At 36.2% G+C, this 111352-nt stretch overlaps 13 protein-coding genes across 39 annotated transcripts; 5 read left to right on the top strand and 8 right to left on the bottom strand.

Moving 5' to 3' along the window:
* Positions 1-599: 599 nt before the first annotated feature.
* Positions 600-4682, top strand: Trs33 (trafficking protein particle complex subunit Trs33). Of its 2 annotated transcripts, none has more exons than XM_076807380.1 (4): positions 600-950; positions 1071-1239; positions 3550-3976; positions 4588-4682. In XM_076807380.1, exons 2-3 carry the CDS (start codon positions 1114-1116, stop codon positions 3949-3951), a joined length of 528 nt encoding a protein of 175 aa, XP_076663495.1. In that variant the 5' UTR covers positions 600-950; positions 1071-1113; the 3' UTR covers positions 3952-3976; positions 4588-4682. The 2 variants fall into 2 exon arrangements, with proteins under 2 accessions (XP_076663495.1, XP_076663496.1); XM_076807381.1 differs by having other exon boundaries at positions 1109-1239.
* Positions 4683-5983: 1301 nt separating this feature from the next.
* Positions 5984-10448, bottom strand: Cbs (cystathionine beta-synthase). The gene is made up of 6 exons (XM_076807379.1): positions 10137-10448; positions 9119-9228; positions 7896-8245; positions 7106-7356; positions 6761-7031; positions 5984-6670 (listed from the first exon to the last, which is right to left on the bottom strand). Exons 1-6 carry the CDS (start codon positions 10217-10219, stop codon positions 6224-6226), a joined length of 1512 nt encoding a protein of 503 aa, XP_076663494.1. The 5' UTR covers positions 10220-10448; the 3' UTR covers positions 5984-6223.
* A 1043-nt stretch (positions 10449-11491) lies between these two features.
* Positions 11492-31602, top strand: LOC143366365 (protein Aster-B). 5 transcript variants are annotated; one of them, XM_076807417.1, is made up of 14 exons: positions 11492-12319; positions 12460-12754; positions 13625-13820; positions 18979-19259; positions 24186-24338; positions 24488-24638; positions 26968-27126; positions 27262-27383; positions 27951-28143; positions 28213-28443; positions 29201-29354; positions 29411-29531; positions 29612-29775; positions 30088-31602. In XM_076807417.1, the coding sequence occupies exons 1-13, from the start codon at positions 12273-12275 to the stop codon at positions 29741-29743; spliced, it is 2235 nt and encodes a 744-aa protein (XP_076663532.1). In that variant the 5' UTR covers positions 11492-12272; the 3' UTR covers positions 29744-29775; positions 30088-31602. The 5 variants fall into 5 exon arrangements, with proteins under 5 accessions (XP_076663532.1, XP_076663533.1, XP_076663530.1 ...); XM_076807418.1 differs by having other exon boundaries at positions 29612-29771; XM_076807415.1 differs by having other exon boundaries at positions 11493-12319; positions 29612-29771; positions 30085-31602.
* A 163-nt stretch (positions 31603-31765) lies between these two features.
* Rps27a (ribosomal protein S27A) lies at positions 31766-35774 on the bottom strand. Its single transcript, XM_076807425.1, has 4 exons — positions 35658-35774; positions 33360-33485; positions 32561-32778; positions 31766-31964 (listed from the first exon to the last, which is right to left on the bottom strand). The coding sequence occupies exons 1-4, from the start codon at positions 35743-35745 to the stop codon at positions 31815-31817; spliced, it is 582 nt and encodes a 193-aa protein (XP_076663540.1). The 5' UTR covers positions 35746-35774; the 3' UTR covers positions 31766-31814.
* Positions 33940-35771, bottom strand: Ip259 (NSA2 ribosome biogenesis factor-like IP259). Of its 4 annotated transcripts, none has more exons than XM_076807424.1 (3): positions 35658-35771; positions 35151-35321; positions 33940-34857 (listed from the first exon to the last, which is right to left on the bottom strand). In XM_076807424.1, exon 3 carries the CDS (start codon positions 34798-34800, stop codon positions 34021-34023), a length of 780 nt encoding a protein of 259 aa, XP_076663539.1. In that variant the 5' UTR covers positions 34801-34857; positions 35151-35321; positions 35658-35771; the 3' UTR covers positions 33940-34020. The 4 variants fall into 4 exon arrangements, with proteins under 4 accessions (XP_076663539.1, XP_076663536.1, XP_076663537.1 ...); XM_076807421.1 differs by having other exon boundaries at positions 33940-34866; XM_076807422.1 differs by having other exon boundaries at positions 33940-34866; positions 35147-35321.
* A 1207-nt stretch (positions 35775-36981) lies between the features above and the next one.
* Positions 36982-43550, top strand: LOC143366225 (DNA helicase MCM8-like). The gene is made up of 14 exons (XM_076807120.1): positions 36982-37309; positions 37544-37690; positions 37809-38050; positions 38124-38259; positions 38327-38577; positions 38687-38791; positions 41275-41415; positions 41519-41738; positions 41817-41980; positions 42101-42313; positions 42416-42540; positions 42631-42853; positions 42939-43076; positions 43157-43550. The coding sequence occupies exons 1-14, from the start codon at positions 37237-37239 to the stop codon at positions 43352-43354; spliced, it is 2376 nt and encodes a 791-aa protein (XP_076663235.1). The 5' UTR covers positions 36982-37236; the 3' UTR covers positions 43355-43550.
* Positions 43551-43689: 139 nt separating this feature from the next.
* On the top strand, positions 43690-47095 carry LOC143366227 (uncharacterized). 2 transcript variants are annotated; one of them, XM_076807124.1, is made up of 3 exons: positions 43690-45179; positions 45237-45318; positions 45880-47095. In XM_076807124.1, exons 1-3 carry the CDS (start codon positions 45091-45093, stop codon positions 46783-46785), a joined length of 1077 nt encoding a protein of 358 aa, XP_076663239.1. In that variant the 5' UTR covers positions 43690-45090; the 3' UTR covers positions 46786-47095. The 2 variants fall into 2 exon arrangements, with proteins under 2 accessions (XP_076663239.1, XP_076663238.1); XM_076807123.1 differs by having other exon boundaries at positions 43690-44710; positions 45237-47095.
* Positions 47096-47228: 133 nt separating this feature from the next.
* On the bottom strand, positions 47229-52327 carry LOC143366229 (uncharacterized). Of its 9 annotated transcripts, none has more exons than XR_013084697.1 (4): positions 50769-52327; positions 49995-50112; positions 49238-49748; positions 47229-49159 (listed from the first exon to the last, which is right to left on the bottom strand). XR_013084697.1 is itself a non-coding variant. In XM_076807128.1 (4 exons), the coding sequence occupies exons 1-3, from the start codon at positions 50840-50842 to the stop codon at positions 49545-49547; spliced, it is 396 nt and encodes a 131-aa protein (XP_076663243.1). In that variant the 5' UTR covers positions 50843-52327; the 3' UTR covers positions 47229-49193; positions 49518-49544. The 9 variants fall into 9 exon arrangements, 3 of the variants coding, with proteins under 3 accessions (XP_076663243.1, XP_076663242.1, XP_076663241.1); XR_013084694.1 differs by having other exon boundaries at positions 47229-48840; positions 48920-49748; XR_013084696.1 differs by having other exon boundaries at positions 47229-48623; positions 48702-49748.
* Positions 52328-52462: 135 nt separating this feature from the next.
* LOC143366228 (uncharacterized) lies at positions 52463-54744 on the bottom strand. Its single transcript, XM_076807125.1, has 6 exons — positions 54574-54744; positions 54338-54427; positions 54114-54232; positions 53529-53652; positions 53146-53429; positions 52463-52705 (listed from the first exon to the last, which is right to left on the bottom strand). Exons 1-6 carry the CDS (start codon positions 54639-54641, stop codon positions 52593-52595), a joined length of 798 nt encoding a protein of 265 aa, XP_076663240.1. The 5' UTR covers positions 54642-54744; the 3' UTR covers positions 52463-52592.
* A 346-nt stretch (positions 54745-55090) lies between these two features.
* On the bottom strand, positions 55091-59188 carry LOC143366223 (uncharacterized). Of its 7 annotated transcripts, none has more exons than XM_076807113.1 (4): positions 58327-59188; positions 58162-58230; positions 57514-57774; positions 55091-57378 (listed from the first exon to the last, which is right to left on the bottom strand). In XM_076807113.1, the coding sequence occupies exons 1-4, from the start codon at positions 58340-58342 to the stop codon at positions 55304-55306; spliced, it is 2421 nt and encodes an 806-aa protein (XP_076663228.1). In that variant the 5' UTR covers positions 58343-59188; the 3' UTR covers positions 55091-55303. The 7 variants fall into 7 exon arrangements, with proteins under 7 accessions (XP_076663228.1, XP_076663230.1, XP_076663229.1 ...); XM_076807115.1 differs by having other exon boundaries at positions 57514-57922; positions 57991-58230; positions 58327-59186; XM_076807114.1 differs by lacking the exon at positions 58162-58230 and having other exon boundaries at positions 57514-57801; positions 58327-59187.
* Positions 59189-59611: 423 nt separating this feature from the next.
* Positions 59612-70389, top strand: Eloa (transcription elongation factor elongin A). 2 transcript variants are annotated; one of them, XM_076807122.1, is made up of 10 exons: positions 59613-59754; positions 59837-60036; positions 60255-60523; positions 60744-61717; positions 62024-62205; positions 62320-62489; positions 62574-62665; positions 63277-63476; positions 63650-63929; positions 64374-70389. In XM_076807122.1, exons 3-10 carry the CDS (start codon positions 60405-60407, stop codon positions 64451-64453), a joined length of 2097 nt encoding a protein of 698 aa, XP_076663237.1. In that variant the 5' UTR covers positions 59613-59754; positions 59837-60036; positions 60255-60404; the 3' UTR covers positions 64454-70389. The 2 variants fall into 2 exon arrangements, with proteins under 2 accessions (XP_076663236.1, XP_076663237.1); XM_076807121.1 differs by lacking the exon at positions 59837-60036 and having other exon boundaries at positions 59612-59754.
* Positions 70390-72048: 1659 nt separating this feature from the next.
* LOC143378638 (P protein) lies at positions 72049-87035 on the bottom strand. Of its 3 annotated transcripts, none has more exons than XM_076830509.1 (18): positions 86872-87035; positions 86029-86133; positions 84585-84741; positions 83511-83585; positions 82213-82345; positions 81965-82037; positions 81006-81196; positions 80334-80440; positions 80027-80186; positions 79001-79072; positions 78768-78899; positions 77351-77605; positions 76085-76219; positions 75094-75288; positions 74236-74469; positions 73879-74137; positions 73213-73306; positions 72049-72425 (listed from the first exon to the last, which is right to left on the bottom strand). In XM_076830509.1, exons 2-18 carry the CDS (start codon positions 86117-86119, stop codon positions 72338-72340), a joined length of 2451 nt encoding a protein of 816 aa, XP_076686624.1. In that variant the 5' UTR covers positions 86120-86133; positions 86872-87035; the 3' UTR covers positions 72049-72337. The 3 variants fall into 3 exon arrangements, with proteins under 3 accessions (XP_076686624.1, XP_076686625.1, XP_076686626.1); XM_076830510.1 differs by having other exon boundaries at positions 86029-86136; XM_076830511.1 differs by having other exon boundaries at positions 86868-87035.
* A 927-nt stretch (positions 87036-87962) lies between these two features.
* On the bottom strand, positions 87963-90449 carry LOC143366490 (amine oxidase [flavin-containing] A-like). Its single transcript, XM_076807605.1, has 4 exons — positions 90424-90449; positions 89849-90322; positions 88449-88589; positions 87963-88086 (listed from the first exon to the last, which is right to left on the bottom strand). Exons 1-4 carry the CDS (start codon positions 90447-90449, stop codon positions 87963-87965), a joined length of 765 nt encoding a protein of 254 aa, XP_076663720.1.
* Between the last annotated feature and the right edge of the window lie 20903 nt (positions 90450-111352).

Here is a 111352-nt window from a genome sequence, read left to right on the forward strand (position 1 = left end):
TCCTTGCATTATTTTAAGGAACTTTTGTTTATTGTATCTTCTTTCCTATTTCTTTAAACGTAATAATAAAATAAACGATTCGAATCTTAATACTCGTTTTCACAACGTCGAAACGATAAGCGATGTGACAGGTAAAAGTGGTGTGCTAGACTGCTTTTAAATACACAGCTTGTCAATTCGATATGTTAGTGGTGATTCTTCATGAGCAAATTTGTTGGTTCGGTTTGTGGTTATCAAAAATTGGGAAAATGGACAGTCTGACTACCGCGTCACGTTCATACCGGCCCTAGAGGTGTTATGCGTCATTCTTACAGTCTTTCCGTAGCAGGGGACCAAATTCTTCTTTTACCAAAAAGAAGATATAGATTTAGACAAAGCGTAGGTAAGATAGGCCTACATTTTAAGGAGGCGCTACAAACTCTGCTTCAACTTTCGTAAGAGGGAAGCTTGGCCCCCCTGTGTGGGACTGCACGGATATGAACATTATGAACCCCCAATTTTCAATAACGATAACTATCGATAGTGAAAATATGCCATCGATAGTTTTTGATAGTGAGGACCATCGATAACTATCGATAGTACCATCGATAGTTCTCCACCACTACTTCTATCGATCCGATAATTTATAAACATAAATTAGTGTTACAAATTAACCTTATAAAAAATCGGTAAAGTAAATAAGAGTAAAAACAATTTTGCCGCGATGTTTACAGTGCATTTGCAGTAATGAGAATCACAGTTGATTAAATAGTTACATTCTTACGTTAGAAACATATTAATATATACATATGTTTTAAAGTTTTACCGAAGGAGAAAAGCAGAATAAGAGTGTATATATATATTTATCTTCATACATATATGAAGAACTACTCTACTTGTCTCAATATTTCTACGAAATTACATTTGAACTGTATCAGGATCTTTATTGTGCTAGAAGTACAACAATTGAGGTTAGATACTTTTGTTTTACAATTAATATGTTCTGCTTTTTACTTAAGCAATAAGCAAATTAAGCAATCCTTTCCTCGATAACTTATTGATAACATGTATATCAACTTTCTTCATAATAGATCGAACAGATAATACTGTTGTCTGATTTTATAAAAAGCCAAAATGAGACAACAAATAATTGATACAAAGAGCAATTCTCATGCGTTTGGAGAAGCTGACGAATGTCTTTTTGAATATTTGCACACAGAGATGGTTAATTATACTCTCAGCAAAACATTTGAAAAAAAGGTAACTACTTATATAGAACACCCAACTGTACTCAATGATTTTATTTTTATATATTGAGTAGCATTTAGTGATATTGTAATATTAAGAGGTATCAATTTTAGAAGTAGCTGTAACAAATAATGTTCCTTAGATATTGTATCTTTACTTTAACCATATTGGGAATAGAACACTAAAAAATTTTGTAACCTTCAAATGGCAGTAGTTTTGCCAATTGAAGAAAATTACTTTTGTCCTACAGTTTTTTCACGCACATTACAAAATCTTGCCCTACTAAGTTTTGACTTTTTAAAATTCTTAGAATTCGACTCTCTTTTATGTATAAACTTTGGTTTTAATGACCACATTAATTTCAATCGATTCATTTTTTAATAAATATAAAACCATAAAATGTTAGAACAAAAATAATAATAAAATGAATATAATATATACTATAGATAGCATTACTACGAGAAAAAAAAATTATTTTCTTTTCTATAACATAGAGTGATTTTAAAAATTGAATTAAACTCTTTTGTGTGCGGGGATACAAAAAATTAATGGAGAAAAAAAGTTGAATACCATGATGAAAAGTATCTTTTGCCATGAAAATGTTGTTTTTATTATAACACTGAACTTTCCTCTCTATCAAGTATTTGTATCTGCATAGGAAAGAGCTATGCAGTGTGTCTTAGTTTTGACTGAATGTTTTAAGGTAGTAATCGTCAATTCAGCAGGCTCACACTATGCTTTGCCTCTTCCTCAAAACATTCTCGAGGCACAATCCGTGGCTGGGTGCCGAGGCGAAGCGCAGTGTGAGTTAAATTGTCAAACTACATAGGAAAAGCATAGGAAGAATAAAATGAGGCAAGGCGTAGTGAGAGCCTGCCTTTATAATTGAAATAATATTTTGAACGGTAACAATTAATATTATGATAACAGATACTCTGTATATATGTCATTGTACAAACACAGTATTTCTCCATACATATATTTTTTTATGTAAGCAAAAGAATATTCTACAGTTATGTATAGTTAGCAGAGCGTAAACAGTAATTACTTCCAGTAGGCATTTCACATACAGAATACTTTACTTTCCTCTACTCGTACAAAAATTGTTTTAACCATGTAATAACAGTAATGTTATTTATTCAATTCCAATTTAACCTTTTAATATGTGCATGGCTAGCATAATACTCAATTAATATTATTTTCAAACGGTATTAGATTTTTATAATTTGTAAAATATTATAAATGGTTAATATTACTAGTTCTGCTCTCATAATGTATTAAAATTACATATATGTACACTAGGCGCCACAATCGGTTTTCCTTCGGAAATTTGGCAACGTTGCATGTCACTAGAACCGCTGAGTTATGCCTAGTGACATGCAACGTTGCCAAATTTCCGAAGGGAAGCCGTTTTGACGCCTAGTATACAGTGTCATCCGTTAAAACTGCAACCTAAGCGCGCGCGAACAGGTAAAATGGCAACAGCGCCTCACGGACGGGTTCCACTATAACCATGCACCGGCCCGGCGTTCGGAGGGTTACCAGCGACCGCTGGACAGCAGTGATGCCCAAGCTTCGAAAATTTTTGGGATGGTCTCTTTCAAATTAACGTCGCTAGGAGCTATTCGAAATTTCCCGGCCCAGGTTGAAGAATTTGGGGCCTTTTTCGTATAACTTTTGAACTATAAAAAATTCCGTTAATGTCATTTTTTGGAACGATGCGCCATTATTGTGGCTTTTACACGCAGATGGCAAAAAATCTCTCCGTACAGGGGTATAGCGCCGCGGTCAGCCCTGTCGTAGCTAAAATTTTTTAAATTAAGACGGGTACGAAAACCAGTCGACATTGTTTTCAAACCTCATTACAGTGATCTGGGGTGCGAGTGGTAAACCGATCATAAAAGCGGAGCGCGCGGCTCGCTTACCTGGGCCGGGAAATTCCGCACAACTCTTTGCGACATTAATTTGAAAGATACCATCCTAAAATTTTCGATACTCGGGGCATCACTGCTGTCCAGCGGTCGCTGGCAGCCCTCCGAACGCTGGGCCAGTGGTTGCAGTGGAATGCGTCCGTGAGGCGGTGTTGCCATTTTGTCTGTTCGCGCGCGCGTAGGTTGCAGTTTTAACGGATGACCCGGTATGTATATACATATAATAGTATTCAATTTTAAGTTACATCTAAAAAGTGTTTCAGCCTCCAAAATTTCAAACATGATTATCAGAATATGCTTAACATTTTCCACTTTATCAATTTACTGTTAATATAAGCGCAACAAATTATTTTTTTATGCAACATTTAAAATGTGGCTTTAATCTATACAGGAGAAAGAAGAAGAACTTTGTCGACTGGAATGGATGGGATTCAGTGTTGGCTACAGAATCATTGAAAGATTGACACGAGAATGGAATCGATTTAAAGACGAGCTGGACATGATAAAATTTATTTGTACAGATTTCTGGTCCAGTCTTTATCATAAACAAATTGATAATTTAAGAACAAACCACCACGGTGTATATGTATTGCAAGATAACTCCTTTCGATTATTAGATAAAGTAGGCACCAATAATAATAAACAATATCTCCAAGAAAGTCCACGCTTATTAGCATTTACGTGTGGACTTTTGAGAGGGAGTTTAGCAAATCTTGGAATAATTAGTACTGTTAATGCTGAGATTTCTACGTTACCAAGTTGCAAATTCCATGTACAAGTACAACGAATTTAATAATGATTTTGATTATTGTATGTATGTATGTATAAGTTGAATGTTTCCCTATAATACTCCTCCTCTCAGCACCTCTCTGTCTCGCCCATCCCCCCTATGCGTCCTCTGCCCTTCCGCATTGCTCTCGCACGTCGTAAACCTCTGCCCCGTGTCTCTCCTCTCTCATCACACTCCGCACTGCCTCACACATCCCTCCACTTTCTTCCTTTCATTCCTTGGGACCTCCGCTTCCGCCGTACTCCTCACTCATTCAACTCTCCCACACTCATTCCTACCCCCATCCTTGTTCTTTCCATCCGTCTCTTCATCCATACCTCCACCTTCCCGCTTCCATCCAGGACCCTCCTCACTTTGTCCGTCATCCCCTCCCCCTCGCACCCCATCAAAGCATACTCCCAGTCCTCCACCTCACCTCCACACGTCCAGCAATATATTATCTTCCTTCTTTAACCAATACCTCCCCCCTCTCATTTCATTTCCTAGCCTGAATCTCGCCACTCTTCTCCATCTCTCCTCCTTCCACCCTGCCTCCAGATATTCGGGTACCCCCTGCACCCTTATTACCCGGTACCATCTGTTGTACTCCGATTGTAGTATCCTTTCCCAATGATTTTGATTATTGATTATTCACTATAGATTAAAGACAAAGTAAACTCGTATTATAGAATAATTATGATGCAGATACGTAAGCTGTTTTGTAAATGATAAAAATAGTAAATGTCTTTTCTGCATCTCATGTGTTATTGTGAATTATGTAATAATATACTTCCACCTGTGTCATATTGTGGGTAAAAGGAACACAGTGAGACACGCCAGATGCCGAAGTGTTGTGAAAATTGATATCCTTTAGACTATAAGCTGCCAAATGTATTTTTTGACACTCATCATAAGTTTGCATGGTTTCAAAATACTTATCCATCCTAACATTCTATATCTTAGGAACAACAACCAATGCAGGACAGAGAAGGTGTCCCTACATAAGGCAATCAATGATATTCACCTCTCAAGTGTGTGATTCAAAATAAATAAAATATTTGAAAACTATACGAATAAGACCCTAAACTTTTGACATTTGAGTGACCATCATTCCAATAGATTGTCATTTGAATATAAATCACCTAGTGCATTCACTATCTCACCATATTTCTTCCATCCATAATATATATACACTGCCTGCCTCCCAAAAATCTTAGGGCATATACTAAATTTCAAATGGATCTTAAAGAGTTATGAAATAGTTAAAGGATTTTATGGAACATTTTACATTATATATTTTCTACAATAACAGACTTACATGCTGGATAACGCATTGGAAATCTGATTAGAAAAAGAAAAACTGCATTCTTTGATTACAACCTGCACTAAGTTTGGCATGTCAGCGTTGTTGTAATTAAATTTTTCAGCACTGATATTGTTTCCTTCCTTCTGTAGAAGTAAGGGTTTCATAGGTATGTTTCAGAATTCAAATACCGTTGTCTAATTTGTCGATGCAGTTCAACCTACAATTTCTCAATGATGTTAACACAAAGAGATTGCCGTGACAATTTCATAACTTCCATCTCAGTATTTTTATAAACAATTTTCATATATTCTTGATGCGGGTCATGGATCATTGTCATGCATGAAAGTGGAAGTAGGTCTAATTAATCAATGTCTGGAAGGAATGGCATGGTTACATAGCACATTTAAATACTATTCTTTCAAAATACTAGTTATTTTTATCAGATCTGTAACTTCTAATACAATCTCATGTCAAAACAGGGCTGCCTCCGTGCTTGATAGCAAGCATTATGTCATCATTATTTAGTTTATGATCTACTTTTGTGTAACATACACTCGCAGCGTACGCACAAATACTTTAAACTTTGACTCATTACTCTACGAGACTTTCTCCCATTCTTCAAACGTCCAATGTTGATAATCTTTACTCTCTTACAAGTATTCAAGCAGAACTAATTCTGTGTCAACCATAGAATGGATCTATATTCTTATCGCATCTAATTATAATGTAGTACACCAAAAGTAGTACAAATATTTTATTTAGACTTTATTAATTAAATCATTTAATACAAAAATTTTCAGGAATGATTTACTTATACTTTCAGTGTTGATACATTAAATGTGTGTGCTGCAACGTTTAAAATGGCCAAAAGCTACACAACATAAAAATAAGTAATGTAGGATGCACAGATCGATTACAATGATAATGTACTAAAAACTTAGCGACTTAAGAAAGATATATTGATTTTAAAATATTTAGCTAACTACGTAACTAGTTATTAGACTTTATTGAACCATTATTTTTAGTAACAAAGTTTAAAATGTAAGATTGGTCTATAACCCCGACGAAAGCATTGTCATGTTCATCGTCTAAGATAACTGCGTATGATTCTTTTTCAAGAACACGCGATAATTGGCCAAGTGTTGCTGAGAGTTTAACTTTTACGTAATGTTTAATCATAGCCCTTTCTACAAAATCTGAAAGCTTTACTGCACCAGATATTACATTTGACATAAGTATATTTAGAACGACTACACCTTTTACGTGTACATTATCATTGCTAATAATTAATTGGTTAGATTTTTTACTTTCCAAAATACGAATAGCTTCTTCACATGTTGTACTATTCTCCTTAAACAAATGCGTTTTATCAAAAGATAAATTTGAAATGTCGATATTCCACCACCACTTGTTTGCTTCATTTTGGCACGTAGATGTCTATAAATCGTTATAAAAACAAATTATTAACAAATTAGTATAAAAAATCAATAAATTTATATGTTTATGTATAATATAATTATAACTTACTAAAAATCCCCTAGCTTCCATCCAATGGTCCGACACAAACTTAGTCATATAATTTCGTATTCCATCGGGTAAAACAATAACAACGCGCTTCCCCTCAGGGATATCTTTAGCTATTTCAAGAGCAGCTGTAAGTGCAGCTCCGCTACTACCGCCGCACAATAATCCTTCTTGACGTATAAGCATTCTAGCAGCTTTTAATGATTCATTATCATCGGTTTTTATCCATTTATCAATTACATTATGATCTAGAACTGTAGGTATAAAGTCATAGCTAAAAATAATTTTGTAATTATTAGAAATATAGGTAAAAATACTGTCTTCGTTAGGATATAAGAAGCTTTTTACCCAATTCCTTCTACTTCGTAAAAATCGACATTATCCTGCAATTCGGGTGACTGAGCTAAAATACTCCCTTTGGGGTCTACAGCAACAATTGTTGTATCTGGTGATAATTCCTTCAACTTTCGTCCAATACCAGTAATAGTGCCGCCAGTACCTGCACCGGCTACCAAATAATCTACTTTTCCATCACACTGTTCCCAAATTTCAAGTGCAGTTTGATCATAATGTGCCAGTGGGTTTCCAGGGTTAGCATACTAAACATACAAAATTAGTAATAAAAATTAGAAATTCAAAAAATTCTGAAACTTTCTGAATATGTAGGGAATTTCCTCCTGATTACAACGCAATTTTTGTTTACTGCCCAAATTCACTCTAAGGGGGTGTAATTGACTCCTGAAAATCCGGTGATTTTCCGATTTTGTGTTATAACTCGTGAACTGTAAAATAATTTTTTACCAAATGCTAGATCTAATTAAAATAAATAACTTTTGTCTTGAAACTTTTTTTCTGTCTCTTACAGTTCGCGAGTTATAACACAAAATCGGAAAATAGCCGAATTTTCGAGGGGTTAATTTCACCCCTTCGAGTGAATTTGGGCAGCAAACGAGAATTGCGTTGTAATCAGGAGGAAATCCCCTGCATATTCACAAAGTTTCAGAATTTTTTTTAATTTTCGGGTTCGGGATCTTCCCTTGTAAGTTGAAATAAGTATTTTGCATATTAAAATAAGTCCCCCTCTGAATCCGCCACTGGAAGACGTATCTAAATAAGTAAAATGCACATGACGTATTACCTGATCTAAAACAACGGAATTTGGGATTTCAGCTTGTAATTTCTGCGCAACATTAATGTGTGCCTCTGGACTATCCCAACTTGCTTCTGTTGGTGTCCGTACAATTTCAGCACCAAGTGCATGTAGCGTGGACACCTTCTCATTAGACATTTTTTCTGGCATAACAATAATACATCTGTAACCTTTCACTGCAGCAGCCATTGCTAAACCAATTCCTGTATTCCCACTTGTAGGTTCAATGATGGTATATCCTGGTTTTAATAAACCTTTCTCTTCTGCATCTTGAATCATTCTATATCCAATTCTGTCTTTCACAGAACCACCAGGATTGAGGAACTCACATTTTGCGTCTGAAAATTTAATTCTCTATTTGCAATGTATGTTTAATCGTCTTATTCAGCTGTGGCTTCTATAACACAAACACAGCAACAGGTGTCTACAATGCAGTCCTGTTCTAGACTATTTTGTCGAAATATCGTAGAAGAGTAGGGATGGGATCAAGTTCAATATGTACTCACGAATCCGAGTCAATTCCAATACAAAACATTCACTTCATGGGATTCGAATACTACTCAGAAGAGCTGGCGTTCCATTCTATATACTTCAAAAGTACTTGGGCTATAGAAGTCGGTTTCGAACCTCAGAAAAACTACCGGAAGAGTTTGAGAATGTACTTGTAAGTTCTTCGACGTCTGAAAGAATCGAATCTCGTAAAAGTAGTATTCGAACCCTGGAAAGACAAAAATCTACATAGCTGAGAATTGCCAATATCGTACCACTTAAGATATTTTTCGTTGTATTTTGTATTTGGTACTAGATTGAACGCAAGTTAATATTGGATATTGTAGCTTGATGTTTTAGGTATAGTTTTTAGTTAAATGGTTCAAATCTATAAGTAGTCAGAGTTCGATTATACTTGCAAGTACCGCTGACGTTTCTCAAAGTTCTTATAGAGAGTTCAAACCTTTCTTGTCGAGGTTCGAGTCTACTTGAAAATAGTGTTTTTTTTTTTCCGAAGCACTGGTGAACTGTTCGAAACTATACAGTCAGATTCGAACCTACTTCCAATATACTTGATCCCATCACTGTAGAAGAGTTCACAAAACAAATATCAACCGTGCGAAATTGGGCTATTTCGCCATTACGCTTTTGTGTTAGAGAGTTCAGAATCAAATAAGCCAGTTGTGCAAACAACCCTTTCATTATATACAATTTATACTCACACATCTCACACTTAATTCCATAAGCCTTCGGAATGTTGTTCAATTTTATGAGTGGTGTCTGCCCAATAGCTGTTAAAATATCAGGCAATATTTTATTGCGATCTTCATGTCTAAAACAAAAATTCCAAATAATACCAATAGTAAAAGAGTCGATGTTAATGTTAAAAATAAATGTTCAAAAATTAATAACTCTAGCACAAGTAAAAATATTATATTCAAGCTAGTTATCCTTAATGATCACATTTTAGGTGAAATAAAATTTTTCGTGTAATGTTTGCACCTTTCTAGAGGATAATAATTTTAAAAAATTTGAAAATCATTTATGTGTTTTAAAATGGAATCTATACATTTTTAATGTATACATAAATAACTACAAAATAAATTCAAGTGAATTTTATATTATGTGAAAACTTGGAAATACAATTTTTATCAATATATATTCTCCGTGTCATTTAAGAAGGAACCCGTTTCGCGCATGTAGAATGAGCTCATTGGCTCCGAAAAAGCGTTGATGGGGGTACAGCCAATAGTGACTTCTCCCGGCACCTATGAGCGTCAACCTGCGCAGAACCGGTCTAAACTTGTCGGTCGGCAGGTTCCTTCTTAAATGACAGGGAGAATAGTATGAGAGATGAATGTGAATATGCCTGTTCAAATGTGAATTCATTTTTCCCATCCAAAAATGATAAATAACTTCTTATTTTGCAATTTCCAGTACAAAACCGGTTTTTAAAAATCTCAAAAAAATATCGCAAAATTCTTTGAATTTTTCTCTACAATGTACATATTATATTTTTGCATAGGGTTCATCCGAAAGTTATCATCTCAATGAGCCATTAAATGTAGTAATGCAATAGGCAGCAAAGAGAAAAGTGTATTATTGTACGATTATAATGTTTATATTGTTATTTGGCATTATTATTGATATAGCTTTGTTACATATTTTATGAAGTGCCTATGTCTTAAACATAGGCGCATGGGGCATAAGTAATAGTATATATCTATTTTCTAAACTTACTCCGTTCTACATGTATGCGGTGAATTCGTTGCATTTGGTTTCCACGTGCAACGACTAGGTCGGTCTGGTCTTACCAATTCCATTATAAAAATGTTTACTTCACTTTAAATACAATTTGGTTCGATATATACGATTATATTAGGTTCGATACCCAATACAAAATTATATACAATTTTTTTTTAATGTTACACTCCTTTCGGCTTCGATGATATCGAAGTTTTGTGGTAGTAATATAACCTCTGACTTTGTTTTATTATAGCGTATTCGGACGGTCGCACTGGTGCGCACGGAGTGTGAACTTTTTCGCTTCCGATTGGCTAAAATTCGCACTCAGTGCGCACCAGTAGGACCGTCCGAATACGCTATTTGTGATTTTAGGAATGTGCTATTGTATATGCGTACAGATATATAATTGTACAAATGACACCACTGTGGCTCTATGATTATCTATTACTCGCACATTGCATACGTCACTGTTACGCTCAGGGCTGTTCTGGGGTTTGGCCGTTCAGGTGCAAAAACAATATTGCCGGCGTTATTAATTTAGTATTCTTTAATTGAAATTTTGATATGCAGTGTTTAATTTTATATCTATATAAACATAGTTTTAAAAAGTTATCATGCAAAAGAAATGGATTGAAGAAACAGATTTTGTTAAAAATGGAATACGTTGTAGTCCTCGTGAAATTAGGGGGGGGGGGATGAGTCATCATTTTGCCGATTTCGAATTTGTTTAAAAAATATAGGGCCTTAAATTTTTCGATTTTTACTTATTTTCGTGAAAATGGGATATGAATTTTTATCTCGAGAACCAGCGTTATATAATAAAAAAAAAAATTAAATGTCGCTGACGGTGCCAGCACCGTAAATATCGGTGCCCTACGGATATGACATATAATCATATAATCATATAATCATTTTTAGGAGAAAAAGGAACCTGCAGACATAAATATTTTTCCAAATTTTTTTACAGTTGTGTTTGTTTAATCAAAAGACAACTATCCCGCACCCAGGCCATCTGAAAATTCAAATTTAAATTTTCCGCTCCGCTCTATTATACATGCCGAATGGGTGCGTTCAGCCTACAAAACCGGTGAGTGACCTCACTAGATTTTACTCGAGTCGACCAATGAACGTGCAAGTTCAGAGTAAAAACTAGGGAAATCACTCACCGGTTGCTCACCGGTTGTGTCGGCTGAACGCACCCAATGCGTCCAAAGCTAACCGACGTGCCTGTATCTGAATCTCTGCCTTTTTCCCTCCAAGCCTACCTTCCCCTTGCCAATAGTCCCAGCTTCTGCTCCGTCTATATATGCATATGTGTTCACACATGGACTATACTATACACAGGTCCATGGTTCAATATCACATTCAGAATAATATCCTTTGCGAAAAGAAAACACGTGATAATATTCACATGAATCCTTATGCGTATATCGCATTGAAAATATCGCGTTGAAATTTAAGTACCAATCGATTAATTTAGCACTGATAATTTTAGAATGTCTGAAATACGAAATGCTTGAGTGAAAAATTTTACTTCCCTGCATAACTGTAATCACATTGTTTAAACGAACTCGTAAATAAAATATTGGTCAATTTAACATAAGGATAAAATTGTATTTATGAAAACTATAAATATATTTTTATTATAATTTTATCAAGTTTGACATACGTATCATACGTATATCAGTTAAGCAGAACGAGGTCTACAATCCAGTATGGTGGAACCTTTTTGATACGCGCACTATATTCTGTTTTGTTTTAAAAAGTGCTGCACGTTAGTGAAATCTGCGATAAGAATGTGCTGATCGTGAAAGATATAGCACTAGCATCACTCTGCGTGCATTAAAGGAAGCGATGTGTCTTTCATAACACTGTATATTTTTACTTGAAATGAATTATCATCGTAACGATTGCATATTTTGTGAAAAGTGCACATATGTTGTTTCGTCAAAATGTAATTACAATAAACATAGAGCGCTGTACCATTCGCATTATTAAATTGTTATTGAATTATACTGTTGTTGTTTGGTAAAGTTGCCGTATAAAATAAACAGATCTGTCGAACAGAATTTCTGACAACACTATATACATATATATATATATATATATATATATACACACATAATTATTATGTACTTCGAAGTGGAATCTCCTCAAAAATATCCAACCACCAGCATGTGCGTAATTTTATAATAAATTGTCGCTAAGTATTTTTAATTTCCTATTATTCATAATTTCTTTGTACTTTTCTTACCTGATCATACCTTACGAAGATTTTTAATGTTTCATTCTTAATTTCTCCATGTTATTCTGGCAGGAATAAGTCAGTGGAGGATTTATTAATATCTAGTCGTGAAGTAATGAATAACATAAGTTCCACTGGATTGGAAAGTCCAAATACAGCGACGAGTATGGGAAATGGCGTAACGGATAACGTTCAAGACACTTCCAGTGGAGTAGGCGGAGAAAGAAGTAGTCCAGTTTCGAGTCCAAATTTGTCTCCGCGCCCTAGTCCGAAAGCACGTAGTAAACGAGATCATTCTAAAGGAAATTCTGATTCAGCTATTAAGGAGTCTAACAGTGTAAACAAATTCGATGAGCATCAGTTGCATGTGAGTTTATATATTTATCACTCAAATTGATTTAATACATTTGCTGTTGGTTATTAACTAGAACCTTTTCCAGGAGCGGTGTACACTCCTTCGTTCAGAATATTGTTATTTACTTCCATTGAATTTTGATCGTAATTTTGTAATATTAGTGTTACAGTAATTCCCAGTTACTAGTCCGATGAACGGGGCTGGCGGCGGACTCATAGTGGCTCGTGCATATGGTCCCGCGCAGCCAGTGGCGCGAATGAGAGAACCGGAGAACGAGCGAGAGGACAAGAAAGCGTCGACACGAAGTTGCCGTCGGGTAGGAAAGAGAGAAAGCATGATACTTTGTCTCGCTCCGTCTTTCAGCTGAAGCTCTTCTTTTCACCGAGAATATGTGATACGGCGCAGAATTAAAAATTTCAAGTTTCAATACTACAGAGGATTTTACGTTCCGCGAATATTTGTCACGCTCGGCTGCCGCGAAACGAATTACAATATGTATTATAAATACAGAAGGCGCCGATGCATTGTAGGGGCCCGCACGCGGGTCGAGCCCGAGCTCGAGCTGAAAGACGGAGCGAGACAAAGTATCATGCTTTCTCTCTTTCGTACCCGACGGCAACTTCGTGTTGACGCTTTCGTGTCCTCTCGCTGGTTCTCCAGCTCTCTCACTCGTCCGCAGGCTTCCGAGAAATGTCGCCGGACTCTCAACGGGCGGGAAAAAACGGACTCATAACGGGGGATTACTGTGTTATAACTTTTGGCAATTAGCATTATTCGCGCATAGTAAAGCGCGCGTGTCGTCCGCAGCAGAAGTATTAAAGACATTTTTTACAGCATAATTTTATATTATTTTTTGAAACATGTACTCTTTGCAAATAACAGGATATTACGAACAAGTTGTCAGATTCTTCGCAAACTATAAAAGTATCGCACGAAGGTAAAAAAGATACGCGTGGTAGCGAGCGAAGCAAAAAGAAATCATCCTGGTACAATGTTCTTTATCCAACGTATAAGTCTAGATCGGAAGATTTTAAACGAATATTTAAAGATGTGCCAGATGATGATAGATTAGTTGTTGGTAAGTGACTGATTAATCATTATTAACATCGTATGTTTTTATTATTGTAAATTAGTTTCATAATACAGGGCGAAGCACCTACCATTGTGTCCCCTAATGTGCAATGTGTAGTGCAAAACACTTAAAACACTTGAAACGAATTGCTTTTCAAGATATTTTAATTGTTCTAATTAGAAGAGATGATTTCGGCGCACTGGCTCGGTCTATGGATATACTTCCGAATGGCCCCAGTGGTCGATCGACACGAGGTTTGAGGGGTGGGGGGAGGGGGTGTGGACCCTAAATGTAAAATTGTAACTTCAGGTATTTATTAGTTTCCGAAGTATTAATAACAAATTATTGTTAATTTTTTTTACAAACTATTTTTTTAATCCTGCCCCCCCCCCCCGATTCATTCTATGGACTGGACGTGTTGGACGTGTTCCCCTCACATCCGCAGGCTCCTCAGGCGTCTAAATGGCACGCGTATTTAGCTGAAATTGAAAGCCAATTTTCTCGAAAACGAAGCGCGATATTAAAAAATTGTATTCTATATTTTCGTCTTATTTTGGCCCATAGAATCACCCCCCGTAGAGTATTAACTATCAATAGAGTACTAGGTATCCACCCTGTATAATAGGATGAAGCGAGTTTCCGCAAGTTTCTGATTCAAATCTTAAAACTCGCATCGGTCCGCCACCACGCTTTACGCGCCCGCGAGCGGGCGCGCGCCCCCCGCGCCAATCTAGCCCCAACAAATACTAATATCCGGAACAAGTTGAAAAGTGGAATGCATTATGTCGGAATAAGTCAACAGACATACTAAACATTTATTTAGTAATATCTCTGAAACTAATAAATTCCCGAAGCAATAATTTTAGATTTAGGGTCCACACACCCTCCCCACCCTTCCCATTAAACCTCATGTCGATCGACCACTGGGGTCATTCGGAAGTATAGCCCGGTCTATTAAATAATTAAATAAAAGCTACTTTGCAATTTTGGGAATTTTTATCAAATTCCAACGTTTCGGTCAGTGATTGTGACCATTCTCAAGGAAAGTTAGATAAAAGGAAAAAATACTACGTATGCTTTTATACAAGAACATCTTATACAAGAACACATATTCTTCTAAACAATTATCAAGAACATCTAGAGGGTAAACCAGAGCGCCGAAATCATCTGTTCTAATTAGAACAATTTTTGCGGTCGAAATTCAAATTATATTATATTTTAATTGTGTTCTACACAGCGCGTTGCACATATTAGAATGTAGTCTAATGCTAGAACTTAAAATATCTCTTTCGTTAATGTACAAAAGTATGTACTTTGAGATTTAAAAATTTCTTCTACATTCCGAACTAAAGTATTTACTCTTAAAGGGCAGATGGTTTTGATAATTACACATACAGCAATGTTTATCAGACGACCCTAGGAATGGGATTGTACGACGTTTGAAGAAAATCAAACTAAAAATATTGGGGATGATAGGCATAAACAAATCTTAGAATAGTAACCATTTTTATAAAAGATGGCTTTGAGCATTCAAGTTTTGAAGCCATCCACCTTAAGGGGGTATTCTAGTCTAGATACTCGTTTTTGATGGTGATATTTGGAAATTAATTCTGGAAAACCTATCGCGCCTACAGGGCAGGGGTTTTGCACACATATTTAGTAGTGTTTGAACTATCGACACCAATTTTTGGAATGCATTATATTGAAATTTGTACAAGTTACACGTTTAAAAATTTATATTTGATTTTTTCGTCTTTTCTTGAGCTAAAACAAGGTGTGGGGGAGGTTGTATTGAAACTATTGATATAATTCTAGTTCAGGCTATAGGTACACATTCACTTTGAACGTGTGTAAAATTTTAGCTCAATCGGTCCAGTAGTTTTTGAGAAAAATGTGCGCCCGATTTAAAAAGATTGTTTCGAGAAAAACGCGTTTAAAGTTTTTCATGCAGTTACGACCTATACGACTGAAGTTACGGTAGATAACGACTAATCTCTGTAACTTATCCCTAATCTGCTGCACCAGGACCGTAGAGGAAACCTTCCTCAGCTTAAAAAATATCATGTTGGGCAGCTTTCTCTTCTCTGCTGGCAGTCATAGCCTCTTTAGATACAAGGGTTGAGGGAACCATTACGTGCCACGCTGCGGGCTTAAGCCCCTATAACTCTAGGAGTTCTACGAATTTCACCTTAATAATTTATGCACATATTTTCGAAACCCTAAACTATTAGAAAATCAAAAAAAAAATTGAATTTTTGATTAGAATACCCCCTTAACTTCATTAGTAAAAACGTAGTCTTCTATTACTAGCAGTACTCTACCTTGGCTCTTCGCTGGTGAGTCAGAATATTTACACGTGGATTACTGTGGTAATTGAAAACTACGTCTTTAGTAATGACTTTTAAGTGGATGACATCAGCATTTTAATGTTCAAAGCCATCTTTTATAAATCTGGTTGAGCGTTAGCAGCAGGGCTTGAAAACTGTTATAATATCGATTTCGGTTCTTCAAACGGTTCTGAAGAACCTCTATTCTTAATGACTGTTATGAAGAACCGAAATTTCCAACTATTATCTGTTTCGGATACGGTTCCTATTCCCTTCCTCATATCGGTTCCATAACAGTTATTTTTTCGCTTCTATATCGGTTCCGAAACGGTTCTAGAATCAATTCACGCATCGACTTTTTCCTAATTGATATCATTAATTATAGAAAAAGGAGAAACATTTATACGCATCATTGATTTCTAACGAAGCGTTGAAATAAATAAATCAGCCACATATTTTTTACATTCACACACACTGTATTATTAAGAATAGGAAGTTAAAAGTTTCTCCTGTTTCTATAAGGATACAATAATGAATGATATCAATTAGGGAAAAGTCGATACAAGAATTGATTCTAAAACCGTTTCGGAACCGATATAGAACCAAAAAAATAACGGTCATGGAACCGATATGAGGAGGGAAATAGGAACCGTAACTGAAACAGATAATAGTTGGAAATTTCGATTCTCGTAGCAGTTATTTGGAATAAAGGTTCTCCATAACCGTTTTAATCAGAACCTTTATATAACAGTTTTAAACAGTTATTTTCGGAACCGTTTCAAGCCCTGGTTAGCAGCTACTGTTGTGGAATTTGTGTATACCCATTGTTCCCAGTATTTTTATCCTGATTTTCATCAAAATTCGTTTGTTCAGAACGTAGCCTTCCGTCGTTATATAGGTCCCTGCGAAACTGCAGTATCGTCTTTCCTTTACGCTATTGATCTACATAAAACTACGGAAACATTAAAGCAAAAATGATTTTAATGTGAATATGAATATGCAGGGTGCATAATTTAAGGGGTCATTCCGGTTAGACGGGTTGAAAAAATCGATTTTTATTTTTAAACAGTTTTCGAAAGTACATATCCCCAAGAATGTATTGTTAAATTTTCATGGAAAAATTCTGATTATTTTAGCTTCTGCAGAGGCATTTTGTAGGGAGCGCAGACGCTTGGCCTCTATAGATGACAACTTTGAACGCGTTTTTCTCGGAACGTCATTTTTTCACATTGTGAAGATAAAATCTCAAAATCTATCGAACCGATTGCTTTATAAATTTTACTGCTTATTCTGCACACCTATGACTCTCGCAGGGACTACAACCAAGTATTTTCATTGAGTCTAACCTGCTTTTAAAATCGAAAATAGCAAAAGAAAAAAGACCGAAATTTTTTTTTTGTATTTTGCCCGCCATTTTGCTAATTTTGAAGATAAATCACTAATTATAGTCCGAGCGACAGCGACAGTGATACTGATCAAGAATCTGTTTGGATTTTTGGGGTCAGATAAGTCTAACAGCTGAAATCGCCTGCACGAGCGTGGCATGAATTTTTAAACATGTCTTCAAAATCGCCTGCAGAACCATTTTAAAAGCAATAATTCTATTACTTTTATATTTTTTATTTATTGTAGAAACGTAGTTTAAACAATAGAAAAAAGTTTTGTTCCATTACTATAATTAGTTTCGTCGCAATAAATTCCTGAAAATCACTGAATTTATCGGAATGACCCGTGAAAATGCATATCAGTACTCGAGTTTGTGAATATCTACACTAAAATAAGTATAGAAAACTATATGAACAAGATTCAGACTTTTATATTTTATAATGTAATATTTGTTATTTATTTAAGTATGTAGATTTACTTTAGTACTCGAAAAAAGCGAGCGGCTCGAATAGAACCCAGTAGCTTGAATAGAACCAAGAACTCGAATTTTTTCAAGCGGCTCGAGTAGAACCGAGAACTCGCTTTTTTTCGAGCTACTCGGTTCTTTCGAGCCGCTCGCTCTTTTCGAGTACTCGGCTCGATTCGGTTCTTCGAGCCGAGTCAGGCTCGGCTCGCTTTTTCCGAGTACTCGGCTCGGTTCGGTTCGTCGAGCCGAGTCAGGCTCGGCTCGCTTTTTCCGAGTACTCGGCTCGGTTCGGTTCGTCGAGCCGAGTCAGGCTCGGCTCGCTTTTTCCGAGTACTCGAACAGCTCTAATAGAAAGAGTGACACTGACAACCCAAGCACCATATCACTCATGCCACATGCTCAGTCGTCAACCTACTTTATACAGCAAAGGATACTAACCGTTTCAAACATTAACATTAAATATCTTGTAAACTATTAACCACTTCTGCCTAAAATCATGTGCCTACAGCTTCAACATTCCAACCTCTACCACTGTGCAAAAGCTTATTAAAAGTCGGCATTAAACCTTGGAACCTTCTCTTACTAGCGCTTATCATGTTATTTTAGAGTCCCGGCCGCACATGGTTGAAGTTCTTGCTCCAAAGAATTCCCGGAATTCCGGGGAGGGGGTTACTAGTAGTAGTAGTAGTAGTGCCGTTACATTAATGTTCGCGAATTATAATTTGAAATCTCATTATAATTTGCGGACACATGTTCAGCAAATATTTACAGATTTGATTTATATAATGAAAAACAATGGAGATATATTAAGTTCTAATTTTCAGTGACTCACCCTGTAGAATGACAAATGCTGTCACCACCAATAATTGATAGTATTGTTTTTTTTTTAAATATTTCTACGTGAAAATATTATTTCAATGTATAGTAATAACTATATATTAGTTTTATTAAATTACAATTGTATGTCACAGTGCGTAATTTTTAGATTATTCATGTGCGCTACAGCGTGAAATATTAGTTCATGGGAGGCTCTATGTTTCTCAAAATTATGTATGCTTTTATGCAAATATCTTCAGTTGGGAAACCTTAGTATCATTACGTTGGAAGGATGTTACATCTATTACCAAAGAGAAAACTGCCCTTGTTATTCCAAATGCGATTTTGATATGCACTGCCTCTGAAAAGTTTTTCTTGACATCTTTTGGAGCAAGAGATAAAACATACGTAATGTTATTTCGTGTTTGGCAAAATGCTCTTATTGGTAAGGTATGAAAATTTCATATAAATTATGAACCTCACAACGATTAATTTAAATTAGTTTTATATAAAATTCAAAATTCAATATATGCTTATTTATTGTGTCATGAACTAGTGTTTTTTTGCACGAAAATTTATAATCAGCGGATCATTAGAATAACTTTCACACAATTAGTAAATATCAACTTACACTTATCATTCATACAACTATTAACTCTTCGAATGGGCGATTAGAGCTATACATATACGCTTACTATTTCCTGTTCAGGGAATTAAATGGCTACCGAACTCCGCTTACAATTAATTGCTTGTTCTTTCCCTCTCTGGTTCTCAGTATTGTATATTTGAAGTATTATGTAATTTTGCCGTAATAACAATTGAAAAACAATAATAAGATGTTAGTAATAAATTGACGGACTGCGCGGTGTTGCGCGTACTCAGCTCATAGAGCACGGTCGAAGGGTTAAAAACAAGTTGTTGAGTAAATTATAAATCGGATACAAATTGTCTATGTTATCCTCCAAAATCATTGACAGTCTGAACTGTAAACATTTTGTAGGATAAAAACATTTTAAATATTTAATCATTTTGTATTCAGTATTCTATAGTATTTTTTTTTGGAAATATAAGCAACTAAAATTTTGGGATTTGTTTTCGACGGGTAATGTTTATGCAGGCTGGGAACAAAGTTGTATAACTAAGAAAGGGGTGACACCTTGTGCAAACATATGCTGTAAGAATTATACATATTAAAAAGTGTAGGCGAATTTTGGTCTGAGGCTTCGTTTCCAAGAAAATTAATTGGCCGAAATGACATGCGATCGTCACAACCGGAATTGGTGAGCGTGAACAGGTCGAGAGTTTCCTCTCAACCGAAATTGGTGAGAGAATTTCAGGGTCATCCATTAAAACTGCAACCTACGCGCGCGCGAACAGACGAAAATGGCAACACCGCCTCACGGACGCATTCTACAACCATTCACCGGCCCGGAGTTTGGAGTGTTGCCAGCGACCGCTGGACAACAGAGATGCCCGAGCTTCGAAAATTTTAGGATGGTCTCTTTCAAATTAACGTCGCAAAGAACTATTTGAAATTTCCCCGCCTGGATTGAAGAATTTGGGGCCTTTTATAACTTTTGAACTATAATAGATATCGGAATGCAATTTGGGCCGAAAAATGAGGAAAAGTAATTCCCTCTTAGTGATGGATAATTTAAAATATTTAACGTTTACTTAATTTTTTTTTAAATAAATTTTTATACCATAATTGTTGTGAAAAACTTTTGCAAACTATTTATTTGATACTGAATTTAATGCTCTATTTAAAATTCACGGTGTTGATAAAAAATAGTTGTTTCTGTATCATTACTTTCATAAATTGAGAAATTAAATTTTTATTTAATTATATTAGCTCTGCAAACCTCAGAATCTATTGTGGTAAACCGATCATAAAAGCGGAGCGCGCGGTTCGCTTACCTGGGCCGGAAAATTCGGCACAGCTCTTTGCGACGTTAATTTGAAACAGACCATCCTAAAATTTTCGAAGCTCGGGCATCTCTGTTGTCCAGTGGTCGCTGGCAACCCTCCGAAGGCCGGGCCGGTGAATGGTTGTAGTGGAGTGCGTCCGTGAAGCGCTGTTGCCATTTTACCTGTTCGCGCGCGCTTAGGTTGCAGTTTTAACGGATGACCCTGTAGACCAGGCGCCAGAATCGGCTTCCCTTCGGAAATTTGGCAACGTTGCATGTCACTAGGCATAACTCAGCGGTTCTAGTGACATGCATCGTTGCCAAATTTCCGAAGGGAAGCCGTTTTGACGCCTAGTGTACATATATTTAATTTTAATACATTATGAGAGCAAAACTAGTTATATTAACCATTCATAATATTTTACAAATTATAAAAACGTAGTACCGTTTGAAAATAATATTAATTGAGTATTATGCTTGTCATGCACATATTAAAAACTTAAATTGAAATTGAATAAATAACATTACTGTTATTACATGGTTAAAATTATTTTTGTACGAGTAAAGGAAAGTAAAATATTCTGTATGTGCGGAGTTGCCATTTTCGTCAGTTCGCGCGCGCGTAGGTTGCAGTTTAAACGGATGACCCTGTATACTATGTATCAATGTTTTACTGCAACATGTATCAGCATCTGGATGCCCCTGTAGAGCCTTTGGAATATAACCGATGTTATTTACGCACCGACCGAATAGAATGTAGGTAGTATTTACTAATGCAATACTGCTTAGCGCAAATCTGGCCAATTCACCCCCTCGCGGGCATGGTGGGCCGCCGTTATGTACCCATGGGTAAAGCTGACGACAAAACTGCAGGTAAATGATGTTGTCAGTAATAAACGAGAAACGAGGCGAGTCTTATCGTTAAACATCTTTGGACGGTGCCGTCAATTATATAACTGACCTGCGGTTTCTAGACTCACAGAGCACATCGCCGTGGGTCTGTTGTCCGCGAGGGCGAGATTTTTGTTAGCTCTGCGAGCTATGCGCGCGGACATGTTGAAAAATGCCTGCACGAACGAGTTAAAGAAATTCGGTTTAGTTTCTCTTCTTTTAAACAAAGATACATGTATAACACCAAAGATTTCACAAGGTTAATGAAATTAAAATTACCAGAAACGTAATTGAAAGGAGCGTTTATTAAACATTATTAACACACGTTGAATATTTTGAAACATTTACTACTAATAACATTGTTTATTTCAGAAAATTTCTACCCGTATTTGTTCCGCACCAATGTGTGTATGTGCCGTACACGCGCCTTTAAACAGTGTGCGCCTAAAACGAGACTCCGAAATTTTGATTGCTTATATTTGGAGAACGAAGTTTTCGATTGCAAAGTAGTAAAGGATTTTTCAACTCCTTTTGCTATGAAAAATGACTAGCTTCGTTATGAAACATACTTTCAGTAAGGAATTCTGACATATGTACCTACACTGCGTAACAGCTACTTGGGCTCCGCCGCGTTTTATTATGCATACCGTAATATAATGTACATTGTCCATATTTCTTTGTTCCTTATTCTACTATCAGGTTGATGCAGATGAAATTTCCGAATTATATAGATATGAAACTTTCAGCGGCTATATTTCTATTAAATACACTGTTTATTAATCACAAATGATACATTTTGTCCATCGAGAAATAATACTTCATACTGCCATTGTGTGCGTAAAGGGAAGTGCGTATCTCCAGCTGTAGTCTGATTTTAGAGTCCGATATCCGATATTGGGTACGATATCCCAAGACAAAAAATTCTGTAAATTATAGACTGTAACCTCAATCAAGGAACAAAGATAAAATATTTATGACTTTTTGAGCGAGCAGCAACCCGGGTCACTACAGAAAATCCCCCCGACGTCCCCGGACACCCTAAAAAAGCGGACAATGCCCGGGAAATCCGGACGGATGGCACCCCTAGATCTGATCATCTTACGACTTTATTAAGACGTCTTTAAGACGTCTTTAGAACTTTATTAAGACGTCTTTAGAACTTTATTAAGACGTCTTTAGAACTTTATTAAGACGTCTTTAGAACTTTATTAAGACGTCTTTAGAACTTTATTAAGACGTCTTTAGAACTTTATTAAGACGTCTTTAGAACTTTATTAAGACGTCTTTAGAACTTTATTAAGACGTCTTTAAGACGTCTTTAGAACTTTATTAAGACGTCTTTAAGACGTCTTTAGAACTTTATTAAGACGTCTTTAGAACTTTACCAGACATCTCCGGAGTCTCAGATGGACGTCTTTAACACGTCTCTGTGCTATCTGGGCTTTTTAAAAGAACTTGTGTAATATATTTCAAGTTTTTCGGTTTGCCATGTCGTCCCATATAACTCACAAGACCTATTCTACGGAAAATGACACAATTTTGATAAAACTGAAATATGACTGTAGCCTACGTGGAATTAGGAGAAAGGAGTCCAATCCTCATTTACCCGGTTTCGACTTTGTTTAGAAAATACAGGCCATCAAAAGTTTATAATTGTTGCCCAGTTTCGCGAAAACATGCTGTGTAAATGAATTTTTATCTCCGAAACGTATGTCCTGTTTTCATAGTGAAAACCCGTTTTTGCAACGATTCAACCCCCTCCCAATTCACGTGGACTGCGTCGTATTTTTATTTTATCAAAATCCCTGGCATCGACCCGTAAAATCTGATCAATTTATTCTACGATGAATGTACTTTATATTTGCGATGAATTTCTTTCTTTTTTTTGGGCGCAACTTGTAGTAATGTAAGAAACAAATGACAGACAGTATATTTTACACATCCTTTATGTCTTAATAACACGCGAGTGGGCCCAAACAGTTACCGCGCAATATTTCCTACTTACACAGTGTATTTCCCACTCTTCATCCTTCCCAATTTTACTGCGTACTATTTTCCCTCTGCCTCTGCCCCTCAACTTTTTTTTTTGTACCTATCCTTACTCATGGCAAGGGTGTAGAACCTACCTAAACAAAGCCATATTTACGTGTTTATATTCTTCTTTCTCTTCCTAGCACTGACTTGTCACACTCTAAACGTCGTCTCTGTCTTCTCGACCAATTCACCTCTCCTCAGTCTTATCCTCGCATACTGTTTACTCGACAGTCTGTTTTTTGACTTCACACTGTACACACTTGTAATCTTGTAGCCTGCGATTCTCTAAACTCTAAATGTTTAACAGACTCACGTAAACTATAATCCACTTAATTCTATTCCGCATTAAACTCTCCGAGATCGTATCACCAAAATTCGCTACTTAGAAACTTGTTATGTTTTTGCGTCAAGAGATTTGCATGCTTCGCATCATGTACAGTATCAAATATACATATAAGATTAAAGATACGCATAACGTGTGAATATTTATTTCATCTATAAAATATTATGTTCAGATTGTAATTCTGAACGTAAAATATTCTAGTCAATGAATGCAGCTGAAATGTGGCAACTTGTTCACTCTTGCTATGGAGATGAATTGGGTTTAACATCGGACGATGAAGATTATGTACCGCCGTTACCCCACGCTGATGAGGAGAAGTTATCAACGAGATTATCTGTCGAATCATTTTCCGAGGTAATTTCAAAGATGACTATATTGGAAAAACAGTTCAGTATTATATTAATATATAGAAATATAACGTCTCTGGATTAATATGTACGGTTATTTATGTTTGCCTACTTTTCTTATTGCTTCTCATTCCATTGTTTATTTAAAAAATAAAGGTAGAAAGTAACGTGGAAAATTCGGGGACTGGAGCAGCAGATGCAATTCTTTCATCAAAGACAGGAATTCAACACCGGCCTCGAGCAGATCCTATTCTTGATGCGACAGACCTAAGTGATACAACGGAAAGTGAGGCTGAAAAGCATGGACGTATGTACTCCGGATATTACCTTTCCTTTTTAAATTTGAATCTTCATGAATTTTTTCTTCCTTGGAAACTAACATCATTTCATTCTTACCGCTTTCCAACAGTGCCGTATTATCTCGGCAGGTGGCGCTACTGGGTAAGATTTACCACAGAGGCGCTAGTTGCGAAAATATGAAGACTGAGCTTTTGTTACAATTTTTTAAAGAACTTTAATAAAGATTTTAAGATATATCATTAATTTTGTTTGATCTTTAAAACACTGTACTTTAACATAAAAATTACAAAGTTAAAAGAAATATATTCTGAAACCGTGGTTTTTTACGTTTCAATTTTGGGTATTTTTCACCCGGTAGCGACAACCTGTGTTACAATATGGGGTGCACCTCCCGCCGGGTTGATACTTCAATCATGTTGTAATTTATAGAGACTAAAACAGGTTTCAAAGGGCAATGTTAAATCTGTAGAATGAATTGTTACCTAAGAGCGTGCTGCGAATTCAAAACACCGTTGGAAACGTCCCATTTTGAAAAATGGCCTTAAAGTTCGCAATTTCGCGCTGTTAAAAAAAAATTGCGTTGTAATCAGGAGAAAATCCCCTACATATTTACAATGTTTCAAAATTTTTTTAATTTTCGGGTTCGGGATCTTCCCTTGTTAGTTATTATATTATTGGTGTATTAATTATATTTATAAATTTTAAATAATTAACAATTAACGTTACCGTTTCCTCACATGGTGTGAAAAAATTATGTAGATGTGGTATGGGGAGGGGGTCGAACTCATGACCCTGAGAAAGCGAAAATCGGTAGGAATTTACGTTTCACACATAGGAACATGGGTCATAATAGGGTCTGAAGTGGTGTTCGCTCGGGGTTCGGCTTTAGTCTGGCCAGGGTAGGGACCCTCACGCGCTCTTCTCCACTTTTAAACACCTTTTCTTAATTATACGAGCCGGGCGCACAACAAGGTATCAATTAACGTTCATCTACCTACATTGCGATGGAGGTAGCGTAGGGGGAGTCCATTTTATTCGCGCCTAAGAATAAGGCTTGAACAGTAAGTAGCTACTGGTCTACGGTACACGGTCTGACAATGAATCGAAAAGCGTTCCACCTTATATCATGGTACCCTTTGAGTGCTAAAATCTATATTTGAATGTACTCGACAAATATTCAAATTCACTTTTCTCACAAACCAAGTCTCTTATAGAAAATATAAATTCACAGTTGATTGAAAATATTTGACTTATTTATTCATGTAAGATCACCACTTTTCAGGATGTACCAATACTGGGGACCCTGCAAAACTTCCTAAAATACACTTTTCATCAAAAACACAGTTTTTATTAATCGCATTTCCAGTTACAAATTAATCAGTCTTGATGTCTTGCAATGCATATGATATTTAAATACATAGCTGGTGTCTACTAACATCTTTTAATACTTCAGAGATTATAATTTTAAAAACTATATATATCATCGGTAAACATTCTGTTTAGGGGGGCCGCCTCCAATGACCTTGACATATGTTATCAAGGTCACCCCCCTGGGAGACCTTCAAAAGGTTTTGGCCGTCGCTCGTTGATTGTTAAAAACTCTGATCAATGGGCGTAGCCAAGGTGTAGCGGGGTGGGTGCTTGCCTCTCCCCTGGGACAGAGAAAAAAAAATTAGTCGTTTGTCCGAAATTAAATTAATTAATAACAAAATAAAAATAAATTAAATTGTGAAGTAATTCCACATTGTGTACTGCTTTTTTGTCTATCTAATTATACGTAAGATATAATACCAAAATTTGTTTCATTATTCATTGCCCCTCCCTGAATGAAATTCACTATTTATTGTTCTTCCCTAAATGAAATCCTAGCTACGCCCTTGCTTTGATCGGTAGTTGGTTGGGGATAGAATTGTATAGCGGCCCCTCGTGAGGCCCTTGCATCAGCAAACTGCTGGCAGGCTGCCTACCCATTTACCGCTGTCGAAGGAGTATGTTGCTTGTCGGGATGCTATTCTTCAGAGAGAGTATGTTTCTGGAACACAGTTTGTCTTAAATCTCTCAACAGATGGCGACGCCCCTGATGCGGGCCGCTAAACACGTCGGGCCCCAACCAACTACCGATCTATACGAGGCGTTAATAACTTTTTAACAAACCACAAGCGACAGCCTTCTGAAGGTTACTTATGAACATGACCTTGACAACATACGTGAAGGTCAAGGTCATTGGAGGTGAATCCCCCAAGCACCACTTTTACCGTATTATCAAGATATAAAAATGAAATGAAGAATGTATTTTATCGGCGGTTATATAACGTTCGTAATTATTCTGATTTCAGTGAAACCAAGCATTCGATGCGGTATAGTATGCGCTGCACCACACGAAGGTCGACAGATAAGCAAGGCTTCATTTCCTATTCATATTGATCAGTTATTCACCCTATTATTTACAAATTCAAAGTTCTTCTTAGATTTTCAAACCGCTCGCAAAACTACTGGTAAGATACAATAGTAACTGGTAATGAAAAAACAATATAATTTTAATAATTTAAACTTCTCGTTATGACCTAAACATTCTAGTGATAAAATATTATTTTAAGGAATTATTATAACATTCGCTTTTATTAATCTAGATTTAATACAATCAGCTTGGACGCAAAATGAGCAAACAGCTCAGAAAGTTAGGAATCTTTCATTTACAATAGCACTGTCCCAAGCAATTGGACCAAGAACATCTCACATTACAGAAACTCAGGTTACTCTCAAGTTAATAATTACTTATAAAGGACGAACCAATAAGAATGATCGCCTTGAATATCTCCGGAATCGTGGAAGCAACAGGACAATTTTTCGAATGCAACTTGTGTGGTATAGTCGTAATGATTTCTTTGCAGTACTCTCTGCCTAAGGGGTCATTCCGGTTAGCGCGTCAATAAATTCAGCGATTTTCAGGAGTTTATTGCGACGAAAGTAATTATAGAAATGAAATAACCATGTCCCTATTTTAGGGACAACGAAACAAAGTAGTAGTAGCTTCTTCTATTAGAATAATAAAGACGATTAATAATAATAATAATAATATCTGGTAAGCGACTCCACCTGCAAAAAATCGATACAGCCATATGATGACTCCTTTCATACCAAACAACTTTTATTGGAAAAAATTTTCTGTTACTTCCACGGTTCCGGAAATATTCAAGGTGGCAATTTTTATTCGTCCATTCTGCATAATTTCAGTCCCTATTCCACATTTTATAATACAATTTAATTACCTACAAAATATTTATTTCATTTATATATGAATTTAATATTTCATTTTCAGATAATGCTGCCATGTAGCAAACCAGGTCATTTATATAGTATTGACGTAGAGAGTGCAAATGCTGGAATCCCATATGCAGATTCATTTAGTGTATTACTTCATTATTGTATAACCAGTCTTTCTGAAAACGAAACAAGTATCGCAATCTATGCTCAAATAAAGTACAAAAAGAATGTTTGGGGGTTTGTAAAAGGTAAAAAATATAGAATTTATGTTTCTTTCTATTTGTAATGTTTAATTTATCTTTTAACAATTAAAATAGGCGTTATCGAAAAAAATTGTTGGACTGGAATGGAGGAATATTTTTCAAGTTTGATGAAGGCATTAGGCGTGGAATGTGAAGAGAGTACGAATACAGTTGGACTAAAAAGAAAAGCGAGAAGAAGACGCCGCGCTACAGGACCTGGTATCACTCTGCAAAGTCATGCTTCAGATCATGCATCTTCCAATTTACAAGCTTCTTTGAATCTGTCACATATTAATGACACAACTGGTACGAAGACAATACAACATTGTATTGTAATATCTTAAGAGAGATCACGGCTGTGGGCTCGCCGATGTCAACGAAACTTTTTGTAATGGATCTAGAGCGAAAATGAACAGATACCTATCTCTTCGTTCGCGTCAATGCGCATTATTTACATAGACATTTAACATTAATGTTACATCGAAAAGTCCTTTACTGTTTTGGAATCCGAGGCTTCTTTCTCAAGATATTAACATTTGAATATTAACGGTGGGACTTCCGGGCCGCGCAGTTTAAAGCCGAGTCAGCTGAGCGCGCGGTAGCGCCTAACTAGGCGCCAGAATCGGCTTCCCTTCGGAAACTTGGCAACGTTGCATGTCACTAGAACCACTGTGTGCGTGCGTCTGTATCCACGCGTGTCTACTGCTAGGTGTCACTGCCCCGCGCTCAGCTGTCTTGGCTTTTAAACTGCGTGGCCCGAAAGTTCGACCGCTAATATTCAACTGTTAATATCTTGAGAACGAAGCCTCGGATCACAAAACGGTAAAGGACTTTTCGATGTCTTTTTGCATCAGAATATTGCATGTTCTCGGAAGTCCCTGAATTATGGGACACCCTGTATACATATTATGTCTGCTCATTTTCGCTCTACATACACTACAAAAAGTTTCGTTGAAGTCGATTAACCCATAGCTACGATCTTTCCTTGTTAGTATATTGTAAGATTAGGAATTATTGGTAATTGTAACTTAAGAAACATAACGTGTATTTTTTAAATATATAGTTTCTGGTGTTCGGGGCGATTCCAATATGATAGTTAGTTCAATACTTCTGATTGCTGTATTGTGTTTGATGATTATTAATGGCCTACTATATTATAAACTGTGGAGTTTAGAAGAAGCTGCAGCTTATACAATCATGGACTTACATGTATTAAAGTATGTATTACTTACGTAGTATTTATTATTATATTATAAAATTGTGGAATTTCTAGAAGTACTCCTAAGACTGAGGAAGATTGGATTCATTTACTACAACAGCAAGAAAGCTTACATAATGTAGAAATGAGAAAATGGCAAAGAGTACTGCATACTGCTGCACAATTACTTAGACAAGTAAGTCATATATCGCATCTTCATAAAATTATAATATTATGCTGCATAAATTAATTACAACTTTTCTTTCAATGCTGAAGACAGAAGAATCACTAATGGAATTACAAATGAGTATTCATCCTACAGCGACAGAAAAAATGTTTTCAGTCTTGAAACCAAATTTAAAAGGTTTGAACTCGTATACAGAACAGCGAAGTCATTCGGAAATATAAAAAAAAACAAGTAAAATATTTCAATAAAGTAAGTATTGCTAGACAATATGCAATGAAGCAGTGGCGGATTTAAGAAAAAATGCCCAAGTGACAAACCTTCTGAGGGGCCCATTTTTCGGGAAAATGAAGAGGTAGTTTACTACAATCGGGCCAAGTGTAGTAGTACGAAAAAACATGTAGTGTTTGGATACCTACACCTAAACTTAATTTTTTTTTTGGAGATGGAGTCCTGGGGTGAGGCTTCTGGGCAGGGGCCCAGGCGGCAGCTGCTCATCAGCCACCCTGTTAAATCCGCCACTGCAATTAAGATGCATTATTATAATAAATTTTACTTAATGCAGTAGTGTTCCGATAATTTCTCATGGCTCGGGATTGGTACTGAGCAGTTATCGAATCAGTGGGCGAGCATCTCTTCCAAGAATCGCCTGAGCTCGGCTCGCGTTGCTGCCGACGCTAATTGCTAGGGATGGTGGTGGGAACAAACCTCTATTACCTGCGCTGGAAGCTGGTAGGCGATGAGTCATCATTCCTCTGTGTGAAAAATAAGATTGTCATTTTAATTTTATCTCACTGAGATGATTCTTACTGAGTTGGTAAAATTTTTCTGATGAAAATGAGTCCAAACAAAATATTTATACATTCCAGCAACCTCTATTCCAAGTGAACGATTATTTTTTAAAGGTGAACAAATAACTAAAAAGAAAATATAGTACCTACATCGTAACTTTAAGCTTTTTGAGGCAGGATTTAAAATAATTAAACGATTATGCCGAAATTTTGCATACTTAGCACAGCAAAAGGAATAAAATTAGCAGGCGTCCCAACATTTTATCGCACCTTCCATTCTAAGGGACGCCTAGCCAACGGTTGAAGACATGCTTGAACTCATTTTCATCGGGAAGGTTTTAGCAACTCAGTAAAAACTGTTTCATTGAGATAAAATCAAAATCATGAAAATTTATTTTTTCCTACATCAAGTGGGAGTGCACCTTTATGTTCCGGGACCCAGATTAGAACTAAGCACCGAACTGATACGTTGCTAACCACAGCAAAGCATGAGGGTAATTGCAAGACTGCTGTGCATGCAGGTTCGTATCGCGCACACTATTGTACTTCCCTCAACCCATGCTGTTAGCAACGTAACAGTTGCACCCTCGACTCTGATCCGGCGCCCACGATCGCAACGAGGTCTCCGGCTCCGAGCGGCTCTCTGTGCATCTCTGAGCCAGAGTCATACAGACAAAGACAGCAATAAGCCATTCAGTAATGAAAATGCCAACTTGTATATTTCCATTTGTATAATCATGATATAATTCTGATTATTTTTAATGATTGTAATGGAAACGAGTACTTGAATTGTGCGAAGTATAATGACGGAACGGAACTGATATGTATGCAAAGACCTTAACTGTGTTGCATCAAGTGCAGGTGGCCCGCCCGAAGCTTTGCTCGTTTAAGACAGTCCCGATAGTTCTCGGGGGTAACCCACGAGTAGCTATCGGATCAGTTCAGCGAGCAGTTAACGGATCACTACTGTAATACAGTAATATTAATAAATTACTGTATTCGCATATAATTCATAACTAGGAAGAAGAGTGCTTCGCGATGTTGATCCTTTAAGCTCCAATTGCGCAACACATGCAAACAGTTTATGACACATAGAAAATATATCCTAAATTTATTAATTTCTATAGTTTTGAATATTTGCAGTTATCTTTCTTATAAAATATTGAATTTATTAAATTTTCTTTCGTAATAATACTGTTATTTGTAATAAATGCACACATACGTGCATGCATGTGTATAGATGATGTATATTAGTACGTTGTAAAGGGAAAAATAAATGATTTTCAAGGCAATATATTTTAAACACATACCATTCTAATGGAAGAGGAGTTTTTGTATCCCTATATTTAATACGCCGTGTTCAGAAATTGTAAATAGCTTTCGTAATCGAAAATGATACATTTATCTTGAAGATACCAAAACAATATGTAGATATGTAAAATAAGAAATAACACGTTTGTATTCATGGAATTTCTTTAATTAAGTAAAGTCACATGTTTTCAACTCATTTGTCTTCAGGCTTGTTAAATACAAGCGTATAACCGCATTTGCCACAGTAATGGCGATCTTCCATTGCAGCCATAAAAACTCCTGCTCCGCATTGTTCCATTGGACACTCCCGTCTCAGCCGATGTATTTTTCCATTTTCATCCACCTATTTAATAGAACATTTTTTAAAGAATGCACATTCATTACCAAAAAAAAAAAAAGGACAAAAGTAATTCTACAATTGAGTGTAAGCGCAATGGTGGCGTAAACCCAAAACTTTTTTAACCGCAATCAAGAAATAAAGATAAAATATTTATCACTTTTTGAGCGAGCAGCATCGAAAAAACCGGGTCACTACAGAAAACCCCCCCGGACGTCCTAAAAAAAAGAGGACAAATCCGGGAAACCCGGACGGATGGCAGCCCTATATACAACTGTAAATGTCCGAATATTAGAGAATTGGTATTGCGCGACGTAAATCAACATAATGCTCAGTGCAAAAACACATTTCTGAGCTGCCACATTGTGTGGATGTTTTTGGAATGTTGCTCAGGCCACTATAGAATTAAAATTTTTACTGTATAAAAGGTGGTTTAGGCTGAAATGTTAATTCACCCAAAATTGGGGGATAGGCTACTTGCGCGGATAGCCTCAATTATGTTCAAAGAATCACTTCCTTACTACATAGATTCTGATTACCATTACTGCTTACGTTTAAATACTAATTATATAAAATTAAAATTATAAACCTGTTCAAGGTACCTTGTAAAATTTGAGTACTGCAAGTTTAACCTTCTTCTTTTTGTGTTTAATTTTTTTAGGAGTGGAGTAATTCTTCTTCTTGCGTTTCTTAGCTCCACCTCTTAAACGTAGGACCAAATGCAACGTAGATTCTTTTTGAATATTATAGTCTGACAGTGTTCTGCCATCTTCCAATTGCTTGCCAGCAAAGATTAATCTTTGCTGATTTGGTGGAATGCCTGAAATACACGTTTCCTTAAAATCTGTTCACTGTTGACCCTCGGAAGACGAATGTTGAATGTGGTCGCGTAAGACGAATGCAGGGTCAGTTTGACCCATAGCAACATTTCTATGGTAAGTCTTTCTTAAAACACTGTACTTTAATATAAAAATAAGAAAGTTAAATGAAATATTCTGGAACTGTAGTTTTCAATTTTGAGTATTTTTGACCCGGTAGCGGCAACGTGTGTTGCATATTGGGGTGCGAGTCCCGCCGAGTTAAAGGTTTATATAATTCATTTAACTCGGTTTGGGTAAATTTAAACTAAAACTACTTTTCTGAAACATTAATGATAGAATTTGTATTTATTGAAAATTAGATTAAAATATATGACGTAAAACACTACCTGACTCCCCCCCTTGTAAGAAAATGTAAAAAATTCCCCCCCCACACAAAGCTTTACGTAATTTAAGGACGACCTCTTATACTATATTTTGCCATTGCCGTCACAAATATAACATCGTAATCAACTTTGTCCGAGTTGGATCAAAATGACCCTGCATTCGTTGTACGACGGTTAAATAGATTTCACATTGCTACCTTCTTTATCTTGAATTTTAGCTTTGACATTTTCGATAGTATCCGATGCCTCAACTTCTAGAGTGATGGTCTTCCCCGTAAGGGTCTTCACAAAAATCTGCATGGTGAAATCAGTAGCATGTATCACTGCAAAGAAAAAAGAGAATTATCTAGTTTTGCACTATCTCAATTTCTAAGATAAAAAGATCTATTAGGGGCGAATTCCACTTACGCCCAAATCGCCCGTGAATTTCATTAGGGTAGGTTTCTTTATACGCGACTGGACACATCGTCAAGAATTTCAAAGTCGATTTTCTCGAAAATGAAGCGCGATATGAGAAAAAGTTACTCTTTCTTTTCGGCTTATAACAAGTAAATAAGTCGAGACAGAGGAATACAATTTTTCGATATTGCGCTTCATTTTCGAGAAAATCGACTTTGAAATTCTTGACGATGCGTCCAGTCGCGTATAAGGAAACCTACCCTAATGAAATTCACGGGCGATTTAGGCGTAAGTGGAATTCGCCATAATTTACATGAATTCATGGTTTTTTAAATATTATACTTAAAAAATATCGTGTAGAAATAATTAAACGAGATATTTGTGTTCATATACTGTCTTTATTGTAAATTCTTCGTGACAATGGCTCAGGTAATAATACAATGGTACAACATTGATAATTTATACAAGTAACACAGCATTGATACATCCATCGTTTTCAGGATTATTCGTAACCTGAGCATATTTTCCCCAAACTACTTTTCCAGATTGCGTTACTAGACCCAATTCTGAAATGTTTACTTCGATGATTGTTCCCTTTGTAATGACACCTAAGCTTGTATACATCGATGAGCTCGGATTCTTTTTCACCCCAATAATAGGTACGCAGAACGTGGCTTTTAATTCGGGATGAGTCACATGCGCCTTTTTAAAACGCAATGCCATTGGTCTGACAAATCTTTCAAATTTCGGTGGCTTCCTTGTAAAGTTCTCACCGACGAATGTTACTTTGGTGACCATTCTCTTCCAAGACTTACGTCTAGTTTTTCCGGTTCTCATTATTTTGAAAACTTCGGATTCCGATTGCGTTTTTACTTTAGGTATCGGCACGTCCCATTTACCAGCTTTCTCTTTACGTTTCTGTTTTATCATGTTCGACAATACCTTCGCGTCTTTCTTAACATCGCGGTCTAATAGATATACAGGCAACGCTCCATTCGATACATTGTCCGACGTCTCTTTCACCTTCTTTTCCATGTGAGACTTAATCTTCTTTTTCATTTGGATCTTCTCATTGCGTCGCTCCTTATTAAATATCTTCGCCTTTATACCGCGTAACGTACGAGCGCGTTCCGCTCTTTTATGCGGCTCACGGGCCTCTCTTTTTCTTTTTCTTTCCTCGTAGTCTAACCGTCGCCCGTACAGTTTACGGTGCCTTTCGATATACTCGTTTTGTGGCATGGTGGAAGTTCTCCTTTGCGAATAACTTTTGCTTCTAAATTAAATTATTTGTTAACTCTACAATTTCTGAAAATGAGAAAAAATTTCCATTTTAAAAGATTATCAGTATATGTTTAATTTGTTGCAAACTTACCGTGCACATATAATTCTACATAATAATCTTAAACCTAATTAGTTGCAAATATATACTATTATACTAACTTCAATTTTCAGAAAAGATAAGTTTTCGTTCTAAAACTGTTAATGATGATATACATATATATAAGAATCAGAAAGGAACGAAGAATAAGAAATCGAATTGTAACCTAAACAATATGTGTAATAAATTTAGAAATATAAAATATACTTACCTACGCTGTATCTTCTTGCTTGTATTTTTTTTTAATTTAAACGATACACTTCTTTGCGATACTAGTTGCTTTGTATCCAATAATAATGTAGTTATCAACTTCGGCATTCACATACTTCGCAAACTAGGCGCAAATGAAAACTTATTTATCCTTACTTCCCAGGATCGAAATCTAGGCAAATGTTGATGCAAGTCTGACGATTGCTAATAAAATTTTACATTCGTGCAAAATATGATGGAAAATTAATATTCACGAAATTTATGAGTAAATAATTTGTCAAGAATGTACAAACAGATTTCTTAAGTAATAATATGAAATCAGATTGCTTGCAACGTGCCATGTGTTCATCCTCACTTTACTTTAGAAGACACATTGAAATAGAATGATTGTTCATATTATGAATATCATAAACGCGTCTGTACGAATTGTAAAATGTAAGCGAATAAGAAATATACCGAAATAATCGTTGTTTTATAACAATTTCGAAAAATCTCTAAATTAACCTACCTTCAAGTGCGCCCCTCGCATACGAAAAGAAATTACAAGTTCGGTTACGCATAAAAATAATGGAAGCTTGTGACATAGTCAGCGTCATCTACTGGCAAAGGAAAATAAACTATTTACCCTAGATAGTCAAACAAATACCATGAATCGAAAATAGAAGCAATAGTTTATAGTCATTTATATGTTATAAAATACTTAAATTTTAGTTTATTAAAGTTCCACTTTTTGTATTATCGAATGCATACTTAACGTTATATAAACGAATATATATATCTTAAAGAATTTTTTAGAGTCTGAAGTATTGTTACAAATACAAAGTATTATACCGTGTAATATGAAAAAAGTGTTATAAAAAAGTGTGTAATTAAATCGTTATAAAATAATGATAGGTAAATAGGGAAACACAAGTACATAATGGCTGCGTTCAGCCGACAAAACCGGTGAGTGATCTCACTAGATTTTACTCTGAAGTTGCACGTTCATTGATCGACGCGAGTAGAATCTAGTGAGATACTCACCGGTTGCTCACCGGTTGTGTCGACTGAACACACTCATTAGGGTATGATTGGTTGTAAAATAGCGGAAAATTCAAATTGTTATCAAATATTGAAGGTCCTTTTAACGTAATACGTTCAATAATTTACTTTATACTGTTGCCGTGTATAACTTCGGGCGATTTTCACGTAAGTGGAATTTAGAGACACTATATAGAGTCTGGCCACGGCTAAATCCTACGAGAGAGAAAGAGATATACACCATTTCACTCTTAACCACTCTTATCAACTCTTACGTTTATGGCGGTATTTTACTTGTGTTTACTTCACGTAAATAGGTATATACATAGGTATATCAAGAAATAGAATAGTATGACAAAAAACGTTTCTTATTAAAACATTTCTTGGTAAAATTGACAGATTTAAAAATCAGCGGGAATAGACCAAAAATGGCGGACTAATCAAAAGTGGCCTTCTCGTGGCCAGACTCTTGTAGTGTTTCTAGTGGAAATCGCCCTTCATAGCCCTCCACTCCTATTTGCCGAGACACCCGAGGCACGCTACGGATAGTGATCCTCTAGGATCACTATCTACGGAAAACGGCATTCTCATCTATGACACGTGGTTCTGTGGCGCGGACCACAGCACCACGATCACGTGGCGTTCTCTGTTGTCACTCTTGTGACTCTTATCTTGTCACTCTTGTGATTCTTGTCTTGTCACTCTTGTGACTCATGTCTTGTCAGCCTCAGTCACTCAGTCATTTCACTCGGGGGAGGTAGGAGTGGGGTTGATAAGATCTACAAGTATTTTGCGCGGCAGGCATGTCACATATATATGTATATATATATATACTTACGAGTGCTTACATACATACAAGATCGTCGATGGTGTGATCTGACCTTTTACTAGAAAATATACGCAAATAAAAACCAGGCATAATAACGAATAATGGATCATAAGACATTTATTCTACTAATCAATCGCGTTAAAAGATTTACTTAGGCTGTCATAATCATTGATAAAATTTAAAGGAAAATCAAGAACTACGTATATACATATACTTTCAATAATAAACATTCATAATTATGAGTGACAAAAGATCGGAAGATGCTAAGAAGAAGCGCTATTCGACTACAAAGAAATCAATGAAATTTCATAGTAAAAAGATTTATTTTTTAATATATCCTTTTTCAGTTCGCTTTATCCAAGTATAAAAATTCACCTCTTCCATTTCGTGATATGCTTGATATAACGATACTTTATACATGATTCAAATTGATACTTCAACTAATTACATTTTTATCGATTAATATTCGAATTTGGTATACACAATTTACGAAAATGTTTCTTACATAAATTCTACTTTTCATACAAGCAATTAATATTTTACAGAGCGCAAAAATAAAGGTGGTCAAAATGTTGAAAACATATATCAGAAGTTAGGTCCCATCGAAGCAAGTAATTTATTGGAAGCGTATGACACTCATGTGGATTTGAGTAACCATTATTACGGGTGGAAACTATTTTTTGACGGTGAAGGTAGAAATATTGTATTTCCAATCAATTTAAAAAAAATTATAATTTAGCGGCGATATAAAAGAGTTACTAAGCAAATAATTATCGCAATTGTAAACATTTTATTTATTTCATTCTTTAGAGTATGAAAAGGATTCTGATACTGTTAAAAAAGTTCGAGCAGTGACAAACTTTATTAATAGGCACCAGCGGTTGTCATCTTCGCTTACAGTAGAAAATTTAGAAAGTGGAATAGTTTTTACAATCGACATGAATGAAATATACAGTGATAACATTTTTTTGGATGAATGGTTTAATTTCAAAAAGAGTATCTTTGACAATCCCTCACACACGTTAAATTGTTTCAAGCTTTCCATACATCAGGTATATTTCATTAACAGCAGCTTTAATATGATATGCTATATGGATGTTTATAGTAAACATTTAATTGCTCTAGAAAATATTAGGTGCTGTGCCAAAAGAGGACTTGTCGAATACTATGGTTATTATAAGTACATTGTCTACTGTTAGATTAAAGATATTAAATTACGAATCAATTATATGCCTGCCAGATCTAAAAGCAAGTTTTTGTGGTAAGTATGTACCCTTTTGAATGAGTGAAAAACTGTTGTACTCAAACATCTCTTATTATTCTATCAGGGAAATTGGTGTCTATTAGAGGGTGTGTAATAAGAGTAGGTCGTGTGAACCATCTCGCAGAATGGATTGTATTCAGTTGCCGTAAATGTTCTTTACAAATGATAATAAAACAACCAGGAGGAATTTATACCGTCCCAAAGAAATGTAGTATATGTGGTGTGTCTAAGTTTCGTGCAATGCTAGATGCACCACAAGTAAAATCTGTTTTCTGCCAAACTATTAAGATACAAGAACTTTTGGACAACGAGCAGGTTTTTATTTTCATCATAAGTAAAATACAACTGATAGAAGTTCCATGGATTAATTGATGTTTACTTATGTATATTTTAGCATTAATATCATCTATTTTTTATATTGTAGAACAGCAAAGGTTGTATGCCTAGAATACTTGAGGTTGAATTATTGGATTATTTAGTTAATTCTTGTATGCCTGGAGATGATATTACTGTGACAGGAATTATAAAAGTAAGTCATACGGCGAAAATTACAAATTCACTACTTCATTTGATATTATTCACAGGCTAACTTTACTACTCGGCTTCGCCTGAAATTTGGATTGATTTTATAAAAAAAATTGTTTTTTTTTGTGAAAATACAGTATTGTCCCGTTACGGGCTCGGTTTGGTGTACACGATATGGACTTTTCGCTATCCCCGGGAGCGAGATGGAAGGAGAGCGAGCGAGAGGCACTGAAAGCGAGCGAGGACGGTACGAGACAGACGACGCGTTGATGTTTTATCTCGCTCCGCCTTTCGGACGCCTGACACTCCGTCTTTTGCGTGCGTAACGGGAGTGCGCGATGGTCGTGAGCACTCATCGTAAACACGAAACGGCTTCCGCGAAAGCTTGACACAGGCCCGGTTCAAGTCTTTTTTGCGCCCTAGGCGAACTAGTCAAATTGCACCCTTCATTATAATACATTTAATTGAGCTTCTTAATGACCTTACTTTTAATTTGTACTCGTGTTTAAAACAGTTGTAGTATTTCATTTAAAAATTTATTTTCAACAATGCCACCAATGAAAATACCATTTTGCGCCTCTTGTCAACCTTACGCCCTAACAGTTGCCTAATTTTTCAGAGTAAAGTCAGACAAAATATTAACGCGTCGTCTGTCTGGTACCGTCCTCGCTCGCTTTCAGTGCCTCTCACTCGCTCTCCTTCCATCTCGCGTTCGCCGGACAAGAGTGAGACAGAAGCGGTGGGGATAGCGAAAAGTCCGCATCGTCTACGTACTGTACGCCAAACCGAGCCCTCAGCGAGGAAGTACTGTACAGGGTATCCCATTTGAAGTGAACCACACTATTATCTCCTAAAGTATTCGTTACTGAAAAAAATGTTTCAAGTAAAACTTAAGGTAATTATGCAGAATAGGTGTTCCTCACCGATTTCAATGATTTTTGGATATGTTGTAAAACTCAACATTCTGAACAACTTTTTCTTATACATGTTACCGCCGCACGACCTTCGTTTTCGAGATATTTGCGAAAAACTTCTGTTGATTTATTCCGACGCAACGCATTTCACTTTCCAACTTGTCCCGGGTATTAGTATTTGTTGGGGATAGATTAGCGCGGGTTGCGCGCGCCCGCCCGCAGGCGCGTAAAGCATGGTAGCGAACCGATATGAGTTTGGTGATTTGAACCAGAAACTTGCGGATGCCCGTCAACACTCCGATTCTGTTCGACGGTGCTGACGCCACCGAATATTAGCATGATACTGGTTCTAAAACATAATTTTTTTGCTAGGAAGAGGATGCCTTCGAGAGCACCGGTTGGGTGTGTGGGAACTCCTGTCAACACCCCGACCCACATCGGTTGATGTGTCACGGTCCTCACCTAACGCAACAAATTCTTTGATCCTTTGGCTATCGAGTGCTGTAATTGGGTTTTGGATGTAGACTATAGATTCGGAGCTGCAATACGAAACTGTATCCCCCGATTTTGTTATTATCGGGTTTTCTGAAAACGGCAGCCTTAAGAAACTCAAACTCGGAACCATACATCCACATTTCGTGTTCATATTTTGGTTTCACCGACTATACATGTAGTCTTGTTTGCCCATGGGGGAGGATCGGTTCATTGATAATGAGCGTTGGTCTCGAGCAACTCCATGGGAAAAATAAGTGGAGGAACTGGCTGACCGGGCGCGCAAGTCGTGTGGCTCGCAGAGTAGGGAAGTTCGACAACCCTGATTTAAAAAAAAACAAAGGTCGCCTTGAAATTTTCAAAGCACGTCCACCTAGATAAGATTTGTGATCATCACAAGATGCTCCCCTCGAAACAAAGTAAGTTTTACTGGAAACATTTTTTTCAATACCGAATATTTATTTTTAAAAACTGATCGTTATTAAGTTTATACTAAAAAAGTGAATATTTCTAAATGTCGGATTTAAATTTGTAATTAAACTGTCATTACAAATTGAGTTAAAAAAAGCATTCCGACACTTCCGGGAGTCCCCGCTCTCTCGAGAATCCTGGACCTTCTTGGGAATCCCGGACATTCTCGGGAATCCCGAAATTTTCGGTAACCCGACCAGATCCGTCCTGACCTCAGGTTCCCAATGTTTTCGAGTTCTCGTACACCTCTAGTGCTGGATCACCCTTTCTGCATAATTACTTTCTCTACGATGAATTAAAGTTTTCCATATTTATATTCAGCATAATAGACAACTTTCCTGCATCTCACTATTTTGCTCGGTCAGATGCATTATATGCCCTTAATAAACATTTCACAAGTACAATTTGTATTACTATCTATATTATGGCATTTATACATGTAGTACGTTTATTATTATTTTGATAACTTGAATTTATATACATATATTATTTTCTATTTAATTTGTGACTATTAAACTGATTTCATTAATAAGTGTACATTTAAAGAAAATAAAAGGTTGCAATTTAAGGTTTAATTGTTGAAAAGTTTCATACATGGTATGTAATGCAGGGGACCAGGAATACTAAATCACGCAAGAAAATCGCATTTTCCTTGTACATGGAAGCTATTACTATAATTAATAACAAACAGAGGTTTCGAAGTAAAAATGTAGATAATGATATGACAGTAAGAGATTATTTAGCAATAAAGGTATTAAAAATATTGACATATCTCTTTATGATAATTGTGAAAAAGTTTATTACCATTATTAAATGAATATATGTATATATGCTTTTCTTTGGCTATGCAATAGGAAATTTATAATACACCGAATATTTTTTCACTTTTGGTTCATTCACTTTGTCCAAGTATATATGGTCATGAAATGATCAAAGCTGGACTGCTATTAAGTTTATTTGGTGGGAATGCTGGACATTCAAAGTTAAGAGATAACATACATACATTAATGGTTGGTGACCCCGGTCTTGGAAAATCACAAATGTTGAAGGCCTGTGGAAAAATAGCTGCAAAAGGTATAACATTAACACTAAAGTTTCATTGTCATCCTTCTACATTTAATTTGAAATATTCTATAACAATAATTCTTAAAGGCGTCTATGTCTGCGGAAATACAAGTACATCCTCTGGATTGACAATAACACTTACAAAAGACAAAAAAAGTAACAACTATGGTTTGGAACCAGGTGCATTAGTTTTGGCTGATAGGGGCTGTTGTTGTATCGATGAATTTGATAAAATGTCTAAGCAATATGCGGTAATATAAATTTTAATATCAAATGTTTGAAAGTTAATATCTAGAAGAATAAATTGCGTAGTTCCTGAAATTCTTCATCTTCTATTTGTCTGTATTATAAAAGTAAATATTTAATTACAGGCTTTATTAGAATCTATGGAACAGCAAACTGTAAGCATTGCTAAATCAGGGATAGTTTGCTCCTTTCCTACTAGGACTACGATTCTTGCCGCTGCAAATCCAATTAATGGTCGATTTAATAAAAGTAAAACAGTTTTGCAAAATTTGAAGATGAGCCTACCTCTCTTGTCACGGTTTGATTTAGTATTTTTATTGTTAGACGAACCAAATGAGGTGCATGTTTATCATTATATTATTTTAGCGATCGTGTGAATACGCATTCTTGACAGAATTTATTAACAGTGCAATAATATTACACATTTTCTTTTGTAATAGCACATAGATGATTTATTAAGTAAGCACGTTATGTCATTTCATAAGGGTTTAAATACAATGAATAAAACACAACCAAATACATCTCAGCATAGGAATATATCAAGTAATGTTACATCCACATTGAGGTGATTTAAAAACATTAGTTTTATTAAAATAATAATTATCGTTAATATGGTATTTATTTAGTTTGTGCTAAAATATAAATAATTTTCTAGGAAGAGACTTATGTCTTCTGTAACTGAAAATATTAATATCCTCCCACCGTTAGCTCTTCGCAAATACATTTCATATGCACGACAATATGTTAAGCCGAAATTGACTAAGGAGGCAGGCGCAATGCTACAAAATTATTATTTAGAACTTCGAAGTAGAAGAGATAAATGTGGTGGATTATCTGTTTATAATAGGAAATTGGAAGCTATGATAAGATTAACCGAGGTTCAGTCTTCTTTAATTCTCGCACAGATAATAGATTTAAATTTTGTTTCTTGAACGAGTAATATTAATATTAATATTAACACAGGCCAGAGCAAAACTAGAATTACGTGCGGAAGCAACTGAAGCGCATGCTGCAGATGTAATAGAAATCTTAAGATATACATTTGATAATGATATGATTGGTTGGCAGGCATTAAGCAAGAGGAGAAGCTATAAGAAACATGTACGCTAAGTAGTTCTATACGTTTTTATAATACCTATTAGAGATTTGTGAAATAATAATGCATATATTTTGTTGCGAAGGTTCAAGGATTTATACAGTTATTAAGAACGGAAACGTTTTCCAACAAGACGGAATTATTCACTACAGAAAGATTACGTGAAATTGCTTTGGATGGAAATGTTTTGACAAATGATTTTTCTCAACTAATATCAAAATTAAACGAACAAGGTATTTTATTGAAGAAAGGACGTAATACTTTTACATTTGTTTCTCCTTAACAGCGTTTTGTGCACAGATTGTAGAAAACAATTATCATACATTAATATTATTTGGAAAAAAATTATTCTATAAGAATAAACGAGTAAAAAATCTTATAGTACATAATATTTTATTGATATGGAATTTCGCATTATTGCGTAACATAATTAATTGAATTTCTTTTGTACCATTAAATAAATGTGAATCTCTATCGAACTTATTACTTATTCGGTTTTACACTTCAAAGCAATCTGCTCTACATGGTAAGCGCCAATGTACATACAAGCAACAATTTGGCCTTGGGAAATGAAAACAACCAGGCCTGCAGCAAGGTCGTTTGGGAATATATACTTTTGATCTTGGAACAGGTGTAGAAGGTATGGTGACCTTGCAGAATCTGTTTAACAAAATCACTTTGTAATTTTTACATATAATTCATTGTGATGGGATGTATGATTTATTAATTGTTAACTATTGTTTGGTACACTGTTACGATACATGCAGATTTTATATCACCTTCTTTCTCAATTATACTTTGTTACTCAATGTTCAAAGTTAAAACCCGCTTAAGTAGGGTAAACCAACCAATGAATGACCGAATTGTTGAATCTATGGACCTTTGGGATTAATACTTGAATATACTTATGCATAACGACAACGGAAACTGTTGAAATTGCATTTAAATTTATTTTACTTGAAATTTCAATAAAAATAATTACTTATTCTTATCGTAATTTAAAAGAAAAAAATTATAAAATGCGAAACGTGTAGAAGCCCAGTAAATGACCTCATACTCTTAATTAGAATTGTACTTATTAATGTTTGCTTAATACACGTAACTAAAAATATAGGATATTAAAAGTGCAACTACACTCCATTTATAAACGTATAATTATGTTTATATTTATAATTGACATTTCTTTGCCTAATGGTCATTCACTGGTATACGGTGAATTACTGGTTGGTTTACCCTATATTATTTCAAATTAAACAAATGTAATAATAGGGAAACATAATTACATCCAAGCAAGTAATTTGTTTCCAAGTTGTGCCGAGCGGATAATACGATACAGATTTATTTTAGTAAATAGATAATCTTTGTTAGAAGTTTATGGTCCACTTAAGGGGGCGTGTTGTGGCTCTGGCTAGACATCTTATTGAACATGCGGGTGGACAACAGGGAATACATTTCGGTGGACATGGTCCGCACGGCACTGGTGGAGTACATATTGTAATTTTACATGGTGGTGGGCAAGCTATGCATTTTGGTGGGCAACAAACGCAAGGTGGCGAACAGGGTGAATAAGGTACACACGATGGACAGGATGGTGAACGGTACTGGATTACACAGGGTGAACAAGGTGGTTGCGCACAAGGTGAATTTCCACAAGACATATTTCTCCTTCCAGTTAGACTACTGTCTCTTTATGTATTTACTTTATTTTATTTGATTTTATTATGTATATGAAAACTTTAAATTTTGACAACTGTTTCCATATAAAGTGGTGCCAAACAATTGATGTTTTAAATAAAATAACTATTCACTTGTTACATATCGCATGTATGTACATATGTTCAGACTATATTGATTATCTTGAAATATACCATTCTAGTTTCAAGATTAATACTAAATTAATCGAGTAAAAAGTATTCAAAGAAACAAAATGAAAGTATAAAAAAAGATAGAAATTCTATAATATTCGCAACACAGTCAAAATTTTTGTGTAGGATTATTTAAACTAAATTATTAGTAAAAATGCCATGCGATGGAAAAAATCCAAATTGTGACAAAAGACGAGAATTATTGGCGCAGCTAAAATGTTTAATTGGGTCTATGGAAAGAAAGTAAGAACGTATTTAAATGAAATCATTGAAGGCAAACTTGTAAACTATTTGTTATAGGAAACCATGTGAATGGGATGAGCCATTTTGTCCACCTCCTGTTGTTTGTCCTACTTCACCTTGCGATGATCTTCCATGTTGTGTGAGTATAACTGGTTTCTCATGATTCATAGATGATGCACGTAGGAATTCAGATTTCTCTTTTTTTTTTCTTCATAGACATTATATATGTATATCAGACTGATGTTGTAGAAAATATATAGTGTAGTGTAAAGTAATATAAATTTTAAAGTCAAGAAAAATTTAAGGAGAACGTCGGTTGCAAGTGTTACAGGTTTATGTATATAGTTTACTGTTTATTTTGGAAATACTTATTAAGTAAACTGTCGTGAACCCGGGGAGGAACAAATCCAAAAATGTGTGTAAAGTAAAAAACACATCTTTATTCAAAGCTTACTAAAAACTACTTTTTGATTTCTCGTTCATGTGCGAGGAAAAACGTGGAGTAGTAAAATGCTATTGGTGGTTGCTCTTGCGAGGGTGAGGGAGTAGAAATTGGGATTGGTTATTGAGAGGGTGGAAGTGGTGTTACTGGAGAAAGTTTAGTTTCTGGGTAGGAGGTAATTATGGGTGGAAAAGGGCCTTGAGGCATATGTGCCTGAAATGGACTAAGGGTCCAAGTGAGTTATATTTCATATTTCAGGGTCCAGTAAAACGATGTAAAAGTTTTGATTTTCGAGCAAGTATTATATACAGATGTGAGTGTATCAAAAGAAATGGTTTACAAGACAGATGCATGATGTGGGATTGTATGGGTAGACCAGAGTGCATGACGAAATTGTATCCTGTTTGTGGTCCCGGTCGCAATGCATTATTGAAGTTAACTGATTTAGGAGACACAGAAGTTGCCTTGAGGAAATATTACTGTGCTGATCAAGCAAGAGAAGCTGCTTTAGCTGCATATTGTAGATTAGTTTGTAGTAATCCTTGTCCAAGTAAACAGGTTTGCTGTTCAAGCGGATCTAATAACTCAAATTGTAATCCTTGTTGTGTTGAACCACCATGTTGTCCACCCTGCATTACCTACTGTACTCCACCACCCCCTTGCATTTCTTACAATGTTTGTGCGCCATGTCCACCACCATGTCCTCCACCATGTATGCCATGTTGCCCACCACCATGTCCTCCACCTTGTCCACCACCATGTCCTCCACCTTGTCCACCACCATGTCCTCCACCTTGTCCACCACCATGTATGCCATGTTGCCCACCACCATGTATGCCATGCTGCCCACCACCATGTCCTCCACCATGCCCACCACCATGCCCACCACCATGTCCTCCACCATGTATGCCATGCTGCCCACCACCATGTCCTCCACCATGCCCACCACCATGTATGCCATGCTGCCCACCACCATGCCCACCACCATGTCCACCACCATGTATGCCATGTTGTCCACCACCCTGTATGCCAGTGTGTGCACCACTTTGTCCTCCACCATGTATGCCATGTTGCTCACCACCTTGCCCACCATGTTGTGTACCACCATGTCCATCACTATGTGTACCGTGTTGTCCACCACCTTATGTATTCAATTGTTTATGACCAAGTTAATTTTGTATACCTATATATTGTTTTTGCCTCCTATCTTATGTTCTCTTGTACCCTTTCTCCGTGTAATCTTTGTTGTCCATTACTACATATCTCAACCCATTAACTCTGTGTATTTCATGACTTGAATTTACTCTTCTGGATAAAATAGACACATCACAATCTTTGCTTGGCAAATTACTATATAAAAATCTTAAATGCATTTTGTAATATTTACATGCGTTTTGCCCTTTTTTTGTTCACATAGGAATACATTAATGCAACTAATATATGTTATCAGAGTACCAATAAAATGTAAAAGACATGATAGAATGTGTCATTTTCTCAATATAAGTAGAACATATGTAATGGAAAATACGAGCAAATAATTAAGACTTATTAAGGGGACTAGGCAGTCAAACTGTTTGAAGATCAAGTATTTTTTTGCGAATTTATTATAAGGAGATAAATACAAATTGTGACTACTACTTTTGGGTGCTTTTTATTAATACTATAAGTAGTATAAAAAAAGTGCCTAACTGTAGATTAACTGAAAACATAAATTTTTAATAACATACATGTACTAGTTTTTTAGCCTGTCTTCGTCAGGCATTACTATCCTACATAAGACGCCTAAGGTAAACACAATTTTTGTTGGAAACTTCTCTAGAAACAATTTTCCCTGCGAAATACTAAATTTGGTGATTATTTACTTTAGGGATTCCTCACCGATTTTAATCAAATTGAGGTATGAGCCGTTTATTTTGAAAGTGGCGTAAGTCCATTTTCCAAAAAAATCGAGTTAACTATAAAACGAAAATATGCTGGTTAATGAAGTGATGAAAAAGTTTATTTTGAAAGTGGTGTAAGTCCCATTGTGAGAGTTTCAAATAGATATGGAAAATATGGTGCAATAAAATTTGTTGAGATCACAGCTTTATGTTTAATTATCAAGGTAGCAGTTTAATTATCAATGTGCAATAAAGTTGTTATAAACAATTTAATCTCAAATTTCACTTTCGATCCGCTGACGGATTCATACGGGTCTCCGGATATGCCCTTGTAATATTCAGCAATTTGTTAATAATTTGTTTATAACAAATTAATTGCATATTACAAAGTAAATGTATGCGGGACATAAAGCAGTCACAACTAAAACTACAGCAAACAGATAAAATGCACGAAAAATGTATTGGAATATGCGACTTGGATGAAAAAAGATCGATCGATTAAAAAGTCAACTGCTAAGTTTCTTTTCTTTAATTATTGCCACTTTCACATATGTTTTCTGTAAAAGGAACCAACAATAGCTTATCGGATTTTAATAATATAGATTTGGGTTTACGGTATCGATGTGATTTTCGTCTTTTCGAGGACTGGTTATCATACGTACTCCAACTCGACCTTTCGAAATTAACCGTTTATAAACAGAACAAATTTCGGATTTTAAATTCAATTATCAGCACCTCTCTGCTCTTCAATAGCGATTGCCGTGTCGTGAACTCAGCACAAAGGGACGATTGCCGCGACGGGCTCTTTCCAAATTTATACAGAGTTCGCAAAGTGGGCGTTCAAAAATGTACCAGTGGATGCTGCGGATAATGTTGAACCAAAAATGTGATATGATTACAGAGTCGCAACTCGATAGATTTTCAAAGCATATTGCTAAATACGTACTTACCTTCAAGGGGTCTGTGTTTGTACATCCGTAAACAGTCCCCAGCACAGAACAGTTGTTCTCAAAGGCGTAGCTTGCTCGTTCTTGAATGCTCTCTGCTCCTGCTCACCAGAAGATGCTCCTCCGACCCTCCAGGAACGAATGAGTTGATCGAGCTTGACCTAAAAGAATAAGTCTGGCGTCCATAGTCATTTATTCACTAGTCGAAATTTCAATTTTTATATTTTTCATTACCTTTTCATAAGAATCTTACCAATGAATTCCTGACTTTTTTCGAATGAAAATTACTCGAAATATGACATCATTCAGATTATTTTTACAGGCGATAACTCTTTGTCCTCGGATGTTGGGGCCCTGGTGTGATGGTTGTCTGGCCTATGTAAATAAAATATCTTGGGAGGAGGGGGGGATGATTCTTGAGCCCTCAATTGGGCAGAGAAATTTGGCTTTTAACAGAGGAATACTGCATACCTATTATAGAACTAACATCAGAACCGATATGTTCAGAAGTGTCCGTTCTTTGTAACAGTTTCGCAAAGAACTTTTACATAACAGTGTGAAACAGTTATTTCTAGAAGAATTTCAATTCTTGTTGAGTATATCACTGACACTCTAAGGAAGGGTATTTCATCTTCTTTTCAAAGATAGGCCCATGTTTATTTTCGCTTCATGCCTTATGGGCTTGGACTTCTTTTCGGTTTCTTAGAGCCCCTAGTGTGGTACATCACACGAGATCATCAAGTATCTATACAGTGTACATTTAATAGAAAAAGTAAGGAGAATATGTACCTTATGTAATATACCCTGATAATCATCTGTCTCCAGTCTGATATCAGATTGGTAGCAGGGTCGGCATGAGAGCGCAGAGTCTGACGTCAGAACCGTAGCAGACGGCAGAATCTGCTGCCGATCTGCTGCCGATCTGACATCAGGCACTCACATCAGGTTCTGCACCTCAGAATGCAGCCATCTGCGGACACAGACGACTACGGTTCTGATATCAGATTCTGCTGCCCAGATCTGGCTATCAGGGTATGTAATAGTATTATTGAGTATGTCTGTACTAAACACAGTGGTCTCCAATATTATTTGAATTTTATTCTGCTGGATATTGTTGTGGGTGTCGAAGTCGTAAATATCTTGCGGGTGGACAAACGGGCCATGGTTTACAGAGACAATCAGGTTGTCCTTGACATTGGGTCAACGGACAATCATCTTGAAGGCCATCTCTGTGCACACAATAGCATCTCGTATACAAAATCCCAGATCTCATTTCAGGAAATTTCAATTCAGGTGCACACTAAAATAAGAATTAAGGTTTAATCGGTGGTTTTTTGCATCTTCTTATACTTAGTGTATGGTAATAGAAATATAACGTATAAGTAACGTTCTGAGTCGAAATTTAAAGAATGGACAAAGTTATAAGAGTGTGAGGAAAATGGTACACAGTGGGCCAATTATGGAATATATAAATTGAATACCTACGTAGCTTGTTTTAAATGACACTTAAATTTATTAAGTTGATTTTTAAGTTTATTAGAATTACCATTGGACTTGGATCTGCACACTTATTGGTTGAACACTCCAGCTCTAATATTCTCATTGGTGGAAGTCTCGTTGTTGGATTTCGTTGATTCTGTTTTATCATATCCATGTTATGATAACTATTGTATAAAACAATTAATACATTTGCTGATACCGTAATAAAATGACCGAAACTATAAAAAAAACTTATAAAATAGATTGATCTGAGAAGAGGTGGTAATAACAAACTACATTTGGCATCTATCCGCAACAGTAGTATTATAACTCATTGCAACGCTCGACGAATAAAAGAATTAACTTTATTCGTCGAATAAATTATTGGCACCAAAGTATACAATTTCTATGAAATTTTCCATTTTTTCTGAAAATTTTTATTTGTTGCCGATTTACTTTTAACCGCTAAATAATGGGTATAATGATGATTACCTATGCTAAAAATATGTTTGCAAAACTAAGCATAATCGGGCATATGCGTATACCAACTTTTCCTATTATTCTGTTGAGTAGAACCGATCCTGAAATACTGTCCCACACATTTATAAACACCCTGTATATGTATGTATGTATATATATATACACATGATTTTCGAGAAATTGAAAAAATGGTTTGCAGCAAACACGTATAAAAGTCTTTATGTATAGCGTGAGATTAGTATTTATTCTAGGAAAATATATGTTCTAATAATACTTCTACAGCTATTTTTAATAACTATTTTACGTTGAACGTCATACAACTACCTAACCAATTAATATCAGATGAACTTCTTGAACTAACCATTCTAATGCTGTTACAGCTGCTTTTAATTCGCAAATTATATCTGCTGGGTTAGTGAGTTGTATTGTAGCCATTTTAATCTATTAATTTTTCTATTTATGGTAATGAAATACTTGTTAATTTTGAGGTGACATAATGTAAAAAATGTTAAGTTACAAAAACATTGTGAAAGTAACTGGTGTATTTTGTTTTATTTGTATAGTATTTTTCTTTTTAAGTTTTTATAAAATCTATTTAAAATATAAACAATCGTAACGCCTGCAATGTTTATTTTAGTAAAATGTTGCATGTTTACGGGGGGGTAATAATAATATAGTTTGTTTATTACAATTGTAATTGTTTTTAATAACATTATTATATATCAAAATATTACAATTATTAAAAACAGTGTTCTTTTACAAAGCACTTTACATTGTATATTATAAACAAATAGCTTATCTGACATAATTGTTAATATGTCGTATTTAGATAATAAAACTAAATTTATTACTCTTCCTTTGGAGAAAGATTTAAGACTTCTAATAGTGTACAGATTGTCCCAAAAATGGTGGAGTTCCCTGAAGGAGGTGACTCGCGGGGTGATTTGAAACAACTTTTTCCTTTGCGAAAATGTTCTGCGAGGCTTCATTAACGAGATATTAACAACAACAAAAAAACTGGACCAATCTGAGCGCGAGTCTGACGGCTGAACTCTCGCGGTAGCGTGGCTACGCGCTGCGCTTGTATTACGAACAAATAAATCGGCATGCAACGAAGGAAATTGCGTGAATAGCAAATAAAAAAGGCGTAACACTTCACCTGCCACTTGAAAATCTGTATCACTAAAGTAAGTTACTGCACTGCTCCTGGTTATCGATGGATGCGGATAGTGCACAGGTATACGAATACCCACTGCGCTTGGATTAGGTCGTATACCTATGTGACGTCACGTGTTCCGTACGCGTAGGGAATTACCTGGCAACTCTTATGTGAACGACCGAGAAGGCAGATGGCAACGACAAACCCTAAATTACGGTGCCTTCTCATTCGGTCTCAGTCTCTCTTATAGTAGAGCGTCATTATCCGAATTGCTTGGGACCGAGGTGGTTCGGAAATCCAAATTATTCGGATAATCGAACAGTTCGAAGAATGAAGCACGCATGAAGGATTTACACCTATAAAGTTACTTATTAAATACAAGAGTGCTACTGCTGTAATTTCAAATGTGGTAATGTATATTAAGCGAAAAATCAATGAATCAATCGTTACCGCTACACTGGTTCCAAGAAGTGGTGGGATTAGCGATGATGCAGCACTGCTTTGGATAATCGAGGTTCGGATAATTGAGACTCTACTGCACTCGTCACGGAAACTACAAATAAAGTAGCGGGGATAGCAGATTTTGAGGGAAATCCTCACATGGTGTGCACAAGTCGTATAGTATTATGTATAGCTATGGTTGTCAGAAGTGGAGACTAACAGGGACGAGTTATGACTCTTTTAAATAAAAGAAGCGAAATCTTTGTTTCAAAGATCGCGCATTAGAACGAGGGCACATGTTTATATGAACTTTTTTCATTGTATGCCCCCGTCCACCGCTGATGTGACTCTGGCATGTTAAGAAATACCTAAAATATCGCTCCAATTATCTCAAATGCACGATGGAGAGTGGACCAAATTGTACATTATTGAATAAAACAACATACAGTAATATATAATAGCGAAATAAGTTTATTACATACTGTATATGTATTACACAGATTCAATTTGACTTTCTTCGAAATGAAACCATCTATTATCTATTAATAAATTTTACCTATAAGAAAACATTGATATCCACTTCGACTATAATTTTGGATCTGGTTTAAAAAATTTTTCCCATGGAAAATAATTCAAGTGTGAATTATAAGAACTACTGTTGTTATTTGATGGTAACCAGGTATTTCCTTTTATTTCACCTGAAATCCATGTAATAATAAACATATACTAGATTCGGAAGCGCCTAACTCAAGCCATTTCTGACGCACCACCGCACCGGGTAGTGAGTGGGTAGTTCGAGCCGCTTCGGAATCACCACCTCACCGTGCAGTGCCGTGGTGCGACAATTCGAGGTTATGTGCCATGCGAGTCTGATTGGTCGATTCCCAACGAATCTTTAGTCTTACCAAAATCAACCAATCAGAATCGCATGACACATAATCTCGAATCGTCGCACCACGGCACTGCACGGTGAGGTGGTGATTCAGAAGCGGCTGGAACTACCCACTCACTACCCGGTGAGGTGGTGCGTCAGAAACGGCTTGAGTTGGCGAGGTACTGCAATGCACGGTTGTGCATGAAGGTGGTGCGTAGGCGTCCGTAACTAGACGATACGAAGTTATAATCTTAATTTACTTACTTTCATCAATATTAACGAATTCCTCTGTTTTAGTTTCTAGCCCATTCTTATCTCTGTTTGTGGTAACAGTATGTATTTTGTCACCAATTTGTTGAGATACAGTTACTTTCTCATTTCCTTCACTGTCTCTAAATACTTGTTTTTGTTCTATTGTTCCATCAGATCTACGGACATATTCCTTTCTTATGGATTTCCCAATCATGCGTGGCTGTGGTACAAACACTTCTGATGATTTCGGTTTACTATATTCATCCCATACGTTAGAAAAATTATCTGCAGTAACCCTGTTTAAGAGACCAAAGATTGTTTGCATTAGTTTTAGACATTGTGCTCAATAACCTTTTCCCTCAAATAAAGTAATTGTATACTATTTCAATACTAACTTTCCATCTAAGTCTGTATCCACTTTTGCCTTCGTTTCACCGTTATTTGATTTTAACATTTTGTCACGCAAATTTTCATCCTGTAGAGATGGAAATGGAGGTACATTTGCAAACGTATTATGACCTAAACATGTAATAAATGTACTCTTAGATTTAACCATACATATAGAATGAGTGTAAGTATTCATACAGTGACTAATTTTGGCAAAAACCATGTATAATTTCGTTTACTGTTTTCGTTAATAAATTCTCATAAAACAAGTAATATTTACATATTTCAAGAAACATTTGAAATAAATTTTGTGAGTACCTGTACAGTTCTAGTTTTACAAAAGAAATTATGAGCTTTGATCAGGTATTGAAAACAATTACAATATCAATTCTGATTTTTGAAATTGTTATGAAGACATCACGTACACACATAAATTCCTGTGACAATTCTAATTAGCTTGTGAACACCTTTGATACTTTTTAGATGGATGGCAGTTTGATTGCATGATTGTTTTAACTCTTAGGTTTTTGTTGACATTAGACAATGTACAAATACTTTTTATACCCACTGTGCATCTATAGATAAAAATATACCGTCATTGTTAAATCCAAAAGCAAAGTTTTTTAATATATCATCGATCTGAGATTCAAAGTATTTGGTTATTTCTAATGGATCACTGAAAATGTGAAATTGCATATTTCCTCTGGAACGCCTATATTTAACAATATACAAATTACCAAATTACTGAAAATGACAATGCATATGAAAGGTCTGCGAGTTATATTTCTTGTATTGTATAACATGAGATATACATCACCTAAAGTCATCAATATCATCATCTTCGTCATTTTGCCAGATTGGATTTCTAAAATTGTATCTGTCATAATCGTCTTGATAATCGGAGAACCTGCGATATTTTACGAAGTCAATTTCAAATAATATGTACAAGGGTATGACACAATGAGTAAGAAGGAGACAAGCGTAGACTGTCAAAATAACATTGTCACATGATACGTGTATTTTTACTAAATAAAAATTCTGACGAATATTTACCCTCTGTTTCTGGGTTCTTCTGAATTTCGTCCAGTAAATATGTCACGAATGAAATTCCAGAATGGCATTTTTACGCCCCCAAATAATGCTTCCTGACAAGAAGTACAAAATTACGTCATATTTTCGTAAATTCACGAACTATATACTACGCTACTTTGAAGCAATCGTATGTACTATTCAGGGTTAGGATCGATTAATCTCCAATGGTGGAGGGGGAAACACCTACAGGAGCGGTGGTAATGTGTGCATGAACTGACGCCAGCGCCACGCCAGCCAAGTGGCGCCAACGCGAAGCCAATGTGACGTCACATACTTGTGCATACGTCACTGCGATGAAATGTGGCGGTAATATTAAAAAATACTAGGTCCTTTACCTCCCTGTTTCTAATAAAATGAAGTATGTATAATATTGGTGGCATGTAAAAGAGTACAGAAAATAATAATGGAAATATTATGTATTTATGCACTAATAATGGTAAATTGAAGGAATGTAGCCTGTTATAATATACTATACGTGTAAGGTGATAAAACATATTTTTGTATTTAATATATACAAAATATATATAAAGTATACAGAAATTATGTTACAAAATATATACATAAAATATAAAACTTGAAGTACAAAACTTAATATTATAGGTAAAATATAATGTAATGTACATATAAACAGGAAAGGAACATATATACATATTAACAACTATAATATATACATTTATGAATAGAATATTTTCTAATTGTTGTCGCTATCGCTACTACTTTCATTCATCTCATCCGGCAATAAAATTCCGATGAGCTCTTCCGGTATTTTCTCGTTCTTATACATACTGTCGTTAAATAAATTTAACATATCATCAGTAATTTTATAATCATAACCGTGTGCATTTTTATTTTTCAAATCCAGTTTTATTCTGGTGAGCGCAGCTACTGTTTCTGGGTTTAATCTATTCCTATCTCTATTTTTTATTTGTGCGAGAGTGGAAAAATATCTTTCGACATCGGCATTTGAATGGGGCAACGATAAGCACAACTGCGCTAGTTTGGATATGTTTGGCAATATACGTTCGTCTTCAGCATTGGCAGTGATGCTCATTTCGTGCCAGAACTGAGGTAAACTCATTACTTGTAACTTTTCTTTTGCCTCCTCCGAGAAAGTAAACGGCAATAAATACCATTCATTTACTACATCGTCATGATCGAATTTAGAATTAAATTTGTTTAAAATACAGTTTAATTGGCCGTGCTGATGTTTGTCAATGTCTAAAGCTGTTCGCGGGTTTAAAAAACCTAGTGCATTTAAAAATGCGTCATCAAATGGCACTCTATTGACAATATTTTGGAAGGCCGATTGGTAACATTTCTGTACGTTTGAATAAAACTGTACCATGTCTTCGTTTTCTTCCAAATTACCATTTGCAATTTCACTCAGTGTAACCATACATCTTGCCCCAGTAAAAATTTTTGTCAGTGGTAGTAAATTATCTTCATTATTCACATTTATTTTGTGTATATTTGGTTCCTTCAGATATTTAGACTGTAAGAAATTGCCTCCCAATGTTTTCAACAATCTGTAACATTCGGGGAGCAGGCGGTGAACTAAAACCTTCGAGCTTTGAAATAGTTGGCTGAGTTCAGTAAATATAACTAATATATAATCCATGAATTGCAAATACGCCTTGGTATAAAGACAATTCAAACTTGAAAATATTCTCTTTGCGACACCAGCACCTTTTTCTGTTGATGCCTCCGCTAACGCGCTAAATAAAACTGTCCACTGATTTAAGACTCTTTTTATACATTCAGATAGTACTAGCCACTTAGTTGCCGATGGCTGCCTAACTTTTCGCTTTGCGACCTTCATGAACTGTTGCGTACCTTCTAACATACTCAGTCGTTTAGGATTTTGCGAGAAGTACGAATAAAGGGAATGCAGAAACTTCTCAACGTACGGCGGCAGGTATTCGCACGCGTGGCGTGCAGCCAAATGTATTGAGTGGCAAATGCACGGTAAGATACAAATTTCGCCATTGTCTGCTACTAAACGAGATATCAATGAATTATGTGCTCCCACCATGACAGTTGTATTATCCACGCACACCCCAACCATATTGCTTATAGGCAAATTATACTTCTTTAAAGAATGTCGAAAACACCGATATAAGTTTTCTGCTGTACATTCTTTAATCCTAATTAAATCTAATAAGTCTGTACATATCTGTCCTTCGTGAACGTAACGCATTAAAATACACAGACTTTTCATATTGGATGTATCTGTAGTTTCGTCGATCAAAATCGAGAAAAATTTGCCCTGTACATTTTCTATACTTTTTGTAATAATGGACTTGTTTATTACATTTTTACAAATAGCTGTCATTTTCGTTGGACTCAGACTCATGCATTTGAGTACATCTGGGTTTTTGAATGTCTCCTGTGCCATTCTCATAAAATGTACGAAGAACGAGCGAAAGGATTTATTATGCTCTATTGCATCAATGCATACTCTTATTTCTGCCACCTTTACCTCGTCTGAAAAATTCATTATTGCTTCACCCATACTTGTTAGTGATCCTTTTCTATATTTCGTGTTCTCGACATGCTTTTCGCTGTTTGCATGATGATGTAAATTAGATTTGCTTGCTGTAATATATTTGCAGCAAATTGTACACTTTCCCTTGAACGGATCGTCCTGGACCTGTTGTAGCCAGGATTTGAAGGCTGGGTCCTCCAGCCAAGTTTGGCGAAATGTTTGCCTCTGTGTCTGCCTCTTTACTTTCTTTGCATTGGGGCCAATGAACATGCTATCACTGCCTATTCATAAAACACTCATTTTTATTCACACGCTATTAAAAAGCAATTTCAAGTAAATAATCATTGAAGAAAGAAACTACGTTCCGTTTATAATTCTATGATTTGAGATACTAATAAATTAAAGGTATATCTGACTTGAATCAGTCGCTACATCCGTGCTTGTTGCTTCATCCGTGCTCGTGAGTGGTTCTCTTCCATATTCCATGTTCATGATATGCTCTTGGCTCTTTGCATGATGCTGTAAATTAGATTTGCACGCTGTGATATATTTGCTACAAATTGTACATTTTCCCTTGTACGGGTCGTCCTGGACTTGTTGTAGCCAGGATTGAAAGGCTGGGTGCTCCAGCCAGGCATGGCAAAATGCTTGTCTCTGCCTCTTTACGTTCTTTGTAACTGGCATGATGAAAATGGTATCACTGCCTACTCATAAGACACTAATTTTTGTTCACCCAATTTTAAGAAGCAATTTCACGAAAATAATCATTGAACAAAGAAACTACGATCAGTTTATAATTCTACTAGCTTTACTACTCGGCTTCGCCTGAAATTTAGGTTCTGATTTTATAAAAGAAAAAATTTTTTTTATTTTTTTTTGGTGAAAATAGTCACATTTATCTGGATCAGCCAGGCATAATGAGCCGAGGTACATTTCGTGACCCCCGAGTTTACCGTTCAAAAGTTTTTAGGCGGCAGACAAACACACAAACATACGAACGAAACACTTTCTGCTTTATAGTATCAGATGATTTGAGACACTAATAAATTAAAGATATATCTTACTTGAATCAGTCTCTACATCTCCGGTTATAAAAGCTGCATTGCTATGTCTAGCAATGCTGGCAAGACTGGCTATGTATAAAATATCCATTGTTAGTACATTTCGAATATAAAAACATATCATTTCTACAATTCGGTTGATGCAAAAGTATTAAGTATTTGTCTTACATGATTCCTTATTCATATTGTAACTTCAATCACAGAATGAGAAACTATAAAAATGTTCAGGAATCAATCCGTCTCGCGTGGCGTCTACAAAAGCACAGTACCTGTACGGACTACGTAATACTACGGATGATTCAAAAAAAGAAAGCGTGGGTTCTGTCGGTGCGTGGCCCGTGACGTCATTTGGTCTTGGCTTGGCTTGGCGCTGGCGTCGGTACATCCGTGACGTCGCATTGGGTGCGTTCCGATTCACGCATACTACGCATGAAGTGTAGAGGATAACCGTTCCGCTTTAAGGTGCGTTTTGACGTGACACTGAAGTCATGACATTCACTGTCGTGACACTGTATTACAGCGTGAATCAAATGTTGCAACATCGTCACGGTTTTTAGATGTCACGATGTTGTAACATTTGATTCACGCTATAATACAGTGTCATGGCAGCGAATGTCATGACTTTAGTATCATGTCAAAACGCTCCTTTAGTTACTGCGCGTCACTGGTGGTACAGAGAATTCCCTAGAATCCTTTCCTTAGAGAGACAGGTGATATTCACCCATGTTTCCCCAGTACGCCGCCCCGTGATGATTAACTTCGGTGATCTTACGGGAACCGGTGTTTCCATCACGGCCATGGCCGCTGGTGGATCCTCTGGAAAGAGAATATTATTGAGTACCCGCCTTTTTGAGTATTGTCAAATTCACTTTATAAACAAAATACAAACTTAAATGTAATAAAATACTCCAATAACGTGTCGTGCTACGAAATATTAATATCAACAACGCATGTTTCGTTTATAAAGTAAGTTTGACAGTTTTCAGAAAGGCGGGTACTCAATAATCTTCTCTCTCTAGAGGATCCAAAATGGCGGATGCGCATACTCACCTCTGCTCACCTCTTCAGTGCTTTAGTGTAGGTGCATACATACGCGTGCATCCATATGACGTGTTGCTGCGCTTGCTGCGTGTTGCGTAGCACTAACTGGTTGAGAGCGAATCCCTCGGAATTAATAATTTTACGCAATTTCTTCCGCACGTATTAAGCTCACTCTGCAATCAGATTTATTAGTACACGGTGTAAATCATTGTGCCCTCGAGGCATTTTTATGATATTAATTTCTATCTAGAAATAAAATTAATTCCATTGAATCGGTAAAAATGATCGTTCATTATTTTCAATTCACTTTGAGCAAGACAATATTGTCTATTTCCTGATCCTCTTACGATTGTAAAATAGTTGATGGAACTTACCTTGTGTCTAATAGAAGTAAATTTCTATTGAAACTACCTTTCTCGCCCGATCGTCGTATCCATCTGTCCATGAATACGGGACAACAGCAGTCAGCAGCTGGCAGCCGCAACAATGTCTGTAGAGGATAAAATTAAGCATTATCAGCGAAATATTGAAAAATGCGATGACAATGAGGATAGAGTATGTATTACTCAACTAATATTCACCTCCCCTAACTTCTAGCGACGTGTGCGACGATGCAGTTCCTTTAATATCGTTTCAGTATAACCTCGCGACGATGTCTAAACACAGTGACGATGATATCTAAATCTGATGTATTATTTTCACGATTGTAATCTGTACACTACAAACTATTATCTTATTTTTTTGGCTCTAAGATATAAATAAATTTCTTCGAAGTTTGCGGCTATTTATTTCGATTACGCTTTATTTCCCCTACGAAAACAACACTTATACGGAAATGTACGATCCTTTAGCTGACTTTATTTGTATTAATTTTAGTATATATATGTATCGAATGATAATATTATTTTAATAAACATCTATGGATTTGTATTTTATATCCTCTTCATTTTACTCGTTCGTCCTCCTTCATGTTCGATGTTCATAATTCTTCAATGTGTTCGTCTATTCCGTTAACGTATTGGCTTTTAATACTTCTGGCTTCCGATATGTTACAGATACTACATTGTATTTCGAAGCTATCCAATTTACCAGTGACAGTGCAACACCTTCAGGAGACCGGCGTAGGGCGCACGGTAAATGCCTTAAGGAAATACGACGGCGGTATAGGGGATGCTGCTAAAGCACTTGTCGCCAAATGGAAAGCAATGGTTGCCAGCGAGGAAACTAGCGAAGGCGAGGACGAGGATGAGGCTTGCGTTCCCGATGCGCCTGAAAGTTACAGCGATGGTCGAGGATCTCCGAAACAGGACGAAAGCTCTATAAGGTACAGTGAAAAATTTGCTTTCAGACTAACATGATTTCTGAAATTAGAGAATTTTTATCCTGCTGTTAGATGAATAAGAAACGTAAACATGTTGAATATAAAAGTACAAATGTGTACTGCCGAAAACGGATATTAAATTTAATCGCACAGCGGCGGAGTAGTGGTGAATTATAATTGTTCTTTTGGTGCAAATAAAAGGGCATTTAATGTGATTTTTCAGACATAAAATCGAGGAGACTGGAAAACAATTACATAGGCATAAGGCAGAGAAAAGTGAGATATCAAACACAGCTCATAGTAGTAAGTATGCTTCCAAACAAGAGCTCAAAGTAAAATCTGAAAAGACTCCGTCGAAAAGTAACTGCGACGTTGCTAAAAGCTCAAGCGGCGAATCGGAGAAACCAAAGAAGCATGATAAGAATAAGCATAGTCACAAACATCATTCAAAAACTGAGAAAGAATGTGGGAAGGATAATAGAAGTGCCTCTAAGAAAGATGAAGTTTATGGGTCTAAGCACCAGAGTCATACTAAATCCGACGGCTTAGAGAAATACTCCACTAAGCCGGATAATGGTGATTTGCATAAAACCAATGAAGAGAATTATAAGAAGCGAAAGAACGACGGCTCGGGTAGTACACGGAAGGAGAATAAACGAAGAAAGAACTCGGAGAGCGAAAGCGACGAAGGCAAGCTTCACGTATCTTCCAGCTCTGAGAAGCATAAGAATAATGCTACGTATAGTACAATTAAAATAAAGGAAGAGCCCAAGGATAAAGATGTGATAAGTAAGATTGAGATCAAGCAGGAAAAGAAAGACGTCCAAGAGAAATTGAAGGCGTGTTCTAAGAAAAGCGATTCATCTAGTAGTAAGTTGAAGGAGAGTGGGGAGAAACATAAGTATAAAATCGAGGCTCAAGCGAGTCATAGTAAAGACGAAATTAAAAGAGCAGATAGCTGCCATTCCAGCGTAGAGTCTTCAGAGTCAAAGCATCACAATAGTTCCTCTAGCGATAAGCATTGTGATAAAAGTAAGGATAGAAGTAAAAAGAAGGATTGTAAAGATGGAAAAGGTAAACAGGAGAGCAAAAGTAGCAAAGATGCAAAGCACTCGAAGCATGGGTCAAAGGAGCCGAAGGAAGTGGTAAAGATCAAGCAGGAAATTAATGGCGATGAAGGAATCGATTGCAATTCCGGTTAGTTTGTAAATATACATGTTGCTTTCAAGATAACCAGAAAACATATTTGTAACTGCTGTGGCTTTTTATTTAAATAGCGTTGAATAAATTTAATTTACTACTGTATTACTGCGTTTAAAACGCTTATATGCATACAATGATTTAAATAAAGTGCTAGTATATTTTTCTACAATAATGGTGCGTTAAAGCAATACTCCCTTTTTAATACCGATTCGAAAAATTTAGTTTATCGCAGTGACATACATTTTTCGGCTCTAAAATGTTTCATTGATGCTTATCGGTATATTTTATTTTCGTGTATAGGTGCTAGTTTCGCAGAAGCACTTGGTATGTGCACAATGGCTCAGCCATCTAGGAAACGCATTAATAATACCTCTACAAACGCAAGTTCAGCAAAAATGGTTAAACCAGAACCGACGGCTACAACTAATAAGAAACCAGTAGTTCAGTTGAAACCTGAACCAACGAATAATGATCCTTTACAAGTAATTTGCACAATATAATATAGTACATTTACAGCAATTTAAGCTGTTTCAGCTGCATGACAAAGTTACGAAATTTGTGAACATTATAAATGTAATGGATATTTTTCGTTACAGCCACCATCTCTTTTATCATCAAATATAAAATTAGAACCGTTAAGTGTGGATTTGGCATCTACACTGCCTGAAATTAGTCCCAATTATAAGCCACTGCCATATATCAACCCTATGCATCGCAAGGAAGAAGACAAAGTTCTTACCGACGTGATTTATGTTAAAAATCAAAGGTATAGCAAGTTTCGTAATTCTTGAAAACTTTGAATAATTGTAGGGATATCTATAAGGGCTAATACACTCATCTTCAATTCTAGGACAAAAGTCTATTCTGGAAATAAATCTGCTTATACGACCGTACCAACTCTGTTTGAATTGTGTATAAGAGTGCTAATCGAGAACATTGACGGTAAGTGATGTAGAGTAATAATTCTTCACTTTGTGCCTAAAGTACAACCTTTACATATTACTTAAGCACAAGAGAACTATACCAATCCTTTTTATTATAATTTTATACTCTTTGAAAAACAAAAGATCTGCAAGTATTATTGGCACTTGTACTTAAAACCAAAACAATTCAGAACCAAACTGTTCCCTGAACCATTTTTATACCTCTAAAAAGGAAGGAGTTACGTATTTTGATGTCATGTGTTAGGGGTCGTCCTTAAATTACATAAGGCTTTTTTTTTGGGGGGGGTCGCGAAATTTTTACGTTTTCTTAGAAGGGGGGGGGGCGGAGTCAGGTAGCGTCTTACGTAATATTTTTTAATCTAATTTTCAATAAATACAAATCCCATAATTAATGTTCCAGAAAAGTAGTTTTAGTTTCAATTTCCCGAAACCGAGTTAAATGAATTATATAAACCTTTAAAAGAATTTTAATAACTGAACAAAAATTAAACGTAAAAAATATTACGTAAGAACGGGGTTGCAATATCAAATCACGACCCCTTAAGTGTATGATTTTTGTAAAATTATTTGCTACGTATTCTGATGTTTTTATTTTTTTCTTACATGTAGCACTAGAATTTACTGGCGGTGTGCCGTTTGACATAATAAAACCAGTTTTGGAACGTGCAACATCAGATCAATTATTTATGCTGGAACATTACAATCCTTATTTAATCGGCGATACAGATAGTTTATGGCAGTTTCATTCTAATCGCGAATTTAGAAATAAACAAAGGGAAGAAATGGAAACGTGGCGTGAAATGTACATGGTATGTATTTTCTGCAAAATAATTGTAAATATCAATTTTTGGTACAGTCTTATACAATTCTTATTGGAGCAATAAAACATATATCCATAACATATATATGTGTCGAATAATAATATGTTACTGACATGTTGTACATCGTTTCTGTATAATATATGATTTGTACTGTATGGCAGCGCTGTCTGGACGAAAGGGAAGCAAAACTGAAAACGCTTACTGCTAATATAAAACAATCGATAGACAAATCTCTCCCAGTAAGATCTACGAAGCTTGCATACGTGGATAATGTTGTTAAACCTCCGAGGAATGTCCTGAAAAAGCAAGCTAAATATGGCACTGCAAATTGTGTGCCTAATACGGCATCTAGTTTAAAAAAGAAATTAATTAGCGGTGGAGGTCCTGCAGCTGCAACGAACATTGCAGTTCCGCCGCCACCTATAGCTCGCACCAAAACATGTAAGTGTTTTTGTTTTTGATAGTAATTTTCAAAATGTGTAAAAGTGCATAATTCGGGAATGAAAATATTAAAATATTTCTTGTAATAGTAATAATACTGTGCAATTTATATACTATTATATGTACTGTGCCCGGATGGAAAGAAGTCGGTTGAAATTTCACAGAGGCAAGAGGGGTTTTTCGCTCGCATTGGCTCCCGCCGCCCGTGTCCCGTATGCTTACTTTGTATTTGTCGACGTTGTCGCGCCGGCCAATAGGGATATACTATTCGGGCCTGATATTCGGACCCTAGAGTTTCTCGACCGACTTCTTTCCATCCGGGCACAGTACACTAACATTACTAACCATACGATTGATTTTTCTAACAAAGCAAATTGATGTTAGAATATTCTTAAGTGTTCAACGACATATTTTTTATGCTACAATTTCTCAATTGCTTCATAGCGTCTGGTGTTCTGAAGAAAACGAAAGCACCTTTAATGGCGAAAGCTCTGCAACTAATAAAAGGACGCTACAAACGGTAGTTTATACAATTTTTGGTAATATTCAGCACCTTATGTAAGTCACGCATCAATTCACAATTCACGTTACGTTTATGTATAAATATTTCATGTCAGTTCACACTTTCTGTTATCTCGTACACTAACGAAATAATGTTTTCTGATCGGAAATGTGTTCCCATGACATTCACATACTGAGTTAGGGATTTCGAAATTTATCAAGTTCAACATACCCGAATATTCTATAGTTCAAATCTGCTGTAAATATTATAATCAGGTTCATAAATTATACAGAAGGAAGGATATAAATACTTAGATCTTTTACAAATCACACTGAACTTTTCTTATACAGGAATGTCAAGCAAACCGTCATAATATTTCTCATTTAAAGTAAATTATGAACTGTAACTTAAGTAACAAATTTTGAAGATATTTTTTCTTAGTCGAAGAAAGTAACAGTTGACAAGGGGCGATCGCGCACTGAATGAACGCCTTTTCATATTTGACTGTATTCGAGTTTGAAATGCAAACGCCGAATATTTTTAGAATGTATCGTTGGCAAAAAAAAAACGGCTTCGAACATCGTGGTTCTCTGTTATATTAGGCCGGGTACAGACTTGAGGCAGGAACGCGAACGAGGCAAGCCAAGACAGAATGAGCATGCATATGTTGAACGTTCGTGAAGTTCACAGACGTGCAACACTTGCATGCTCATTCTGCCTTGGCTAGCCTCGTTCGCGTTCGTGCCTCAACTCTGTACCCGGCCTTATATTTGATAATATATTTGACGAAATAGTATTTTTTTCCCTAGTAGTTACAATATTTGTAATTATTTACGTGTACACATAATTACTGGAAAATCTAGGTTACTGGTTCTAGTCTAGGTTCTTCCTGATTAAAAACAGAAAATCTCTAATAATGAATTGCGATTTTTAAAATCTTAAATTTTGTAAAATATGACACAAAGTTGACGGAAAACAAAATTATCCCTTTAAGGATTGAAAATTTGGTTTCCGTGGTTTTAATCCAGGACGCTATCTGTGGTTCTTAAGCGACGTGGGAATCATTTATTGCTAGACTTTAACAACGTTCAGCTCGGAAAAGCGTGCGTTCAGTTCGTGATTTCCCTTAGTTTAATGAAGGACTTCGCACAGCCATGGAATCTATTTTCGTTCGGTTCACTGATTTAAATGAATCGGCATTCTATTTTACAGCTCATACAATTACAGTGTTTAGTAATATTTATCCATGTAAAAAAAAAATTCAAAGTTGCGTACATACTAAATATGCACCATTTGTTGCTGTGATTCATTAATTTCGTTAGATTACAATTGTAAATATTTGTTTGCGAGGATATCTAGGAAGGTATATAACAGAATAAATATCCTAAAAGCCGACTAAAATTATAACGATTGCTAGTATTAAGATTGTAATGTGTACTTTGCATTCTTTTATGAGTCACAATAGATCTAAAGTGTTGATAATGTCACGCGTTACGGATCCATATAAAGATGAAGTATATTTATAAGCAGTGAATGAAACATGTAACGATGCATTGAAAAATGCTTTCTTGAATGAATTAACAATATTTAGAAAATTATAATATTTACTTATTTTATTAATTGGAAGTAAGCAGCATTCGACATGTTTTCAAAAGAATGCTGTAAGGCAGTGCTGCCCAACTTAAGCCCCAGAGCTTAAATACCTTCTCCCACTCTATCGCCGTTAGTCTGCATAGGAAACAAGTTGATAACGCGTTGTGTGCGCACTTCCCACAAACAAAATGCGGCATATAGAGGGGGGCGAAGGCACGCAAGAGGCCCCGGACGCGGGGGCAGCACTGCCATCAGATATGGTAAAGCTGTAAGTTTCAGGTCATTTAAATATATAGTTAGCCGAGTATGCGAATATAAATAAATCTAGAAGCTGCAAATTAATATTTTTGTAAATTTTGATTTAAATAGCAGACACAGTAAAGAAATATTATATGAAATTATTGTTACTTTGTCTAATGCGCGATATACGTATGTGTATGCAGAATTTATAATTGACTATATGTGTTTAGTATGAAACGTTGATTTTTTTTTTATATAATTGTTGTCGACGAATTGCAACTTCTATCAGCTTAAATTATATACAATCCGTTTCGTAGAAGTTTTATTTGTATTTCAATCAGAATGTATATTCGATGATGTATATTGAGTAATGTGTATAGTATACATTCGCTCTTTTATTTAAAACTAAGAATAGGATTATATACAACATCGCCAAGCAGTTGATACTGGGCGAGTAAAAAAATCTCCCTTTTCGAAAGCATATGTCTGTAACAATATGTAGTAAGTGGAAGAGATGTAACGAAGTTGCAAGTGGCTTGAAAAAAATATGGGGTGATAATTACCCAGGACCCAGGTCTTATTCCAAGTCGCGCCTGAAGTATTTTAACACTAATTTAGTTCCCATTAATCTTATTGCAGGATGCTCGGAATCCTAAAATGGAATATATATATATATATGAGCCACTCGGAAATCAAACCGATCAACTCCATGACATTAATCAAACTAGAAACAATTGATAGTTTGACAGTAATCATATCGTGAAGTACTAAAATTGAGAAATTTACACAAAGTGGAGTTGATCAGTTTGACTTCCTCTAGGTTCATACATGGCTTCGGGTCATCTGGCTCCAATAGGTGTCGTCATTTAATTACCGCATTTACAATTTCATTATAAGTATCTCTTCCACTATATACAGAATATGTTGCATAAATAGGAATTCTACGTAATTTACACTTTATCATCACGGAACTATATGCTTTAGATTTTGAAATTCTATTTTATAAGTAACGACAAATGTAATTTTTTAATTTTGTCAATCTAATGTGAGATAAATTCGGACATATTCATGAAATATAAAATTAAGTGAAAGAATATGAACAAATTGTCATAATCAGTTTTCTATTTATTATGCTTAATAAGTTAGAACTGTGAGAATTATATTAAACGTCCGTTGTAATTAAAAAAAAAAAAATTAAAAAAGAAAACGAATATTTGGACAATTAAATATTATTATCGCTATGTATTAGAGTATAACTTAGGCTCGCTTAGTTTCTTTTAATTTAATTTATAATTCGAAAATTGCGTTAACCAGCATATTGTTGCCAACATAGGGCTATATAATAATCATGTATGTAATCAATTTTATATACATAGCGGCATTGAAGGGGGTGTATTTATGTTTTATTTATAGTATACAAATTTAGCGGTCTTGTAAAGTATTTTGATTTTGTAGGTAAATTTGTTTCCAAGAACCGGTAAATCGGTTTCAGAAACTTTTTAAACGTGAATCTGGAGACTCCGTATTATTTGCGTAAAATATTTGAATATTTGTTTGTTTTACTCTCATAACCATGATTTTAGTCTAAAATTATATACATATAATGTACAATGACATTCGTAAGTGCAGTACTTCACTACCTACTCAGATGGCAACGTCAGAATGTTACAATAATTAATTGCTTGTGTACTTACATCTAATGTAGCTATATGCATGTAGGAGTAAAGTACTTCTTTTATGAGCTTTGCAATCAATTATATTTATGTACAACAGAAATTGAAATATGAAAGTGAAAATATGTCAGGGCTTGACACGGTTCCGAAAATAACTGTTTCAAATTTTAATACGTATCTTCATATAGTTTATTAACTTGACGTTAGAAAATAAAAAAAATAAGCGTTTTTAAAGGAAGAAATTATTACACTTTTGTCATAATCAGTGTATTATATATAATTCGGGACACCATATGTTCATATTGGAAAGTAATGAAACCTTAGCGAAACTTTAATGCAAATAATAAATGCAAGGTATACAATTTAATTTTCAACCTATTTTCCTGAGATATTATCAATAAACATTCCTTGTTAAAATTCTTTTAATGTTGTATTGAATAACAGGTTTGGTTACTCTTCTGATTACGAAGCAATTCGTTGTAAGAAACATTTTTCCTTGTATTTAGACGGATTCGAAATGTATATTTTACAAGACTGAAATTTGTTGATATATTTAGAATAATTCTACACGAAATAAATTACAAAATATATATAAGAAGTGTGTATGATTAAGTAGTCTTTCAACACGATGTGTTGACCCTTCTGCATAATTTAGGCAGTTTTGATCTCAAATCAAACGAAAAACCATATTTGTTTCCTGTATAGCAACGCACTACTCGAGTTATACTTTTATCATATCTTCAAGTAGATAGTAACAGTCTATATCAGCGTGCCCCGCGAGATAGAATACTAGAAAATAGAAGATATACAGTGTGTACCAGAAAGATGGGAACCCCTGATTAACTCGGAAGTATGAAGTTTTCGAAAAAAATATTTCAGACAAAAGTTTTAGGGTTTGGAGAGAGGCAACTGATGGCGATCTTCACTATGACCTAGGGACCAAGTTTAGAGGTCATGCCAAGGTCAACTTGATTTTTTCAAACGCGAGCTTCTATTTTCGGCACCAGAAATAGAACGAAAAATTTTACGTTCAAATATGTGGTCATGATATTGAGTAAAAAAATCCTTGGGGGTTATTTGAGGGTGAAATCACTTTTTCTAACAAGACCCCGGTTTAAGTCGAGAGGATGAAGTTTTTGTAAAAAAATGTTTCAAACAAAAGTTTAAGGGTCTACAAAGATGGTGATGTTGACCATGGCCTAGGGGTAGTAATCAAAGCAGCTAGGGGTAGTAGTCAAAAATAGAAACCGAACATCCGTTAAACATTGAATATCAAACACACGGCTTAAATATCAAGCCACGTACTTAAACGTACAATTTTCTGTTTTTTTTTCATTTCTGGTGCCGAAAGCAGGGGTTCTCATTTAAAAAAATCAAGTTGACTTTGTGATGACCACTATTTGACCCTTAGGTCATAGTGAAGGTTACAATCAGTTGCCTTCTTCCAACCCCTGTAACTTTTTTCAGAAACATTTTTTTTTTCGAAAACTTCATGACTTCCGAGTTAACCCAGTGTTAATTTTTCTGGTACACCGTACATCCTGTATTATTCTTTGTGAAAAAAATAGATGAATCGCAGAGAGTACAATTTTGTTGTAAAAGCCTTCATTTACGAGAAAATTTTGATACTTCGTCAGGTACGTGTATAATATACTTGATTGAGTTTTGCTCTCGCGTATTTAGATATACGTATGTATGTACTTATATTTCTCTCTCTGTTCTCGCTTGTATTTATAAACATTAATAAGACCGTGATTTGCTTTCCGTTGCGTCTGCTATCTTATTATCGACGTAAACTAATGAAAATTTTAAATCCTAGATTTTAGTTTTATTTAATTAACATAGAAATAATAAAATGATGCCGTTGAAGATGTTGTTCATATCAAACTGATGATCTACTTTCAGCACATAACGATTGTCGAGCACTTACATAAATGAAAGGTTGAACGATGATTGGAAAGATTCAGGAACATTATTGTAACGAAAGTGAGAAAAGAGAGGTTATGCTGAATCAATTTATTAATCACGAATTATACGTATAAGCATAAAAACAAAATGGTGGTCAGTTGCTTCATTTTCTATTATTTAGATATATCTAAATATAATGGTTGCGTATTATAGTGCGAAGTAATCAAAATGTAGGATACCAGTAAATATTTCAGAAGATAAAGCTATCTAATTGAAATGGGAAATGTATTACCGTAGCATCACATTTTACGAAGCAAAACAATTGCACTTTGGAATTTCAAGCTAAAAATGTACAACATACTCGAAACTAAACGATCACGTTATTTTAAGTTTGCAAAACAAAAATGCAAGTAAAGTGTCCAAACAGTATGAAAAATGTATCTGATTTTTTTGTAAAAATTAATGTGCTTCGCGATGACAGCAATAATGAAATAATTACGTTATTGTGGAAATCACGAAAGAAAAATAAATATATTTCACAAATTTCGAATACAAATATGGGACATTATATAATGATTCATATCTTATATTATAAATAATATAAGATCATTATTTATTACCATTTATTTTACCCTGACTTACTTAAATTCATGAAGAAGTTAAATCTCTATAATCTGCAATTTTTGTTGTTAATTCTCACGTAAACTGTAACTACGCTGACATCTGAACATGGGTCAAATATTTTTTTTACGCCTTTAAGACGTCTGTCCGGAGATGTTTGTATGACGTCTCTCCGAGTAAGTGTTTAGGACGTCTCTAAGACGTCCATGCCAAGACATTTTTTAAACGACTGTGTTTAGATGTGTTAAAGACGCATGTGTACATAAACAAGTCATGACTAGGCCGACTCGCGATGAATAGTACACGACCGCCAGGCGGCGACCGGGTCGAGCGCTTCTCGCAGGTGGGATACAACAGTCATGCCTATAAGAGAGCCGGGCAGATCATATACCGTCGTTCTCGAATACCGGCGTTTTTTGACGAAGGGAATTTATATCTTGGACTTGAACTTGGTTATGCCAAAAAATGGTCTCGATCATTCGCTATTACGCAAGACGTTCTTCATTTTTATGAAGAAACGAAAATATTGATCAGAAAATATTGAGAACAGGAACGAACAGCTACTCGACAGGGCTTCTTTTCTCAAAATACTTAAATTCATTAAAAGAAGATATTAATTCTAATAAACACAAACAAATCGCTTAATATCTCTAATATCTCTTTAAAGAGCTGCAGCTAATCAACTTTGAGGCGTCTTGAAAGTCTGAAACAGACGTCTTTAAGACGTTTGTGTGCTATCTGGGATGTATAGGGAAAAGTTGTTCTGAATGTTGAATTTTACAACATATTTAAATTCCATCAAAATCAGTGAGGTGTGCCCTTTTATGCACTGTCACGTCCCGGGTAGCGGTATTTGGGGACAATGACGATGTGGGGTTGTACAGGAACGTTAGGCACGAAAGCCAGTTTCGTAGCAGTTTGGGAGCTGGGAGTTTTATAATTTATTTAGTGTACATGTATAATCATACATTGTTGTTATATGTACATAATACCTATACATATAACACTGAATTTCATTATTTCTATTAATTTGTTTTACATTTATTAGGTGAAAGAAAGGCGAAATAATTAAAAACAAAGTCCAGTTTCATTTAATTACTTGGTATAATGGAAATACAACAAATAAAAGAAAATATGAAAATTTTTTTTTACAATCTTATCCTTCCTGCTTCATGAAGTAATTCCATCTATTGTAGTTTGAACTGTTTCGGCGTGTAATGTAATTTTTAAAATTAAAATTGGATTTGAATGAGCTAAAAAGGTATTTTTAGTTTCCCCACTGGCGCATTTTGACTATGAACTTTGATTTACTAAAAACTGTGAAACACCTTTCAACCTTATTTTACGCGAATATTTCAATGTTCTCAACATTCACGATATTTGTTACCAAATAAAAATTAAACGGTTACAAATTTTTATCTAACATGCGAAGATGATAAATAAATCTATCATAGAAATGTTGTACATATTCATTGCTTGTACAATGATATTTAAAAAAATCTCCAATCTAATGATTTCCCAAATTGCTGTCTCATTACGATAGCAATTAACTATCGCTAACGATCAGTATAACAATATATTCTTTTATATTTGATTACTCGAGCAGATGTTGTACCATGTATAATATTTTGTGACAAATGATTGGCATACGACATTACAATAAGACAGCAAAGTGATCTTCGCAATAAGTTTCATGCGATAGTATTCATTAATAAAATAAATAATATAATTTTAAAATGATTACTCGTTTTCTGTATATTATACTACTGCTGCGTGTATAATATTGATCACACATGACAAGGAGTATACCTTCGGACACCTTCCAAAACGTGACTAAATTTTTACATTAAATGCACATCGAAACGATAACATTATCCGTTCCAATTGCAAAGCACATGAGCGATCATTAAGTATATGGTTATTGTCATATTACTCGTTAGCATAATTGGAAAGCCCACTCTGAAATGAACGCATCGAAAATTATTTGCCGAATTAATGCAATTATTACGACAACAAAGAATCAATTAGTCGCGTATTTTTGTGGAGAGAACTTAATTTATCCGCGATTTGTTATTCGATCTGCAGTTTCAAGTTTTACCCAAAACATGTCTGCCGCAGTGTATTCGATTAATTAACTTTATTGCGATTTAGGTAATTTAAATTTAATTTAATTACTTCATAATTGTCACATATAAACTGGAGTGATATGATACTGTCTCTGCAAATTGAATGACAAATAAGTCTCATTGTAGTAATTACACAGTCCCAGTCCTGTGTATACGAAACGATAATAGTTACTAATAAAAAGTACACATTTCGTTTAGCCTTCATAAGTAAAAAGTGTTCGAGAAGCATTTAAACGTTCAAAATTAGAAAAAAACATTTGTTAACTTTTTTCAGTTCTTCGGATTTTTTTCGAAAACTGTTTGTCGAACGTGAAAAAGTAATAGAATATAAAATATGCTTCTGGTCTAGATCTGCAACTTTTATTTTACATGTTTTTTTATGCGATCAATAACTTAGAGGATAATAAAATAAAATCGACTTTGCGCGCTTTTAAGTAATTATTTAAATGTTTAATGGCCCAGGGGCTCCTTTTCCCCGTATCCAATCGTGCTCAAACTTTACACAGATTAGTGTTTATTAATTGGAACTATGTATTCTGGGGGATGTTGCGACGAAAATTCAAACATTAAAAATAAGAGCCACCCTAGTACACAAATACGATAAAGGTGTAGGTACTTACTTGAAGAATTGCATAAAAGTGAATTTGTATCCATGTTGCTCGGCTACACCCACGCAAACTACATTAGCAGTACCTCCAATCAATGTACCATTTCCTGCAAATATATCCACCAATTCAACCACAGAGATAACAATAGTACCTGCCGGTATCCATTGAACTTTTACGATTCGGTGCGTTTTCAATGAATAAATAACATCGCGGATAGATTCGTTCTAGCAACATATGAAATTCGTAGAGTTTGTATGAAAAGTTCAATTATACCCATATTGTATTTTCAATGTACAATTACAGTAGGAGTGTACAGTGTTTTTATACGCTGAATTACAAACAAGAATCATAAGAAGTATTCTTATATCGAATTGTGCAACAATATGAAACAATTATTATTGCTATCTATATGGGACCTATCTGTCGACTTATTAAAAACTTAGTCGTTAACTATCGGGTAAACTTAAATGTTTCTTAGGAAAATCTGATGGTCGAAAAATAAGGTCCACCCTAATGTCCACCTATAGTCGAACAGCCTGTATTATTCAAATGATTTATACAAACGACATCGACAAGTTCCATGGTCTTCTCAGTGATGTGATTAACAGTGATTTATATCGCCAGAAGAGTTGGTTCTTCGAATCGATAATAATAGTTTGAAAATCATTTTCCTCTTACCTCCCATGCAGGCGCCAAAGGCTAAAGCCCATACTAACGGCTGCAGTGGCAGTCCAAGTTCGCGGTTGCGTGCCAGATTAGTTACGATTCTTATCATCATGGTTGATAAAGGCACATTATCCACGAATGCACTCGCAAATGCTGACACCCAAAGTAGCAGTAAAATAGCAACCGCCAATCGTGACTCTTCATTCACGGATAGGATAATTATTTCCGTTTGTTGTCCTATCCAAGCGATTAGACCTAGTCGTGAAAGAGCCTGCAACGTGTCGAAAATGTCACTGAAATTTAAACTTTTGTGGTTTACGAATGGTGTTTTGAATATAATGGTAAATATAATATAGAAGTATTTATTACCTCCATGAGAACAAATAAGGATGCAAAGAATAACAGGGTGCTCCATTCCACTCGTGCCATAAGACCATCCAGATCTGCGCTATCTGCTAAAATTAGTAATAAAAGAACACCAACTAAAGCAGTCCAGCCTAATGATAAATGCAAATTTGGAATACTGTGCAGAAAGAAAAGGGTGATCACCAACGATAATGTGAAGCCAGACTTTACTAGTAACCACTTGTCTCGAATTGGATACTGCAAAACGAAATATAATGTAATCAGTGTTTGCTAATCTCAATTGAAAATGTTAGATTGTTGTATAAGTTCTATAAAACACCACAAACTAGTTCAAGCAATTGGAACCATTTGATCGATTCTGCGAATACTCATTTACAAAATTTAGTTTACATTAAATAATTTCTAATCAGGAATCTGATAATTGTCATACAGTTACGATCGAACTTGTTTAAATGTTGTGTGTAGAAAATAATCGTTTTTCATTTATGAAAGTCAACATTATTTTACACTTATAAGTGTAATAATAAGTAAACAATTATCAATTAATCATTCACTTTGAATAACAAAAAGTTCTCATTTTGACCATTTTTTTTATAATTAGTACACAGCTTATATTTTTTCGTACGTATACGTAACATTACCATAAATAATGCGACTATGTAACTCGATAACATATTTAGATGTATGGAATTATATTTTTCTAAATGTCGAAGTGTACCTTGCTTGTAATAATTTTGTGTAAGTATTTGGCATACCTTAAGAAATAAACAAGTACGCCACTGCATATATTTCGGGATGTACACGATTTACATCATTAATACATTGGAATAATTGTAGTATCTGTATTGATTTCTTATTTACCTTTTCTTGAAGCTCTTCCAGCGTAGTTTTGTATCTTTCGAGCGCTACGCTACCCGTCATTAACTTCTTCTTTAATTGCGAGAGTAACCGTTGAACTTTTTTTAATAAGGTTTCCCTTACTAAATTTTCATCCTTACTGTAACTCGACAAACTGGCCGCGGCTCTTTGCCAAATGGCAATTTCATGCCTTAATTCCTAGAATAAATTAACGAAGAAATTTGTGAAACATATTTTGTGAAATACAATACAATTAAACGTCCTGGATCATCTATTTTTGTATGTCTGTGAAATATATTAGCATGAAGTCTATACTATTATATAAAATTGAAGTCGCATACTTTGAAATGCGGTTTCTCAGTAAATATGAAGTGTACGCACAAGTGTGGTACATCACTTTGTTTGTCTTGGCGAGAGGAAGGTTCTAATGTTTTTATTTTTTTTAAATACTGATTTTTAAATAATAGTAGTTCGGGATGCGACCGCCAGGTGGCGACCGGGCGAGCGCTTCTCGCTTGCAAAACAGCACCGCGGCAGGAATAAGTGGCCGAGGGCTGTCGAGTTTACAGATTGCAGATTACAGATCATGAATCAGTCACGCTAATATTTTGGGCGAAGACGAGACGAGGGATGCTAGTACAATATAAAATTAGTGATTGAAAATATGTTTTAAAACTTTTAAACATTATTCTATCGTTAAAACATATGACAAATCATCGTCATTATTAGCATCAGCAGTAACTCAAGTTTTATCCCAGTTAATTAATTTTTCAATTGCACGTAATTTTCCTTATGCTACAACTAATGGCTTAAGTTCCAGAAACTTACAAATTCACATTTCGAGTGCGTTGAGTTTAAAAAGGAGAACTTCAAATTTGATATGGCAAAGAAGACAGGATTATTTATGAAAAGTAGTTTGAACGATTCTTGCAGAGGTATCTTCGGTATGCACAACATGAATGGCGCAATGAAAATAATTAAAAAACATAAATACCTGTACATCTTGCGGCTCGTCGAATCTAAGCACAGATGCATCACGAAAGATAAATCGTAGCTGAGCATAGACTATGATTAGTACTAATATAATGCCAATACTCATATGTATTGTGAATGTACTAAAATCGACACCCTAAAAAAAATACAGATCAACTGATTTACCGTAAACAATGAATATGTTTGAATAATCGTACAATTGAAATAAATTTAAATGTATATAAAAGTTCGATAGTTTCATACTATTTATTCAGGTTCAATGTAATAATTTTCCCGATCTGAGCGTCAAATGAAATACGTACTATTTATTTCCAATATACGTAGCCAGTACTAGTTTCTTATTAAACACAATATAATATTATAGATTACACAAATAAAAATACGCGTCGCGCGGTCTCCTTGACAACGGGAGGCACGCTGGGCCAGAGGAAGATTGGAAGGGGAAGCAGGCGCGTGAGGGGCCCCTACGCTGGAGAGCCCTGCTGTAGTTATAATGCCTATCCAAGATATAGTGACTTAGGTGTGAAGTCCCTCAGCGGGGTCTTACCCGGCACCCTGCTGGGTACTGGCCGCTAAACGTGCCCCCCTACTACCTCTTGCAGGACTGTATTTAGAGAAGACCAGGACAAAACCGGGGCTGTAACAGAAAATAAAACAGAAATTGAAGATACGGTTTATCATTGTTAAAAGACATCAATTAAGTTTTGATTAATTATTATATTGATTCAAAAATTCTCCACCACTGTTCTAATGCAGTACATATACCTTACCAAAATGTATTTGTATTTAATATAAGAAAACATTTAATAGCCAGTAGCAAAGCTTAATTGATGTCTTTTAATAATGATAAACCGTATCTTCAATTTCTGTTTTATTCTCTGTTAGGGCCCCGGTTTTGTCGTGGTCTTCTCTAAATACGGTCTTGTTAGAGGTAGCAGGGGGGGGGGCACGTTGAGCGGCCAGTACCCCACAGGGTGTCGGGTAAGACCCCGCTAAGGGACTTCACACCTAAGTCACTATATCTCGGATAGGCACTATAACTACAGCAGGGCTCTCCAGCGTAGGGGCCCCTCACGCGCCTGCTTCCCCTTCCAATCTTCCTCTGGCCCAGCGTGCCTCCCGTTGTCAAGGAGACCGCGCGACGCTACGAAGGCTGCCATGATAGGCTAGCCCGGCTAGCGTCTTCGCGGTTAGCGCCGCGCGGTATAAAATTTAAATAAACACGATATTGTTAGACATTTTTGCCAGCATTCAAAGGAATACTTACGTTACTTATAACATCACGATGGGATGCGATTATTACGTTTGGCGGATCCCCTACTGGTGTCATAGCGCCTCCGATATTAGAAAAAACCACCATGGAGGTCAATATCGGCACGGGATTTATTTCCATTACTTCGCATAACCGGATGGTCACTGGTGTCATTAACAGTACTGTTGTAACGTTATCTAAGACAGCCGAGATGAACGACGCGAAGAAACACAGTGTGCTTATTAGTGGCCATAATTTTCCGCCAGTTATCTGAAAGTCATAGTTACAGTTAATTTCAACATTGAACTTGGCGATATTATAAAAACGATACCAGATTACGCACCGACACATAGTAAATTAGTATAACTTCAACTAAGTATAACTTAGAATTTTTAACTGAGGAAGTAAGTACTTAAACTGTAATTTATGAAATACTAGCTTTACTACTCGGCTTCGCCCGAAATTTAGATTCTGCTTTTATAAAAAAAATTTTTTTTTTTAGTTTCTTTTGTGAAAATGATCACTTTCATCTGGTTTAGTTAAACATAATGAACTGAGGCACATTTCGTGATCCCAGAATTTATCTTTCGAAAGTTTTTAGGCGACAGACAAACACACAAACATATAGAAGCTTTCTGCTTCATACATTAAGATTTGTATTAAAATAGTATATTAAAGAGAATTTCCTACAAAATTTCATAGATTCACAATTTGCAAAACATTTTACATTGGCAGGAAGGGCAAAAATGTGCCATTTTGAACTAGAGTCCTTTGTTATGTTACTTACTATAAAATAAACATTTACAGGATCACGTCTAGTTCTCAGGCGAAAATGAACGTGATATTCCGATTTTTTTGTGGAAAATCTAATGTATATCTATTGCAACTATTTTCTTATTTTAAAAGTACATGTATTCAGCAACACTCGGTAATTTTTTATTGAAAAATATTAAAAAATGAACGAATAACAGCCACTTTCGTGGAAGCTGTTTTTATAAAGGCGCTGTGCGGTGAGCAGGATTTCTCTGAGCTGGATCGTGCGAAGTCAAAAAGTAAAGAAGATTCTGATAATATATTAGTTTATCTGGTACGTGAACGAAGGATTTTTGTTTTAGATGAAAACTCTATTTTTAATTAACGAAGAATTCCGACATTGAAAAATCGTGTTCACCGCGCAGCGCCTTCATAGAAACAGCTTCCGCGAGAGTGGCTGTTATTCGTTCATTTTTTAATATTTTTCTATAATAAAATTACTGAGAGTTGCTGAATATATGTACTTTTAAAATAAATAAATAGTTGCAAATGATATACATTAGATTTTCCACAAAAAATTCCCGAAAATCACGTTCTATTTCGCCTGCCAACTAAATAGACACGACCTCATAAGTCATTTGCAGGTGTGCAAATGTTATTTGATTGAACTGAATGTTACCTTATAAGCGTACACGGCCAGCCAGTCGAATATGCCCGTTTCAGCGACGACAGCAACAAGTATCATCATAGAGAACAATAACATCAATGTATCGACGTCTATCCAAGAAATCAATTCTCCCATCGTTGGCCTCTGTGAAACGAAATTGTTTTACCACGCAAATTACTTATATTCAATAAACAATGCCCGTTACATTTTTACGTATTTCTTTTCGTTACATCCACTTAAAATACCTCATTTAGAGCTGCGAGTATTGCAATAGACATGGTGGACGCTAACATGGCGGCAAGAGTTCTATGTACAACCTGAAATCAAATAATTATGAAAGTATTGTATTGATTTTGTAGTGTACTGACAATAAATAAGTCGGCAATAAGCTTCAATTCTTTGGCTACACGTTAATTCGTGTTAGGGTAGATGTACCGTTTGTGGTCATTGCGCTGTTTTTGGCCATGTGCATAATTATCTTATTTTTAAATTGCTTGCAGATCATTATTATGTGGAGAATTTCACATAATAAATATTTTCTTTAGTATACCGCCAGAAATATAAGGTTTCATTTATTGCTTACACGGGAAAATATTATATTTTTTAAGTAATGGCCAAAACTGGTACAATACCTCAAAGTCCTCCTATTTTGTTGTAGAAATATTTCGTAATATTTTAACTATTTTGAAATATTTTAATATTGAGAAATACATTGTGGAATTATTTTTGTAGAAATATACGTATTAGAAGAGTAACTGCACAAGTCGTGTGTTATAATAAACACTAGAAGGCAGTAAATTGATTTCTCAGAAAAGAGTGATTAAATAACGTTGTATTACAGTGTTGCCTCGTTAGCGGTTCGCTGGTCGGGACCGGCATTGAGCCCGTATCGTGAAGGGAGCCCTAATTCCGAGTGTTCGTTTCTCGCTTCTTTCTGGCCGAAGGGGGGAGCGAGATGGAACACTGCGTGCGCGATGGTCGCGAGCGCTTACCGTGAACCGGGCCTGCGTCAAGATTTTGCGAAGCGGTTTTCGTGCTCACGGTAAGCGCTTGAGTGTCAGGCGTACCGTCCTCGCTCGCTTTCAGTGCCTCAAGCTCGCTCTCGCCATCGCCCGACAAGAGTGAGACAGAAGTGGTGGGGATAGCGAAAAGTCCGTATCGTGTACACCAAACCGAGCCCGTAACGAGACAATACTGTGTTCACCTGTACTGAAATATTTTATAGAAATTGATAACGTATTTTGTTAATAGATATCATGTAAAGTAATTACCTCGAATATTATCAATATGTATAACCCGAGTAAAACTATTGCAGCGTACACTATACCATCATCTTTGTCTATCGAGGATAAATCGTAAGCCATGGAAATTGCGAAACCGGATTCCAGGTTGGTTTTTAAGTTCATCGAGATCATACCTCGTTCTAATGACCTATAAAATAAGATAATAGAATGTTTCAGACAGTAGCATTTTAAATAATTTATGTCGTACATCAAGACATTTTTTTTTTATCAGAGATTCATAATCAACGAGCTTGAAAAGCATTGCTATTGATTAAGTAGAGTCAGTTGAACGTACTTTTTATCAACGTTCTCCAACTTAAACGTCTTATGGTGCCTCTGCCCAGGGAAAAGGTCCATCAGATTCTCCGGAAGTACTGGCAACACCCATACATTGCTTATGTTCTACGCACGAAGTACCAGAAATTTAAAGAAACAGGGAGACACGAATGAGAAGAATTTGATTTTACTATTTTTGGGGGATCTAATAAACAAGACCACCTTCAAAAAGATTGAAAATTTATATTATGAAATTCATTTATTTCGCACGGTACATTATTTCTAAGACAGTCGAGATAAACGACGCGAAGAAACACAGTGTGTGTTAGACATATTTGTATATTTTGAAGGGAGGTTTTGTAATAAATATTGTTGTCATTAATTTTACCGTTATATTATTATTTTTTAATATCTTATTTAACAAAACTAGAAAAAAACTATATACATATAATATGCATGTAAACATGTATCTATTCTCCGTGTCATTTAAGAAGGAACTCGTTTCGCGCATGTAGAGTGAGCTCATTGGCTCCGAAAAAGCGTTGGTGGGGGTACAGCCAATAGTGGCTTCTCCGGGCACCAATGAGCGTCAACCTGCGCAGAACCGGTCTACACTCGTCGGTCGGCAGGTTCCTTCTTAAATGACAGGGAGTATTTTTACGAATATTAGTATTTTCTACAAGCATTTTACCTTAATCTGTTTAGAGTATCCAAATGAAGACTGATCAGTATCGTTTCCTTTGGCAATTAGTAGTTCTAACCATAACATTAAGTATCTTTCAGATACATTCGTATGGTCGTCTAATTTGTTTGACGGAAGTAGTGAACCTTCTATCGTTACACTAATCTGTTTGCCAGAGATGTCGCCATACATTTTATAATCTATTATAATTTAAGGAGCAATTCACAATCGGGAAATGTTTCGGTGTACGATTATGCGGTAAAGGAATATCGCGTCTAATGCGTGTTTATCATAAAAATTCCAAAATTGTATCATAATTACTGTATTTATTTCTGAGATAGGTAACATCAACAACAAATGGTACAAAACAGAAATGTCAAATCATGCTTTGATCGTAATGTAACTTGTTTATCATGTTTCTTTTAAATCTCAGATTGGTAAGTTACGATTAGTCCAGTGAAATTGGATGGAAATCTGCCCAATCTACGGAATAAATCCCAGCAAGCTAAACTTTGGTATGAGCCTTTATTTGGTCCTTTTAAACAATATCTCAGAAGATCCCATTGAACCGAGTGCCGCTAAAAATTTTACAGAGGGTTAAAAAAAAATAAAAACTGTTTTTCGCGAATATCTCGTTATCTAGCAGTTTTGCGATAAAAAGAGTTAATATGAAATTTATAGCTTGGAAAATTCTCTACAAAAAAGATTGTATGAGTTTTTTTCGTCGGAGTTATCATTTTCGTGTATGTCGGGTTACCAAGTTTCAACACTCATATTTTTGACAGGGGAAGAACCTGAACCCGGAAATTCAAAAAATTATTTTGAATATTTAGCTTGACCGGATTTATTCCGAAGATAGATCATAATTTCACTGGACTATAATAACGACATCTAGAATCAGTGTTTCAGAGCTTTCGCCGGTATCGTATTATCGTTGAAACACTTTTTATTAATTAATAAAAGGATACTTCTTATCTGCTGTTTCGGTATTGAGATTTGATGCATCGTTTCGACCTTCTCACTTTTAATGACGAGTAGTGCCTGTGATCACGAAATATTATATCATTGCCACATTATTTAATTAACATTATATTATGTGCCTCTCGTTGACATTACCAAACTTTCAGTTGAAGAATCTTTTCGCGTAACGAATAGAATCAGCAAAATCTAAATTGACATTGTTTATGAAAAGAATTTATTGGCCGAGTAAACTTACAGTGAATATGAACCAGCAACAAGACAATAAAATCAACTTCGTATAGCGATAAATTTGTTTCTGCTTAATTTCATGAGGCGCTTGCGTAATATCGTTCTGCATATCTTCGTCGGTGATCTCTTCATTCCGTGATCTAATTTCAACGCGTAACATCAAATTAGAACAATAACATTAGGGGCTCAAAAATATTTATACTGTTCGCCGAGTATCGTCTTTTAAACGTACGATAAAATATTACGATTACATTCTATCTGAAGGCATATAAAAAAATTACACAAAAGAAAAGTGAGTCAAGTAGTTATTGACGATATCTGAACATCCCCGTATCTATTTTTTTAATTACGAAACTTGCTAATATAATATTTGCATCCAACGATGCGAAAGCGCATTGAGATTTGGACTCTGCCATTGAAACAGATTGCAAATTATTATATCACATGCTTATAGCGAAGTTCCATATTAGTGAGGAATCAATTATTTAGAATGATTGTGGGTCCTTGCATTTTACTGGTTTTATATCAAACTGGCGGATTGTTTTGAATATATGCTAACATGTTGCATAACTGATTTATGCACACCAGTAGGAAACAATTACGATATTAATTATAAAAAAGGTGAATTACCGCCAGATGTATCGAAGCCTATACCACATTATGGAGGAAATTTTCGGCAGTTATTTACTTCAGCGATTCCTCATCGATTTTGATGAAATTTCGATACGTTGTCGGGGACACGATTCTGAACGACTTTTTCCTATACATGTTACCGTCGCTCGGTCTTAGTTTCCGAGATATTCGCAAAAATATTTTTTAAATTTCTTGCTTTAGTGTTATAATTTAGGGTAGTGTTGGGTTAGGTTTAGTATAAATAAATATAAGTGCACATCATATTCAACATTATTTTCAATTACTATTGAGAACAGTGGCGGATTCAGAGGGGGGGGGGGGGGCGCCCCTCCTTCAAGGGCGCCCATCCGCGAGTTTCTGGTTGAAATCTCCAAACTTACATCGATATGCTACCACGCTTGACGCGCCCGCGACCGGGCGGACGCCCCTACGCTAGTCTGACCCCAACCAAATTTCATCAAAATCGGTGAGCAATCGCTAAAGTAAATAATTACCAAATTTTCGTATATGTGTGCTTGAAATAAGACAAAACAGAAATCTATTCTATATGTATAAATAAATATGGTATTAATAAAATATTTTTTCCAAACAGAAACTATCCCTAAATTGTTATGATTTCAGTACAAACATTTCTGAGGTCATTTGTGGAAAAGTGGCACTACCGATATTTACCTCTTAGGCAATTCAGCTTGTTTTCCAAGAGACATGTTAACTATCAAACAATCTTTTTTCATGCCCTCTGACGACCTATAAAAGGGAAAGTACTTAAAATAATTGAAGCTAGGGCCGAGACTATTCGAATAATTTAAGAATGTATCGGACGTACAATATTAAACAAAAGTATACGAAACTTGAAATACTTGAATATCTAAGTACGTCTTATGCATAGTAAATCTAGATGTAAGGAACTCGAACGACAGTTGATGTCTTATTTCTACCCCCAGGAAGGTATTTTCCACTTTACAAATGCTTTCTCAAGCATTATTTGCTAAACTTTTGGCAGTGAAAATGCCCTGATTTCACAATTTTCTCAAGTTGTAATTTATTTCTTTAAAACGGTGCAGTGAAAACAATTGAAACTTCGCAGATATTTTCATCTACCCATATACTACATGTAAACAAAATTTGAAAACATTGGTACCATTTCTTCAACATTTTTTCAGCTGTTTTATCTGTCAAGGTCGTATGTTTCCATAAGAGTACGTGTAAAATCAGTGAAAATTAAAATCATTATAACTCAGCAACCGTTTAGTGAATTCGTTTAAAATTTTTTGAGCACATCAGGAAGATTCGAAAGTACAGTCTCACAAATTTTCATCAACTTGGTACCATTTTGAAGATAGGTCCAATACATCCTTAATATTCGAATATTTTACAAGTATTCGAATGCTGCGAATAAACTTCGAATATTTGAGTACTCGAATATAATAGTATTCGAATACTTAAATATTCGAATAGTATTCGAATACTTGGATATTCGAATTATATTGGCCAAATAATTGAGCAACTGAAGTATTCGAATATTCGAATACCGAAGAATTCGACAAATAGTCCCAGCCCTAATTGAAGCATACCTATCTCGAAATAATTTCGCGTAACCGTGGACAGTTAGTAAAGCAATGTATTTATCTAAATTGTTCGAAAACGAAAAATCACTGAAATCTCTTTATTGGATGATCAAGAGGATGGTCAAGAAGCAATTTTCCTTTCTCCTTTTTGTATAGCACGTGTTTGAAAAATACCAACTTTCCCGCGGCAGTTTCATGAACTCGATCGTATTCCCTTTGAAAAACCGCCAAGCTAGGGTCCAAACGTATAGCTTCTGGCAGTTGACTCCAAACACGAAGTACCTCCTCTGGAATCTGACCGAATATTACCGAGCTCGATACAGATGATGGAGTTCCTGTAGCGAAATGAATAAACGTTGAACGAAAAGATTGAATTGCTATGTGCATATTGCATCCCGTTATAAGCTACCGGTAAGTGAACCCTAAAAGTGAAGTTGCCCCAGACGTAGCATGTAGGGGACAGGTGTCTAAAACGATCCCCTTAAAGCGTAATTCATATACAAAATACAAATGCCTATTATTTATATAAAAGTAAAGTAGTTTTCGCCAGGGACTTCTACCGAAACTACTTTACCGGTATGATACCGTATTTATTCGGTTCCATCTCCAAAACCTTTATAGAAACCGAAATACGCACGTCAAATATGACGCCATACCGATATATGCCAATACCGGTATATTTACCGATAATTTTTTCGGTTTTCGGATTTTATTACAGTTTTCAAAATATTATTAGACAAGAATCTATACGCTAAACGTATACTAATATATTGGAATTTTTATGAAAAGATATTACGTTATGTCGGTGTTCTTATAGCTCGAATTAATAAGGGTTATGAAGATATTACTTTAATCTACTGCAGCGCTGTCCAGCGTAGGGGCCCCTCACGCGCCTGCTTCCCCTTCCAATCTTTCCCTCGCACAGCGCGCCTTCCGTTGTCAAGGAGATCGCGCGACGCTAAGAAGGCTGCCATGACGGGCTAGCCCGGCTAGCGTCTTCGCGGTCAGCGTCGCGCGGTATCCCTGACAACGCGGACGAGAGTGGGAGAACCCCAAGCTCCCGCGGGAGCCAGCTTGGACAGCGCTGGGCTAGAGAGACGCTGGGTCACTGTTATAAGACTGTAAGCAGTTGGAAAGAGAAAATTCAACAATAAGAGGGATGCTAAAGGGAGAAGAAGAAGGAGCAGAGTGGATCCGTATGGTTCTGAAGAAAGTGAGAAGAAAAGAAGCCCAAGATGAAGGAAGAAGTCAAAACGGCAGGACAATCTTGAGTTAACAGTCCCAGAAACACTTACACACACAGCACATGCAACCCCATTTCGAGGCCGAAAGGCAAAAAATAAACCTATTTACTACTAACACTTTATATACATGCTTATATGGCACACTATTATTGTTTTCAATATTTATTTATGTTTGATTACTATCATAATATTTCTAACACTTCTCGTTCTCGTATAATGAATAATTAATTATGGGAACGTGATATTCAAATTTCTCCGTTCTATATATTCTTTAATCCATTTGAGAAACTTGAGAAAGGTCGTTTTTCGAACATCGAAGAGGGTCGTCAGTGTCATTTACGTCGCGCGTTATGTCTGTGGGAACATGGTTTAACGTACCTGGTGTTCCTCGACTGCACCGAGATCCTTTCCTGAGAAACATCGGTGTTTGCAATCCTGTTTCATCTTCACTCGTGTCGTTTGGGGACATGTTCGTGGTCAGGCCTACTTGTCAATTAATTTTCATTAGTTAGCATTAGAAACCATTAATTAGCTGCTTTTATCTGTTTCATTACCATGTGACACTAAATATTTTAGGCAATTCTAGAATTCTGCACCCCCTGAGTTGTAAAGAAATTGCATATTGCAGTCATGTATGGCTTATTCGCAGTGTATTAAGAATTTGACCAACTTTGTACTAAGAAAGTATATAATCAGGCACTTGGGAATGTTCAACTGTGTGCAATGGTCATCAATGCAGTCACTAAATTTTTTTGCAGTTACCCAAACACCAGCGAGGTGGGAAGTGAGTAGCAGAAGACATGCAACTTTTTATCAAATGCTAAAAATCTATTTTACTCTTGGGAAGATCTGAATTTATTGTTACTGAATCGAGAGCAAAGAAATCTGTTGAACAAAAATGACTTTCAGTTTAGAGCATAGTTATTTGAATTGACAGTTGAAACACGGGCATACCGCGACACGTTGCCACTTGTCAGAAACCCGTACACCTATATAAATAAAACCACTCTTTATTTCACTAAATATAAATATACTCGCTATATACCGTGTACATAATTATTATTCAATCACTAGAAATCCTTCATTTAACTTGCGAAAGTCAGTGCGGCGGTCTTCGAATGCTCGAATGATCAACGTTATTGGTAGAACTGGTATACACGAAGACTGGACAATATTTCCGAGGCAAACATTTCTAAATAATTGGCTACGAGTATCACTTACGACGAAGTAGCTGTACGCAAAACTGCCACTTTGAGTAGCCCTTGGCGGCACAGTTGCACTGTATAAATGGATAAATTATCAAAGAATTTCGAACATTGCAATTCTGATCGGGCTATTTACGTCTAAACGGAAAGTGTAAAGGTAAGGAACTGCGTTTGGTGTCCCGCGATTTCAACTTGCCTGTCCCTGGTAGGGGTCGAATTTAACGTCCATGTGTTTACGTGTGATGTATGTACTTAAATAGCGTTTCATATTCGCAGTTATCAAAGTCCCGGTATTTGGTCGCACGTGGTTCATCTTTGAAACGCAACCGTAGAATATAGGATCGTACAGATTGTAATTTTTTTATTTCAAAATAACTTTCAGCACTGTTTGCAACAGGCTTGTTCTGGTAGGGGAAAGTCCTACAGTGCCGGGCAGCGTACACTGCTGACCAAAGCTAGATCTCGATTCTAATGTTAGTTAACTGCACTATCGATGTAGAAATAAATAAATACTATAGTCCTGAGCAACGTTCTTTTTTCATCAGTATTACCAGAATTTTAAGACGTCTAACGTTTACGCTGGTTTTCCGTACGACAAAAGTTATTTTCCATAGCTGATTTTTTATTTTTCAGGTAATTAAATAATCCTGTCATATTACGTACTTTATTTTTAGACTATTAGGTATACATAAGTGCCCCGGTTTTGCAGTTTGCTTTGTATATTACGCATCGCACCAAAAACTTTTTTTACGCGCATGTCGTGCAGCGCCGGCCACCCTCTAGTCCTACAGTACCTACCGGCCAATTATTTTTTAATTTTTTCCTGTAATTAAAGTCCTCTGGATTTTCTTCTTTGTTTTTCTGCAGAAAAATGTGCGAAATTAAACAGAAAAAAACGATGTGAATGCGGCTTTGAAAATGGTACTATAAAACTAAATTAGACTGCACTGAACTTGAACTAGGCTTTGATGAACAAGTCACTGAGTGCATCATTTATAAAGAATCATTCAACTACGCTGGACAGCGCTGATTTAGGACAAATGAGTAAAATTTATATGATGATAAATGTTTTATTTCATGGTCCCTTTTTGCATTACAGAAAGTATATTATGTGTTGGTATAAGTACTGTCCAGGAAGAATAAAAGGACAGCAATATTGAGTATTAATCCTAAATACTGAATACCACGTATCGCGAAAGGTACCGGTTGCTCCCTTTTGCGTGGCGGCCACCTAGCATAATAGTTTTTAATTAAATGATGTACACAAATATATGATCCAAATAAAAAGTAGGTACCTATATATTCACAAAAAAAAAAACAAATACAAAAATATATTGTTAAAAAAGTTTCGCTGCTATTTATACAAGTGTATAATTGATAACAGAGCTGAGCCTATTCACAGTATTTCTAATAAAACTATTATATATTATGATAATGTTTATCATAGAATGTAATTGAATATAAGTTGTTATATATTATCTGTGAGATAGTGCATTGATTGGGATCTGTGTACAAGTATTTTAATAATAGAATTCATTTACGTTTAATCCTGTAATTAATAAAAATATTATTAGTGTAACTTGAAGTACCTACATTCTGCTTAATTCGTAAGAGGTAAGTGCTTGTGGTCTAATCCTCGTAAGGATCGAGTAGGCAGTGACTTCGCCAGCTTCGATTGCACCGTCTATCGTTCCTGGCCAATTGACAGCGTATTCGCTTGAGGCGAAGAAGATCCTTGTAAAACAAATGCTTATTAATTATAAATATCCCAAGGTACTGTGTTGTAGTTTTCCTTTTAATATACTTTTTACTTGAAGTGCTAAGTAGTTAACATTTTTGTATAATCTGTAAATTGTAATTATTTATTTTCGAGGACTATTCTTTAAACATTTAAGGGGGAGGGGCATATACCGAGATATGCCAAAAAGATAAAAAAAATTGTTTTTCCATATTTTCAGTGCTCAAGCATATCAATATGTCATGAATGTTTCCTGAAAATGTGAGACCGAAATTCGCAAAAATATCGAAGATAAAAATTACATTTTATTTGCCGTCATAAATAAAAAGTGTTCGAGAAGGATTTAAACTTTCAAAATTTGTAAAATAAAATTTTTTTTTTACTTTTTCCGCCTTTTTCCAAAACCGTCTGCCGCACGAGAAAAAAAAGCGGGTCAGTTGTGTCGGGGACACAAACCGCAGTATTTTGGCGTGAATACTCGGATATTGAAAAAGTAACTTTGATATTAATATTCAAGGATAATTTGGATATACTTCCGAATGGCTCCAGTGCTCGATCGGCAGGAGGTTTGTGGGGAGGGGTGGGGAGGGGGTGTGCACCCTAAATCTAAAATTGTAACTTTGGGTATTTATTAGTTTCCGAAGTATTAATAACAAATTATTGTTAATATTTTTACACTCTATTTTTGAACTGCGTGCACGTAGCCCTGACGGGGATCCATCCTGCCACCCCCCACCAATTTGTTCTAATCACAGTTAGACGCGTTCCCCTTACCTCGGCGCAGCCCTTAGGCGCCTAAGAGGCACGCGTATTTAGCTGAAATTAAAAGCCAATTTTCTCGAAAGCGAAGCGCGATATTAAAAAGTTGTATTTTATATTTTCTTGTTATTTTGGCCCATAGAATCACCCCTAGAGTGCTGACCCTGATATGGTGAGATATCCACCCTGTACAATAGGATGGACCGCATCCACAAGTTTCTAGTTCAAATCTCCAAACTCACAGCGGTTCGCTACCACGATTTACGGGCCCCTCCGCGCTAATCTAGCCCCAACCAATACTAATATGCAGAACAAGTTGAAAAGTGGAATGCGATATGTCGGAATAAGTCAACAGACATACTAAAATTTTTTTTATTAATATCTCGGATTTTAAAGACGTATTCACGTTAAAAGTAATAGAACGTAAAAGATGCCGACTGTCTGGATACGTTAAGAAATGTCCCTATTTATATTAGTAATTAAAACGTGTACACACCTTCCAGTAGGAACACCTATGTAATTGATACTATTGATATTGGCAGTTGGCTTCATAACGCTCATTGGACTGCTACCAATTTTCACGTTTGACGAATAGTGACTACGTTCTCTATACTTCAGACAGTTCGAGGCTTCGGTGGTTTCGAAACATTCATTTAATGTACTAAATAATCCTTTTTCTTGCGTGTGCGTGGAATTAACTTCAGCAAGGTACCCGGCAAGTACAAATTGCCCCATATCATTATGCGTCGCATTATACGCCGTATTTAGATTGCTACTGGAATCCCATGTAGTCATAACATCCCCTGAGAAACTGTTACCCCAGGGTGGCGTTTTGTAAGTCATATTAAAGAATACGTTCTCGTCTGACGCGTACTCGTTTCGCGCGTTTAATAATAAATATTGCGATGGCGAATGAACGACAATACGATTCTGCATTGGCGGAGGTACAGCTACGATCACAAATTCGCACCTGTAAAAGAAAACGAAACAATAAATTTGATTCGATACGAAACGTATCTTGGGTTTGTTAATTGTAGAGTAAAAAGTACGGACAGGGTAGCGTTAATCTACAGGGTGCGTAAAATGTTCGGAGACATCTTTTTGAGAGCTTTCTTTCTCGTAATTGTTGATATGTTTTTGAAATTCATATTTTGTCACGAATTTATTAATTCAGTTAACGGTTTGTAGTTGACAATAGTATGGCAATAATTCGCGAAAGAAATCTACACACTAAAACGAGTGAAAAATGTTACACGATCAGAAATCGTGTATCCCATATTTTAAATCAGTATAATATTATCCTCGATTAAATCAGTTAGATTTTTATTTACGGTGGCACTAAAAATGGCGTGCACAAATTAATAACGTTAATGATCTTCCAGAGAAAATGAGAGATTGAATCGAAATTGTTTGATGGACTCCTATTAATTTTTAGTAAATGCGAGACTCAATGTTAAGAAGTGCCGTAGCTTGGGCTGAGGCACGGGGGCGGACAGTTTGAGCACTCCCTTTAATCTTGTATGAGTCAGAAACTATGGTATACTGCCCGACAACCGTTTGAGTCCGCCCGCGTTTTATTATGCATATCGTGAAATATAAGGGATGTGTAAAATGCACTGCCCTACCTTTGTTTCTTACGTTATTACAAGTCAGGTCAAGAAATGTGACAAATATAATTATTTAACAATTTCATATACGCCGTAAATATAATTCCCATATGAAATTGTTAAATAAACAAAGCATGAAAAAGTGGGTAGATAATGGTTTATTTTACTCTGTGAGTACTAGTGAAATACGGGACCTATGACAACCCCAGTTAACATATAACTAGATTTATGAAACCACAAGAATACCTCGTAGCTGGGCAACAAGATGAAAATTGATAAATATTTATATGAAGTTGTTTCCTTGTGCACACATGTTCTGAAACGCCCAGTACAAATGCGCAGCAACTGTTTGGTCATGGAAATGAATGAAACTCGTGAATCAGTTAAAGGTTTTTTTTTTATGCCCACTTTTGTATTAATAGTAGGTATTTTTGCTGTTTAACTGTAGAGCTTCACCGCTTCAAATATCCTCGTTGAAATTGTATCCTATAAATATTTAATTCTATTCACTAGAGTTTGCCTCTACGGTACTTTGACCAAGTCAATTAATTCTGTTCTATATTACTGTATCGTTCTCCGCGATAGAACTTTTTAGTTAGATTCATTGATTTGCTTTGATATTCGAGTCAAGAGATGGTCAGTCAAAATTTTATATATTTTCTATTTCGAATTGGTTTTACTGTATGAATAACTGCATATAGGTACGTGTTGAATATCCAACGCTCTAATTTAATTATTGCTTCGACTTTTTCTTTTTAAAAGAATTTGTTGCATTCTATCTGGTATTTTCTCGGTGTTGTAAGACATCATTCTGTGTAAGAAGGTGAAATCGAATATTTCCATGTTGTGCATTACTTATTTTCCATTAGCATACCGGATGAAGTTTTTTGATACGTTATTAAAATATTAATGTAAATTATCATTAACGTAATAAATCACAACGTGCTAATTATTAATAATAAAGTTGCAATTAAAAGCAATTAAAAATAACTCAATACAAATTTCACAGAGTACACGTAGGTGTATCTGAAGATATATTTGCATGTGAAGGATATAAATGAAAATAAAACGTTCGAAATGATACAATTTTATTAGATTTAGAGTGAAATAAAAGTAAGCTTAATATAATTAATTTTAAGATTAGAACGTAGTATAATATCAAACTATTATTATTACTTAAAAATTCCTTTTTCTGTCAGTACATATGCCCGATCGTCGTTGAATTTAATCGCACGGACAGATTCTATGTATCTCATTTCTCCATGTTCAATTAAAATCGTCTTCAGTAGTTTCTGTGCAACTGTTGTTATGCCGCCCTGTAAATAATAAAATTACACTACGGAGACTGGTATTTTCTAACAAAACATTGCATATTTTGTCGTACAAAGTATTGCGTAAAAATACACAAATATTTCACAAACATCCCAAACGGATGAATCTTTAAATGGCAAAAGTTGTTAAAAATATTTATGTGAATATTTTTACATCAGCATTTCTAAATAATTAAAGCTTACAATCAATTTTGAGTGAATAATTCATAAAATTTCGGACATCAATACAACCAATTTTTGTATATTGTTACCAGAAGTTAAAAATAAATATTGATACAAAAATGGTATAAATTAGTATGCATATACTTTTATGAAATATCGGTTACTGTCACCCATTGTGATTTTTAATCTGTTCAAAACACCATTTGCCCCATTTAGCATAACAAGGAACCAAAGGGCTGAGATGTCATTGAGATTTCTCATAGCTGTAAAAAGCAATACACATATTAGACATGATAACAATAATTGATGTTGAGTAATTCTTATTTATTATCAAATCTTTACAGTACATTGAATTCTTTTCAAAATTGTTATTAACTATATTACAATTTCTTTCGCGTATGATATATTAAACACAGAATCTCATTTTAGTTCCTTAGTTTGTAACCAATTTGAAATATTTTATTCAAACATGTTGAGGGAATTATTATTCGCCATTTTTTCAAATGTATTTTCACAATGCGATTAAATGTGGTTTAAAGGCATTCATTCCAATAATAAACAAGATTATTACTAGTAGCCTATTCAGGAGATATAAATTTACCACATGTGCTGCTAATAAATGCTCTGCATAAGGATCGTACGTATGGAATGCAAGTGATTTTATATAATAACTGATTGACACTCATTCCTGCAAGTTCTTTTGCGTCTCCATGTTCAATGTATGAACCAAACCTGGGGTCTAACGAATTTTCCTGAATCTAAAAGAAAAGTTTCACAAACAAAATATAATATCCAATAGTACACCACCGAAAACAATTAAAGTAATCACATATCTATATGATTTTATTGTTTAAGAAGTTTTCAATATTTAGAATAATGTCATACTATATGGCCCAACAATTCAACGAGAACATAACAGTGCATTCATCAGTACGAAACTGTCTCTTCCTCATTTCTTGTATTATTCAGTTCAGTTTCCAAAGTGGACCATAGAATTATTGTGAGTATTCATATACAGGGTGTCAAGATATGTTGTAGTACCCAAATGAAAGTGATTTCTCATAAAAAGATAAGGCGAAGATGTAGAATAAATTTTTGATTTTGTTTAAATTTCTATGTTAGTATTGTTTTGTAAAATGTACGTTAACATTTATTTGTCATCGACAATGTTGGTAAATCGCCAACAGTTTTCTAATATAATTTCTCTCGTTAACTCTTCAAACAGGTAGAATGTGTTCTTTTCTTTTTATATTGCCATCAGTAATTTTGATAAAAAAAGTATTTCTTTGGTTGTAAACTATGACATGTATAAAGTGAACCAGCCAACTCAATTTATAACAGTAAGCGCTAACTTCAGGCATTTCTTATAAAACGACCCTAAAAACACAAGCTAGTAGAAGACAATTTTAATTTAATTTAAATTTTATTTAATTACAAATTACTAATAGTTGAACATCTTAAAATATATTTCTTAAATAGTTTTTGAATTGCTTGATTTATTATTAAAGAATTAATCAATTACTCTGCAAATTTTGATCACAAACAAATTTTTTACACCTTCTTTATGACTTTTTTTATTTTTTCAACAGCAATCATTTAGTATTAGAAAGTATTTTGACACTCGGTATGTATGTATCATTATTTTGACACGTCTAAAGTAATGCAAAAGGAAGGTGCTAAAAACTGTAGGAATGTAGTAGGTACTACCCTAGTAGCATTTCTGGTTGGCCCACAGTATCCCCAAGTTGGGAATTAGTTGGCCACCAAAATGCCAACAATAAATGCTACTAGGGTACTCACGTTGAGTTCTAGTTTGGAATCGAAGGAATTTATTTTATTTCCAAGGTATATAAACAGAAGCAAGTTAAAAAATTAGCGATTTATTTTATACCTATTTCAAATATATGTATTTAAATTTCTCAGAATATATATTTTACAATTTTAATGGTTATCTAGTTTCAAGGCGAATAAAACGTGGCCACCGATATTTAAATAGAAAGACTGCTTTCATTCTGCAGCATTTGTTTCATTTATGCCATTCAACTTTTAAAACTATTAAAATATGTATTAAAATTGGTCATTAAAGAAAGTAAAAAAAAAATTTAATTTTACTGTTGGATATTTGCCACATTTTCTTATGTTATCTGCATAAATTTTTGGAGCAGAAACACCCCAAAGATGATAGAAAGGTGGAGAACAAAATTGATGTTACCGTTTGTAGAAAATTATAAACTTCTGCACCGTAAAATCTAGGCAATTTTTGCAAAGGTCCTCGTTTTGAGTAAAGTATCCTTTTCTTAGCGTCAATATTTTGTCCACGAACAGTTTCTATACGTAGCGCGTTCACTAGTTCTGTTACGTGCTTTTGCAAGGAATTGGCGTGGAAAGTATCACTAGAATCTCTTGGTAGAATACGACCCCCTACCTCATCTATTTCCAAGTACATACAATTGACACAGTTGTATTATTAGAAAACATTGTTCTGGCGAGTGTAACTTATTATACTTCAAATAATATTCTTTTATAATAAAGATGCAACATAACGACTTTTGAATACTCATTCTAAGAGCAACAATAAACGATTGAAACTAAACTGCTGAAAAAAATCATTAATCAGTAAATCCGGAATTGTAATTACTATTTGCTTCGATGATCAGTACATCTAACCCAGTTTTTTTCTTTAGAATATTATACGCGCAAGTGAGGCCAGTTAAACCAGCTCCTATAATTATAACATCAAAGTCGTTGTCGTCCTCTGTAACGAATTCCTCATCAGTAAAGTCAGCAGCCGCATGCGCCATTATTTAAAAACTTATTCCGCTTTAGATTAAATCATAGTAAAGGTTCGTGATGAATTTCTACTTGAAGTTGGCAGCGTAAGAAGCGCGTTGAAGGAGTAACATTTAGCAGTACATATCATTTCATCATGCACATTCCGAGTTTTCACAGTGACTTAATTCATATATTTTATAGATGATCTTCTACCAAGAGTGCTTCATTTTAAATCCATTGGATTTTTCCACGACGTAAGGATATAAGGTGTGCCCGCTGAGTGGCTCATTTTCGTCTTTTACTGCGCATTCCCAATTTCCACCATATTAAAATATATATGTATCTATATGAATGCGTATGCAAGTGTACGGACGCATATCGAAATTTTGACAAATTCATTCTATCCTACTGGTTGACAATCCAATGTGAAGGATCTTGGGAATAGCACGTTATTGGCTAATTTGAAAAGGGTGCGCAAGAGCACACCTTATATCCTTACATCATGGATTTTTCATCTCTAAATTCGTTGTCTCTTTATCGAGAAGAAGAACTTATCTTTAGATTTGCAATGCCACATATTATAATCACATATTATATTACTAGTATGAATGTAGATTTGAATTTTGAACTAATGAGAATAAGAGTTATATTTATTGTACAGTTCATTTAGAATACCTGTAGTGCTAATTAAATTACATGTCACGTATTATAATTGCAATTTAATTAGCACTACAGGTATTCTAAATGAACTATACAATAAATACAACTCTTATTCTCATTAGTTAAAAAAAATATAATCTACATTTATACTAGTAATAAAATATACATTTATAACTGTTCTACGGTGTACTGGGGAAAGATGGGAGACCACATTTCTCCCGGTGCGCTGCTGCTGCTGGGACCCGAAGGAGAGAGGAGGGCAAAAATGGGGCTATAGTTCGTTGGGCAATATAAGCAAAAAAATAAGCTTGAAACGCCATCCTGCTTAAAACACAGGGAAAAAATAAAAACACAAACATATTTTTTTACGTCGATCTTTCTTATTATTTATTAATTATTGTGGAATCTTGTTCACCTCTTCGACGATGTATCACAGTCACCTGATTGCAAAATAAATAGAAGTTTCTTAAAGCTAGATAGCTTACGCTGGTATTGGCGTCCACTTTAAACAAAAAAATCATGAAAAATTGAAAAATTTATAGCGTTTGAAAGAAAAAGTAAGTTTTTTCCTTAGACAAATTTTTCATATTATTCTTCACATCGACGAAAAAAGTATTATAAATAACAACTAAAATTAAAATTTTAGGTCCAGTACCAGCGAAAATGATTTAACTCTAAGAAAATCCTCTTCTTTTCGCAATCCGATGACTGTGACAAGTGCCACACCCGATGCCAACATCGTCGAAGAGATTCCACAATAATTAATAAATAATAAGAAGGATCGACATAGAAAAAATATTTTCTGCAAGTTTAAAGATGCCTCCTTATATCCCAATAGAGTTTAATGCAATATTAACAATGGTTTTTGAAGAAAAAAAATCATAAATTTCGGGGGCTGATACACGAGAATCCTCCCTTAATTCCAAATATCACCTTAACTCTTAGGTTTTATAAATTATACAGTAGATTTACCGTAGGATACTGTGCACTGATAAGTGATATTTTTTTACTGGATAAAATCGAATAATTACACTTCGACACGAGAGCTTCTACTAATTAAACACTATTACCCTATTCACTCAACACTGGCTGCCATTATTACCATTATTTTAGAAGCTAATTTCCGTCGAAAAACATATTCTAAACTAGAAGTTCCTTTACTTTGGCGTGGCATATCATCGCATAAAATGCGCGATATATTATTTTACCTCTGACGTTTCAGTAATGCACGAACATGTTTATAAAACTATAGTCTACCGACAGTTGCGAGCAGTGTACACAGTTTCCTACGTAAGGGACATCGGATTTTTGATCTATCTGTTACCCAACAATTTTGTCACGGCGGCAAGATGACACCAACTTCCACGTACAAAATTCCAATACGCGGCAACTCAAAAATAACCGTTGCCATCGTCTCGAAGCAGTAAGTCCCTTGATAATTCAGGCAACTTTTAACTGCAACCTTTATAACTCCCGCGATGCCCTCCACCTCTTCCCTACCCTTCCGGTTCGTCCTAGAAGCGTTACTTTCTTCCGCCCCCTTTACGACTGGTCTACTGTCTCTTTACGGAGCTGTACATCTTAAATAATTGATTCTAACGTAGTTGCCGGTGTTTTTATAACTGTTTTACCGCCCGCTGTTGCCGCTGTGATATACATTATTTAGCTGCAGGTTTTTAAACTTAAGTCCCTGGACATGGAGGTGTGAAAAGACGGAGGGAACTATTGGGGATGCGCCCGCCTCTCTGATAGAAGCAGATTACCTTATTCTTTCCTTCATTAACTCCCCCTTATTCGCGCGTCAAATTTAAATGCCAGACAGGTCTGTTTCAACAAAGAAGCAATTAGGCCCAGTGTTCTTCCTTCGCACGAATTTATAGCAATAGTGGCGTGCTGCGGAACTTCTATCGTTTGGTGAACACGATTTTGGTAGTTTACGTTGTAACTTTCGTGCAAGTTTCTTTAACCTAAGAAGCGGTTTTACGCTTCTTCTGGTAAGGTTGTAAGCATAGCTTATTGAGGGCTACTTTTTTTTATATCCTCTGCAGTTTAATTAACATCTACCTATCATTTGACATTTTAATTATTGCTTTCTCGCGTCCGAAATTGCTTCTAACAAGTGAAATGATTGGATCATACTTTTGTCTCGCAGATGTAGTCTTCAAGGAATTTGAAAAGTCCTAGAAATTGCTTTTCTAAACTGATCTTAGCAAGTATGATTTTTCTTTAAGTCTGTCTAAGTTTGCTAAAAGAATAAAATATAAATCTGTTAAAAATCGGGACACAGGAATCTCGATGTTGCAGAGAAATATCGAAGGAACTAAATGAAATGTTGAGCGCAAAATTATTTAAGGCAGTATATTAGCGTCTCTGTGTATTCTCCACTTTCCCGGGAATATTAATGAATCTAATAATGTCAGTTGCCATTTTTCTGGATACCATTTCTCTCCGCTTTTTGCTTCCGTCGATTCCAAAGTCGCGGGAAGAAATCGGAAAGGGTTTCCAAAGGCTCTAGCCGTCGGAGTGCAGATATTTCGGCGCCAAGGCGGCACTTCCGCCAAGAATGAACTTTCCGAATGCTGAATGCAACGTCGTTCTCTTCCAGAAAGCACTTTGACAGAGCCCCACGGGTACATTACTAGGATTGCCGCCACCAATTGAGCTCCCTCGGCTCGCTCTCAGCACGGCTGAACTCCCTTATGCCTACAAACAGAGCCGCCCGAGGCGACATCGCCGTTCAAACACCCAATCGCTCGATTCACAGCGATGAAGCAACTTGCAAATTCTCCATTGTTCACGTTATTTGACTTAGCCCTGCATTGGCTGCGCTGATCTGCATAATAGGTATTAACCCGAAAGGAGTCGAACTTCAACCCTGCTGGGATAACTTCTCGACCCGGCCTGATTAAGTCTCCTCGCCACCGAAACTTCGGGGCACGTTGTGGTGCCCCTCGTCTCGTGCTCACTCCTACGAAAGAACCTGATAAGCCATTCCATGGCAACCTTGCCGGAACTAATGCCACCGATGGAACACGTGTCCCAACATTTTTCTGGATGATTAATCTTGCACTACGAGGTCGGTTTGCGGTAGGTGTCCATTTCATTGGGAAACGAATGTGCGTTGGGAGATTTTCATTTGTTCCGACAATTTCGACTGAGTGAATTTCTTCTGTGGTATTTTATCGTGAATGTGTGATGCAGGCTGTTGTGGCATGGCTCGCAGTTGATGCTGTAATTTATTTGTATTGCATTAAGGGCGTGAAAGGAATATGGGAAAGGGAGGGAGTCGAAGTATTAAGGGGGGGTCGCACGTTATGGGCTAGAAACACAGCAAAATTTAGGATTTTTTTTTAAGAAAAGCGACTCGATTCATCTGTAACTTGGACCATGTCTTCGTGCATCCTTAAAGAAGTTGCAGTTCTTTTTATTCATTTTTAATAATAAATTTAGGAGTCATGCATCACGTCGCGCAAAACTCGTCGTCCGCTGGTGTGCATGGTATTTACCTCCCAGGTAATCTGAAGCAGAACACCGCTTCAATTCTATAGTTTTTTGTTACATACAACAATTGGCGCAAAATTGGATCGCAAAAATTAAAGGCTCAGACCTTTCAGTTTGAAAACTCTCCACACCGCTCGATAATTTTTTTTTGGTTTTTGCTGGTCCATGAATTTCAAGCTACATATGTATAAAATAAAACGGCGCTTCATTTTTTCTGTTTCAGATTACCCGGTAGATAAATATCACGCACACCAACGGACGACGAATTTCGCGGCGGCGTGATGGTCGATCCTGCATAACTACTATATCTACGTTCAAAAATTGAGGGGAAAAAACCTGCAGCTTCTTCAAAGACGCATCAAAGCATGGTCCAAATTTCAGACGAATCGAAACGCTGGATTCTAAAAAAAAAATTCCCCAATTTTCCTATGTTTTTAGCCCAAAGAACAGGATCCCCCTTTAACTGATGAACAGGAAAAACAGGATTAGTCATAGGTTTCCTTACAATATATCTCTACATTTTTTTCAGTAAATGCTTGCAAACGTAATCTAGCTACAGAACTTATGGGACTGAGGGACTAAGTTAATTGTAACGATTACAAAAAGAAAATCCAACAATGAGTAGGTATATCTACAACAGAAGAAAGGCTACAAATTTTCCACGCACCGAGACTTCCAGTACACGAATCGAAATTCTCTCTCCACTATTCTTTCAGATACTTTCAAAATGTTGAAAAATCCCACTATTCTTTACGACTTGAAGAGTACAACAAAGCTAAGATCACATCCCGGTGTATTTATCGCCCCCCTGCATTATCCAAGTTCTGTGCACGCTACTCACATGCCTTTGCATTCTTTCCCATTTGCAATGCCCACCGCTATTTACTCATTCATCCTCCTACCTTACATCCCGCATGGTCGCGTAACGAATGTCAATTAATCGACAATCATTTCATACGAGCACGAGTGAAACAGCAAAAGCAACCTGCAAAGTTCCAAAGCAGGATAAATAATAAACCCCCGGCAAGGGTTGGCGCACTCCCCAGCAGATACTCGTCAGTCGTCACTTACTATGCCATCTCGGCATGGTCCTCAGCAGCTCCGCCGGTTACCGCGGATTTCACATTATCGAAATCTAGTTTCCACTCGGATAGCTCGATTTCCGGGGGTGGGGGGGCGGTCCCCGCTAATGCACGGGCTCCCGCGCTCATAGACCCACTTTATACGACCGAAATTCTCAGTAAGATGCGGAAGGACACTGGCAGAAGGAAGAAGCAAAGGTGGCGAAGGAGAGGGCGGCAGCGCGGCGGTGGGGGGAGGAGGGGAGGAATTCGTAATATAGAGGGCCGCTCTACGACCCCGCTGGGAGGAATTCCGGGGTACGTTTTAAATTGCTGCATCCCCAACCTCCTTGTTTATGTATGCTACCGTTTCTTATTCTTGTGCGGCAGCGAAGGAGAGCGCGCGCCTCCCTAACTTTATGTGCACAGTGCCGGCATAAGTATGCAATCTATGCGTCGGTGTGACCGTATCCCTGTCTGCGTGATCGTACATGTGAAAGCCCGGCCGGCTGGTGTGCCGCGGGGGCGAAGGATGTATGGGTGGCGGGGCGCACACGCGATCGCGCCCGCGCCCCCTCCACCCCCCTACGTGTGTGTATTGTATGGTGAAACGTGGTCCTACGTTTCCTCTCGCCGTGTTCAAACCGCCCCACGATCTGCCCGTTTTCTCCCGTGAATTCTTTTCGTGTACCCGAACCAAGCTAGACTCTTCCTCCTTATTCCCGACTTCAGCCGGTTTACCCTTCGTGCCACCAGTGGAGTCTAACCGTCCCCCCCCCCCTTCCCACCGCCCTTCGTTCTCCGCTTCCGCTGCAGGCCTCCACCTTTTTCCGGCCTCAATTGCTGTAATCTATGGCCTATGCCCGTGGATTTAACCGTGGAATTGAGCCACGGTGATTTGTACGGTTTATTAATATTGCACGGCTATCGGGGATGGAACTTGGCCACGGGTTTTCATAGATTTTCAACGGCGCCCGGGATGATTATACGTACGTGAACGGCCGTGATATCGATTCACGGCGCCCGTGTAAACCAATTTTCTGCGGCCGCAATTACGGGCCCGATCCTGTGGCTCTTAATTGTCGAAAAAATCGCTAGCATTTGTGAAACATTCATGCGCCTCCGTGGACGTGGGAATCGACTTTCTTTGAAATGTCACAGCGTTACCTGTGTCATGCTTCGTCAGGCTTGGTGTGCTGTTACGTATTTGTGTCTGTTCTGGCGGATATTAGACATTCGCGGACGTACTGTTTGGGTGTATGATGGCTTTAAATGTATAGGGAATGGGATTAATTTATTTCGTGAGATTTTTTAATTTTATAGTTACGCGACATGTGGAGGATCGCAAGTACAAATTTGTTAATTTGTAGGCTGAAAGTCTTGGCACTGATGACTTGCATTATCTATTAGTAACTAAATGGTTACAGTCAGCGGATCCTGTGCCTGTTATCGATTGGTAATGAAGTGGGACATAGTATTGGCAGAAGATTGACTAAGATATTGATTGTGGTTGACCGAAGTTAATTCAAGTTGATTAAACTTTTTTTTTACAGCTCCCTTTGTGTACATTCGGAGTAAGTGGAACGAAATTTTAGATGTTCCTTTATTCTGAGGTGTGTTTATATATGTATATACTTTGATTAGATCATTTAGGGCCATCTGCTTTGTGAATGTTCGTAAATACGTAATGAAAGAGGGCGGTAAATTTGTAAACATAGTTTGAATTTTCCATAAGTGTCTATAGGAAAGGTTATTCATTTTTTTATAATTATAGCTTAAAGCAGAATAACAAGAAATATTAATTTATGTAAATAGAGGGTGCCTGCACAGTGCCGTTTAAGAAACAATAGAGTTGCAGAATATAATTATAATATAATTATAGGAAGATTTTGCTAAATTGGGCAACATTCCCTTTTACCAATTTACTTAATTGTCGCGTGGAAAAAATCTGTAGTCATGCCCAGCTTTTACAATCATCCAGTATAGTTCTTCTTAGCTGAAAATTAATCCTGCAGCAAATTGTATTAATTTATGCGAATATAATTTTATTTCACAATCTTTACCTTGGAATAATGATAATGGTAAGTAACCCCAGTTAGGAACAGAAATAAATACAAATAATATTAGGGCGGTGTAGGTCAGTAGAAAGATATAAGTACTGTTGAATACTGCAGTGTAATGGGAATTTAAAATTTTGATCAAAGTAAGCCTGTAATGAATTAAATTTCGACTAATGTCAAAACATAACACATGTTGTAGACCTGGACAAATAAAGTAAACACATAAATTGTTTTATCATCTGGTTGATTTGATTTGTGGATTCATGCACTTATATCTCTTTATAAAAAAAGTAAAATTGTCGGTTAATATATATAATAATATAATTATTAAGTATAATAATAATATATTAAAGTAGAAAAATAATATTGATGCCAAAGCAATCGGTAATGAAGTAATACTTAAATACTAACATTGCAAACAATATTATATAAATGAATATGTATATAAGGCTCTATACATTACAGAAATTTATTTTCTATTTTCTAAAGTTTCGCAAAAGTCCTGTATTGTAGGTACTCGTAATTCTGAAGAAGTTCTGGAAAAAGGATAATTGATAAAACATATCAATCCGTCAAATAAATATTAACCAATACCTTATAGTTTGTAGTCTCTTGGGGTTATGCTTACTGGTCATTTCGCCCATGTTGCCTCTTACTATACCTATAGTAGTATTATTGCTGTGGTTTCGTCGTCTAGAAATCACGCTTGAAACTTATACAATCGCAACCGCATAACTTAACAGTTATCAGTAATTTTTTTTTTTATAGAAAAACATTAAAAAATCTGTGTTGATATCGGCGAGCAAGATATTTCGGAAACCACTGTATCGATTGGCCTAAACTTTTGCGGACTTCTTATATATACCAAAGACTAGTATATGAACGAAGGATTTTTTGTTTCAATAAAAACTGTATTTTTAATTAACGAAAAACGAACAATTCAGACATCGGAAAAGCGTGGTTTTGCGTCAAACGGCCGCCATTTTGTCAAAAACCAACTTTTTGAAAAAGCCTTCGTTCATCTACTGAATTCAACCATATATTAACAGAATGTTTTTGAATTTTTAATTTCAGCTGACCCGGCTCGGAGAAAACTTGCTCACCGCACAGCGCCTTTATCAAAACAGCTTCCGCGAGAGGGGCTGTTATTCGTTCATTTTTAAATGTTTTTCTATAACAAAATTACTGAGAGTTGCTGCATATATGTACTTGTAAAATAAGCGAATAGCTGTAAAAAAAATATACAGTAGATAATCCAGAAAAAATTCCCGAAAATCGCGTTCTTTTCCGGAAGCTGACTAGGTACAACCCCTTAAGCGCAGGTACGAATTAGGAAAGTTTACCTTATGTCACGTAGAATTAGAGAAACGAACATGATAAGTGTACAATCTTCTCCCTTTACATATATGCACATAGAGGCTGTGCCATTTTAATCTATTAAATATTCTGAACAGTAGATGCGCGTGTAGAAATAAAAGCGCTTTAAGGGGGTTGCAGGAGTTCAAAGAGGACGTCGCAGTATGCAGGTAGAATTTTCTCAGGTGGACGTGCTAAGGTCAACCGAATGTCGCATACGTTTCTCTTCTTTTTTTTTTAAGTACCTAGCACGTGAAATATTTGCCTCTCCGATTAGGGATAACGAAGCGAACTCAACCGCACCAGTTTATGTATGACTTCATTAAAGAATATGCGAAATGATAGAACATGGAATTTTAATTCTGAGAATTTCAAGGCTCTCGCGGATCGATTGTCGCGTGTGGTTCCTTCGATGTTACAACCCTCGCTACAGCTCTATACCAATGAAACCTGTTACCGAGTACCCTGATGGATTGTCGAATGTACTTATTACGTTAATTAGAAAACTGACATGTTGCGGTCACATAATTCCAGGTTAACTTTCATTTGCTCCATTTTTTAAACAGCCGCACCGGTCAGCTTCTCTAGTGTAATTGTTACCCTCGTTCCTGCGTGGCTACCAATTGCGGCTTGTAGCCGTCAACCGGCATGATTACATATGTTCGCGTTCCAAGCCCTTCCTTTTCACTAGAAATGCGTCATAGTCACATGACAAGCTGATACCCATAAGCTAAAACCTTACCCCTTTCCTTCCCACACACCGTAACATATCTCGCAATTTCCTTTTTATTCTACGTTCAACTGCTACCTAAATAAATCGAAGCGCCCTCGCCGAAACCCCTGCAGGTGCTAGAATTAAAAAAAAAAATTAAATAAAAAAATGTTCTAAGTACGTGCCAACGGTAATACCTACTACAGTTACTCTTCAGTTACTCTTCCTTCACCACAATTGTCTTTATCAGCAGTGCTACTTGCTGCTTCAAGAGCACAAACAAGTCCACCGAGCGAAGCGACAAGATTCTCAGTTACAATTGCCATCGAACTCATCGCAGAATAAGGCCACTCACGCGACACAACAGAAGGAATCACAGATAGTAAGGGGTTCCTTGGTTCGCAGTCGTCAAAAGCAAAAACGATGGCGCTGTAAAAGCTCGGGCTCCCCGAGACCTACGACCAGGTAACGGGATAGGGATCGGGAACAGGAGGATCGTGTCCAGCGAGGAACCTAACCCCCGTTCCTCTTCCACTGATCTTACATCCAGGAGCAGAGAGCCGCGTCCGCGTTAGCATTTTCTCCCTTTAAGCCCGGAGAATCAATTTGGCCGCGGGCGAAGGAAGGAGTCGTTTCTCGCGGGCGATCGCCGCGTCCCGTCGTTCGTGGCGAAGCATGGAAACAGCCTAAGCATCGCGGAGAACTGGAGAGATCGAGACGCGGCAGTAAACCTACTAGGCGTAGGTTTTGATGGCAGACAGCGGTGGCGAGTCAGCGGTGGGCCGAGGACGAGGGTAAGCCGGGGGATCGGGTCGGAGGGAAGGTTTGGATACCTTGTCGAGGATAGGCTGCCGGTGCAAGTAGGTTTAATATTTGATACCGCGGGCTGGTCATCCTGCCGAGGCGATAACACAGGCCCCGCGGGAACCTTCCGCCCAACATCCCTCGGAAAACGACTGCCGCCAAACTCGCTGCGCCCACCACCTCCCCCCCCCCGGCCGCCTCTCCGCGCTTCCTCTTCCATCGTTCACATTCCATCTGGTGTACCGTCGAGCCTGTCCTTCCTGTCTTCCCTCTGCTGACCCGTCTAGCCGCGCAACCACACCATCGCTGCTTTTCCTATTGCCCTTCCCCCTTTTTTCGTCGAAATGAATGATCGCCCGTGCACCTCTCTGTCCCGCGAATACAGTTGTCCTTGCTTATCCCATTTGACGGGGTTGTGGTTGCGCTGTGTCGGAGTCCTGTTGTTGTTGGCCATTGAAATATGGATTCCCATGTCTTTGGAGAACGGGGGAAGACTGCATTGCGAGTGGAAGAGGTACTGACTCGAAGCAGTGGATAATAGCTGACTGGGAACACTGTTCGATTGATGATGCAATGGCGCAGATTTTTTTTATACAGATCGAAAGTGTATGTCGCAGAGGTCACAGAAATGTGAACTAGAGGTGCTCCCAAAAGCTGGTCTGACCTTGAAAAATCGACAAAGGCGGAACCGGGAAGAGAAGAAAGATGAGGGAGAGAGAATGACAAATCTGTGTGTTCAAATTTAATTATCTCTATTGTATGAAAATACATTGTAGTAAATTAATGATTATAGATTAATGATAGATGGTAATTAGACAAAATTAATGATAACAAATGATAGTACTAACGAAATCACAACGGTGGGTAATATTAACCATTACATTTATGAGAATCTTGTCGACAAAAAGGTTTAAAACTGATTGAAGCAATAATAAATTTCACAGTGACTGCAACGAGCGAACACTGTTTCTTTCATACCTTGATCAACGAGACAGTCTAAACATGTCACTGACATCATTAGTGTTATCATTTATTATCATTAATTTTTTCTAATTATTATCTGTCATTAATGAATTATCATTGATTTACTATAATGTATTTTCATATAATAGAGATATTTAAATTTGAACAGACAGATTTGTCATTCTCTTTCCCTCATTTTTCTTTTCTCCCCTGTTCCACCTTTGTCAATTTTTCAAGGTCAGACCAGCTGTTGGAAGCATCTTTAATTTACATTTTTGCGACCTTCGTGACATACACTTTCGATCTCTATAAAAAGAAATCTGCGAGATTCCATCATCAATTGAATAGTGTTCCTTGTGAGTGGTAATGACTGTGTTGTTTAATGAGTCTGCTATTATATAGAAAGACCGGTGTGTGTTGCCATACGTCATCATAATCAAGAAAATTAATATCTCTTTTTGCGAGCGTTAGTACAGCTTTGGTGAGAACTGTGACGCAGGGGGGTATGTTGCAATGACAATTTTGACAGAATGTAAAGCTAAAAGATATTTACGAAAGCGAATGAAACTATTTCGAAGCACAGAGATGGGGAATGAATGAAACGAATGAAATACATTTTTAAACACAAATATATTTAGAACCTGCATATAAAAAATGTGCGCGAATTAACCTTTCATTACGATATTGATTTTTATGAGGTCAATATAGCTTACGATTATTAGTTATTTACGATTGGCTGTGAATACAATTAATCCTCTTTTTTTTATTTTAGTTAAGGTTTTTTAGATGCTCGGAAATAACATTTTTTCGAGAATAAAGCCAATTATTGTAACTGACACCCGACTTAGGCACAGATTTACCATAATGAGCATATTATGTTTATTAACTCTGTATCAATCGTGACAAACCTTTCCCTTTGCGTTGAAAGTGCTCCCATAACCATCGTGTAAAATTGCATTTAATAATATTGGAAGGTAAGTATGCCTTAAAGAGAACGCAAAGTGTTTATATTATAGAGGTTCTGGGTTTGTTATACTTGTAAATCTGACTTGCACCCATCCTATATGCGAATATACATATGTCTAGTGCAGATGGGGTGAGGGGGAAAGACTGGCAAAATCAACTTCTGTGTTGGTCAGCCGGATTGGAATCCGGGAGTCAAGAATAGCGTGAAACGGCTTTATTCGTTTATTGGATCGACGAAAGTCCCGGAGCTTTGTGAGTAACAGGGGGGATCTGGGTTACGAAGGGTCCATGACACCTTAAAAATTTATTATGAAACAGCTCACACAAATCTGCACTTACTACGAAGATACAACCGATCAAATAGCAGTGTGAATGAGCGGTTTCTGAATTGTCTTATAATTAAAAGTAACTATATAATGTGACGATACAGATTCGCCATAAAAAGTCACAATGATGTGAATAGTGTTCCTTCTCGAGAAATTTTATAATTGCTTATTTCTTATTTTTCGAGAAATACTACAATTTCTCGAGAAACTTAAGTCTAGGAAAAATATTATAAATCTCATTTATTTTCGTAAATGAATGTATTACTAGTTAATATTAAAACCTATATGAATTCCAATAGAAAATCACAGTACAGAAGATTCGATATTATTAACTGCTGAAGGTGCTCTTAAATTCTTATTTAAAAATTTAGAAAAATTGTGTACTAAATTGAGTACCTAATGAGTTTCTTGTGGCTATTAAAGCAGAAATATAGAAAATAGGTGATAAGACTATTGTGTCCCGTATAAAATTCTTGCATGATTCAGAATTTCTTCCAAAAGGGTCAAGAGACGCATTTTTCATTTAACAGCCAAGATAGATTTATATAAAACGTGAAAATATGACAGTAACAGATTTTGCCACAAAAAAGAAATAGATTCGCTGACGCTACATTAGACGCATTGTGCTATTTAAAAATAAATTTTAAAATTAAAAAGTATTTTTTAAAGTAAATTTTTTATTAAATAAATCAATTTACCAATTATATTTAATATCTATTTTTTCATTTACACAAGTTTCGTATAAATTAGACAGGAATAATCATTTAGTTAAAGTTTTCTTGTGTTTTTGATAAATAGTATCAACATTATTCCAAAAATATAATTTTTGCAATATTTCTTTCAATTTCTCGAGAAATGTCGAGAATTCTCAAGAAATATGATCTCATTTCTGATTTCTCGAGAAACAAAAAATATGGAGAATCAATTTCATCGTATCTTAAGGGATTGGATTTTGAAAACAAAGTCAAATACGACTTATGTTTATATGAACATTATTTTAATGTTTAGATGTGCCGACGTTATTCCTAAAATATTTCCCACTTATTCTCTGACATCCAGTACACTTAAACGTCAATCGTATTTGAAAACTAAAAAGGCCAACATTCCCCGTCAAACAGGGGGCCAGTAATGAAGTTGTTTATCGTAACTCAAGTTTTCAACAACATCAGTAATGCAGTACATATTTGCGCAATATTTGAAAACCCTTTCATACGTGACGCAAAAAGCTATTTTAAATAGTAATTATTCGAATCGATATAGGTTAACCACAATCGAAGGCTAACACTGGTGAATCAATCATTCTCCCCAAATAATGCATGGAGTTTTTTAAGATAAAAGTGCACGAAGATAAAACAGAACTGATTTCAATGGAAATATTGAACTGTTTCCTACTTTAAAATGAGTGCACCGCGAATTGGATAATAAACTTGATTAAAATTTCCCGCGAAGTTTATTCGTGGCAGTCACAATCGAGTTATTTGTTGGTTCTAATTGTATTACTGTATACAGACAAAATAAAGAAAATGCTCGGGAAATGTTATTCTATAATTATTGTACAATTATAAAATATCTGTTCACATTCTTGGAATTAAATTATTTTTGTGCATACTATCTTCTTAAATACAATTATATTATTCTCACGATGGTTATACCTACTTTATATTATATTAGATAGATCTTTGCATTGATCAGTCAAACTGACGTTGTAGATTTCTATAAAAGATTGTCAGCGTAAGAATTGCAAGCAAAAATTTATTTTCCTTTTCAAATGTGCGTACGTAACTTAAAATAAATAGAGACATTGACGTTTGTGGAGTAGACTAAATACATAAATTTCTGAAGAATAAACCAATCATGCGGATAAAACAGAGAGCAGCAATACTTAAGACAGTGCATATTTAACATGTTTCGTGCTATGTGGGCCACCAGTGACTCATAATGTTTAGTAGAACCCTTTGTCAAGCTTACCATAAAGTACCACGGAATACCATATCTTTCAATTTCATGTTGGAATCATAGTATGGAATTAAGGAGCTGAAATTATGAACAATTTAATGCAACTACTTCTTTCCGGTAATCATATGTACATAAGTACTATCCCTTGTAGCATTTATTATTGGCACTTTGATGGTCAACTAATTCCCAGCTTGGGGATACTGTGGGCCAACCAGAAATGCTACTAAGGATGTACATACATCGCCATCTAATTTTCTTGTCACTTTCTACGGCCCATTCGAACGTATGCACACAATAGATAATGTTGATAATATAATATTATCTTTGAAAATACTTGTTATCTCATTCCAGTAAGTAGGTACTCCCGCAATTACATCGAATCATATAATGAACGCAGTCATATGCATATGTTTTTCTCGCAGCAGCAGCCCGCGCTTAATAAGTTGTCAGTGCCTACAAACATCTATTACTAAAAGCTGTACCGCTAAAATATGGCATGTAGTACCTGTGTACCTACTATAAAAATCATCAGATCTCAACATTATCAATAAATTAAGCTACTAAACTCTGCCAACCATTCGACGCCAATCAATTCCAAAACACGACACTTGGTTTGTACAACACGCCGATGTAATCAACAGATGTTTCAATGAGTTAGGATACTACACGGAACCGTATCGAGGGTCGCGTTCCGGAGGGGGCGCAGCGCGAAAGCGAAACCTGGAGGGGAGAGGGTGTCGGTAAGCAAAAATGCCTGAACTGCCGGCGATACGGTCGCGATTCACGGGTCATCGAAGATAGATGACGAACGGCATGCCAGTAGCAGGCGGCCTTGGTGTTAAACCGAGGAACGACTGGGTCTGGCCAGTTTACGACGTAACTACTCATCCGAAGACCAGTAACGGCGACAGCCGAGCGAGAGATTTCGTGGTGGTCGAACAAAAGCACGACGTGGGAGGAAGAAAAGTAGGTAGAAGACACGAGGAGCCTTCGACTAGACAAGGTTGCACGGGGCAAGGTTTGCTACGTGCGGGGGCGGCTCGGGGGTGGCTTGGAAGGGCGTGTAGGATTTTTGGGTGGGGTGGATGAGAGAAAGGGAGAGGACGGTGGAGGCTGTGCGGAAGGGAAAGGATAGGGTGTGCAGAGGGCAGAGAAAGGGTAGAATGCAGGAAGGACGGACAAACGGGTGGTCGCGGCTAGCGACACCCATACCAAACACGAAGGCAAGGGCAAAGATGGCCGACAGGTATCGGACAGGGGCGCACGCGTGACCGTGTCAGGCTCCGCCTACGCGCGGCGTACCCCTCCGTTCCGGTTGTTCTCGGTTCACCCCGTGGCGAACAACCCCTCTCTTTGTGAGCACGCGCTGCTCCGCGAATCTCCTAGATCGCCACCAAACCCCTACCCCGGCGCTTTGGTCTTCTTCGTTCACTACCGCCATCCCCCGTGGAAGAGTTCATCCGCGGACCACTCTTCGGCGGCCAGTCAGCACCAAAAAGTGCAAAGCCTCAGGACAACATCCGCGGACGGTTCTACGTGGCTAATTACAACTTCGTCGACAGTGGGACAGAGCTTTTTAAACATCCGTCTCTCACCGCATCAGTGTCCGCCCGGTGATTGTCCTCTGCGGCGCGAACGGTCCGGTCGGGTTCTGTTTCTCTTCCCACGGCGTAGCCTCACGTCGGTGGACTTGATTGGAATCAGCTGCTTCCTCGCCAGGAAATTATTTATTCATACCCGTCGAAGAACGCCGCGCCACCCTC

This window comes from Andrena cerasifolii, chromosome 2, assembly GCF_050908995.1.
Source record: "Andrena cerasifolii isolate SP2316 chromosome 2, iyAndCera1_principal, whole genome shotgun sequence".
In the NCBI taxonomy this organism is placed as follows: Eukaryota; Metazoa; Arthropoda; class Insecta; order Hymenoptera; family Andrenidae; genus Andrena; species Andrena cerasifolii.

Coding starts and splice junctions, on each gene's coding strand:
- Trs33 (XM_076807380.1), top strand. CDS start 1,114: ATGAGACAACAAATAATTGATACAAAGAGCAATTCTCATGCGTTTGGA. Junction 1,240..3,549: donor GCAAAACATTTGAAAAAAAG/GTAACTACTTAT, acceptor TAATCTATACAG/GAGAAAGAAGAAGAACTTTG.
- Cbs (XM_076807379.1), bottom strand. CDS start 10,219: ATGGAATTGGTAAGACCAGACCGACCTAGTCGTTGCACGTGGAAACCA. Junction 8,246..9,118: donor TGGAATTAAGTGTGAGATGT/GTGAGTATAAAT, acceptor TTAAATTTTCAG/ACGCAAAATGTGAGTTCCTC. Junction 7,357..7,895: donor ATTCCGTTGTTTTAGATCAG/GTAATACGTCAT, acceptor TTGTATGTTTAG/TATGCTAACCCTGGAAACCC.
- LOC143366365 (XM_076807417.1), top strand. CDS start 12,273: ATGTACTTCGAAGTGGAATCTCCTCAAAAATATCCAACCACCAGCAT. Junction 12,755..13,624: donor TCGATGAGCATCAGTTGCAT/GTGAGTTTATAT, acceptor TGCAAATAACAG/GATATTACGAACAAGTTGTC. Junction 19,260..24,185: donor AAAATGCTCTTATTGGTAAG/GTATGAAAATTT, acceptor AAAATATTCTAG/TCAATGAATGCAGCTGAAAT.
- Ip259 (XM_076807424.1), bottom strand. CDS start 34,800: ATGCCACAAAACGAGTATATCGAAAGGCACCGTAAACTGTACGGGCGA.
- Rps27a (XM_076807425.1), bottom strand. CDS start 35,745: ATGACGCTGACTATGTCACAAGCTTCCATTATTTTTATGCGTAACCGA. Junction 33,486..35,657: donor TGCGAGGGGCGCACTTGAAG/GTAGGTTAATTT, acceptor TTTTCTTTGCAG/TGATACATGCTACTGATTTC. Junction 32,779..33,359: donor TAAAATTCAAGATAAAGAAG/GTAGCAATGTGA, acceptor CGTGTATTTCAG/GCATTCCACCAAATCAGCAA.
- LOC143366225 (XM_076807120.1), top strand. CDS start 37,237: ATGAGTGACAAAAGATCGGAAGATGCTAAGAAGAAGCGCTATTCGACT. Junction 38,792..41,274: donor CTGTGACAGGAATTATAAAA/GTAAGTCATACG, acceptor TATGTAATGCAG/GGGACCAGGAATACTAAATC. Junction 41,981..42,100: donor AAATGTCTAAGCAATATGCG/GTAATATAAATT, acceptor ATTTAATTACAG/GCTTTATTAGAATCTATGGA.
- LOC143366227 (XM_076807124.1), top strand. CDS start 45,091: ATGCCATGCGATGGAAAAAATCCAAATTGTGACAAAAGACGAGAATTA. Junction 45,180..45,236: donor ATTGGGTCTATGGAAAGAAA/GTAAGAACGTAT, acceptor TATTTGTTATAG/GAAACCATGTGAATGGGATG. Junction 45,319..45,879: donor GCGATGATCTTCCATGTTGT/GTGAGTATAACT, acceptor TTCATATTTCAG/GGTCCAGTAAAACGATGTAA.
- LOC143366229 (XM_076807128.1), bottom strand. CDS start 50,842: ATGGCTACAATACAACTCACTAACCCAGCAGATATAATTTGCGAATTA. Junction 50,113..50,768: donor GCTGTAACAGCATTAGAATG/GTTAGTTCAAGA, acceptor TTTATACAATAG/TTATCATAACATGGATATGA. Junction 49,749..49,994: donor GTGCAGATCCAAGTCCAATG/GTAATTCTAATA, acceptor TTCTTATTTTAG/TGTGCACCTGAATTGAAATT.
- LOC143366228 (XM_076807125.1), bottom strand. CDS start 54,641: ATGCCATTCTGGAATTTCATTCGTGACATATTTACTGGACGAAATTCA. Junction 54,233..54,337: donor GATGATATTGATGACTTTAG/GTGATGTATATC, acceptor TGTTAAATATAG/GCGTTCCAGAGGAAATATGC. Junction 53,653..54,113: donor TTTTGGATTTAACAATGACG/GTATATTTTTAT, acceptor TTACATGTTTAG/GTCATAATACGTTTGCAAAT.
- LOC143366223 (XM_076807112.1), bottom strand. CDS start 58,282: ATGATATGTTTTTATATTCGAAATGTACTAACAATGGATATTTTATAC. Junction 57,775..58,161: donor AGATGTAGAGACTGATTCAA/GTAAGATATATC, acceptor TCATCATGCCAG/TTACAAAGAACGTAAAGAGG. Junction 57,379..57,513: donor GGATGTAGCGACTGATTCAA/GTCAGATATACC, acceptor TTTTATGAATAG/GCAGTGATAGCATGTTCATT.
- Eloa (XM_076807121.1), top strand. CDS start 59,686: ATGTCTGTAGAGGATAAAATTAAGCATTATCAGCGAAATATTGAAAAA. Junction 62,206..62,319: donor CGAATAATGATCCTTTACAA/GTAATTTGCACA, acceptor TTTTCGTTACAG/CCACCATCTCTTTTATCATC. Junction 62,490..62,573: donor ATTTATGTTAAAAATCAAAG/GTATAGCAAGTT, acceptor CTTCAATTCTAG/GACAAAAGTCTATTCTGGAA.
- LOC143378638 (XM_076830509.1), bottom strand. CDS start 86,119: ATGTCCCCAAACGACACGAGTGAAGATGAAACAGGATTGCAAACACCG. Junction 76,220..77,350: donor ATCGTGATGTTATAAGTAAC/GTAAGTATTCCT, acceptor TATTTTTTTTAG/GGTGTCGATTTTAGTACATT. Junction 74,138..74,235: donor CCTTATTTGTTCTCATGGAG/GTAATAAATACT, acceptor GACACGTTGCAG/GCTCTTTCACGACTAGGTCT.
- LOC143366490 (XM_076807605.1), bottom strand. CDS start 90,449: ATGTCTCCGAACATTTTACGCACCCT. Junction 90,323..90,423: donor CCGAACATTTTACGCACCCT/GTAGATTAACGC, acceptor TTTCTTTTACAG/GTGCGAATTTGTGATCGTAG. Junction 88,087..88,448: donor TCTTACGAATTAAGCAGAAT/GTAGGTACTTCA, acceptor CTATTATGCTAG/GTGGCCGCCACGCAAAAGGG.